Here is a 144,179-nt window from a genome sequence, read left to right on the forward strand (position 1 = left end):
GGGCTGTAAGAAGGAGTCCGTGTGGGAGGGAGGAAGGGAAGCGGGGAGGAGACAAGGCTGAAGAAAGGCGATGCTCAGGTCTCTGGGGCCAAGAGCGATCCCAAAGGCTCTGTCTGTCAGAGGGCCAAATGGAGAACGACGCCAGAAGACTGGACACAAATGCATCGGGTGGGGAGAATTCCCGTTAGCGACGAGACTGGTTAGAAAAACGCAGCCATTACAGCTACAGCAACAGCTACAGCTATTATTCCCAAACCCTTCTTCCTTACAAAGAAAAGGCAATCTTACGATCACACAGAGGCCACGTTCTTTTTTATTGACACAATTCATTCTCTACACACGTACAGTATTGCACAAATGACAGGTGGACCGACAAGTGTATTAACAATATGAACTCGCAAGCACCTACAGAGCCACCGCGCTAGGTTTTGGTGCATTCCGTGCCGGGTACTTCAGTAAACAGGACGGACAGAAGTGTGACAGCTACCTCATGAGAACCGGCTTTCAAAAAAAGCATATGTGTTGTAGAACAGTATGTCAAACCCAGGAAAATCACTAAATGACAAAAGGAACACTGTCAAAGAAAAGGTGGTAGTGACAATGTTAGGTTAAGAATTTCACTGAACTTGAGATTCAGAAAACGTACACGTACTGGGAATTTGAAGAAAAGACTCTCATGTTCGGCCCTCATGAAGACCCTCAACATTCGAGAAGGATATTTCTGGGGCACTACAGTGTCCTCTCTACTGTAGAAAACATGTCTCATAGTTCTAAAGAAACAAGACGGTAATTCACATGAGTGGGTTTTAAAATAAGATTCTTCTCACTCAAAATAAAATAAACTAAATAACGATCTTTGTCAAATTACCAGAAAATCTTATCAGAATGCCAACCAGATAGAGAAGCCAGTCCACACGCTGACCGTTGCTGCCTGCCTCAGACTGTGGAGCCGGCGTGTCCCCTACACAGAAGGGGACACGAGAGTGGTCCCAGCTCCGCTGCTACAGAGCCTACGGTGTGAGGGTGGGCAGAAGTCCTTCAGCTTCCCCGGGGGTTGCACCCCAGGTACAGAATTGAGGGGTGGACTGGATGGCTTTTTAGGCACCTTTCAACCAAAAGGATCTATGCCAGCTGGAGACTCCACCGTGGAGGGGACACTGAGGGTGGCAAAAGAAATGGATTAAAAATGGTGGGTTAAGTAATTCTTACCTTTAGATGACACTGCTCGGAACCTTTCTGCACTGCAGTTCAAGGAAACCTTTGCTCGATACTTTCGTCTGCCAGCTGCTGCTAAGGGGTAAAGCAAGTGAGGCATCTGACAATGAAATTTGGGACAAAAATGTAGAAACGCTGTACCAAGTTTGGGTAGAAAAAACAGTGCGCTCCCGCGTCCCGCCAGCAGTCAGGATCTTCCGCCTCTGAACTTTAAGAGCCATCAATCTGGTTGCTAAATGCACATTCGCACCACTCAATGGAGATCTATGCAGTGCACGTTATCAAGTACGTTTCCTGAAATCCTCCCAGGAAGGCGGCTTTCATGAAACTGGTTCTAATAAAAAGGATGAAAACATGGAAGTGCAGGATAGGATTTTTTTTCTTTATAGATCAGGAAAATGACTCAAAGAGAGTAATGGCTTCTCATTTTCTGCCCTTTAAAAATAATACAAATACCACTTCTTTAGGAATCTAATACACTGGCTTCACTTTCAAAATGCATCATTTTATTTTCCTCATAAGGCAGTCATACGTTATAACCTTTCAGCACGCGACAGTCACATCATTTCTTCAGTAAGCCCTAGGACTTCCATGAGTGTTCCCGGAGCTCACAGCCAGAGCAGTCAAATATTAAAGCTTTCTCCACAGCCACACGTTCCTTTGATGTTTGGGTTATTGAAAACAAACTCACTGGATAACTTATCTTCAACATAGTCCATTTCTGTTCCTAAAAGTGTCAGCTGTGCTTTCTTCTCGATGAACACTCTGACTCCTGGCGGGAGAAGAAAACAAGTGTCACATAAATAAAACCTGCAGAGTAAACACTCACAAAAGTCAAACAGGAAGCTTCTGGATCAGTCCCACTATTTCCTTTAAGGGATTTAGTGCTCAGTTTCCTGTCTGTCCCTTCTTTTCCACCCAATAACCTAAGTCAAACACAATGACACTGGCTAGACTGTTGTGTATCAGCAAATCCCATGACAATTCTATGCAAAACTAGAATTTGCTTTGCACTTCACTCCTTTTTCCAATATGCAATATGAAGGAAATGAGTATATTCTCGGTGAGACTTCTGTAAAGACAAAGTCCGGAAAATGCGCGAGAACTCTGCAACGACGTCTGTACACATGACACAGTGGCAAGCCTAGAGGCACACAAGGACTGTGATACACTGGGCTGGTTTCATAAGACCAGCCAGTGCACCGCAGCCGTTTTGTGCTGCTTAGGGGCTGGAAAACTGGTAACAACCTAACTCCCTAGTAATTACGCAGGTAGAAGTTGGTATCTTCGTAAATATAATCAGCTTAAGAAAGCTTTCCAGGGTGCCTGGGTGGCTCAGTGGTTAAGCATCCGACTTTAGTTCAGGTCATGATCTCGCAGTTCATGAAAACAAGACCGCATCAGGCTCTGTGCTGACAGCTCAGAGCCTGGGACCTGCTTTGGATTCTGTGTCTCCCTCTCTCTCTGCCCCTCCCCTGCTTGCACGCTCTAAGATAAATAAACATTCAAAAAAAATTTTTAAAAAAACCCAAAACTTAAAAAAATAATAAAATAAAAAAGAGAAAGCTTTCCTCCTTATAAGAAACTTAGTAATTACTCATATATAAACTACACATAATTATTAGAACTCCTCTTCTTAAAAATGAAAACATTTAAGATATTTAATGTATTGATCTAAAAAACAACACACTGGGGCACCTGGGTGGCTCAGTCGGTTACGTTCGACTCTTGATTTTGACTCAGGTCATGATCCCAGGGTGGTGGGATCGAGCCCTGTGTTGGGCATGAAGCCTGCTTAAGATTCTGTCTCTACCCCTCTCCCCCACTCGCTCTTTCTCTAAAATAAAAGAAAAAATAAAAACTACCTATTAACAAAAATAGGTAGTTTTTTGTTTTCAATAGGTTTTATCAGATTCTTGGGTTGGGGCAGGAGGCAGGACATAATTAAAGCACTGACATTTTAAATAAAAATGAAAAATACAGATTCCTCAAAAGCATGAGATGACATTACTTATTTGGTACAGACGTCAAACTGCTGCTTCGCACACGATGCGTGGTTCAGTATGAAGTTTAATCATTTTAAAACCTTTCTGCACACAGTGATTATTTTTTGTAACTGAAATAAACACACGAATGATAATCCATCAGTTACTAAGAGCACAGCCTATTTAACCTCTCCATGCCTCAGTTTCTTCATCTGTAAAATGGGGCACGACATGGTACCATTCTCACTCAGCTGCTGTGTATGAATCACTTAATACACGAAAGGCCATCAAACCAGATACACTGAGCACCACATAAGCCATTCCTACTATCATCTTTACTCTTCTTGCTGTTCAAGGTTAAAGATTTGACGCCAAGTTTGCTTAAAACTCACCGTCTTGAACAACTTCTTCATCAGAATCTCCTTTTGTCTTTGTATATTCTAGAGTATAAGAAAGGCCATTACAACCCCTGGTTCGGACACCAACTTTCAGACCTACCTGAAAAAGCATTGTAAATAAAACTTAAGTTTTAAAGTAGTACATATTAAACAATTACATTCATAAAAACCCTGGCTGGTTGACCCTGTATGTTTCTTTGTAAGCTCAAAGATAAATATTAGATTTCTCGTTATAAAATGTCCCTTTAGGAAGTGGAAGGGGGAACATGCACTTAAAAAATTTAACTATTTAACAAACATCACTGCAACACTAGTGGGGATCCTAAAATAAAAAAACAATTATGTGCAAAGAAAACAGTACAGAGGGGTCAAAACTCCAAAAAGCCAGTCACTATCACTCTACAAAAGATATCTCCTATGGTTTTCTCATTTTTCTTCCAGTCCTCGTCATATATACATACACTCGAAACACAGGTTTTATTACAGCAGGAATAAAAGTCTTATTGTCTGCTTTGTTTTTGCCACGTAAGACATCATCTTTCTGTGTGATCAGCCTTCACAACTATCATTTGCATGTAATGCCTCAGTAATCCACTGTACCACAGTAAGCTGTGCCCCACCCGGGGCGTGCACTCACCACCCCGCGATCCAGAGTCACATGCTCTACTGACCGAGCCAGCCAGGTGCCTCTTAAAGAAGAGTTTTAATTCTAAACATTAAGAATTTTTTTTTTATTTTTTATTTAAAAAAAAATTTTTTTTTTTCAACGTTTATTTATTTTTTGGGGACACAGAGAGACAGAGCATGAACGGGGGAGGGGCAGAGAGAGAGAGAGACACAGAATCGGAAACAGGCTCCAGGCTCTGAGCCATCAGCCCAGAGCCTGACGCGGGGCTCGAACTCACGGACCGCGAGATCGTGACCTGGCTGAAGTCGGACGCCCAACCGACTGCGCCACCCAGGTGCCCCAAGAATTTTTTTTTTAAAGGAAAAAGAAAAGTATCTGATGGCAGAGACGGCTACCTACAAATTCTCGATTGTTTGTGCCCCACCTCACTGCAGGAGATGCTCTCAGGAAGTTTCTGTGTGGCTAGGTTCACCGAGGCTCACAGGCTGTCACCTGGCAATCACCCTGCCTCTACACGGGGCCTTAACTCTAAGGCAGACCTGTGTACACATTCTCGAGTACCAGAAATCAGAAGATTGCAGCCAACACAGACGTAAGAAGTTTAAAAGGTGACCAAACCGCACTTTTAAAATACCAACGTCTATCTTAACGTGACTGCCTAACAACACCTACCAAATGCCTACTCTTGGATCCTATCTGCTTTTTCATTGAAGTGTATGGTAAAACTATCACCATACAAAGGAGGATTTCAGCCAGTAGACCCTGATTCTCTCAAAAGCAGCGATGTGCACTTGCTTCAGGAAAACAGGGAGTAGGAAAGACGTGTGGCAAAGAGGGGGGCTTACAATGTTGGGGTGCCTGGGAGTCTGGACAGCTGAAGCATTCAGACAGCCGAGTGTGTCCTTATACCCTTACACAACACGGAGACAGAACTGTGCTCTTATTCACTTTCAGAGTGAGAGCTGACAGAACACGGGAGGGAGTGTCCCGTACTGGGCACCATCAATAAACCGTCTAGCTCAAATTCTGAGGCACGTGTCCTAAGTATGGGTTTAAGCTAGCTTTTATCTTTGTCACTAAGAGGCCTCCAGCAAGCAGGAAGTCCTACTACTAGGAACGAATACAGACGCTTACAGAATACATGAAAATACAGCTGTAGGTACCTGGAGCCTGGAAAAGGGATTGCCTGTGCCCTTAGCGACTCCAACGAAGTATGTGTTCCATCCTTTTCACGTCACTATGAACAAACATTCCTCAAATCTACACAGCTAAGTTCGTGGTCCATTTGGTCATCGATCTATCAATGGAGCTGGAATACTGATATATGTATGCAGTAATTCTTAGGAGGACCGTCCAGAACTTCATGCAATTGTAAGGTAAATTGCGCAACAGAAGCTAGAAACCACTCTGTAGTCTAATTACTCAATATTAACAGTCTAGTACTTGGATGTGATTTATGGTACTCCACAGGCAATTAACAATGCACTAAGATGAAGGTGAGGCACACACCCCCTACTGCACAATTCTGCGTCTAGGACAGGCCATGTCGGTGCACTACACCATGCTTACAGGCTTAGCCCTCTAAGCAATGGGCCTGGCACGCTACAGACATGAAATGTTTGCTGCATGATGGTTGTGGCAGCACTGGATGTAAACAACCCCGAAGACCGTTAGTATGGGCGGTTGGCTAAATAAATAAAACCTGTTCGATAAAACACACTAATAGATGCAACCATTAAAAAGAATGAGGTGGGTCTTCCTGTAATGACACAGAAAGAACCTCAAGCTATTATTATTAAGGACAAAAAGTCAAGTGTAACCACAGCATGTATGGAATGCTTTTATCTAAGTGCGAAGAGACATACACACAAACAAGCACAGGCATAGTCTAGGTCAGTAGTCCCCATCAGGGAATCATTATTGGTTGTCACAACTAAGGAGTGGGGCAGTGCCACGGGTACCTATGTGCAGAGGCCCAGGATACTACTGAACATCCTGCATTCCACCTCCAACAAAGAATTATCTGGCCCAAAACATCAACTGTGCAGAGACTGAGAAACCCTGGTGTAGACAGATTAAAAATGTACACATTGTGTTGGAAAGGACAATGGGAGGTAGCCCCTTAGAAGGATGAATGACAATCAAGAGTCTGGGGTCACAAAACGATGTCTTCTCCATTTAATACCTTGTTATAAAATAATTTTGTTTTTTTTAAAAACCTTGAGTGAACCTTTACTCTTTTTTTTCAACATACTTAATTTTATTTTTTTAAATTTACATCCAAATTAGTTAGCATATAGTACAACAAGGATTTCAGTAGATTCCTTAGTGCCCCTTACCCATTTAGCCCATCCCCCCTCCCACAACCCCTCTAGTCACCCTCTGTTTGTTCTCCATATTTATGAGTCTCTTCTGCTTTGTCCCCCTCCGTTTTTATTATTTTTGCTTCCCATATGTTCATCTATTTTGTCTCTTAAAGTCCTCATATGAGTAAAGTCATATGATATTTGTCTTTCTTTGACTAATTTCACTTAGCATAATACCCTCCAGTTCCATCCATGTAGTTGCAAATGGCAAGATTTCATTCTTTCTGATTGCCGAGTAATACTCCATTGTATATATATACCACATCTTCTAATCCATTCATCCATCGATGGACATTTGGGCTCTCTCCATACTTTGGCTACTGTTGATAGTGCTGGAGTGTAGCTTTACTCTTTAAATAAAAATCCCTAACCAATGAAAACATACTGTTTATCACAAGATAAATTCATTGTGAAAACAGGACTTCAATTTTTTTAGTAAATATTCAACTGATTGGTTTTACTTACATGTTCAGGCTTATCTTTAAGAAGCTGTTTTATCTTGTTTACTGCTGAAGGTGTCTGAAAAAAGAACAAGTTATTAAGTTTTTAGCTGCAAAACTTGCTTTTTTTAAAGCCCTATAGTTAGTTCCCTAGCTTTGAGACTATTCAAGTCTATCTTCAGCAAACTCATGTGACAAATTTATATTCCACTCTTGCCCAAGTACTTTATGGCTTTTATAAACAAACATATGAACTCTCAATACAAAGCATTTTATTTTTATTAAAAAAATTTTTTTTAATGTTTATTTTTGCCAGAGAGACAAAGCGTGAGTGGGAGGGGCAGAGAGAGAGGAAGACACAGAATCCAAAGGAGGCTCCAGGGTCTGCGCTGTCAGCACACAGCCCGATGTAGGGCTTGAACTCATGAGCTGTGAGATCATGACTTGAGCCGAAGTCAGACGCTTAACCGACTGAGCCACCCAGGAGACTCTATTTTGATTTTTAAAATATCTTCTAGCAACATCCTTTGAGTCTTGCTCCCCCCCGTCAAGGTCAGCTCCCTGTCATTAGCGCTGGTACTCTCTACTTACATCACAAATGTAATTTTTCCAAGGAGCATCTATTTTGTGCTGCTACTACATGCTCAGCACAAGTACAATTCCCAACACAGAGATCAGGTGCTCAACAGTCAATGAATGACTCAAGGAATCACTGGGGAAGCCGATCTTCAGGCGGTTTTTCTGTTGATTATTATTAACTCTATTGCCTTTTTTGCTTACCCCTAATCTATGTCAAACTCGTCAAAATGCATACAGGAAACAGTGATACCAGCATCAACCCAGGGTGTGCCTCGGTACAGTCCTGCCACATGGTCCCACAGATACTAAATGTGGCTTAAAACAACATCTCAGGATATCCGGACAAACAGAAATAAGCTGGTCAACTACAGAAGCAAGCACAGGGAGGCATTTTTCAGGAGTAATGCTGTTTAATCTAGCCCATTTGTCCTCAAGATGGATCAACATCACCAACCCCGCTTTCTCGGGAAGTGCGATTTTCCAAATTTACCAAACTGGTACTCTTGGATCCTATCTGCTTTTTCACGGTGCTGTCAAGGACAAAGTCTGTTCCAGGGCATTCCTGCTCCACTTCTTGGCTGTGTCCCAGCCTGTGACTTGGCTTAAATGGGGAGAAGAGACCCTCCTCCTCAGGATACAATAAACGAGCTCACGAAGTACACTCCGAGCAGTGCCAGGCACAAAGAGCTCAATATAAACCAGCCCTTATCACAATGAAGAGAGTATATTAGTGAAGACATCATGTCCTTCCTACTTTGTTTTATTAGCTCCTCAGCTGGCAACGCTGTGCTGGTCCTCCAGTTTTTTGTACCGGCATCTTACTGGTTTGTGAAATCCCAGGGAGTGGACATTATGACCTATGACTCAGAAGCAACTGTAGCCAAAACTCAAGCCCGTGCTGAGGGAACAGACCCAAAGGATGGCCCCAAAGCGTGCTCTTCTGGCCTGCCTGGAGGGGGCTCAGCCAGGTAAGGATGTTGAAGCAGAGTCTGGACCCAATTTAGAAAGGCCACGAAACCAATTTAGAAAATTGAGACTAGTATTTTTTAAAAACACAAACTAGGGGCGCCTGGGTGGCTCAGTTGGTTAAGCATCTGACTTTAGCTAAGGTCATGATCTCACAGCTCCTGAGTTTGAGCCTTGTGTTGAGCTCTCTGCTGTCAGGGCAGAGCCCAATTCAAAAGAAAAAAAAAAAAAAAAAAAAAAAGGTAAAAAAAAAAAAAGTCACCACCAGTCGGTGGTCTATTAAAAAGCCTTTTCCCACAATTCTACCAGAACAGGAGCCAAGCGGTGTGACAAAAGCAGACAACAGGGAACAGTACGCAGGGGGAAGAAGAAGGAAATGGAAAAGAGAATTTTGTGGTTTTTTTTCTCTTGATATTATGGCATATCAACCTCAAACAGTTACAGAAATATTTCTGAAAAGATGTTTAAAAACACTCATTTGTCCTTCTCAACAACTGCCAGTAAAAACTAGCTTCCGTAATTTTCATGGTCATACTTCCCATATTGAGTCCTGAATCTAACCTCTGTCCTTAATCTAACTACTGTCAAAGAGCAAAGGATTTCCAATAAGTGAAAAAACAAACAGACAAACAAAACCCCAGACAGGGCCATGGAAAAATATCCATTTCAAGTATAACTTGCCCTGTGATGCTGGGAAGTCAAAGATGAGGAGGGTTCACCATTCACCCCTCCATGACCAAAACAAAGCAGACAGGGTATCAACACTACTCTGTCAGCAGCCCCTTGTGGTTTTTATCTCCAAGTGATGATTAAATCACCTAACTTGGCTTTCCAAAATGATGTATTTTCTTCTTTTCTCAACTCTTAGTAGGAAAACACTTAGACACAGTAAGTAAAAACAATTCTTGGAGTGGTCTCCCTATCCCAAAGCGGCTGACTTCATGTCTTGTACTGTTAAGGGAAAAGTAACTGGTGTGCCTGGGAAACGTCATTATAGGAGCCAAACCAAGTCTTAATGTTCCTGTGTCAGAGGCCAAAACCAAACATACTCCATTGGGAGGAGTGTTATTAATGATGGAAACCCAGCTGAGTACTTATTTAAGGGAAAGATATGGATCTTACAACTTGCTGAGAAATTTGATTTTCAGAACAAGTCAGAATGACTAACAGGGAACATGTGGCACTTAAAAAAATGCTAGCTCTTAAAGGTACTTTCTGTATCTTGGGGCCAGGCAGAAGCTGAGGATCACGCTGGGTTGTCTATTTGCATACACTAGCACCTCTGCAAGAAGTAAACTCAATCTGGCAAACAGTGCTAGAACTTCGGCTAAACAAGCTCCAGGCCTGGTAGCCTTCCAATTTCCAAGCACTCCCCCCCAACAACTAAGACACCTATACTTTTCCAAGGAAAGTATAATATACCTTAATTTAGGTATAATTAAGGACTTATTCACCTGAGATTTGACCAATGAATTAAAATTTAAGATTCCATGGGGCGCCTGGGTGGCTCAGTCGGTTAAGCGGCCGACTTCGGCTCAGGTCATGATCTTGCGGTCCGTGAGTTCAAGCCCCGCGTCGGGCTCTGTGCTGACAGCTCAGAGCCTGAAGCCTGTTTCGGATTCTGTGTCTCCCTCTCTCTGACCCTCCCCCGTTCATGCTTTGTCTCTCTCTGTCTCAAAAATAAATAAAAAACGTTAAAAAACAAAAATTTAAAAAAAAATAAAACTTAAGATTCCAGGGGCGTCTGGGTGGCTCAGTCGGTTGAGCAACAGACTTCGGCTCAGGTCATGATCTCACGGTTCATGGGTTTGAGCCCCACATCAGGCTCCGTGCTTAACACTTGCTCAGAGCCTGGAGCCTGCTTCTGATTCCATGTCTCCTTCTCTCTCTGCCCCTCCTCCGCTCACGCTCTGTCTCACTCTGTCTCTCAAAAATAAATAAATGTAAAAAAAAAAAAAATTAAGATTCGTGGGATGCCTGGGTGGCTTGGTCAGTTAAGTGTCTGACTTCGGATCAGGTCATGATCTCCTGGTTGTGGTTTGTGAGTTCGAGCCCTGCATCGTCTCTGCACTGACAGTGTGGAGTCTGCCTGGGATTCTCTCTCTCTGCCCCTCTCTCCCCTCAAAATAAATAAATAAACTTAAAACAAAATTAAGATTCTTGAAACTTGATTAAATACAAAGATAGTTTTTAATCTACTCATATGTATATCACAGAACAAGACAAAAGGCCCTTAAAAAAAGATTTCAGCCTGTTTTTGTAGCAGAAACTTTTCATTCGCAACACTGTATCTCCTTAATTCCTCATGCAATTTTAGTATTTTGCTGTTCAAGAAAACAAAATTAAAACCAGAGCTAACTCCAGGATTACGTATACTAAACACGCGTCAACAACTACAACCTATTTTAATTTCATTATAAATACGGCATTTTAATGTTTAGAAGATGGTAACTAGCAGCCAATGAACAAGTCACAGTATATTTTAACTCGTTCTTTAACAGCTAGGGGTGGCATTATAGTGTTTTCCCTTTTGTCTTTTCCTATTCATCTCTGTGTATTATGTAGCCCACATTTTAAAAGTTTAACATGTCTCTCATTTAATACATGGTAATAAGCACGTTATTAATGATTTACTAAGTACGTTCCAGGTGCTTAATGGTTTACATGCATCATCTTATTCTCACAATTCTGTGATTTAGGTATTAAAGATTAAATAATTTGCACAGAGACAGTAAGTTAAAGAACGAAGAGTTATGACTCCCAAACTTAAAAAAAAAAAAAAGTATTATTTACAGTGACTACACCAACTGAATGTACTCACCAACCCCATCTACTCTAATTTAACCAATCTCTCATTGTTACACATTTAGGCTACTCCCAATGGTTTCTTGGAGAATACCCTTAAATGGCCTAAATACAGAAATCTTACTGCTTGGTCACTGTTCCAAAGGACTTCTGGTACTTGTCCTTCAATGAATTAACAGCTCCTTACTGGGACTCTAGTATCATATTGTTCCCTAGCCCTTCTCAACCAGGTGCCACCGGAAAGTTAAGTCTTAAGGCACCCACTGAACATAATGAATTAACTTCTCTGTGCTCATGAAGAATGATGCTGGCTATGTACCATTATTCTCTTACAGCTTTGCTTGAGCTTTACGCACAGCTGTAGGTACACCCCTCATCCTAAATTATGGTTACATTAATTCTGATTTGTAGAATGATGGAAATAAAAGCCTCTGCCAGCAGGGCAGTGTTAAATCTTCAAGTTCTTTTGTCATTTTTCACTCTGCCCCCTACAAACTCAATTTCAACCGTCAGTTCCTGGATATGTAGAGTAGGGACAGCATCCTCTTTGGATGTGCCTCTGAAGATGTCCAAAGGTACTCACTTTCATGTGGTGGGGTGGAGTCTTAAAACACTCAATCAAGGAACCATCTCTGGTTTGCACCAAAGTGTTTAGGACAGCCTATCACCAGATGAGGCCTTTTGTTCCAGCAACCCACCAATCCTCTCCTGGATTAACATCAGTTAATGTAGATAATTTGGAAGCATGGAACCATGTTTTCATTTCATCAATTCCTTTTCCTAACCTTTTGATGACCTCTGGTAGGCTGCACAGGTACAGCACTTTAACAAGTTTGCGCCATGTCAAATTCCTGATGTGAAGTTTATACATCTAGGTAGCGCTGATCTCTTCCTCCTCATTTTACTGAAATCTCTAGTTTCTTTTGCTTTCATCCACATTCACTCATTAGCCCTTTGATCACCTCCTTGCTTCCGCACTTGACTTAAAATATTTGCAAGGGACTTAAAATATCTGCTGGGACTTAAAATATTTTTTGCAAAAACACTAGAAAACTAACAAACAGCAATACATGCATGCCATAATGTCTGGAGACTAGGGAACATATGCTAGGATTAAAACGACTGCATCAGGTGGAAAGCAGCAAGGACCTTTGTCTTTAGCACCAGCTAAGATCACAGGGAAAGAAACTTAAAAAGTCACCCAGACAGTTAAACAGGCTAAGTTCAGACAATGGACTTTGGCAAGTTAATCAGAACACTTGATCAGATGCCAACAACAGAGCCCTGCTGAAATAAGACATGACACGGTAAGGAGCTGTTACAATTCTGTTAGCAGAATTAGCCTGGTAAGTGGTAACGGGTAATGAAGCAGGAGAAAGTAAGTGTAGACAGCTCAGGTCTGAGAATGTATACTGTCATTATTCCTAGTAATTCCTAAGGGTGGCCAAGGCCTGGCCCACAACTGTGTCCCTGGAGGGTGGGAAACTGTGTAACACATTCATTTCTTATACTGAAACAAAGGAGGTCTTAAATGTCAGCTGAATGACAAGGAGCAAAAGGGAATGACTTAGAGATTTTGAACAAGTAAGTAATGATATGCTAAATGATGGACTTCTCTTTCTGGCTCTACCATTACCAGTGGTAGAATTCTTTTCAATTCTGAGTACTATGTTTTTTGTTTTTTTAATGTTTATTTATTTTGAGAGAGAGACAGAGTGTGAGCAGGGGAGGGGCAGAGACAGAGAGAGACACAGAATCCGAAGCAGGCTCCAAGCTCTGAGCTGTCAGCACAGAGCCCAACGTGGGGCTCAAACCCACCAGCCACTGACATCATGACCTGAACTGAAGTCGGAGGCTTAACCAACGGAGCCACCCAGGTGCCCCAATTCTGAGTACTTGTGAACTGAGACTGAAAGACACAAAGTATGACTCGTGTCTTGTAGTATGACTTGTTGTGATTTCAAGACTTTGGAAAATTCTAAGCTCTGATAATGATATCTTCCAGACATGAAAACAGGCGTGTGGTACAGAAATAGTAATACAGAATAATCGGGATAACCTCTGTACAGGCTGAAAACAATGAACCATTATAAAAGTGAATTCTCCTGCCTCATCACAACTTTCTTCTGTTTTGCTACAACTAGTTTTCTGGCAACAGGCTTTCTTATAGCATTAGCTTGAATGGAATCTAGGATTCCTTTAGAGAATCTACTTTCCCACTCTCTAGGTGGTGAATGCTTGCACAAAGGCTTCTCCTTCATCTCTTGATGGGTGTGTGAGAAGTTATGCTGATCATAGGCTTTCCTATAAAATTCAACTCTTTCAAAATGGCAAACACAAGTGACTGCTTAACGGACATGGGGAGTTTTCTCGGGGTGAAATGTTTTGGAACGAGATACAGGTGATGGTTGCACAACACTTGGTACTAAATGCCACTGAATTGTACATTTTAAAGTGGTTAATGTTATGTGAGTTTTCCCTAGGCTAAAAAGAAAAACAAAAACAAAAACAACTGCACAGTGCACCAGGGATCCCGTATATGCATGGTAAGCCCTGCGGTGAGCATCTGCGGTATGGACTCTGGGGCCCTCCGAGTGTGTTTGACCTTTCACCTAGAAAACGCTCACCCAGGGTAGAGATTTTTATCCTTCTTTGTCCTTTGTGAGAGCCGACCGCGGCGGAGGCCTGCTGGAGGCACACAGGGTGTTTCAAAAAGCCTCCCCTCCCCGATCCCAGGAAGAAACCCTTTGTGCGCTGCAGCCTTGATCTCGGCGAGGGGTGGGCTTTGTTGAAGCTGCGCTCTCACGTCGCTCGCCGCGCTCGCCCGGAGGTCCCCCGGCGAGCTACCGCCCTCCCGGCGCACCTCGAGGGCAGGGGTCGCGGTTCCCTCCCCCAAACTCCCCGGAGTGCCGGGCGCCGAGCTCTGAAAGGCCCGCGACGCACGCATAGTCGCGCCCCTGGGCTCGCGGCGGGCTGCCCCGGCCGGCCGGGGACTCGCGCACACGCGGCGTCCCCCAACCTCCGCATGCGGCGGCGCGCGGCCTGCTGGGAAACGTAGTTCCGGGGGCGCCAGGCTCCCGAGGAGCAGCCCCGCCCGGGCTTGTTTATCTCTCCAGCCGGGGCGAGGCGGGCAAGGCGGCGACGCGGCGGCCGCGGAGCGCGCCCGGAGCCCTGCTGCCGTGACCTCCTCGAGAGGGCGGAGGTGAACCAATGTCACCCGCCCGACCGAGCGCCCCGGCCACTCACCAGGGTGAGGGCGGCCCGAGTGGGCTGCAGCTTCCTCTTGCTCACAGCCCGGACAGTGGCCCGGACTAACGAAGCCGACATCCTCGCCGTCCCGGCGCCCGGGTGCCTTGCGCCGGAACTCGGCCACCTCAGCCTCTCTCCATGGACACAGCGGCCGCATTGACGCCACAAGCTCCTGCGCACGGCGCCCCAGGCCCCGCCCCGCGCGAGCCCGCCCCCGCCGCCGCCATTGGGCGGGCCGTGTGAGTGACGGACAGAGGGCGGGGCGCGGAGCTCCGGCCATGGGCACGTGACTTGATAGGCGCAAAGGGCCCGGGGGCAAGGTTGTCTTTGCAAGGACGGCCTCCGCGCTACGTGGGGAGTGGGGCTGGGGCGCGCAGAACGCCTGCACTTGTGGACTCTGGAGGCGTGTCGCTCCACGACCTGCCCCTGGGAAAGATGCGGCGTCACTCCTTAAGAACGCTGAGCTACGAGCGCTGGTGCTCTCCAAAGCAGAAGGGTTCCGAGGCGCAGGTACACACGTTGGTCTTCCTTTTGGTTCAGCTAGGCAGTTCTTAAGAGCATGGACTTACCGCAGAATCGCGAAATAACCCAAATACTCACCAGGCTACCTCCTCACCGCGGGCTGTACTGCACCGGATGTTGGAAGATGGTGCTAATGCAAGTTTCGCTTTTAGGTGCTGACTTTGGAACGCCGACCAACCCGAAGATGTGATTGGACAGATCTGTCAACATTCATAGTGAGAACCATTCCGTAAGATTGAACGCCTGTTTGTCAGACCTTGTAGTGGCTGCTCAGGGCCTCCTGCCTTTTAATTCTCCAAGTACACCTATGCTTTAGGCATTATACCAGGCATGCACTCACAGGAAGCCTGGTCAATGGAGGGTCCAGGAAAGAATGAGAGATCCTGGAGAACAGAAGTGCTGCAGAGTTAGCAGTAGGGGGGAGGAGGAGAACGTAAAGGATGGGTGGCTTTTCTCGTGGAAGTGCTAGAGGTAGAGGGGAAAAGTAGTATCTGTGGAATGGTGATGGCAAGGAAAGACTCTTGCTCAGTGTTTTGATGTGAAAAGAACTAATCAGTGTGTTTTAGAGCCCAATTTATCTTTAATCCCCTAGAGCCTATAGGTTTGGATGGTTCAGAATTCCCTTAGGTAGTTCTATCTCCCTGCTACTGAAATAGAACTGCATGACAGCAAGAGAATGGTTATCTTTGCCTCTAAGCCCTCTAAGCACAAAAGAAGCAGTGAGTTTAGGCGATGGTAGTATGGTGGGTTTGTATCTTGGCTTCCTCTCCCTAGATCGGTGATTTGGGACGGCGTATTTTACTTCTTGTGCCCTTCCTCTTACTGATGCTATGAAGACTAAATGGAAAGCCCTTAGAAGATTGTATGGCACCTAAGTACTAGAAACTCAATAAAGGTTGCTAGTTATTCATGGATAAAGATGTCATATACTGTGAAACCGTGGAATCACAGCGGTGGATACACATGCCATTCCACATTTGTCTAAACCCATAGAACGTGTCACACCAAGAATGAATCCTAATGTAAACGGACTTTGGGCGATAATGTTGTGTCCACATGGGCTGTCAGTTCTAACAAATACCCGACCCTGGTGCAGGATGTGGATAGTGGAGGGTTTTGGCTTGTGTGGGGACAGGGGTATCTGGGAATTCTGTACTTTCCATTGTTTTGTTGTGAACCTAAAACTGCTCTGAAAAATAGTGTTAATAAAATGTTAAAAAAAAAAAAGCCATGTATCATTCTTAATTATTGAAATATCATTATGCAGTCATGTAGAACGTTATAGGTTTCAAAAGCACCCTCGAGGGGCGCCTGGGTGGCTCTGTCGGTTAAGCACCGACTTCGGCTCAGGTCATGATCTCACAGTTCGTGAGTTCGAGCCAGGCGTCTGGCTCTGTGCTGACAGCTGGGAGCCTGGAGCCTGCTTCGGATTCTGTGTCTCCCTCTTTCTCTGCCCCTCCCCTGCTCATGCTCTCAAAAAAATAAACAAACATTAAAAAAAATTAAAAAAAAAATTTAAAGCACCCTCGAGCACATAGTCTCATAGCAGCCTCACCGTTTTTTTTAGGCAGGTGTATTGGCATAGCTAGTTTAAAAATGATAGGGGCGCCTGGGTGGCTCAGTCGGTTAAGCGGCCGACTTCGGCTCAGGTCATGATCTCGAGGTCCGTGAGTTCGAGCCCTGCGTCGGGCTCTGTGCTGACAGCTCAGAGCCTGGAGCCTGTTTCAGATTCTGTGTCTCCCTCTCTCTGACCCTCCCCCGTTCATGCTCTGTCTCTCTCTGTCTCAAAAATAAATAAACACATTGGGGCGCCTGGGTGGCGCAGTCGGTTAAGCGTCCGACTTCAGCCAGGTCACGATCTCGCGGTCCGTGAGTTTGAGCCCCGCGTCGGGCTCTGGGCTGATGGCTCAGAGCCTGGAGCCTGTTTCCGATTCTGTGTCTCTCTCTCTCTCTGCCCCTCCCCCGTTCATGCTCTGTCTCTCTCTGTCCCAAAAATAAATAAAGGTTGGAAAAAAAAAATTAAAAAATAAATAAATAAATAAACACTAAAAAAAAAAAATTAAAAAAAATAAATAAAAAAAATAAAAATGATACATAAACTCTGGCCTTTTAGTAGGGTGTGCCAGAAAGTATTTTTAAAATCTAGTTCTAAATGTTCTGATTCAAGATCCCACGCATGCTTGATACCTTCATCTATTTAATACACACTACTCAGTTTTGTTTTAACTTGGCTGGCTGTTTTGCATGTGAGTGGTAAGTCCCATAACCTACTTGTTCGTGGGTCAGGCATACCTAATGTTATTTGAAACTGATGTAGGTGGCTGAGCTAAACTGGCGTTAGAAGAAAGCTTTCACGACTGTGTAAGAAATATGTGAGCGCCCTTATCTCAGGACAGCAGCTGCCCTGGGGAGTCAGGAGGCGGCTGTAGTTAACTGCTGAAGGAGTTGGCAAGCTGGAACCACATTTAGATTCCCACCAATAGGAAGAACTTAAAATAGGGAAATGTTTAACACTGTGCACTTTGGCCCTTAGTTTCAGGGTTCTAGACGTTAAAGTGTTTTCCTAGTAAGACCTCCCTTGAGCATCACTGCTCTGTGAAAGGGCAGATATGCTTTCCATTTTGCAGGCAAGGAAACTGAACTGCGCAGAGAGAGGCTACGGGGATTGCCACAGTCTGCTGGAAAACTGGCAGAGCCAGACCCTAATTAAGTCTAGAATTGCACCCGGTGAAATGCGCTAAATTCTTGACGGCTGCTGTGTAAACACACCTGCTTTCAAAGAAAAAAGTACTGAGCGCATCTTCACGGTTTTATCGGAGTTTTGTTGAATTCTATTTTCTTGTCAACAAATTTTTTTTTTTGCCTGTAACACTACGAACCCTTTTGACCTTCCTACCCAGGATTTTTTCCACTCAGGAACTTTTTTTTTTGAATAAAACCATTTGTGAAACACATCTGACAATGAAAAGTATACTGAAGTCATGTCAGAACATTTTAGTAACATCTCAGAAAGTGCGCACACTGTTGATATGTACGCACTGAGCAAGGGATTAAAACATGTAGACTGGGGCTGGAAGAATAGATTTCATCTTCCTGTTTGTTCCGGAGAGGCGGAGGAAAGGAGAAGTGGGCTAGTGGAGGCTTCGTGGAGCCTGCTGAGAGACAGGCCAGTTGCGCCTCAATGGTAACTGCGCCCCAGGGGCTGGCCTCAGCGTGGGGCAGATGTGGCTGTCCCCTGGCTGGGGCACTGAGAAGGGGCTGTGACCAGGCCCATGCCAAGGGAGCAAAGAACCTAGGGTCATCCATTCTCCAGGGCTGGTAAACACTGGTCGCTGTCCCGTCGATCCAGTGTGAGGGACTGAAATCTAGCACAGGAATTAGAATAAAATGTAGGAAGCTTTTTAACATTCTCAAAAGGATATAAGAAAACATGGTTTCCATAAAGAGGAAGATAATTAAAATTGAGAGGAAAGGGAAGGTGGCTGAAATAAGCTGAAGACAATTATAAATGAAATGACAAAATCCACATGAGAAACAGCAAACAGCAGAATGACACCAAAAATCCAGTCAGTCATGTGGAGATTAAATTTGAAAAGTGTTCCTAGCATGGAGGAAGAGGAATACTGAAAAAAAGACAAAAGCATTTTTGAGGAAAAAAAAAAAAATTAAGAACACACGTTCCCAAGATGGAAAAAACCCAACAACCAAAAAACCAAACTGGGCTAGAGATACATGGGATTTGCTTTGGTTTCAGACAAAAGTCACTGACACAAAACTTATAGGGATAAACAAACACTGGAGCATCCAAGCAGAAAAATAAAACCTACCAGGAAACAAAAATTAGGCCGGTCTCTGATTTCTGCTATCAGGCCAGAAGACCGCATCACTAAGCTTTCCAAAGAAAGTGTGACGAGAAGTGTGCCCGGTCAAGCTCACTTTCAAGTTGAAGGCAAGAGAAATCAGAAGAGGAGCAGCTGAGGAACGTCACGGGGAGCAGCTTCGGCCCCGGGTACATAATTCATGCTTTACTTCAGGAGTTTGGGTTCGTTAAAGCTGAGTAAGGAACGATCGCTGATCCTACCACAACTTGCCCAGATTCTGTAGTTCTTCGCGATAGGATTCTTCCTTAACTGGAATATGTCTTCCGGTAGGTGAAAAGAAGGGCTCACAGATGTCTTATTTTCCGAGCCCTCTCCTACCTGGGAACGCTTGCCCAGCAAACACCCTCTCCGTCCTTCTCTGTTTCCATCCCCCCAAGTCTGTGCCTCTCCTCTGCGCGTTCCCAGAGCTTGGCGCACAGTGGGGCCGATGACCAGCAGCTGGCATGAGCACAAGGAGGGGGGTGCCAGATGAAGAGGAGCAGTTCTGTACTGCCCTCCCTCCATCTGGTTTCCTCACGACATTAGGACTCTCGCTAGAAAGGAATGTGGATAAAATTACAGGTTGAAATTCTGATTTTATTTCAAAATGATAAATAAACCGAGGCATAGTTCTGGCCACGTACTACTTCTGGAAGGGCTTGTGGAGTTAGAGAAACAGTTCCAGGAGGGCTCCAGTCAGACCCCAAAATGACACCAACCAAACTTGTGATTGGCAGAGATGGCCCTTTCATCTTCAGGGAGTTTTAAAAGTTCTCCACCCTAATTTCGGAGTATCATAAAAAGTAAAAAGCACTTCTATATTTTGTCGTTTTTCCTTTGAAAATGTTTTTAGCAGCAAACAGGACTATTCGTTTCCCTTACTTCATTTGTAGGAGCATAGTAATTTTATGTCAACTTAAAATTAGAGAGGGGGAGAAAAACCAAAGCCCCTCAGTGGCGCTGCATACCCCGGAAGGCTCACACAAATATGTACTCGTGTTCGCGTCATCACTTCTACAAATATCAATGAAATCGGCTTGTAAATCGTAGTAAATACAGTAGTAGCGGTTCACACATATTTGATATGCTTTCACACAAGGATTCAGTAAACAACAATAAATATAATCTCCCCTCTTCAAAACAAAAAAGGGATTTATAGATGGAAAAAAAGGGGTAATTTACTAGGGGTTTATCAGCACACCAGTTTTAGTGTGCTCTGAAAGAATTAAAAACCATGAAATTGTATTCACTGAATACTGGCCCACAATTATGCTTTTTTTTTTTTTTTTAAACCTGGCTTAAAAAAAAAAAAATAAAACCTGGCTTAAATACATACGTCATGGCTTTCTCTTAAAATCCTTATATCTATGGGGATTTGTCATAGGTTAAGACTATTAATTTTTTTTCATTAACAATTTCATTAAGTTAAAAAGAAAATCTGACATTTCCCTAGAGTGTTAAGTAGAAGCCTGATCTACACTGCTGTGTCCTGTGAAATGAACCTAATTTCAAAGAGAATGGGACCGCCTGAGTGGCCATTTAGAGTGCTGCATTTTCCTTCCCTCATGATTCCTGCTGGGTCCTCTTCGCTGAGGCTTTTCCCTGAGTCATATATTTACTGGAAAGGCTACCTAGAGGGGGGGAAAAAACAAAACCCAATATAAATAAAACAAGCCTCACTTTATCACAAAAGCCATAAGATTACTTCTTATTATTCATTATTTACAGAAACTTTTCACACTGGCATTGGTCACTTGTTTTGGATTGAGTGAGTAGGGCTAGGTATAAAAAGGGCATGTATGGAACATGATCAATTAAACACACACCTAGTCAAAATTCTTTCTAAAGGCAGGCAAGTTGCTAGAGTGACATCATTCTAATACAGTGGCGTGTTCATTACGTCCGTATCGGTGCAGAAGGTCAGTGGACTTTTCAAAACCCCTGCTTTGCATAGATCAGTGTCTTCGTTTCCAACCACACAGAACAGATTGCAAAAAACTCTTTGGTTAGAAATAAATATCTTGCATCACTACTTTGTGGATATGAACCTGTGGATGGTCACATTCTAGCAATAACTTAACGGATGTAAAAAGGAAAAAAGAACATTTATTATATTTACAGGAGAAGGACAGAAATGTAGATTACTAATTAAAACCATACTACAGAACAGTTAATAAGTCTTGTTCTGGAGCATAAACAAATAGATCGATGAAACAAGAAAACTGAAAATTCTTAAGTGATTACATATAAGAAAGTAGTATATGCCAAGGGTTGCATTTTTAACCAATGAGGTAAAGTATGGATTGTTCAATAACTGGTACTGTGTCAAATAAGTATTTTGGGAGAAAGGGGGCTTAGGTATCTTTCTTACAACATATCCTTCTTCTCCACACAATTCCAAATGAGTTAAATTTGAGAATTAAATAGAAGAGAGTCAAAGTGTAAGAAGTAGTGAATATTTATATAATTTTGGGGTGGGGAAGTTTCCTAAGCTTTACCTATGAAAAAGGCTTGCTATGCTTACTACTAAAGAATTTACAAGTCAATAGGGAAAAGATGAACACCAACATACAGCTGGGAAAATGAAAAGCAATTTTGGGAAGAGGGAAAAAAAAAGCAGGAGTATATATAACAAACATTCAGTATCATTGGGTGATCAAAGAAATGCAAATTAAAATAATTTTTGATCACCAAATTGAAGGAAGATCAGAAGGACAGAGAGGTGGGTAGGAATTTTGCTAAATGAATAGTCATAGAAACCTAGTAATAACTTAAGTATGCAAATAACTTAAATGTCCAAAACTTGTGATATGGCTAATGGAATATGAGGTATGCATAGGACAATTAATAACATAAAAAGTTATAAAACCACATGAATAGTATTTTCATAAACATGAAAAATTAAAAACAAATGAAAAATCCCATCAATCATGTTTGGTGCCTCATTTTCCTTATCTGTAAAATGTGGGCCCTACACCTATCCGCATTGGGATTATTGTGAAGAGTAGATCAATTAATACAGATAAAACAACTAAACAGTACCTGGTACACAGAAAGTACTCCATAAATGTTAGCCATTATTAGTGCATTGATAGAAAAAGATGGGAAGACTTTACTTCCAAAACCTAAATAGTAGTTATGCTCTAGAATTAGGTATAAATGGCTCTTTTTTCTTTATTTTGCTTAACTATCTACATTTTCTAAGGTAAACATATTAAGTATGCAAATAGAAATTTATGCCCCACAGAAGCAAACTTTTCAAAGCATAGCATCTAGATGATCAACTCATAGTGAAAAATGAGTGCTATCAGGAAGAAGCAAAGCATTCTCCTGTGGTATTTATACCCTAGAGTATCTACAGGCAACAAATCTTTGATATTCTGAACCGCCCAAAGTATCTAGGATCGACTTTTCATTCAAGGGACAAAAAGCTTATATCACTACACCTCATACTGTACGTACAATCCAGATGGGTTAAAGATCTAAACAGAAAAAATAAAGTTTTAAAGGTATTGGAAGAAAATATAGATGGATATCTTATAAGGGAAGAATTTCTTGAAAAAAAATTTTTTTAATGTTTATTTTTGAGAGACAGAACACGAGCAGGGAAGGAAGGAGCAGAGAGAGAGGGAGACACAGAATCTGAAGCAGGCTCTAGGCGCTCGAACCCATGACCCGTGAGATCATGACCTGAGCCAAAGTTGGACGATTAACTGACTGAGCCACCCAGGTGCCCAAGGAAGAATTTCTTAAAGATGACCCTAAAATCACTGAGCCACATGACCATGAAAACTAATCATGTAAAGTCAATCATTTGATTATCTTAAAATTTAAAACTCTGGAATGGCAACAGACACAAGTAGAAAGACAAGATATACTAGAGGAAGATACATAGAATGTATGTAATAAAGGAGCAGTATTCAGAATAAATGAAGAACACTTACAAATTAATAAGGAAACAATAATGCAACAGGAAAATGGGCAAATGATAGGAACAGAGACTTCACAGAAGAACTCCAACCGGTCAGCAAACAAGTAAGATGGGCTAATGATATGAACAGGCAATTCACAGAAGAATAACTCCAACCGCTTAATAAACAAAAACATCACCACAGTCTAGAAAATATACATGAGAACACCACCAAAGTATTTTTCACCTATCAGGGTTGCTAACATATCTAAACTGAAAATGCACATATGTAATGACTCAACAGTTTGACTTCTAGGTATAAAAACTATAGAATCGCTCATATATGCTCAAGGAGACTCAGAAAAGAATGTTCACTACAGCACTGTTTATAGTAACAAAAAAACAAATGCAACCTAAATGCTCATGTGCTAGGTAATGTATAAAATATTCTGTATTCATACATGGAATACTGGAAAGAAAATAAAACTAAATGTATAAATAGCAATATATATTAATTTCAAAATTACTTCCTTAAATAGATATGAAAAAGCAGGTTGTAGAACATTCTTATTACACAGTATAATACATCATTTAAATTAAAAAAATCACCAAGGACACATTCGTTAAAGGCTACATATGCAAGTTTAGAAAAGAACTGGAAGAACATCTGAATGCATAACAGATGCCTCTGGGGTGGAGGGGACACGATGCATGGAGTGGGTATGGGATGGTAGTCAAAGGGGACTTGTGCCATCTTAATGATCTTTTGTTAAAAAAAGATTGAAAAGAAAATGTGAAAAAAATAAATTCCATTCTCTAATAGATGGCTTATATCTGTACCTTTACATTTTCTCCAAAATGTTCACAAACTGCTCTTTTCTAAGAATAGTACTAACAGTCTTATTACTACATCCCCTATATATAAAAATAAATCTCCCGGAACCTGAAGAAATTTCATATAAAAAATGTGCATGTAAAAACGTAAAACCACTAGAAATAAAACACGGATGAACTTTCATGTAATGAGGGGCAAGAACAAGAAATTTACAAAACTATAAGCATGACTTGAAAGGACCTAAAAGTTGGCTAGATGAAACTACTAAGCCAAACAAGCAAGTGACTACGTGGCAAAACGAATCATAAATGAGGCTGAAAGAATAATAAACTGGGATGGTAGCGGTGAAGGATAGAACATGTGACAAAACATGTATGGCTTTCTATGTGGAAAGAGCTAAAAAACAAAGATGAATACCCTAATTGAAAAACACAGAGACAGAAACATGAAGAAATACAAACGAAAACATGAAAAATAGGAGCCTTCAATGGAGGATACAAGCCAATTGGCAAAAGGGGCTGTTGCCATGACGTGAGGGTAGGGGAAACAGGCTGTCAGGGACTCCCTGGGATTGTCAATAATCCCGTTTTGACATTGCTGGCATCATTGTGAAAACGTGCATACTTTTTAACCTACTGCTCTTCTGACTAGGAATTTATCCTGAGGAAGTAACTAGGCAAATGTGCCTGATAGAGTTTTACATAAACAGTGGTCTTGAAACTCGGGCACGTGTATTACTGAGCCAATGGAACAGGACAAGAGGGCAGGGAGCTTGAGGGGACTTGACGGCAGTGTTCCAAGGCTCTGGGCTGGTTCTCAGGAGGCACACCTGTCTTTCATTCACAGTTCTTCTCCTACTTTAAAAAAGAGTGGCATGTCTCCTACTCATCCAAATATTAATGTGGTATGTGGATCTGGGGTGCTGAAATGCTGGTATCTGTGGTCAGTGTGAATGCTTCTAATAAAAACCCCACATTTTTAGCTTTCATAAAAATTACACTGATAGCTGTGATCATCAAAAATTACTTCCTGATGATACATTACTATGTAATTTTTGGGCATTTAGTTAAAAAGAAATGACAATAACTGAGTGGCACTGTTGTAAAACATCTTCCATTCCCTGAAAAAGTATCTGTTATTTTTAGTATCCTATCATAAAGACTACTGAGGTTTCTCGACGGTTGCCAACTATAAAAACAAAAGATTCAGGAAAAAAAAATGGTTAAGGAACATCGTTTCACTCCTGCAATAAGTAGTATTGATCCAACAATACATGAATGCATGGAGAAATCCCATCTATCTCACTGAATGGCCATCACATTTGGTATGTGAATATAAATATTTTGGGGGGCGCCTGAGTGGCTCAGTTAGTTGAGCATCCGACTCTTGATTTCAGCTCAGGTCATGATCTCACAGTCATGGGATCAAGCCCTGTGTTGGGCTCCACACAGAGCATGGAGCCTGCTTAAAATTCTCTCTCTCTGCCCCATCTCTGACTTGTGCAAAAAACAAAAAAAAAAAAACAAAAACAAAAAAAAAAGTTTTTTCACCCATAAAAAGGTCATTTTTAATGAAAATTTGTTAACATTTGATCAATTATATATTCTAATGCAAAACTCAATTTAGAAATTTTTATACTTTGACAAAGATCATAACGATCCAATGTATGTATAAGTATTTTTGTTACAGATGAGTAGGATAGGCTGATTAATAAAATGCTTGAATTTTAATCTTTTTTTCTAGGATTTTAATAAAAAAAATTTTTTATGCTTATTTATTATTTTTGAGAGAGAGTGTGGCAGAGACAAAGGGGACAGAGGATCCGAAGCAGGCTATGCGCTGACAGCAGAGAAGCACGATGTGGGTCTTGAACTCATGAACCGCAGATCATGACCTAGGCTGAGAGGTCAGAGGCTTAACTGACGGAGCCACCCAGGTGCCCCTTAAAATTTTATTTTTAAGGAATCTCTATATTCAACATGGGGCTTGAACTTATAACCCTGAGATCAAGAGTCGCATGCTCTACCGACTGAGTCACCTGGGTGCTCCTAAAATGCTTGAAATATATATGATAAAAATATACCACCTTAAGATGGAAGTAAAACAAAGGAATTCAAGGAGGAAAGTTAAATGATATAAAATTTCTGCCTGTTAAACAGCTGTAAATGAATAGTAGCTCATATGAAAAAGCATATTAATTTCATTTGAAACATTTAAGGCTAATTGAGAAGTTTTATTTTAAAATGTCAATATTTATTTTAAAAGACCCCGGGTGTTATATACTTTGTAATTCTAATGAAAAATTTAGATATCAACTTAAAAATATATGAGATGTATGGGCTTTCTCCATTTTGGGGGAAGAATATGAAAGCAAAAAAAGTCCTGGAAGACACTGACATACCAAATATTTGAAAATAGCTAGTCCATTAATAAGGAATGATTAAATAAATAATGGTATATTCACATACTGGAATATCAAAAAGGGTATCAAAAAGAATGACTGTACTCAATAATAAGGTCTCCCCATATTGTTTACAAAGGTACTTCTGTTATTTTATTTTTTAAGAGATTTTGTTTTTAAGTAATCTCTACACCCAACTTGGGACTTGAACTTACAACTCTGAGATCGAGAGTCACATGCTCTACTGACTGAGCCAGCCAGGTGGTGCCCTTATCATAAAGACCCTTTTTTTTTTTTTTTTTCAGTAGGCTTTTAAATTCTGGTCAAGGAAAAAAGTTATACTAGTATATATACATCATTATGAGGGAGAAAAGATACCACCAATCTCTTACAACATCTCCAGTTTTTAAGATTTCAAACCATGAGATTAAAATGGAATAAATGAAGAGACAGATGTAGTTTCTTTTTGTTGAAATGTAATTTTCTTTGCAAAATAGGGGAGGATTAAGGAATAGAAAAACGTTAGTTTTTTGAGATTCTCATACTGGATAAATTGTTACATGTAAACCAGAGTAATTCACTTAAGCATAAAAATCAGTTGATGGCTATGGTTCTACAACCTCCACGTACTCCTGTTTTTTTGTTAAAAACTTCCATTATACATTTGTCCTCTAAGTTAGAAGAGGTAAGTAACAGTGGGGCAGGTTTTGTTTACAACAGTAACAAGGCAGTGATAACTTGAGGGATAATATGTGCCAGATGCTGTGTGAAGGGCTTTCTGTAGATGAAATTAATCCTTACAATTGCCCTGTGAGGTGTTAGCCCCAATTTATGAATAAGGAAACTGAGGCACAGAGGTTCAGTCAGCCAGCAAATGGTTGGGCTGTACTTCAAACTCAAGTATGTCTGACCTGAAAGCTCATATTCTTGACCATTCTCCCACTTAGTTTTCCTTGTTCTTTCAAAATGTGTACACCTCTTATCAACAAGACTCACGGGACATCTAAGGCATTGTGGCAGGTGTGTGTGTGAGGCGGGGGGGAGTCACAGTGAAGAACACGGGAATTCACCAAACTGTCTATCCACCGCTCTTCCCATTTGGGAGTTAAGAATTCTATACAGCCTAGTAGAAAGGAATGGAAAGTCAGGAAAGAGAACTTGGCCGAGTGCTTATTATGGGCTGGGTGTTTGAATCTCAGGGTCTGATGGGCTAAATGGTGCCGTCAGCACTGGTAGATGAGACGTCTGGAGCCCAGAGAAGCCGGGCTCTTGCCTACGGCCAATAAGGCTAATAGGAGAGAACAGGGGCTGTCCTACCAGCAGCTCGCTGGGGGGCTACCCGTGCACCACACACTCAGCACTGTGGAAAAGAGCAGCTCTGGGGAAATTTAATACTACTTACACTCGAGACATATTTCAGACTTATAATATAGATAATTTGGGTAAATATACTGTGGGTAAATTTGACAAGTCTTAATAGCTGTCATATACTTACTTGAAGAGTTCAATTAAGATCGATTTTAACCACCCATTAATGTTTTCTTTTTTTTTTCTGGTATGAAGTAAACATATTTATTGTAATAATTTTTCTTCTGTAGCAAATGCAAGTTTTAAGTTTTACAGTTGCTCAAAATGTTTATAAATATGCAAGTCTTATGCAGAAGATAGTTACAGTAATCCTTATTGTCAACTGGTAATGCCATTTCCAGGTATATGTCCGGATGTCCAACATCTGTATTCTTCCCCCACTTACAAACAATTTATAAAATCATAATAAACTTCTACATTCAAGATGTGTAAAAACCTTTAGCAGGAGCTATGCTGACGGATGCAGTGTAGGAGCATTGATGCAATCACCATCCCTACAAACTTCTGGGCTGCTTGCTACACACAGGTGCTGTCCTAAGTGCTTTCACATGGATTTCTCAACATCCCTACAAGTCAGGGATGATTATCCCCTTATAACAGATGAGGAAACTGAGTCAAGTAGAGGCTAAGCAGGTTTTTCAAGATCACAAGCTAGAAATCACACCCTGCAATCTGCCTGCAGAGGTGATGTTCTTCAACACCCTGACCTTAGCAAAAGGAGCATCTTGATGAAGCAAGGATCGGTATTTTTCCTATGTGTAATGTTCTGGAAGTATCTGTTCAAGGCTGAACCTCGTAAAAACAACATTCTTTTGGCTTGTTTACATATGGTAACTCTGTGACCCTTAAACTCTCGCAGGATCTATGGGAAGTGATCCCACAAACGGCAGTGGGTCTGTTTCCCACATCTGGCTTTCAGAGGCTGCTTGTCACCCTCCTCCTCTGTCCTTCGTGGTTGCTCTCACTGTCCATCAAATTGGCTCACGACAGGGCCCCGTTCCCATTTCACTTCTGTTTGATTTTGGAGGTTTCCCACTAGAACTCTTCTTGTTTTTACATCCATGCATTCCACTGAGAACAATTACATCTTCCCTGGAAACAGCTGCTCCTGCGTTTTCTCATAGAGCCTCCTGAGTCCTTTACCTTTGCGCACACCATTCCCTTTTCAGGTAAGGGGAGTAATTCTCCCAAGATTTCTGCTTCTTTCTCTTTGAATCACCTGACCTCTGTACCAACCTAACGCCCATTCCTCTTATATTGTAATCGTAAAGAGATTTGAGGTCACTTCACATGTTGTCTACAATCATTACACAAAACAGACCAAAAAAAAAAAAAACCAAACCCTAAAATTCACATGGCGTAAAAAGAAATGCCTAATCCTATTATTGTATATACTTGAGATACTTCATCTCCATCCTGACAGAAATGGAAGTAGCTAAATAATTTCATTATTCCATTTATTTTTCTCTTGTTAACAACATTCCAAGTAGAGACAACCAAACACTCCTTGTCTGGAACTCTCTTTGCTTTCCCAGGGTGGGGTCACTGCGCCCCAGCTTATTTCAGGCTGGGTGGGTGAGCGCAGGGAGGCACTCTCTCTACCGCGGGGGCTCAGAAGGCTGCCCTGGAATCGGGAGCGCTATTTCTCAGTGACGGTAGAGACAGCTTGTCTCTTCACATTCTAACTAACACAGCCACTCTCCAATCTAAAAACAGTGTGCCCACATTACACATACAACATATATGGACCGAGCATAAAATATTGAGTTGCTTTACACTACATACAAAAATGTCGTTATATCAATGAAGTTTTAAAATTTCAGAAACTATATAATCAAGTTAAAAAGACTACACGTGCTCTATTTGCTTATACAATTTCCCTTCTTTAAACCTACTTTATTGAAACACACACACACACACACACACACACACACACACACACACACGGCAAAGTTACCAAGAGGGTCTTCAGGCCAGAACTCAGAATATTTGTATCAAGTTTAAAGTTTCATCCCTTCTTACTAAAAAAAGCTAAAAAAGTGTCTCAGTATATTAAAGTTACTTTGTTTTTCCTCCCACCACCCCTCAATTTCTCCCTTTCCCTTTCAGGATCAAAAGCATACTTGAACACCATAAGGGCCTTCAGATCCTCCTGATCTTGCCATCCTTTGAGCATCTGTCCACAGGCCTGGCAGGCCGGAAAGGATGCTGGGAGGTCTGGTTGCCCAGACTGGTTCCAGCGCTTCTCACCAGAAATCCCTGCAATCAGGTTTTTGTCCTCTCCACTCCAGAGGCAGGGCTCTTTTCCGACTCACTGGTGACTTCTGCACTGCCACATGCAATGCTTACTGATCAGTCTACACCGCCCCAGACTTCCCAGCAGCAGCACCCACACATGGCCAAGCCCTTCTCTGAGGCCCCTTTTCCACTGGACTCCAGGAGCCGGCTCACTTGTTCCCTCACTGACCGTCTTCTGTCAGTCTCCTTTGTTTATTTTGAGCCTCTAAATGCTTTTCTCTTTTTGTTCTGTGTTTACCTCGGAGGCGATCCCACTCCTACCCAGGCCTTCAAATACTATCTCTGCCCTGACAATACTCAAGTCTCTATCTTCAGCCTAGGCCTCTGCTCTGAACGCCCAGCTCGTACATCTCATTGGCTACCTGGCATCTCTACTCAAACACCCAGCGGCCAAATTTACATGGCTAAGGCTGGACTCTTTGTCCCCAAATCTGTTCTTCCTCTTTCTCTGCACAGGAAGTCCCACTTCTGGTCTTCTAGTTGCTCAGGCCAAAAATCGTAGTGTCATCTCGGGTGCATTCTGTCCTATGCAATCATCCAACCCAGCAACAGACCATGTTGGCACCACCTTCAGAATATCCAGAGCGTGACCAGTCCTCGAGTCCCCTGCTGCTTCCACCCGAGTGTGAGCCAGTGCCGGCTCTCCCCTAAGCTCCAGCAGGAGCCTCCTCGTGGCTCTGTTGCCACCCTCACCTCTGCCCAGCAGACTTTTACAACGGGAACCTTTGCCATCAGAATTCCCACAATACCGCCTGTGCTCCAAAGCCTCCAAAAGCTGTCCATCTCATGGAGAGAAAGAAAGCCATCCCTGCCAGTGCTCAAGGCACCTCATGATCCAGATCCATCTACCCTGACCTCGCCTACCACCCCTCCCTGCTCACGTCACTCAGTGACACGGGGGGACAATGTGGTTTTCGTTCTGTGGTAACAGTCTAACTCCAACTTCCCCTAACTTGCCCCTCTTTTTATTTCTTTGTGTAAATGTTACTTCATCAGAGACGCCACAGTCCTATCCAGCATTCCCTTCCCCTTCCCTGCTTTGTGTTTCTTAGCACCTGTTGCCATAGGGAATATTTACACCTTTCTTCTGACAAGGATGTGGAGTAAATGAGAGAAGGGGCTGGTCCATTGCTGTATTGTCAGTGTTGAGGCCCATATTCTGTGCTTAGAGGCTGGGCGGTAGGGGGGTGGTGGCTTAATCACTATTTGTTGAAGGAATGAATAAATGATGCAGCCGAGAGAAGGAGAGGGAGGGGGGCGGAGAGAGAGAGAGAGAGAGAGAGAGAGAGAGAGGAGTTCAGGCCAACAATTTCTTTCTTTCCTTACTTTTGTGTATGTAGATAGTCTCATGAGGAGAACATACTGCTGACAAGACAGTGGCAATTTCAAATCAGAAACAAAAAGCGTGGAAGAGGAACAAATAATTAAAGGCTATGGTTCTTACTTAGGGATGATATAGGAACCACCTTAGAGCACAGGCTCAAGCCTAACCTCTGAAGGGTGGGGGGAGGGCAGCTGTATTTGTAAAAGTTCCCCAAGTGATTCTGACGTCCAGTCCCTGTTAAAACCACATACTCAAAGGAAGCATCTCAAAAGGCATGTGGTAAACTATGCAATAAATAAAATAACACACATTTGTTTGTTTTTTTTTAAACCCACATACCTGACTGGGGACTCAAAAATATGGTTGTTTTTTGTTTCTTTTTGTCTTCATGTAAAAGCACTGCCTAAAAAATGAAATAGACTGGTTTACAAAATCGAAAGGAAGAGAGCATCTGAAACAGCCTTAAAACCGTAACCATATCCAGAGAGGGCTGAAATTAGGCGTGTGGAAGGCAGAACTCTGCAAGTTAATTGAAAAGCAAGACAGAGACTCAGGAGCCCTGGAAGCGCCCCTGCCATCGGCACACAGCAAGCCTCACCACACACGGCGCGGGGGTGCTGAGGGAGGAGCCAGGAGCGTTAGCCAGAAGGAAGAGGCCAGGGCCTGGGGCGCCCAGCACCTCGCCGAGGACTAGCACTCGGGAAGTGCGTGCTGACAGACAGATGAGCCAAGGGCTTCCTGCTCAGGTCTGAGCTAGGTTTACCTGAGCAAATGTGCCAGTTGGTCTCAAGGGACTAGGTGGAGAAGGGGATCCAAACACACAATCTGATTTAGACATACCTGAGGAAAAAATTAGCACTTTTTGTTCTCACTGTAAAATGAAAGCAGTAGCCCTGTTTTCAAACTTTCACAGAACATTTTTCTGTGGATGTGACAGAAGTTCCCACTGAGTATACTGTGTGGACAAAATAACGTATTTGAAGAAACGAGAGGGGGCAGCATAATTTTCGGACAGGAAGAAGCAACTGATTTACTCTGAGTTGCTGCTGGAGGAAACGCCCCGTTCTCTACTCCCACTCCCCCCTTCCTATCTACCCATCCCTGCCCCGGGATCCCCCTGGCTCTCCTTGACTTGCTGCTACTGCCCCTGCAGCCTTCCAGAAGCACCGCTCTACCTGGAGAACTTCACTAGTAGACAACGTAGAACTCGCTACCAACTGGGAGGAAGAAACCCATCAAAGCTGGGGGGATGCAGGGGCATCCCTTCACCTCTGTGTTGTACCCAAGAGGAGTATGATGATAATGTGCTTCGTGCTACTAGTAAACACACACCGCCCGTTCTTCAGAAGGGTCTACAAAAATAACTGGTTGAACTTCATTACGTCTTATCTATGCTGTTTCCAGTTTCCTCATCTGTAAACTGGGGTTATCGATACCACGTCTCATGGGGCTGGGGAGAAAATCAGAAGAGACTGCCCGCGTAAAGTACTTAAAATAGTGCCCGACTGAGTGAACGTTAGCTATGGCTATTATTTTGATTTCTCTTAATTAGATTTACTCTTATAATCATAAAAGATCTGGTCTATGTAGCACGTCAGGGCACAACGAGTTTGAATTTAAATTTGTCTGAGTTCCTTAGAAGCAGGGCAAGCTGTAACTTCCATAAGCACTGAAGTCCTATTTTAAAACCAATAATTAAATAATTTAAAAATATACTTTCCATATAAAGCTCCTTTAAAAAAAAATAAGTGCTCTAAAAATCTTGTCTTTAAAAAAAGAGACACTATATTGCTGCTATGATATAATAAAACGGAAGAGAGGTACAAGTGTTCCAGGGACAATGACTGCAGAGTACTTTAAGGGAATTGTCAGCAGTGCTGACTTTTTTCCACTGTCCATACACATATGCAATTGAGGACAAACATGAAAGGTTACTACTTTAATCTAGAAAATGACTTCCCCGGGTTTCTCTTCTATGCCAATCAGATTCCATCCACTCTCTCAGGTTTGTTTGGAGAAACAAAGTGAGGGTGTGTAAACCGCTCTGTAAATCCTAACTTTTTATACGTACACAGAAGGTACCCCCACTGCTAACAGTCTGTTAAAAAGATGCCCAGAGTGGACACTTTACCCGTTTAATAGAAAGGGTCAATGCAGATCCAACAACTCAAAGGGACAAGAAGTATGGATGATTTTCAAGTATGGACTGGTCATCTATCTTTCCTCATCGTAAGAATAACTCTGCTCGCTGCAGGAAAGTATTAAAACAGTCACATCCTCCTCTCTTCCGCAGTTAGAACCACCAGTCGCCGTGTAACAGAGTTCCTTTCAGTGCCTTTTCTAGGCATGTGCACGTACACAGGTAAAGAGAAGTACAAGTGGCTCACTATCCACAGCTTGGGGTCCTGACATGATTCTGCTGTGCCTCCCCCAAGGCCAATCAGTGCTTCCACTTCCAAAGTGCACCTACTGAGAAGTGAAGCTCAAGCGGCGGCATGTTTTCTGGTCACTCAGGCTAGGGTTTCTAGGCACTGGGGATGACTGGGTTTTCCATTCACTGATCATCTTAGAAAAGCCAACCAAATGACTTTTATAAGCCTCTAAATGAAACCGGGAATAAGTTTAAGACATCTAGAGGGTCAGGGTTAAAGGAGAGGGAGGGTTCGCTTTCTTCAAAACGAAATCTTCCTCAGTAAGTAGGTTTGTTAAAGAAATAAATATATCTAAAATAGTAAAGGACTTTAAAAGAGAGATTTCCCTTGAGATGCGAGGGCAAACATCGAGGTATGACCGGTATCCATACCTGGAGAGCCTTTAAATTGCGGGCATTCCTTTTTAATGTGCCCTTCTCTTCCACAAATAAAACAACGTTTTTCTCGTAAGTCTTTGTCATCCTGCCTCTTCCATTTTTCCACTGGTGGCCTGAGGATTTTCTCTCTGCCCAGGTCGACAGCTGTCCTCACTGGCTTGGCTTTCTGAGGCGTGCACTGCACGGGCTTCTCTTCTTTTGTCAACACGTCCCTCTCTGTGTGCTTGTTCTGAATGTCTTTGTCCTCTTTGCTCCTCTTCTCTTTGTTCTCAGGGTATCTTTGGTTCAGGGTATCTTCCTGATCACGCCGCCGCCTCACTCTAGAAGATGATATAACACCAGTAGGAAAAATCTAGACAGACACCTGACCAAATATTAAGAGCACTCCAGGTTTGGGAGATGACCAGAAACAGAAAGTGTCAGAGGGAAAAACAAGAATTTAACAAATGTAAGTCCGTCTGCTCTATCAAGAAGCAACCTCAGGGTGATGGTGTAGGTTTTCTTTTTGATTTTCACAGTTACTCTAGTGCCATAAAACCAGGGTTTGCAGTTAGTGGAACTCCCTGGTTTAGTACCCTACTGTGATACGGATGTGATGAAACTCGAATTCTCCTTGGGGTGAATTCTTGAAATTCTGCGGCCCATTCTTTACTAGGCACTAGAAATTTAAGCCATGGAAGTTCCAGTTCACAAGGAAACAAGGGTTAGGAGATTTATGTTCTTAAAACGTTAAAAACATTTCTTTCTTGTCGTATGAGTGATCAGTGACTATTATCTCAATAAAAAACCAAACTACTAAATAAGAGCCTCAAATTCTAGATGGTGCCTTATTTTAAGTAGCATATTTTTTAAATGAGTATTGTTGTCCAGCTAAGACCACACCACCCAAAACAACAGTGCGTCCCAAGCAAGCAACCCAAACCTCCCCCCTCCCCGACCCTCCTGCAAACATCACCAGAAGCATGGTGACCAAACTGAGCGGCTTTGCCACGGCAATTATTAAAGGTTAAACTGCATACAAGTGAAGGGTCCTATCTGGCAATAAACTGTAGACGAGTCTGGTACAGCTCAGTTCCTGTATACTGGAAGTGTCACTGATGTCCTGAAGGAACTCATTTCACTTTTCTCATCTCTTCTTTCACCCCTGTTGGAGAGGCCGGTGACCGAATGGCTGAATAACAACTGGGGCAGTGACCAAAATGAGGAAAGGGGACCAGGCCTGGAAGACTGTTATCTGGAAACTCGAGGGACTTCTGGCCATCCGTGCTTAAAGGCGTGTTTTAAATCACTTCATATTCATTGCAAAAAATCATTTATCTGAGAACTGCTGGATTTAACACAAGTTTATTTTCTGTTACAACAGAACCTCATTTAAAAATTGGTACAATAAGAAAGTAAAACAGAACCACCCCTTTTGAACACGGACTTACTTTCTCCTCATAGGACAATCCTTCATGAAGTGTCCAATTTTCCCACAAATTCGGCAACATCTATCATTTGGTGCCAGCTCTCCTTCAGTTAGCACTTCTGGATCAAAAAAGTATTCCTAGCGGAACATACATATAGAAAACTATGAACGATTAATGTGAGGTCAAAACACAACAACTAACCAGGTATCGATCGGAAAACTTCTTTTGAATAACGATTACTATACTGCTTAGGGATAGTTTTACCTAAATTTCATGTTGGTTTATTCCTTTTCATCCTGCGGCCCACAGTTTCACCCTAACCATAAAGGGAGCCTGTTTTTCCAGGACATTTCTACACGAGAGCATCACACATGCCTGTGAGTCAGCTTCCCCAGGACACGGGGGAAGCCGCGGCCAGCTACGAAGGCTTTGCTTTCTCATAAAATGAAAAGGCTAGAACCCAATAAATTGAGGATTATGATTTGCATTACACAGACTACATAGAGCAAAAGAAAGGAGCCATGTGTTGTTGCTTTGTTTTGTTGTGGCTTTGGAGAAACATATCAGAAGGAAGGGAAGACAATGGCTGGAGTGAAGCCTCCTTGCCACTGAAATTAAGGTGAGGACCGGAAGGGAGCACGGCCATCACCTGAGAGCCTGTAAGAAATCCAAGTCTTGGGCCCTACCCCAATCTCCTGGATTAGAATCCCAAAGGACAAAACCCCCAAGAATATCTGCTGGATCAAGTTTCAGAAGCCTTGGCGTAGAGGGCAGCCATGGCATATCTAGCCAAAACGAGACGCACAGACACGATCCAGTGCTGAGGATACCCCCATACTCTTAATACACTCATATGCTTCAGGCTTGTTTAAAAAGTCTTTATAAAGAAAATTAGTGAAGGAAAAAAAAAATTTATTTTTAACAGAAAACCCTCTAGTTTTTGCTCACTGAAGGGAATTTTTGTGCAATTTGGCTTTGTTTTTAATGAGTCTGGTCCCATAAAAATCTTGAGTATCAGGTTATAGGACACCAGCGAGCTTGCCAGCACAAGTGACACTGTCTCTCTCCTGGTCCCACTAAGAGATGCATTACTGTCAAGTAGACTGAAGGATCTAGACTTTGTATGAGCAGGTGGAGGACCCTTAGCTGTGTGTGAGCTGGGCTTGGCACAGGCTGGCACGGAGCTGAATGCTGCTGGGACAGCAGTGCCATCTATGTGCGTTACCAAGGAAAAGCAGCAGCGCCAAAAGGCCTATTTTCCCACCCAAATTCCACGTATGGCTGTTTCTCCCTGTTCTCCTGATAAATGGCCTCAGAACTGGGATGTTTAGAAAAAGGTTTTAGGGATTACTTTGTATTGCAACTGTTTATCCTGGCTAGCTCTGCCAGACTTTCAAGAGTATTTATTACTGGAGTCATGTGTACAAATTAGGTGCTTAATAAAGGCTTTTACTTTTTGTTTATTTTTCAAATAAACTTAAAAAAAGTATTTTTTAATGTTTATTCACTTCTGGGAGAGAGACAGAGCATGCGTGGGGGAGAGGCAGAGAGAGAGAGGGAGACAAAGAATCTGAAGCAGGCTCCAGGCTCTGACCTATCAGCACAGAGCCTGATGCGGGGCTTGAACTCGTGAACCATGAGATCGTGACCTGAGCTGAAGTCAGATGCTTAACCAACTGAGTCACCCAGGTGCCCTAATAAAGGCTTTTAGAATTGTTTTTTGGTATTTCCAATGGACACTTACCATTTTTGACGGGTAGTCCTTCGGAAATCCTTTGACTGGAATACCAAACACTCTTCTACCATTAATAAATGCTTTCATTATAAAATTTGTCACTGAGAAGAAAAGAGTTAAAAGTGCTCAGTTAGATGGATTAAAAGGAAAAGGGACCACATTAACATTTATAAACAAAGCAACTTACTTTTCCTCGATAATCCAGCTCCAAGATTGTGATTCAAATCAAAGGGATCTACATAAAAACAAATTAATGAGAACAAAAAAGATAATGAAATAGAAAATGCCACTATTCATACATTAACGTGTGCATAAAAGACAGAGGAAGTATTACATACTTTATCATTAATAAAAGTACAGTTGACCCTTGAACAATGTGGGGGATAGGAGCACCAACCCCCTACAAGGTCAGAATTCCACACACATATTTAGAGTCCCACAACACTTATTACTAATAGCCTACACTTGACCACAGCCTTCCCTATAACATAGTCGATTAACATATATTTTATTTATGTATTATATATTACATCCTTATAATAAAGTAAGCTAAAACAAAGAATATGTCGGGGCACTTGGGTGGCTCAGTGGGTTAAGCATCCAACTCTTGGTTTCAGCTTGGGTCATGATCTCATGGTTTGTGAGCTCGAGCCCTATGTCGGGCTCTGTGCTGACAGGTGCAGAGCCTGTTTGGGATTCTCTTTCCCTCTCTCTCCCTGCCCCTCCCCTGCTCTGTCTCAAAATAAATTAATAAATTAAAAAAAAAAGAAAACATTAAGAAAATCATAACAGAAAATATATCTACAGTACTGTATTTATTGAAAAAAACTCATTTAAGTGGACCCACGCAGTTCAAACTCATGTTGTTCAAGAGTCAACTGTGTTAAATGACTTCCTTTTTTTTTTTTTTTTTTTTTTAAATTTTTTCAACGTTTATTTATTTTTGGGACAGAGAGAGACAGAGCATGAACGGGGGAGGGGCAGAGAGAGAGGGAGACACAGAATCGGAAACAGGCTCCAGGCTCCGAGCCATCAGCCCAGAGCCCGACGCGGGGCTCGAACTCACGGGCCGCGAGATCGTGACCTGGCTGAAGTCGGACGCTTAACCGACTGCGCCACCCAGGCGCCCCTAATGACTTCCTTTTTAATGAGTTTCAAATGTGTAATACAGCTAAGTAATATATATTCCTAAATATAAGTCAAGTGTTTTCTCGAAAGTGTCCATCAGAAAAGAAGGTGTTACTTTATGTTTGATTCTCTATAGACTCCTTCCTATTATGAGGAGTTGCTTCACTTTAAACAACAAAATATTGTTTGGAGAAGACCTATTAATCGAATATTATCTAAGGGTGCTAGTTTGGGAGGCATATAGAGGTCACAAATAGACTTAAAACATTTTAGCACTGGATGTTCCTGCTAACTAACAAGCATTTTAAGGATCACATCAGTCATCCTGGAGATCATAAAACACAAGATAAATTAAGACACACACACACACACACCTGCCCTATGCTACTCAGACCTCAGTTTTTAGTAAAAGCTTCATGAAGGACTCCCATATGATCTTAAATGTGTGCATCTTAAATGCACTAGGTAGGTATATATATATGTTGGGTTCTGGAATATTATTTATTAGATGACCCAGAAAGTGGTAGGAAAGATGGGAAAAAATGGTGATGTCAAAGATTTATTCGAGATCTGAATAAATTTGTTCATGAAATAAATGGAGGTAAAGCACTATTTCTAATTTAAAATACTATTTTATGTATGATTTAAAACATACATACATAATAATTCATGCTTTGAATGTTTAATTATTTCCAATAAATGCCTAAAAATATTCAAGAAAAGCAATGGAAAAAAAAAAACCCAACCTTTTTGGGGATTATTAAGAAAATGGAGGACTGGGGCGCCTGGGTGGCGCAGTCGGTTAAGCGTCCGACTTCAGCCAGGTCATGATCTCGCGGTCCGTGAGTTCGAGCCCCGCGTCAGGCTCCGGGCTGATGGCTCGGAGCCTGGAGCCTGTTTCCGATTCTGTGTCTCCCTCTCACTCTGCCCCTCCCCCGTTCATGCTCTGTCTCTCTCTGTCCCAAAAATAAATAAACATTGAAAAAAAAAAAAAATAAAAAAAAAAAAAAAAAAGAAAATGGAGGACTGCATGCATACAATATATACAAAAAGAATAAAGATGGGGCATCTGGATGGCTCAGCTGGTTAAGTATCCAACTCTTGGATTTCAGTTCAGGTCACGATCTCAAGCTTCATGAGATGGAACCCCATGTTGAGCTCTGCATTGACAGCGTGGAGCCTGATTCTCTCTCTCTCTCTCTCTCTCTCTCTCTCTCTCTGGCCCTTCTCCATTCTTTTTCTCTCTCAAAATAAATAAATAAACATTAAAAAAAATCTTTGAAAAGGAGTAAAGAAGTAAAATGAGGCATCTTTCTGGTTGTCTGTTATGCTTTTAATGTGCAATAAGTGGGGCACACCATTCGGGATAAAGACTCAGTAGCATGTTACTGGAGTGTAGAAGCCTTCACTCAGTTTGACCCTATACTAACAACTGCTTTCAGAAGGTTACCTTCCTAGTAGGTCTGGTCACATTTTCTTCTGGTAACTTGTACATGTATTTTTGGTTGTTGCTTAATGTAGCAGAGATACTATAATATTAAGCTACTGTACAGTAAAAAACATCACTGTCACCACCACCCCTGAAATTCCTCCATTCTAGAAGAGCTGGTTAAAAGTCTTCCTTCTAAGGGTGCCTGGGTAGCTCAGTTGATTAAGCATCTGGCTCTTGATTTCAGCTCAGGTCATGATCTCATAGTTTCATGGGTCCGAGCCCCAAATCGGGCTCTGCGCTGGTGGTGCAGGGGGCCGCTTGGGATTTTCCCTTTCTTTGCCCCTCCTCCACTCACGTGTTCACATGCATACTCTTTCTCTCTCAAAATAAATAAATTTTTAAAAAAGTCTTCTTTCTAACTTAGCCTATTACTAATGGTTCATCTGAAAGGAATGTAAAAATGAGAACATAATGAGACTTCAAAAATTAAAAACAATATATGAACAATTGGAGACGGTAAGGACCCACTGTGATAATGGAAAGGTTTAAGACAAAGTTCTGTTTTTGACATACGACATCCTAAAAAGTTAAAGTCATATCTAAAGCCATAGTGATCTGAATTTAATTTTACAAATGTTCACAGTATCTTAATACTGCCAATAGGCAGAAGTAATGATGGAAACATAACCTAAAGTAACACACGTGATTTAACGAATATAAGTGTATTTCCAAAAAAATAAAAAAGATTAAAACCAATAAAATATTTTTTAAGCCATTTCTCAGTTCAGTTTTAAACATTTAAACTCCCTTTTGACCCTAAAATTAAAATCCCACAAACTTGAGGGGTGCCTGGGTGGCTCAGTCAGTTAAGCGTCCAACTCTTGGTTTTGGCCTTAGGTCATGATCCTGCAGTTGTGGGATCGAGTCCCATGTTGGGCTCCGTGCTGAATGTGGATGCTGCCTGGGATTCTCTTTCTTTCCCTCTGCCCCTCTCCCCCACTCATTCTCACTCACTCTCTCTCTCAAATTAAACAAACAAACAAAAAATATATAGTAAACAATTGACTACAAACATACATGGCCCACGGATCCTTGCATTCAATGGAAGAAAAGGCTTCAGCATGGGCAAAAGAAATGCCAAAGTTTACATGTAATTACTTGTAGGTAAACCCCTTCATCAATAAATAGCAAATAAGGATCTTGAAAATTCAATTAGTGCCCACTTTTCAAACCCTCAATTCAGAAGGTGTTAAAAGTCCCACTCTCGGGGCGCCTGGGTGGCGCAGTCGGTTAAACGTCCGACTTCAGCCACGTCACAATCTCGCGGTCCGTGAGTTCGAGCCCCGCGTCAGGCTCTGGGCTGATGGCTCGGAGCCTGGAGCCTGCTTCCGATTCTGTGTCTCCCTCTCTCTCTGCCCCTCCCCCGTTCATGCTCTTTCTCTGTCCCAAAAATAAATAAACGTTGAAAAAAAAAAAAAAAAAAAGTCCCACTCTCTCTCTTTATTTTTTTTTTTAAGTTTATTATTTATTTTGAGAGAGAGAAAAAGAGAGAGAGAGCGAGAGAGCGTGTGAATGCACAGCGGGGTAGGAACAGAGAGAGGGAGAGAGAGAGAATCCCAAGCAGGCTCTGAGCTGTCAGCGCAGAACCTGATGCAGGGCTCAAACTCACGAACCGTGAGATCATGACCCGAGCTGACATCAGGAGTCAGATACTTAATCAACTGAGCTACCCAGGTGCCCCAAAAGTCCCACTCTTTTAAAGCTGCCTTATCTCTATTGCAAACTTATTCTCCAGTAAGTGTTCAACAAAAGTCAAAGATGTGTCATGGTCGAAAGAGTTCTGAAGTGGGGAGAAGCCCCACAGGAGGACACCAGTCATTTAAAAATGTCTTTTTTTTTTTTTAATTTTTTTCCTAGTGCTTATTTATTCTGGGGTGGGGGACAGGGAAGGAGGGAGGGAGGGAGGGAGGGAGGGAGGGAGGGAGGGAGAGAGAGAGAGAGAGAGAGAGAGAGAGAGAGAGAGAACACTCAGGGGAGGGGCACAGTGAGAGAGGGACACAGAATCCGAAGCAGGCTCCAGGCTCTGAGCTGTCAGCACAGAGCCCAATGAGGGGCTCGAACTCACAAGCTGTGAGATCATGACCTGAGCTGAAGTTGGATGCCTAAGTGACTGAGCCACCAGGCACCCTTAAAAATAACTCTTCATCCTGGAAACAGACAAGTGTGCTGATGTGGACAGTAACAGAATGGCAGTGCTGCACATCCCAGCTGGTGGCTCCCTGCCGTTCTCTGCAGGGATGGAGAACGATGCCCTCCTAGTTCAAACTCTATATTCTATTCGATTTTAAGCTTCATTTTATTTGTACCTTCAATTACAATGTATTTTGAGGTCCACTGTTTCTTAAAAGTTGTAAGCAGACTTTTTCTCCTGATGCTAATAACATGTTCTTTAAAATCAAATTCTTCTGTGTAGAATCGAAGAAGTCCCAACCATAGCTGCCCAACAGATTCTGTATTTTTCCCATATTCTGGCCAATAGGTGGGCTAGAAATAGAAGGGAACAGAGATATTATGCTCTATAGTAAAGTGTTAATATCTATCTTCATTTGTATCTTAGGGAGTAAGTTTGGACTTATTAACTGGAATTTAAATACATAAAAAATATAATTCTGTAACTTTTCTCTCACATTTTAAAATACCATTTTCATGACTTTATTAATCTCTACCGTGTGACCTGGAGATAGGGAAAGCTCAGGGTTTTAAATGTCAAACCCCAGAGGCATGTTTGTGGAAGAATATGGAAATAGATTTTAAGAGCCTTGATGATGCCTGGGTTATTAGATCTTTGAACTCAAAGAAAGTCTTTCCAAACTGTTTGCAGAAAACCACTTAGCAAATATTTGTTCATTTGGAATAAAGCTACATAGCCATTTGGAATTAACAGGCATTAAAGAAATCCTACATATAGTCCCTGGAAACTCACCTGACTTAATTAAAATGTTTTCATTTTTATTAAAATGAAAATGTTTTCAACTTCAAAGGAAACATCTATATATGCTAGTTTTTTTACTATCATAATATAAATAAATATAACAAGTGAAAACATAGTTGTTGACCATTACAGCACAGCATAGTACAGCTAACTTTTAGTCAAGGATGTAAAAAAATCTTTACTCTTAAAATACGTACCAGTTCATCTATTTGATCAAAAAAATAAATATTCCAGCCATCAACAAATATTTCAGGTTTCTTTTCACCTTTGTATATCTGAAATTAATTTTTAAACTATTAGTATGGATTACAAATTTAATGCATTGATACAAAAACTTGTAGGAAAATAGTTAAAAATTTAACTACAGAATCACAGAATATTAGAGAAGGAAGAGGGCTCAAAGATCACCCAGTTTTACAGATGAGAAACACAATTTCTTTTACTAATACCTCTTGAAGGACAGGAATGACTGGTGGATTCCTCTGCTGGAGAAAATATAGCACCATAAGCGTGTATGCGTATGACGATAAGCTGCCTCTAGAAGCATCACCAATATCACACATCTAGAGGGAAGGAAAATGAGGAACAGATCACCAATGTTTCCTGCTAAATTTGCAGCTATTCTACTGTCACTAAAAGGAAAATGCTTCTATTGGGCATTAACAAAAAAGTTACATGTTCAAATGCCAAAGACCAACCAAAAGGACATCAAAAACAAAAACCCCCAACCATCAGCCACTAGCAAGATTAGATTATCGTATGTAAAACTTAAGACAACAAAATTTTAGCTTGCCACAGCAGGGTTCCCAAACTAGTTAAAAGAAGCATTTAACATGGCTATCATTCTTTAAAAAATATAGACATGTTTTCAACTACGTTTGAAGATGCAACGAAATTTCTAATGAATCACAACAGGAAGCATACGCACCTTTGTAAACACTTTCATGGTATAGCATAAATATTTCACTCTGGGATCAATGGCTGAATAAGCAGATAAGAGCCTCGTGTTATGAAGGGCCTGTTAAAAGGAAAATTGTAAGTTACCAAATAGAAGAAAAAAATTTAAACTGGAATATTCTGAAAAGGTTTACAGTGTAATTCACTTTAGATTGAAGACATTTAGACTGACACGAGTATTTTCCCCCAAAGATGAGCTTCATTAACTTACTAAATAATAAGAATTATACATGACATCTGAGCTCATGACTTCCATGTTAATATGTCCTTAGTCTGAACATTTCTAGAAATAAGGGCTATTAAAATAATTCCATCTATGTAGACGTAAGGATCCCCCACTTCACCCTGGCATTATTTAAACTGAATGCCCGTAGCATCCAGAGAAGGTCCAGAAAGCCCTGCAGGAAACAGTGTGAGACAAAAGACACACACACAGTCCAAAATTAAAACAAAATTCAAGCCAAACAAAAAGCACCTGCCGCTCGGACCTCATAATAAATAAATACTATCTTAACTCTTTGTTAAGAGAGTCTGCCAGGCAAAAGGCAAACACTCCTAATGAAAACAACGAATAAGATCAAAGGAATGGCTTAATTTTACTTGCTATTTTGTAAATTAAGAGCCATTCGTTCCCTTTCATCTCCCTAAAGAAAAGTCCTGGGGAAAATCTTACCAGTGTGTTATACAAGCTGATGTCCACCTCCAGACCACTTCTCAAATGGAAGAACTTTACAATTGGCACCTTTGCTGTTGTAATAGGCAAGATGTTTCTAAGACCTAGGTTAGGAATAAGAGAGTACTGTTAAATACAGCAGCTGGGGCCATAAGCGGTTCTTATGTTAATATCCCAAAATAAGACGATGTAAACCGAACTCTGGCTAGTTTTCACTGCAGTCACTAGGACTACTTTTCACTGCAGTCACCAGGACTACTCGATTCCGTTATTAAACATCTGGGAAGACTCTTCTGGCAAAGTTTGTATTTGTTAAACACATCGATATCTGAAGTACAAGGATGAATGAGGTAGCCACTGTCCTCCAGGAATTCACTGGATCATGTGCATGTGTATAGGGCTGTCAGTCTGATAAACACCAGAACAGAAGAAACTACTACAGAGTCTAGACTACTCGGGCCCTATCTATTCTCTCCACGTGACTATATCTAATACAGAGAAAAGCCTACAGGGTGATCATCTGAATCCTCAAAACAAAAGTTATGCATCATGGAGCTAGAAGACAGTGAAAGAACAGAATCAAGTTCAATAGGAGAGGAGTGAATTGCCTGAACCAGGCTTTGAAAAAGGAGAGCAACAGGTTAAAAACAGAGGCGGCTGAGGGGATTTAGGAGGCAAGGGAAAAAAAAGCACATAAGGACAGGGCAAATGCCTAAAGCAGAAAGGATGTTCGAGAACTTCCATGGGATTGTGAAGGCTATTGAGTCGACTTGACGGAAAGGAATGAGTGATAGGAGATGGGGTAGAAACCAGGAAGCGCCCAAATAGAGAACATATATATCCTGCTAAGAATTATCCTTAGAGGCAAATAGATACCAATGAACTGTATAAGTTGGGAAGAATCACTGGCCATATCTATTCGGACAATGCCCCTGGCTATGGACAGACTGGAGGCACCCGGAATGGAGGCAGAGTGACCATTATAAAAAATGATCTGGACCTGAACTACCATGATGGCACAGAGATGCAGAGAAGCAGCAAGACAGGCTTGAGAGCAGGTGTACCTGGATGGGCTGGGGAAGTGGAGGCGGTGGGGGGTGGGGATAAGCGAGAAGGAATCGCTGGTAAGAGTAAGAGCTACTGGTTCCTGAGCTCCTAGGATCCTTCACAAACATTACCTCCTAAGAGTAATCACCTTCACCCAACAGATTGAAAGACAGAGCCCCAGAGAAAGTAACTTGCTTAGGAATATGCAGCTAGTGGGGCACCTGGGTGGCTCAGTGGGCTAGGCATCCGACTCTTGATTTCAGCTCAGGTCACGATCTCAGGGTTCATGAGATCGAGTCTGGAGTCAGGCTGATGGCATACAGCCTGCTTCGGATTCTCGCTCTCCCTTGCTCTCTGCCCCTCCCCTACTCGCCACTCTCTCTCTCCCTCTCTCAAAATAAATAAATAAACATTAAATTAAAAAAAAAAAAAAGGAATATGCAGCTAGAATATGAGCTGCGGAGCCGAGATTCATGTGTGGGTGTGACCAACTCTAAATTTCTACTGAACCTATTCTAGGACGAATGAATGATCACTTGACCCATTTTGGTGGGTCCAAGGATGTCAATGTCAATGACCAAGAAAGTGGATTCAGAAGGAAGAGCGGGTTGCAGCAGAAGGAAGGCAGTAAAGAGGAGCTCATTCTGAGATGGAGTTTGAGGTTTTTCTCAAAAAGGTAAATGGCAATATCTAGAGGGCAGATGCACAGTGATCCAGAGCTCAGGGAAAAAGTATGTATATGACAGAAGAAATTACAGAAAAATACATCTGTGTGGGAGACAGAGGAGGTCTAACTTACACTGACGCATTGACGTTCGAATCTGCTGAACACTTGGCGCATGCTAGATGCCGTACTTAAATGTACGACACCTTTCTTAACCTTAAATCCCATTATTGCTGATCTACTTTTGAAGATGAGGAACGGAGCACTTACAATGAGGCTGAGTGTCTTTCCAGGCACACACAGCCAACAAGTGGGGAGCCAAGGTTTAAAAGCAGAGAATCTGATTCCAGAACCCCCACCAACTACTCTGTTACCCTGCCTCTAAATTAGATAGCCTTTTACTCCATTTCCTTCCCATTCTAGAATTTGACACTAGCCTGTCCCATTACCAGCCTGTCCTCTAGGATTTATCCACAGCACATCATCCTGGTTCTTGTCAGTCCAAGGGCTCCTTTTTCAGTGTCCTTACTTAATTTCTACCCACAGAAATTAAGGCCTAGTCCTTAACTTCTCTCAAATGATCCCTTAGAATTGTCTTATTCTTCGTCTTTCTTTCTTCAAGGATTTCAATACAAAACGGTTTTCTTTTGTTCTTCAGTCCTGACAACTCTGTATTTCCAATTGCTTGCTGGACTCTTAGAAATTAAACCTTTATGGCAAACTAAACACCTCCACATGGTGTTCTCTGCCAACGTCCCCATTTCCCAAGTATCCAGACATTAGCCTGAACTCTTAGTTCTTACTTGTAGGTACCAAATCTAGGAAACTTCCCCTCGGGAATCTCTCCTATCCTTTTCGTTTTAGTTACGGTCCTTCTAACCTGAATTCACTTAGATTATACCTGCCCTGGGAGACTCCACCAGTTGCCTAAAAAGCTTAGTTTTTATTGGGTTGCTCTTCTCTTGGAGAAACTTCACTGGTTTCCAAATATCTGTGGGCTTTCCTTTATATAGTAATAGTAACCACTTGAAACTCCTCTCTAAATGTATTGATCTTCCCACTGTCGACACTCCAAAATATACTACAGCAACGGCTCACATTCAGGTGCACGTCCCGTTAGGAATGACTTCTCTTTTATCCTTTTTGAATCATACTCATCATCCCCTGAGATCAGAATAAACCCATCTCTTACATGAATCTCCCCTATGCAACTCTTGCCCAGAACTTCTCTCCCCTTAGAACTTACCAAACACTTACTGCAGCTTGACTCATTCTGAAAAATGAATACTACCTTACAATGTTACATGGTCTGTGAGATTACCTTCCTGTTTTTAAGATCTGAAAGCTGTCCAAGGAAAAGACTTCTGTAGACTTATTTTTATCGCTCCACCATCCCTAAGTGCCCAATACAGTGCTGAGCACATAGTAGGCACCCAATAAGATAGTTTGGGAGACTTAGATTTCAGGGCACCTGGGTGGCTCAGTCAGTTTAGTATCTGACTCTTAATTTCAGCTCAGGTCATGATCTCATGGTTTGTGAGTTCGAGCCTCGCACTGGGCTCTGCGCTGACAGTGCAGAGTCTGCATGGGATTCTCTGTCTCCTTCTTTCCCTGTCCCTCTCCAGCTCACGCTCTCTTTCAAAATAAAATAAATAAACATTAAAAAAAAAATCTTTACATTTAAAAAGAAAAAAGATTTTATTTTTAAGTAATCTCTACAACCAAACGTGAAGCTCAAACTTACAATCCTGAGATCAAGAGTTGCGTGCTCTACCTCCTGAGCCAGCCGAGTGCCCCTAAAAATGACCTGTTTTTAACAATGGCTCATTCTTAGGAAATATAAACTGCCATATTTAGGTGAAAGGAACGTGGTATCTGCAGTTTAATCTCAAATGGTACAGAAAAAAATTGTGAGCAAGAAAGAGACAGAATGAGTATCGAATGTGGTAAAATGTTAACAACTGGTGGATCCGAATGAAGTACATGCAGCGTTCTTTATACAATTTTTACTGCTTTAATTTTCAAATTATTTCAAAATAAAAAGTCAAAATCTAGCTCAGTACAAATAATTAATAATTGTGGCAACTTAGCAATTTAGTTTCTTTGCACACTCTTCAAAAAAATTTAAAAAGCTCATGATCTTTAGAGGTAAAATTCCTAAGTGAGGGGAACACTTATTTTCGATGACAAAAACAATTACATCAATGCATGTTATTAAAAAAAAATACTGATGCTCCAGGTTACCTTTCAGAAGAAATAAACCAAAATTAAGATTATCTTGTTATGGAAGTAACATGGTACCCTTTTTATTTAAACTCCTGGAAATAAAAAATATAAAACAAAAAGGGGAGATAGCACTCACGGTGTATGTTTGTGTGTCTATGTGTGTGCTGCCCGTGATGTTAACTTAAGTCTACTCTTGACTGAGATAAAAGAAAGCTTTTGATGGACACATCATGGATTTTAAGTGTTGTGAGGGTATGGACCATATCTTGTTCACCTTCATTCCCAGCTCCCAGCTCCCAGCACAGAAATTTGCTGCATCACATTTTAAAAGAAGATTCTCACTGTTAACAGCATCCACAGCTGTCCCTGACAGCAAAAGAACATGTCAATGGCATGTCAGCACCGTGCACTATTCATAGCATCTACACATTTTATAGCTTTCTCAATTTATCGATGGCAAGGGATCAAGTAAAGTTAGATGACTTGTTCAGGGTTGCATACAGTTGTCCAGCAATACAGCTACAAATACAATCCATAAGCCCCCAGTGCTTTCCATGTACTTCATGCTGCTGTCAGCAACCCCTACACTTTGGGTAATACAAGGTCAATAAAGCAAAAAGATTTCCAAAATTTCTTGCCTGTATGGTATATGCTTGTTTTGAAATAAAACTGAGCCAGGCAACGATATGCACACCAATGACCACTGATTCCCTCAGTCTTTCATACTGAATGACAAAATTTTTTAAAGACACCAATACCGCACACGTGCTACCGATGAGCCACTCTATGGTTTCACTGGCATTGATGAATTCTAAGGATGCAAAACACTAATTAAAAAGACAAGACTATTTTTGGAAAAAGTTTGTAGAGGTACCTGAATGTTTTTTGAGGACTCTTGCCAATTCTTCAATAGTTCTTACACAGTCCAACCCCTGCAACAAAAATTGCACATACTGAATCGAAAATGGAAGACAGGTTCCTAACCTGGTAACAAATAGTTTCCATTACCTTTAGAAATAATAAGTTCAACCCATCTATATAGATTTTTTTCTCGTTTAGGCAAGCCTTGGTCAGTATTCATAGGAAATATCCTGAGGATACAAAAGGTCCCCGCAGCCCTCACTTACTAATTGTACAACAAAGGCTGAAATCAGAGCACCTGGAAAAGTCTGAACCATGAGGACCTCCATTTCCCCTTCTCTGTAACCATGTTACTCAGAAGTACCCTCTGTGCCAGAATAAGTAAGAGGGAGCTTCTGTGGCCCCTCTTATTCATTCTGGATGGACTTTCATTATCTTTCAATTACAAGAACTGCTGTGGAAAGTAATGAAGCTTAGATGCTCTCTCTCCACAGGACGAGGCGAATCAAGGTCATGTAGCAAATACCAATGTTTCAAATAAATCATACTTAAAAACAGCGGGCCGACATTTTACAACATAAGCCCTTTTGATGGTTATACACATCGCAGAACATATTTGGAATTTTACTTCAGAAATGCCCGGGGCGCCTGGGTGGCGCAGTCGGTTAAGCGTCCGACTTCAGCCAGGTCACGATCTCGCGGTCCGTGAGTTCGAGCCCCGCGTCGGGCTCTGGGCTGACGGCTCAGAGCCTGGAGCCTGTTTCCGATTCTGTGTCTCCCTCTCTCTCTGCCCCTCCCCCGTTCATGCTCTGTCTCTCTCTGTCCCCAAAATAAATAAACGTTGAAAAAAAAAAATTTAAAAAAAAAGAAATGCCCGCAAAGCTAGTTTTATAAGCCATGTAAAAATTCATTATTGATGATGTGCAATAAGGTAATTCCACATATTGGACCCAACCTTGTTTATCCTCTTTACTCACCAAACTCAGGGTAGGTAACTTTTGGCTATTTTCCCCAAATCAGATACATCCTCAAAAGACAAAGACTTGAAAATAAGGAAAGACATAAAAAAGACCTTGAGTGACAGCAGCATCACTCATTTGGATACACAGCATTTGGACTGTTGTTAAAAATTAAAAAAGAAAGGGACTTAGCACTTCTTAGACTTTATGCCTTTATGCAGTATTTCATATCTGTCAGGGGCCAGCAAACCTTTTCTGCTTTGCAAATCATACTACTCTGTTACAAGTACTCGACTCGGTAGTTATCAAGTAAAAGCAGAAGCTGCAACCGCGTCACAAGTGAAGGGGTGTGACTGTGTTCTAATGAACCTGTACTGACAAAATATGCCTGTGGCTGGGTTTAGCCCGTGGGCCCTAGTCTGCGGACTCCTGACAGGCGTGATCCAAGCTGATGTGCACAACAATCTCTGGGGGCAAGAGGAACAGAAATGATCCTTTTCATTTTATGGGTTTATCAACCAAAGACCACATGTTTAGGAACTCATGAAACCAAGTCTGTCTTGAATCTGGGTCTCTGAACTGTAAGTTTAGCACTCTTATCATCAAATCCCATTTGACTGCCTGCTAAAAACCATCTCAGAAAACCACACTGCCTGCCTCCTCAAAACTTTTCAAGAAGTCTTATACGGGGTGTGTGTGGCAAAGTCAGCCTCCGGGCTATGCCAGGGGGACCCTGCGGGGGCTGGTTTGGCTTTGTCACGTTCCCACGGGTCACTTCCAAAGGCACTTTGTACCGTGGGTGGAAAAGACAAGCTTCGGGGCTCCTCAGGTTTACCTCTAAGCTTCTTAAGTATCTGACCAGAGAGACTGTGCCACATGGCATGCTCCGTATGGTATGCTCTGGTAGATGTGGAAAATACCAAGATGTCCTGTCAGTCAAGATGGTCAAATCACACTGCCGCAGCAGATTTGAGTTTTACGTGGTCACCGTACCTCCGCGGTTTCCAGCCCGTTAATTGTCATGCAGACGTCAAGGTCACTCTGTTTGAACCCAAATCCATTTTTGGAGGAGCCAAACAAGCTCAATTTAGTTCCTGTTGGGGATAGACGAAAAGTGATAACTAATTACCTGAGTACATTTAATGTTCTGATCAAAACGGCCCTCACATGGATCAAAAATACCCATCTGTTAACTATCCTCATTCTATTGTCGTATTTATGACAAACTACTTTCTCTCAAAATTTACTTTAAACAAATACAATGTGTATATGGTGTGAAAGACCACCAAGTGCCACTTTTTTCTTAAATTGCAAGGACATTTCAAAGAAAATGTGGATCACACCAGTATATTTAGTAATGTAAGCTTACTGCTCTCTAAATATTCACTTTGTGGAATATTTTCCAAAGTCTGGAGGTGCAAACTTTGACTTCAAACATAACACGAAATGAAATTTCACTTGTGGTGTCTGCTAACAGAAATCCCACACTGCTGCTGTCCTGTATGTCGGTAAAGCAGCAGAGCAAAGAGCATCCAAAGTACATCACAAAGTAACCACAGCCCTGTCCCCACCGTCCCCGCAAAACTTTCTCGTTCTCAAAGTTAATGTGCTTGTAACACATGTGCTCGTTCTGAAGGAAGGTCACGCTACCTTTCTTTTCTTTAAAAATTTTTCTTAACGTTTATTCATTTTTGAGAGTGAGAGAGACAGAGCGTGAGTGGGGGAGGGGCAGAGAGAGAGAGGGAGACACGGAATCCGAAGCAGGCTCCAGGCTCCAAGCTGTCAGCACAGGGCCCGACGCGGGGCTTGAACTCACAGACTGCGAGATCATGACCTGAGCGGAAGTCGGACGCTTAACTGACTGAGCCACCCAGGCGTCCCATTTTTTTTTTTTTTTTAACACTTATTCATTTTTGAGAGACCTTTCTTTTCTTAAAGGTTAAAAAGTTATTTACCTGGAAACTCCTGTCTTATGAAACTTTCTAGGTTTTGCCGAATATGTTCACGAGCCTGATCTTCCAAAATAGTTGGAGAAAAATCCTCTGTTTAAAATAGAAAACATTCAGAAACAAAGATTGTTCACGTTCTTTGCGGGGGGGGGGGGAGGGGGGGGGAAGATCACACTTTTTATAAAACAAAATCTAGCAAGTTTAAAAGAAAGCCCTAAATTTCGAGCATCTTCTTGGTAGACAGCATTAGTAATATACAATAGAGTCTGTCTTTCTTTGAAAAACTTCTGCCCCCAGGAACTGCTCCTGAAATAGAAACAAATCTGAGTAGCGGTTCTGCTACTAGATTCCAGAGACCCCAGGGGTCTATAAAGGTGGTCTTCAGGCAACTCTCCCAAGGTGTGAACGCAAACCTTTATGAGCAGGTGCCTATGTTTCTGAGGGGAACCTAGTTTTCCTTTCATAGCTTATCACCTCCAAAAAGGTTTGCAGAAGACTAAGTCACCAGCTAAGAACAAGTGTCTTCTGGCAGGGACACCTCAGGACGGAGAGCGGAGCGCTGTGAGGCGTCAGGCTCATCTCGAGTCGCCTGCCTCTCCTTTAAATGCTTTTCCTTTGTGGAACCTTAACCCTCTGTATACCAATGCTTCCCCACACTGGTGTTCCTCAAAGGGCTGTTAGGGAGCTATTAATTAGTGTTAATTAAAAAGTATATTATGCCCACATTTTGGGAATATTTCAATAAAGAGTTAAACAGGTTTTTTACTAGAACATTTCTCAGAAGCCAATATGATGCTAACATGCCCTGTAAATCTCTTGCCCCAACCCCAACACCCCCAGCCTCCGCTGAGGGTAGACGCATTCCCTCCTTGATCTGTGGAACTATTTTATTTTAAGTGCGGGGCTTGAACTCACGACCCTGAGATCATGACATGAGCTCAGATCAAGAGTCTGATGCTTAACCTACTGAACCACCCAGGCACCAACTGTCACGAAACACTAATAACTGCTTAGAAAAACAGTCCAAGGAACACCAGTTGGGAATGCCAGTACTCCAATAGCAAGGCTTAAAAGGTCCTCCCTGTCCCCGTTTTTCCTGCAACAATTATTTACTATGCATCTCAGCCAGAATAGGCATTACACACAGAGCTCCATGGACACGGGGGAAAATGGGACAGACTTGGTCCCAGTGATGGAGCTAACAGGTTAGTGAGTCAGAGGACTCTTGGGGCAAATGCCAATGCGACATTCTGACAAATGAAAAGAAGTGTTAGTAACTTACTGTAACACTGGATGCAAACTTGATCTAAGATATTTGAAAATTTGGGTGTCAGTGGCGGCAGAGGTTCCAGCTGAATTCTTTTGAAGTCTTCGGGACAGTCCTTCTTGAGATGGCCTTCTCGTTTGCATAAACTGCACACGACTGTAGGAGACTATGGGAAGGTGGCAAAGCAAACCAAGACTTCGTTTACAACTCTATTTGCCAACTAAAGGGGTCCTGAATCATTTTCTCAAAAGCCCCACAGCCTACTCTGACTTCCCAAAGGAACAAAAATAACGTGCAACCGCTGCAAACTACTTGAGATGGGGACATCTTCTGGGATACTCAGGAGTAAAAGGGAGTTATTTCCACTCCCGACATCATTCCCAACGGCCTATGCAAATTCCCAGGGGTCTAAGGAGGGCAGGACATGGAGCGGTTGTACCAGAGTGGAAGACGAACTCCTGACTACCACCCGGACAGGGCACAGCTCTGTTCCAGTCCACAAAATTTAAAATTACATGCACTAAAAAACCACTTAACGTCTCTTAGTTCGAGGAGTGGCACGGATTACCTTGCCTTTGGTGAAGATGAGTTTACTAAATTCATAGAAGAAATCAGACTGATCTGCAGTGCAACTTTCCTCACATGCATTTTCTTCTTTAAGACTGATTTTATTCAATTCCATTAGTAGAGCCCCGTCCACATGTTTTCCATCTTCTTTCAGGTCTTTATACTTAGCAGATCCGCCTAATTCATCGTCCTCCTCAGACAGGGCGTCCTCGTCCCCTGATCCTGTGTACGGATTTTCTAACTCATCTTCATTTGCCAAGTCGTCCTCATCTTCCCTCCGGGGAATGGACAGCCTGGGTTCTTCATCGTCCTCCTCTTCCTCTTCCTCCTCCTCCTCCTCCTCCTCGGAATGAATGATTCTTGACACGTGACCCTGTCTTGAAGGGGCAAAGTGGCCTAGAGCATCTTCCAGCTCATCAGGACCTTCTACGCCTTCTTCATCAACATCAGCCTTGTCCTCCGAGGTGACGAATCCATCACACTCGTCGGCCGTAGGACTGTGGAAGTCTTCCACATCCAAAGTGTTATGTGTCTCCTTATTTTGTGTGCCGCCACGGAGGACAAGCTCTCCACATCTGCTACTGCTTGGCCCTTGATCACCGGCAGGCAAAGGATGCTTGCCCTCGCTCCCAGCTTTACTTCCCGCTGCTCGACGGTGTGCTTTAACATCCTCACAACCATCACAACCGGCCCCTGTCCTGATACGGCTGGAGTTTTCCAGGTGGATGCTGACATGCGCGTGCCCCATTTCCTCTGTTGGGGGGCCTCCAAAGCTTTCAGCAGTCTCTGTAAGTGGCCGTACCTGGCAGGTGTTCGCACCTGAACTGGCAGCACCTGGCTCTTGAGCCAAAGCTGAGCTTTTGAGTTCATCACCTTTTGCTCGTGCCCCCACGCTTGCTACTTCTTTAGGGTGTTCGGAAATACGTGTGACAGTATTCAGAGGCTTTGGAAGGCTGGATTTTGTAATTTTGTGTGGAAGAGCAAAATACTTATATGTTGTCCTTAAACAATGAAGTATATATTCAAACACGGGCTGATTATTTAGAGTCCTTGCCACATTTCTTTTAACAGAGTAGGGATCTGTAACGAGAAGAAAAAAAAAACAAAAACCCACCACTTCATACGTTTCCATTTCACATTTTAAAAATTAGCCTGCTGTAGACAAGACAACAAACACACACTACTAGAATTTAGCGTGAATCTTGTATGCGTTTTACCAAACTGGGGGTGGGATGTGGTTTCAGAACAAAAAGAAATGTTTTCTTAAACATCTGCTCTATGAAGAGAACCCATTCTGCTGAGAACCAGTACCCCTTCCCTAGTCTGTTCTGTGACTGTGGAGGTAAAAAAGGTGTCATCAGTGTGGCTCTCGCGCCCTGGGGAAGGGAGGTCTTCCCGCCAGGCTCTGCTGAGTGCTCTGCCTCCCCACTCAGCCAGGCCCTGTGGTGTGTAGAGCTTACCTCCACTCTTCTGCCCTGGGAAGCCCCATCACTGAACTGGCTGGACTGAATTCAGGGGCGAGAGGGAGGCACCAGGAGGAGACACCACTTCTCTCAATCTTTTCTCCTCCCCTAGAACTCCAGCAGGTTAGGCAATTGGCCAGAAGAGCTGAGCCAGAGAAACTGCAGGGGAGGGTTTAAAAATGTGAGATCCCCATGACTGCACACAGAATTTATGCAAAAAAAATTAATGCAAAAAAACAAAAAACAAAAAACAAAAACCCTCTTATGCAATATAAAAGCTTGAAAAAAATCAAGCAAAAATACGAGAATTCCATTTAGGAGGTTCTTTAAATTATCTGAAGGAGGAGAACTAAGATTTCTAGAGGGTTTTCAACCTCCTGATTTTGCAAAGCTGAGAAGAGCTCGTCCATTTAATGTAGTCTACAGGGCACATCAGCGACTCTTTCATACAATGGTTTTAGTTAAATGAGCCTTCACTAGAAAAAGTGTTTTCAGGAATAAGTTCCAAATGCTATTGTAGATATTCCAAAAATAACTAGCCTCTCGCTATGAAGAGGAATCCAACCAAGAATTATTTTTCATGAGGAAAAGTATTTTCTCATCTTAAACATCTAAACAACATCAACAACCCATGAAAGGGCTGAATCTAAAAATCCAGCAATGAGAACAGCAGAGAGGAAAGGAGGATTCACACATCACCAGGGGAAAAAACTTTTTTTTGCGTTTAGGTTGGTAAGCAATTTACAAAGAAAGCGAGGACTCGCCCAGCCACTGTTTAGCTATTTTTTAACTAAGACATTTTATTGCAGTGCATAAAAAACCCAGAAAGAACAGTCTGGTCCCTTGGAATGACCACGGTAACACATGCCAGAGTCTAACTGTTTATTTCGCTGTTGGGGTCAGGCCTATGTTACACGTGGGAGCTGAAAGGAGAATGAAATACAAAGCATGCGGTTAGACTGGTACCTTAAAAGGAAAGGAAATTTAAGAGAAACATTCTGAGATACCTTCAATGGCAATGCGCTTTTTGGGCCAATCCTTGGATTCACGAGACACTGATTCTTTGACACGGATACTTATCACTAAATCAGCCAAATTAAATTCTAATGCATAGAATCGAAGCATTTCCACCCAGAGCTGCCCAACTGGTACTGACGGCTGGTGCTTGAAATCAAATATTAATGATACCTAGAACAGTAAAGAGAAAACACACAGGTAGTTCCGAGGTCAGCACAATCTGAGAAACTCGAGATCATTCAAGCAAATTACAAAAACTCTGAAAAACCATAGCAAACATAGGAATGTGACAATCCATCTGGGTAAATTGCATCTAGGTTCTATTTTGTTTGTGGCAAATACTGCACTCCTGGGATGAGAGCAGGTTAAAATCTAACCATCATCACAGGGGCGGGCGGGCACTTATAGGTAGCCAGGTGGCTGGCACTCCTAATTTTGAAGCCTTAGGTTTGCGGGTCTCAGCACAGAGCTCTCCCGGGTGCTGCCGCTGAAGGGCACCTTTACACTCACGCACACTAAAATGGGCGGCAGGTTAAGGGTGTAGAGCAAAAGGCAAAACACTCCCTTCCTTTGCTCTGAGAAGCTATACCAGGGGCAACTGATCTTCAAGTTAAAAAACTTGTCTTTTTCAAAGTTTATTTAAGTAATCTCTACGCCCACCTTGGGGCTCGAACTCATGACCCTGAGACCAAGAGTCGCATACTCTTACGAATGAGCCAGCCAGGGGCACCAGAGTCAAAGAACTCTTGGTTTCAGAAATTGACGTCAGTTTTACATTGACAGGCTCTCGACAAATTGGAACATACTGTGATGGGATGTACTGGAAGGTGCACAGGACCTAGAATAGGGGGGAAAAAAAGAGTCCAAATATTGACTCTGCCACTTCTCTTTTAACTGCTCCCTGACTTAGCGTCTTCACTCTCAGCTGGCACGACAGCACAGTGGCTAAAACTGCCTTTGCCACGGGACTTTTAAGTTTGAAATCCAACTCTGCCATATACTGGCTGTGTAGGATCCTGGCCAAGCTATAGGCAGTCTAAGCCTCAGTTTCCTCATCTGAACAATCGGGATTACAGTACCCACCTCAGAGGGTTGTTGGGAGGACTGAGTGAGAGAATGTCTGTAAAGTGCTTAGCACAGTGCCTGGCACACATGTTCAAAAAATGGTCGCTATCATTATCTGCAGAGTAGGGACGGTACCACCTATAACACAGGACAGTTATGAGGATTAAATGAGAGACAAGGGAAAGCATCTGGCACATTCGGTTGCTCTCTGTATTTTTTCACTTAGGTATATAGGCTTTTAAGTACAAGGAATCCACTTATCACTGAAACATGATGTCACAACCATAAGGTGCTCTTGAGAGGTAATCTAGTTCAGTCCCCGGATGTTAGGAGAGAAAATGGAAGCCCAGAGTTGACGTGACTTGTCAAAGGTCCCGCTGCTTGTCAGTGGCAGCACGAGCAGTGTCTCAATCCCAGGACAGGGCTCTTTCATCACACCATACAATCAATCTCGACCCTATCTAGGTCTCCATTTCTGAAGTGGCAGCAGGATTAATCTCTCCACACGACACAAAGATGTAAAGATCAAGTATTTACTTCCGCTCACAGCAACAGCTTTTCCTTCTGAGGTATACAAATTTGTCTCCCATCCCACTTTATTATACTGAGGATCAAAACAAGTGGTATGGTATTTTATTAGCCACTAAATCCTGACCACAAACATTCTGTCAAATAAGATCAGGTCATCGGGTAGATGTACAAAGCAGAAGTGACTGAAAATGGAAGTTGTCCATGTCCAAACACTGTGGTTGAGGACACGAAGAAAACCCCTAGAAATTGAAAGCCTCATGAAATTTCACCGCTTTATCCAAAAGCCTTATTCAGCATCACTAAGGGCTTTTAAGCCTCTCACCAAAATGACTTGAGGATACCACACGGAACTTAAGAGACCTTTGATAGGTCTACATTAGTGGTACTTAAGCTGTTTTTCGTTATTGTTTTTATTCTTTTAAAGTAGGGAACACTTTCTTCCCCCCCCCCCCCCCAAAAAAAAAAGGAAAGAGAAAAGAATGGCAGCTAACATTTACTGTGTGCTTACCACATGCTTGGCACTGAGTTAAGCATTCCATGAGTCAGTGACCCTCTGAGAGGGTACCAATATCATTTCCAGTTTTAGGTGAGGAAACTGGGGCACAGGAAGATTAAGTCACTTGCCCAAGGACACACAGCTAGGAAGTGCGAGAGCTGGGATACGGATTCACATATTCTGGCTCCACGGCCTCTACTCTTATCCACTCCGGGAACCCCAAACAGGACACAGAAAAAAAGTGGGGGTGTTCTGGTGGTGGCAGAGGTTGAGTGGCACAGCCTCCCTTCTCTCTCCAATGCTCAAGGATTCTAGAAAACACAACGGGAGAATCTACCACTCACCACTATCTCCTCATTTTAGGCACAGGCCAGAGGAGTGACCTGACTTGTTTGTGTGTAGCTAGGGTTCGAATCCTGGTCTCAGAAGTATTTTGTGGGTATTGCTGCCATTTCATCCCATAAGGTTATGGAGAAAGGCATGAGGTCAGGGACTGTCCACCAATTTGGGGCAGATTCCTATCATTTCTAAAATAATTACAATGCTCAGATTTTTGTTTGAAATTAAAATTTTTTTTTCAACATTTATTCATTATTGAGAGGTAAAGGCTGAGCATGAGCAGGGGAGGGGCAGAGAGAGGAGGAGACACAGAATCCGAAGCAGGCTCCAGGCTCTGAGCTGTCAGCACAGAACCCGATGAGGGGCTTGAACCCGAAAACCGTGAGATCATGACCCGAGCCGAAGTCGGACGTCGAACCGACTGAGCCACCCAGGCACCCCTGAAATGTAAATGGCAATTCCTTCCCTGTGCATATATTTCCTTGCCAACCTCTAATGGTATGGATGAGGACGTGAAAACACATCATACCAAATACTTACTCGCTGTGATTTTAGTACCTTTGAGGTCAACGAACTTTTCATATATTTAAAACTCCTAATACCATCTAAGACATAAGCTCTTTGAGGATAGACAGGGATTGATCTCTGAATTCTCAGTAACCCTCACAGGACCTGGCACACAGAAGAAACTACAGAAATAACTGTATCTGATGATCTGCATTTTACCTTTTGTCTTTATTTGTCTAGTTGAAGGACCGGACAGACTAGAAAATGAAACATCCACGGAAGAGTTAAGATAGGTAAAGACAGAAAGGAGGCCTGATTCAGTCACAGAGTCCACAATGAACAATGAAATCAAATAGAAATTGTACAATTAAAACTGAGAAAGAGAACAGACCTGTCCCCTCTTCACAGGCACTTCTCTTGGTGCCTCGTGTTCTGCTGTTTCCGCATCTCCGGCAGCATTGTCAGCATACTCCCAAACCACGGTGTCTTCCTGAACATCTTTAAGGTTGAAATTTCCTAGTTTGTTCAACGAGAACCCTTCAATCTAGGAAAAATTAGACACACGCTATTATTATAAGGTAGAAAGGATTCGATATCGACCAGAGCATTATTAATCCTGGAAGAAATGGAAACACACTTCTAGCTCACTGAAAATAGAAAAGCGGGGCAGGGGGAGGGGGCGGGCACCTGGTTGGCTCAGTCGGTTGAGCGTCTGACTTTGGCTCAGGTCACGATCTCACGGTTCGTGAGTTCAAGCCCCGAGTCAGGCTGTGTGCTGACAGCTCAGAGCCTGGAGCCTGCATTTTGTGTCTCCCTCGCCCTCTGCCCCTCCCCCGCTCACGCTCTGTGCCTCTCTCTCAAAAGTAAACATTAAAAAAATTTTTTAAATTAAAAAAAAAAGAAAAAGGTATCGTTTCTGGGATACCTCCAAGACATCTGTTAATTTGAAAATACTTTTTAAACTAAAAACCAAGGTTTTAATTGGCAGAAGAAATGGTGACTTTGTGAAATAATTTTTTAGTGAAGAGTCTGGGAGAAGGTAACATGGCTTAGGCCTAGAGCCATGGGTTCTGGAGTAAAACTGCCCAGGCCCTGACCTCAGCTCCCTCCTGGAACTGTGAGACTTCCAGTCAGTGCTTGCTTTCTTCCCGTCGCAGGTTTTTGTAAAAACGGGTCGCAGTAGAACTTTCTTTATGGGATAGTTGTGATGTGAAATAATGGACATAAATCACTGACACAGGCCACAGAACGCAGTGAATACTCAATCTAAGAAACTGTTTCTATCGATGTTGTTGAGATGCAAATGGCTAAAGAAAACAGTTTGGGCTTAAAAGTTCCAAGAGATTTGGAACAAAGTTGAACAGCTTTCTTTATTGTAAAATGGGACTGATCATAGCCTTTGAACAGGTGCGTGTAGGGGGCACCTAGGTGGTTAAGTGACCGACTCTTGATTTCGGCTCAGGTCATTATCTCGCAGCTTGTGGGTTCGAGCCCCGCATCAGGCTCTGTGCTGACAGATCAGAGTCCGGAGCCTGCTTCTGATTCTGTGTCTCCCTTTCTCTCTGCCTCTCTCCACTCTCCCTCTCTCTCAAGAATAAATATTAAAAACATTTTTTTTAAAGTGCCATTAATTTTGGAAAATTTCAGTCATCATTATCCCCAATTATTTCTTCTGTTCCTTTCTCTTCTCCTTCTGATACTCTCGTAATATATATATATATATATATATATATATATATATATATATATATATCACAACTCCTGGTAATTGTCCTGCAGTTCTTTGATAGTCTGCTCTGGTTTTGTTTTTTGATCTTTGCTTTTCAGTTTGGGAAGCTTCTACTGAATGAAGTACACTGATTCTTTGCCCATCTGTGTCCAAGCTACTGATGAACCCACTGAAGGCATTCTTTATTTCTGTTACATATTTTATTTGTAGCACTTCCTTTTGATTCTTAGGGCTCCCATCTATCTCTCCACTTCTATTACCCACCTGTTCTTGCACGTCACCCATTTTTTCTGTCCGATCCCTTAGCATTTTAATCTTAGTTATTTTAATTTACCAGTTGGATAATTCCAATGCTTGCTCTGCCTCTTTAAACTATGGTGGTTTTTTTTTTTTTTTGTTTTTTTTTTTGCCTTTTTAATACGACTTGTAATTTTCTGGTGGAAAGCTGGATAGGTGTACTGGGTAAAAGGGACAGAGACAGGCCTTTAGTGTGAAGGTTTTTTTTTTTTTTAGTTATTTTTTTTGTGTGTGTGGAATGTTTATTCATTTATTTTGAGAGGGAGAGAATCCCAGATGGGCTCCATGCTCTCAGCACAGAGCCCAGCTTGGGGCTCAATCCCATAACCTAAGCCCAAATCAAGAGTCAGTTGGCTTAACCAACTGAGCCACCTAGGCACCCCAAGTGTGAGGTTTTATTTTGCTAGGAGTTAGGCTATGTGTTTGTTGTAGCTGTAGATGTCAAGAGGCTAAAACTTCATCTGGTGTCCTTGTTTTTGTCTCCCCTGTTGTCTTTGGGTTTCCTAACAGATTTCTTCTGAAATGAGGTGTTTCTGTTATAATCCCATTTTATGGGAGCTCTAATGATGTGGTGGTAAGGTCTGGGGGGAGGGGAAGCATTCTATATAGTCCTATGATCAGGTCTCAGTCTTTTAGTGACTGAGACCCTCCCCCTGCCTTCCCCCAGGTAAGAAGACAGGAAAGGTCAGGAAAGGGGCTGGAGTTAGGTACTCTCCTTTCCTCCAGGTCAGTTAAGCCCTGGTTAAAAGTTTCCCTTGAAGGCAAGCTTGTTTAGAAGAACAGAATGCTCTGGGCATACTTTAAAATTGCGACTTTTTCTCTCACTCGGCCAAAGCACGAGGGGATTTTTCTTGGATCTTCACCCTGAGAAGCTGGTGGGGGTTCCTGGAAGTAAAACCTGTGAAATTGTTGGGGGTCCCCTAAGACTGGGGCTCCCTGTTATTTTTCACGCTCAAGCTTGTCCACACTGAGCCTCCAGAGCCATAGTCTAAGCCTTCCTACCCTGGTATAGGCTCCGTTCCTGGCCTCCTGCTCTGATAAGTTATAATTTGCTCTATTTGCCTGTCTCTCCAATTTTTGGGGCAATGGTTTTCCCTGTGACCTCAATTCTCTGATGGATCTAAGAAGAGCTGTTGATTTTCACTTTGTTTAGGTTTTTTTTTGTTTTTTTTCCCCCTTTTTTCTGGGTATAGAGTGATGACATCCAAGCTCATTAATCCAACAGACTGGACCGGTTCAGAAGTTAGAGACGAGTTGATTTTATACACAGAGTTAAGGGTTCCACTTCTAATATCTTTCCCTTCTGGGTTCTTCCCCTTTATCTGGTAGCCCTAATTCCTCTTGCCAGAAAGGGGACTGGTTTTTCTCGCAGAGCTGCCTTTAGGGGTAAAGCCACAGAAAAAACGGACACTCGCTCTGTGTTGGCCACCTGCTCCAAGGTCTGACTTCTCTCCAAAGTCGGCTTGCACTTGTCTCCAGAGCGTTCGCGTTGTTGCTTTTTTTTTTTTTTTTTTTTTGGCATTTTGTTGAGAATTTATAGCTGTTACTTATACACGGATCACTTGCTTAGGAGTTCATGCCTCCGTTTCATAAGTAGAACCTGACTTTCCATTGAGGGAGAAAAGGACTACATTTGTTCTCCTACTTTGTTTTAGGAGCTTTACATTCATGGTCTCATTTCAGAATTTTTCAGATAAGGACTCCGAGGCTCAGAGAAAATAAATTGCTGGAGGTCACAGGGATATGTATAAATAACAAGAGCTGGAGGAATTGTAGTGCTATCAAACTTTAAACTACTCTTCTTTCCATTACATTCGTTACCTGGCATCCTTCATGTGTAAAGGACTGTTTGCTAAAGGCTAAGCCTATATAACCCAAAACAAGACAGATCCCAAACAATATTTACTAGGAGACTAATAAGATATTATTGTAGTGGACAAAAGATGATGAGCAGACAAAGTTAAACCTATTCATCAGTCATTATTCACTATGATTTCAACTTTTAGTCAAATCAAGGTCTACTAACAATACATGGAAGTTAAGAGGTCAGCGAGGACAGCCCCCAACATGGAAGAGGTCTGCATAGGTTGGGAGAGAATGGCTGAAGAATTTCTGAGGAGACAGATTAGGGCACAGAGGTAGGATATTCTAAACTTCTTCATGGAGAATTTTGTCTTATTCATCTGTGTATTCCCTTCAGGGCCAAATACAATGACAAACCTACACAGTGTTTTAAAGACTGTGAAGGAATGAACAGTTTAGATACTTTCATCCACATAATTTAGAAATCTTCAATGGATTTTCTACAAAAATAATGATGTAAAATTTCTGGCACCAATAAGGGACTGAAATTAACTTCTTTACCTTCACTTGCTTTATATTTCTGTGACTCTAGCAGAAGCTTCTAGCATTGGTAAGACTCTGGTACTGGCAATTGACTAGCTTAAAACATTGAAAACTGCAGATCATTTTGGTTCAAGCAGTAGAGTGTGCCTTATTTGATCCATAGAATTCAATCCATGTTTGACCACCACATACCTGTTTCTCTCATTAAATCTTAAATGAACAAATGGTATAATCACAATCAAATTCAGTGTCACCATAGAGAATTTCCAGTATCACTGCCTAGGATGTAATATACTGGCCACAGAAAAGGGTATCTTGATACTACTGTAGTCTTAAGTAAATCCTGAGGAGAACCCCCTTACCAGAATAGAAACATCCTTTTTCCTGCATCCTCACAGCAGTGACAAAGGACTACTCAGAGGTGACCAGGACCCAAGGAAAGGCATATCTCACCAAGACAATAGTGAGTATGGGAACCCATACAATGTGCTCTCAAGAGTCTAACTGGTTTGGTTCCATCCTAACGTCCTGTCTCTATTGGACTAACATGAGAGGAAAACTTCAGAGACAGACTCCCCTCTGGGTATGATGGAAAAGGTTCTTTATCGGATAAGGGTTGACTGTTCTCTCTTCGCTCCACCAGGAGAGCAGTCTAGCAGACACCCGCTGGGACCGTGCATCCTTTCAGTTCAGTACAAGCACAAAGAGAGGGCCCTTTAGGCCACTGGGACACAGAGCCGACTGCGATCCCTCTGCCGGGACCATTTACAAGGGGCTCATTCTGCTTTAGTCTTTGTTCCTAGGACCCAGCAGGTCCTTGCTTAATTCTCAATCTGTTAAGTACAAAGAAAAAACTTTTCCCTATAATCATACAATTTTGCTATGTACCCATAGGTAAGAGCTACTGCCGTAGAACATACTCTCCTTAAATGATGAGAATCCTGGGTACAGTAGGAAGAAAAGTGGTTAAAATACCAAATGTGCCCAAATAAGCTTTTCACCAAGGGAGACTTTTTATACAGTAAGTGTACATATAAGATGTTCTCAAGATAAACACTTAGGGTTTAAAAGTGAGGTTTCCAAGAGGATGAGAAGGGTATCTTGACTTTGAGATGGTTTCTCCTTAAATCCTATTTGAATAAACCAATTCAACCTTAATCTATGCAGGAAAGAGCGGCCACATCACTGAATTCTGAATCATCCTAAACACGAAAATATTATTCAAGCGGTGACAACGCTCTGCATCTTGCAGTACAGCCAGCAATCTCAACTCTTTCCTTTTGTTTCACAGGGAATGGGGAACGCAGAGGGCTGAGAGACTAGAAACAGAAAGTTACAGCAACCAAATGCTTCATGCAGTCTGTCTGGAGGTGATTTGTAAATTCAAGTATCTAGTCATACTCAGAGGAAGTATGTACCAAAGGATAAATTTAATTCAGGTTCACATTCTCTTGTTTAAAACCCTTAGGCTCATGTGTGTTTCACAAATTAAGAGGGTTCTCAGTTTAGAGAACTACTGCTACCCCTAGCACAGTATAGGCCAGCATCTTGTAGTCAAATACATTAATATTTCAGCAGTGAGAGGCATGAATGTTCAGACTAGGAGGAAAAATAAATTCATGTCAGTTCTAGTTAGGTTTTTAGGTTTTGAAATTATGCGTAAGCAACTGTGGCCCTGTAATAAAATCACTATCAGATACATAAGCAAAAAAATGTTATACCCATGATCCTAGATAAACAGGCAGAAGGGGTTCTTTCCTCTGTTGCAGAAAGAAAATGGCCATCAGGGCGAACACGTATGGTGGCAAACCTCCTTCTTCAGGGTGATCTATGCTGCAAAGCTACAAATGAGAGAAAAAAGAGTAAACGTTCTTTTCTATCAACGTATCATTTACACAATTTTTTCTAACACCTCTAACTTCGGGACACGTGGGTGGCTCAGTCGCTTGAGTGTCTGACTTTGGCTCAGGTTCTGATCCTGTGGTTCGTGAGTTCGAGCCCCACACTGGACTCGCTGCTGTCGGCACAGGGCCTGCCTCAGATCCTGCCCCCTTCTCTCTGCCCCTCTTCCACTTGCACTGTCTCTCAAAAATAAATAAACATTAAAAAACCCCAACCAAACAAACGTGTAACTTCATTCCTGTGTGTTAGATGGTTTACTTCTCAGAATAGAACACCACAATGACAAAAAATAAAACTTCCTCATACTTTTGAAGCAACCACTTACTGTGGTTGAGTGGCAACTTCAATTTCAAATTTTAATCTCATTAATTAAACTAATATTTGTTATTTCATTTTTTTAAAAACTGTAATTTATTTATTTTGAGAGAAAGAGCATGTGCACATGTGTGCACAAGTTGGGGAGCGGCAAAGAGAGAAAATCCCAAGCAGGCTCCACACTGTCAGCGCAGAGCCAGATGTGGGGCTTGAACTCACCAACCAACCCTGAGATCATGACTTGAACCAAGATCAACAGTCAGACACTCAACCGACTGAAACACCCAGGTGCCTGTGTTATTTCATTTTTTGACACCCACGGCAAATCCACTCACTTGGTGAAAACACTTATTTATGAAATCATGGGGTTCCTGGTTGGCTCAGTCAGTTAAGCAGCCAACTCTTGACTTCAGCTCAGGGTCATGATCTCACAGCTGGTGAGTTTGAGCCCCAGGCTCTGTGCTGGCAGAGTGGAGTCTGCTTGGGATTCTCTCTCTGCCCCTCCCCCACTCATGCACACGCTCGCTCTCTCTCTCTCTCTCTCTCTCTCTCAAAATAAATAAATATTTTTTAAAAAACCCACTTATTAATGTAATCAAAATGACAGTTCAATCCCAAGTACAAGCCAACTGGCTCTGCTCAGTTTAGTGGTCCCCTCATCTGAAGCTACTGCCTTGAAAATTCACGCATTGGTCAAAAAGATGATTGGGGAGAGAATGTAGGCAAATTCATTAGCACTAACAGGAAAAACAATTTAAGAGCATAGCCTACTTAGGGATGAAGCAGGAAGCAGCTTTCAAAGGATGGCATATTGTAATTATCAACTCACCCGGCTAAGGGTAAAGCAGTCCCCTGTTTATCCCGGACTGGGGCAACAGGGACTACCTACTGTTACTGTCATATCTTAATTAGTAAAGCTTTGGCTTTTCTCTACAAAGCACCTACCCAGAATCTCAATTTTATAATCATGATGGGACCTTATGTTTTAAGGAAATACTAAATGCTTAATAAATATTGAGATGTCATATTTAAAACATTATAGAAATGTAAGCACGACGAGAGAGTGGCTTCCATTTTTGGAGTCTCTGGGTACATTATTGGAAATGGTATGAGAAGGTTTACCTCAAACTTTCCTGTGCCTAACAATCACCTTGGGAAACTAGTTAGAATGTAAATTCTTGGACCATATCCTCTGGGATTTGACCTATAAATCTGATTTTTAATAAGCACTATAAATCATTTTGATCTTTTGAGCAATACTGTTATAGTGAAATAGAAATACTAAATTTTCCTTTCCGTAGACATTAAAATTTCTGTTCCAATACTCAGATGCCTATTCCCTTCATGTCTATAAATATGCATCCAAACATTTAAGATTAAATTAACCAAGCAAAAATCAAAGCATACTGTTTATGCATACATAGTATGTATTTGTGCATTTAAAGAACTCAAACCTACCTTTGCCCAGTACCTAAACGCAATCACCAAAGGAACCAGCTTTGATTCAAGTTTTCCAAGGGCAGTTAAATGGTTTGTTGTCAGACAAGCATTTTCATTTCCTGCGCTCACTTTACAAAGAAGACCACTGGTGGGGTAAAGGGTGGGGATGGGAGAGGAAAAGAGAAGGATAAAAAGTGTTATGCAGGTATCAGGTATCTTTTAAACGCTGACAACTAATTAACACTGATAATAAAGATCTTCAAAATGAAAATTAAAAACTTACTAAATCTTTATGGGTTATTTAGGCCATTGCATTAAGAAAAAGATAGGGCCTGAGCGAATTTTATTTTTCAGAACTAGAACTATGTATTTTCATATACTAAAACTATTTCTGAGGGGAAATGAAAATAAGGAAAATACTGTAAGATGTTTCAAATGAGAGTATGGATTCATCTTTGTAAGAATAAAAGAGTGTTTTCCCAAGAGTTGGAGGAATCTGCCTAATGAAGACTCATTACAGCCTACAAACCATCCATTTAACGTGGTGATGATGCTTCCAGATGGAGGAAGAGACACACGGGGGAAGTCACACTAATTGTTATTCAGCGCTGCTAAAAATGCTGCTGAAAAGGATGGCAATGTAAGGTGGCTCGATCAAGTAATGATTTGATAAAGTTGTTTTATACTGAAACCAAATGGGTCAAGATGCTTCCTCCCTATACTTCCTTTCAAATAATTATATTCTTCTTAAAATAAAACACCTTTTCCTCCTGCATCAAATGCCAAAAGTATAGAGAGAATGCTAATAGTGAGCCTGTGAAATTAACGACATAAGAAGCCTGTTATTCTAGAAACTGGACATGAAGATAATAAAGTACATGTGCTTCTGGCAAGTTTCTATTTAATATATAAACAGCTTAAAGAAACGGAGACCTTTGCTTTTCTCTGCACACCACCACTGGTACCCTAGCATGGAAGTCTGCGTCAACATCAACAAAAGACTCTGAGGAAAGAAGAAAAAAATATTAAGTAGGTTAATTAAATTTTGTTTAAAAGCAGAACTAGATAAAGTACAAGTTGTGACTTAATCTGTTCAGCCTTTTGAAAGATGATTGTGAAATAAAGCTGAGATGACTTGAAAAGGAGAGCAGTATTATGTACAATAATCAAGTAATCACATTAACTTAAAACCTTCATTTCGCAAAATTCACGTTTGATTAGAAACGACTACGTTACTGGATCAGGACAGGTAAGTGTTATGTGGATCAGGTAATTCGAAATGTGGACAGGACACTGGAAAACAAAATTGCTGCAAAAACTACTAAAATATCTGGGCTCAAAATACATCTTGACTGAAGTAAGAAGAAATGTTTAAATGTTTCAGTCAACCAAAACAAGAAGGATGGGAAAGACTAATTGAGATGAGACAGTTTAATGAGGCCTACGGAGAGCATTAAAAACTCAAAGTCCTAAGCTGGACATTACTCCGGATGACTAGTAACCCTAACCGGGAACAAGTGTTTGCTGAGTTATTAATCAGAGTTGGGTCGCATCTGTTTATCATCTATAAAGTATTAAGTTAAAGAATAAAGCAGATCACACTTTAGTTTTGCCCTCAAGAGTAAATTTTACGTATTTTGCATCTTTTTAGTCTGGGTTTAGGACTCAATCTTTACAAATTGTGACATTATCAGCAAGCTAAAAACTTTACTTAGAAAACAGTTATTTTGCATTGTAGAACAATTAGCAGGACTCCCAACTAGCTAATAATTCATGGGCATTTGCTTTGGTTTTCTGTTTGGATATTACCCAGAGAAATAATTAAAAGACACATGACTTCCTATTTTCAACATCTGACAAATAAGATATATCTAAATTACAGAGAAAATAAAACAATTAAGAGCAAAATATGGGAAGAGTTTGGCCTTACCACTGTTCTTTAAACATTCTTGAACAAGTAAGAGAACATCTGGCTGAGACATCTAGGAAACAAATCAATGAATACATCACGAATCCATATATACTTCTATTTCACTGAGATAATACAGTCATCTGAAGTTATCCAAAGACCTTTCCAAATTAGAAAGCACACTGCTACCCAAGTAAAGAAATTAATCATGCTATGTGCACACAACAGATGCATGAGAGATGAGCACCAGATGAGGGCAAGAGACCAGTTACACAGTTAACTCCTGATTAACTCATTCCTGAGGTAATTGGCCTCACAGCAAATCTCAAAGACATGAAACTGTTAATATCACCTCTCCTCTAGAAGACTACTTCAGCCCTGCCTCTCTCCAATCCTTGCTCCGCATAGGAACCAAAACCACTTAACGTCATAAATCAGACCTAGTCATGCCTCTCCTTAAAACTCTCAATGGCTTCTTATTGCCCTTAGGTCACAGTGCAACTTTCCCACGGCCCACAGATCCAGCATGTTGGGCTCTAGTCTATCCTACCTTAATGCTGCTTCTTTCTCTTGGTCCCTCCACCTTGGCTATACAATCATCCCTTCAGCAACTTGAATAGGTCACACTCAGACTGATTTAGGGTGTTTGCAAACGCTGCTTCCTCTGCCCCAAACACTTACCCTTTCACTTCTCCACTCTTATTCATCATTTAGAGCCTAGCTTAAATGTTATCACTTCCAAGGGGACCTTCATGACTACTGGATCTACACATCCCTTGTTCTTTTCTGTCACAGAACCTTGTTCCCCTGCATAGCTCTCATTACAATCAATTGTATAGATGTAATTACTTATCTCCTCCACCAGCTATGAGTTCCATGAGGGAGAAATCCTACCTGTTTTGTCCTCTGGAATCTAGTATAGTTCCTGGCATACAACATGGACTCAGTGAATATTTGCTAAATGAATGATGAGACTAAAATAACCACTATACTGGTAAATTACTCATCAGAATTTAAGGTTAAAGGAAGAGTAGAATCTATTGGCCAGTTGACTATGTAGCTATAGCAGTTAGGGATGGCAAGAAAGGAGTGGTTGTAAAATAGACATACAGGGTGTTTCCCTTTATTTTTATTTATTTTTTTAATTAAATATAATTTATTGTCAAATTGGTTTCCATACAACACTCAGTGCTCATCCCAACAGGTGCCCTCCTCAATGCCCATTACCCACTTTCCCCTCTCCCCAATCCCCCATCAAACCCTCAGTTTGTTCTCAGTATTTCAGAGTCTCTTATGGTTTGCCTCCCTCCCTCTCTGTATCTTTTTTTTCCTCCTTCCCCTCCCCCCTGGGGAGGGGATCCACATATGAGTGAAAACATATGGTATCTGTCTTTCTCTGCCTGACTTATTTCACTTAGCTTAATACCCTCTAGTTCCATCTACATTGCTACAAATGGCCAGATTTCACTCTTTCTCATTACCAAGTAGTATTCCATTGTATATATAAACCACATCTTTATCCATTTGTCAGTTTATGGACATTTAGGCTCTTTCCATAATTTGGCTGTTGTTGAAAATGCAGCTATAAACATTGGGGTACAAGTGCCCCTATGCATCAGCACTCCTGTATCTCTTGGGTAAATTCTTAGCAGTGCCATTGCCAGGTCATAGGGTAGATCTATTTTTAATTTTTTGAGGAACCTCCACAGGAACCTTCTTTATTAACTAGCAACCCAGGCAAATGGGCATAAGCCATCTGCAACCTGGCCTGGGGAACCACCAACAGATAAATAGATAATCTATGAAAGTGCCTTCCAGGTTCAAAATTCTGAATCATCAACATCTTTTTAAATTACATTAAACCAGAAATCCAGGCTAGGTGTGGTTCTTTAAAAGCACAATTCTTTAACAAAGTAGATGTATAGAAGAGGAAACTCAGGAGCGAATTGAGCTTTTGGGTCAAAAATGTTTACATATACACACGATTTAAAATCTGAAATTCTCTGATGTTAGAAAAGTTGACTTTACCAAGATAATTTAACCTTAAGATAACAGAATCTAAAAAGCCCCATTAAGGTAGGCAGAAGAGCATAAAACTTGAAATTTTAGGGAAAAAAAGCTGCCACCAATACATTTACACTATCTTCAAATATCTAAAATATATCAATACATAGCTCATATTTGAAAAAAAGAATTTCCATACCACTCTGTGAAAATTCCAACATTTCATTTTGTACTTACAATGGCTGGAAATTGAATGTCGATGTTTACATCTGAATTTCTGAAACCCAATCTGCTACAGGATGACCCATATAATCTCAGAGAACAATCTGAAAAAAAAATTAAGTAAGTCATAAATAAAGTGAAATTTCTCAAAAGTCATAACAAAACACTGCTATTTCAGGAATGGAATCACCAATTAAAACTACACATGAAAGAAAGACAGTATTCAAGTCTGGCATAAACAAACTAAAAGGAATCGTTGACTCTCTGCTGTTGTCTTCATTTTTATTTTATGTAACAGGGAAGGCTATACTGTCTGTGGTTTAGCTTAACAGCCACGCTTTTCATGTCAAGTGTAAAACATGTCTAAAAAATTTCTAAATTATTACTTTTCATTTTGTGCAGAAAATACTATTTGCAATGATTTTTACAATGTGAAAGTCAAAAAGGGCTGCCTAACTTTGTCTCAGATCCATAAACTTGATAGTATATTAAAGAGTTAACGGAAACATTTTACCTTTTAGAAAACATGCATAGGTGTAATTTACTATAAAGATCATGTTCAGTAAAATAACCATAAAAATGACCTTCAACATAAGGTTACTTTTCAGTAGGAATACTCATTATGAACAAAAAAGCCCTTAACATAATATACTCTATTTCAGAAAACTTTTGAAAATAATTATATCACTGATATTAACTTAAAATGCTAGGCAATAAGCAATTCACTCTTCAGACGAAGGGGTGTGTGTGTGTGTGTGTGTGTGTGTGTGTGTGTCCTGCCTATATTTACATACAGCATTTTCCCTGCTAAGTTTTACTGTTTACTACCATTGTGCCAAAAAATTATTCCTTCTCATCAAGGGATTTTTTTTTTGTGGCATTTTTAAGGTTTGTTAAATCAAGTGATTTGAGTTTTAACAGTCTTCCGTGACAAAGTACATTCAGTTTTACAATGGAAATCTATGGCAAAAATTATTGAAATTACATATGCCTTTTCAGGAACTTGTCTACAATGTAAAGGATGAGACACAGAAATGATGAAATGAACAGATATCTGCCCTTTATTTTTATGAAAGTATACAGAAGCATGAATGATGTACTATATGAATGATTTTTCACTAGAACAAATAGTTCTATGGGTGATATGGTGATAAATTCTGAATAGTGATTCCAACTCTCACTGTGGGTCAGAATCACTTGTGGAGCTTTCTACAAAATAGTTTTCTCTGGCTCCACGGGCAAAACTTGGAAAATTAACCAACAGCACACAAGATCTATTACAAAATAGTTTTCAGAGCTCATTATAGATGTTGCAATTCTTTTGAAAAGTGGTTAAACAGAACTTTTCTGGTACATCTAACCTGGAAATTACTCAAATGTACTTCTTAACTCAAAATACTATGTCAATTTAAAGAGACAGGAAAGTAAACAAATATATGCACAAGGGATTCACAGTGCCCCAATAATATGGGGCATTTAAAGTACCTGTGTAAAATGAAATTCATAGTGAAAACAGGTTTAAAAACAATGCACGTAAATGTCTTTGTTACCTTAGGGAAAAGCCAGGAGAAACAAAAACACACAAAAAACTAAGAGCTTCAGGACACGGCAAATCAAGTTCTGTTAGATGAAAATCGCTACTCGTAGGAAAAATGAATGAGGTACTTTTAGGTAGCTAAATAGAAAAACAAATCTAGAAAATACCTGGTAACTTGTGTTGGAACACATTTTCCATGATACGTTTAATTTCTAGTCTCTGTTCCAAGTTCTCATTGTGTAAGCCAAACTCCTGTACCACTTTGTCAATGGCAATACCAATTGCATTTATCTGGGAGGGTGTAGGCGGGGGTAACGTAGTGAGCAACTCTTCCTCCTGCTTCTCCTTTTAAGATCAATATTGAGATTAAAAATGACTCACACAGTTTTTACCTTCTACCATTCACTGAGACAACACCCTGTAGAATACTCTGGAATTATTTTTCTTAGCTCTCCCTCTCACCTTAGCTGTGTTAGTCTTCATCTCATCAAACATATATACTTCTTTATGCATATAAAGTGATAACAGAAGACAGGAATTAGGAAAAAATGCAGGGAAAGAACATTAAAAGCAGCAATGACAAATTATTTGCTTTATTATGACTGGCATAAGGGCATATACCTATGTCCTATTAATGACTTCATTCATCCTGATACTGTTCTTAAAGAAATTCACAAGACTGTCCCGCAAAACATACCTGACCAATGTAAAGTATTTTGGCTAAAATAAATTCAATAATATAGTCATGTTATTAATATCACAGTCTTAAAGAGAGGAAAGTCAAAAGATGACAAGTAAAAACAACTGAAAAGTAAAACATATTTGTTTGGGTTACATTAAAGTTACCTTAATGTTTTTCTTGTGCCTCTTCTCTTTGATATGCTTATGGGCAAATGCAATGGATTCAATTAAAACATCACAAAGTTTGCAGGTGTACTTAGCTGTAGGGTAGTTTCTTGGTCGCTGTAATTCGAAGAGATTTATAGAGACATATATATGTATCTTCCAAAATACAGGCAAACAAAAATTAGCCAGAAATGATTTCCCTATCACTTTCAAAGCTGTTAATATATAATTGTCACTCTTTACTATCTTAATAGTCATTTTTTTTGAAGTAACTCTATTAAATCAAACTATCACTTTTATTTTTTAACCTGTAGTCCTTAAATACTAATAACTACAGTAGGATACCTGACTCCTCAAAGCACATATTCCCAATTACTAACACAGTTTAAACCAAGACAACGATTTTAAGTAACAAATAAAAGACATTACCCTTTTAAGCCTGTCAATGAAGTCTCTCTTTAATCGCTCCTCTGCCTGCTGTAAGCCCAGGAGCTCTTTCATTGAAAGCACAGACTCATCAATCACCGGGCCTTCCAAGTCTCCGTCCTGCTCATTTTCCTCATTTCTAGACCTCCGTGGCTTCCGAGGTCTGGATCTCTGCTTCTTGTTTTCTTAAGTTAGGGGGAAAATATTATTGGCAATATTGAATAATACTGCTCTGATGAAAAAGCAGACCGTACATATTTATGACGTAAATCATGTGATTATCAGAATGACATCTGAACACAGCAAAAGGAAAGCTCTTCCATGGATAAAATGCGTGAATATTCATTAACCACCTCATCTGGACACATCAGTCCTCAGAAATCCTCTTTTTGGAACACTGAAAAAGAATCCATTTCAACCAATGTGATTTTCTCATTTCTTCCTGGTGTGCTCCCATACTCAAGCAATAGTAAAAATTATCCTCTGAAGGCAAGCATACTTGGAATTCTAATATACCTAGTATGTCATAATTACAATGTTAATGTATCATATTCTAGTGTGCCTGTAAGTATACTTGCCATTCCAATGAAAACTATCCAATGCTAATGTATCATATTCTAGTGTGCCTATAAGTATACTTGCCATTCCAATGAAAACTATCCATATGTGCTTTCATTTTTTGTAAGTGAACAAGCTCAACAGAGCAAAGGACAACAGGGTATCTCCAAAGAAGTCAGAAATCAACTACATTCTTATCTGGAGTGAAAATCCATCATCTACTTGTAAATTTACCTTTCATGTGATTGGGCCCTCCTCCCATATTCATACAAGAAGTCCAGGCCAAAATTTTATTTACTGAGGACTAGTTCCCATCTTATCTTTACTTTCATTTTAGCTTCTTTAAACAGCCTGCACACTAAGCACATTTCAAAGAAAAACGAACAGTAGTTGGAAAAAAAGTTTTCTGTATGTACAGACTAATTCATTTAAACTCTGCTGTTCTACAAGCTTTGTAACTAATAAAACTTTTTTCTTTTAAACTTACAACTTTTCTATCTGGGAAACTGAAGATGACTGTGGGATTGATCTATAAACAATGGTTTTCAAGAGCTTTGATAACTTCTATCAAGCTCTGAAAATGAAGCTACCAATAATACATATGATCAAAATAAAACTCATTTCCCCAATTAAAATGGTGACAAATGGTTTGAATAATGTTTAAGTGGCTTATCAAAAATTAGTCTTTCAAAATAGAAATGTACTGAAAAGCCCTGCATGAACCAATTCCTAGGTCAAGTTTACAGTGGAACTCATTTCTTCTATGGCACTTACAATGAACCAGTTGACTGAAAAAAATTCTGAGTCAGAAAAGGGAGGTACAGGATCTCTAATTTGAAAAAAAGCTACTGTGAACAGCTCTAAAGAAAAAGTAGCAAGCATTGTGCTTAAAGTACCAGAAGGTGAATATATAGTGAAATTCTGTGAATAGCTTCTATAGTATAAGTGGCAATTAAAAGAAATTGAAGTATTAGGACAAATAGTTTCTTTAAAAAGGCAATCAAAATGGACCAAATAAAATACTAAAAGGTAGGTATCATTTGCAGACAAAAATCAGTCTACTTTAATACTTACCACTCCTCTACTCCCAATTAATTTATCATAATCTTTTAAGGACAGTGCTCTTGGTCTGCATGAACTTTTTTTTTTTTTTTTAAAGTTTTATTTTTGAGAAAGAGAGAGCAGGGGAGGGGCAGAGAGAGAGGGAGATGGAGAATCCCAAACAGGCTCCACACCATCAGTGCAGAGCCTGAGGCAGGGCTCAAACCCACGAACTGTGAGATCATGACCTGAGCCAAAACCAGGAGTTGGACACTTAGGACGCTTAACTGACTGAGCTACCCAGGTGCCCCGGTCTGCATAAACTTCTGAGACAAGAAATTCTTTTAACTTAGCTGTGTGTCTATTCACATGTAATTTGCCTATCATTACAAGGTCTACACTAAATAATTACATCTGTGATTTCAGTGTTCATAATAAGTTTCTTACTTTGACGCTCATTAGAGATTTACACTAATATGTGCAATACCCATTAGAAAAGTCCACATTAGCTTACAAAACTGTAATTGCTATGGAACCCAATTTCTTTAACTCCTCCCTTCTTGATCACAAAGGCTTCTCACCTATTTGCTGTCATTTTCCAGAGTGACTTCGATTTCCCTCCAAAGAGTACAATTAATTCCTTATTGCTTTTTTAAACATTTTATTTTCAAGGAATGTCTACACCCAACGTGAGACTCGAACTCACAACCCTGAGACCAAGAGTCCCACGCTCCACAGACTGAGCCAGCCAGGCACCCCATTCCTTGTTTTTATACAGAGAAGTGGATGGCTGCAGAAATTCAGATGATGATGACAGCAGCTGTCATTGCTGAGTATTTTTTTATGCGACAGATGCAATGCAAGCACTTTATGTGCACTGCCTCGTTTAATCCCTACAGTGATCCTGTCATAGATGCTAATGTTATCCCCATTGTACAGATGGGGAAAATGCTGGCCCAAGAAAATAACTTGGTTCAGGGACACATGACTAAATCAAAGTTAACAGGATTTGAAGTAAAGATTGAAGCATGGATGGAATTCTGAAATCCAGCCTTTTATCTAACAATGTAAGAACTGGAAAGAACTTACTAAAATCCATATCCATTCACATTTAGAACAGACCGTAACTGACAAGACAGTATCACCTTCTGAACTGAGTTTCACAGGACTACATGGTAAAAATAGCAAGTAAAATCTCATTGACAGGAATCTTGGAAGGATAAAGCTGGGTACTGCTAAAGAGTTCCCATAATTCGAGGAAGGCAACCTAGCTCATCTCATGTGTCTTGTAACATGAATTCTCTATATACACTATTCCAAGTCTCCCACATTTTATTTGCATATGGCCCATTATTCCATTCACAAAGGACATGTGTATTTGAGTGGATATTTTCCAGCTAAGATCACTAATGGCATTGTCCCAAATACATTACATTGGCAATCTAGGATATGTGAGGGATGAAGTACAGGGCGGTAACGTAGAACTGAAAGATAGAAAATAAGTATTAAAAAACAAAGCAACTCTAAGATAATTTTCATTATATCTTCTCACATCATTTAATGAGACCCTTGCTTATTAAGACATAATTCTGATTCAAGAAAATTTCAGTCCCTTTAACGAGATCCTTTTTAGGATCCTGAGTGCAGTGCAAAGTTTATACTTCAAATTGAATTTCTCTCTACAGTAAGCAATTTTATACCACAGCTTAAAATTATTTCCTTTCTGAAGATTTTCAAGGGCTAGAAGCTGAGCAGTCCTTCATTTAGCAAATGTGAAAGAACATACCTCTTTTTCATATGGAGAGAATATGGGGGTTTGGGGATTGCCTTCAATTAAAAGGATAGTAAAAGTATGTACTTCCTGTTCAAAACCACTTAAAAGCAACTTTTTTGGTTGCTTTTCAGACTAAACAAGAATACATATATAAGGCTTTCAGTCTGTTAACAGTCCCTATTAGTATTTGTCTGGTTGCAAACTTTCGTTCTATAAATCTTCTGTTTCTATAATGCTACTCAAGATCAACTTTTTTTTTTTTTTTTTTAAACTATTGGTAACTAAGTTAGAATGTCCATGTCCTACCTGGACACAGTAATACAAAAATACTTAAATGTACACAGACTTTTAAAAAGAAAAACACAAATCAAAAGTCAAGAAATTATCAATACATGTTCCGTTTCCCTCTGTCAAATTCAAGGTCCAGTGAGGCCGTTAATGGCCAGAGCAGCACAGTACTCAATTTCAGGTTCACTTCCTCATCTACCACCCAGCATAATCAGTCTGGATAAATTTAACCTTGCCAAGCCACAGCTGCCTGCTTTGCAAAATTGTGATTCTACCTTGATATATCACAACAGAGCACTGCATCAGACACTTCCTTCAAGTTCTTTCTAGCATCCTTTCTAGCTTCAACATTTATGAGGCCAAGATTTTCTCTCCTGACTGATTCCTTTGTAACACCTCATTCTGTTTGTACTCTTTGATACAAGGAATTTTCTCTTGCTTTTCCTACCTTAAGAAATATAAAACAGCACCTTTTCTCTCATTTAATACTATCAAAAGACCCTCTAAAAATAAGTGACATTTTCTCTGTTAAGTATTCTACATGTCCAGGTCACAAAATCAAACTCCTTACCAGTAAAATACAGAAATGTAAGCTGGCCACTGTGAGATAACATGAAAGAAAAAGGCCTCTGGACACCTAGGAGAGTGCCAATATTGCCTAGATGCATTTAAATTTAAAACAAACAAACAAACAAACAAACAACTTTAAAGTGCTGGCCAGTTTGCCACCCATTCTATATGGTCACTAAAAAAAGGCTACCAGCCAATAAATTTAAAAGCCCATTTTTCCAAGCATAATTTGCATTTTCAGACTAAATACTGTTTTACTTTTTCCTTCATATTTATGAGTTTATTTCATTTCAGTAATTATTGTCCATTAGATAATTTTCTTGTTTATAGAAATTATGGCTACATGGACAAAATCTACTATCCACCTTTGAGAAAAATGTATAAATAATCACTTTGGGGCAATTATTATCAAGCACACCTGGCCCTTAGAAATGGGTTTTGGTTCTACGGAAACTAAAAGGCAAAACTTATCTGTATTTCTGACTTTCGAAACTTAAAGTGTCCCAGTCTGTTTGCCGTGCAGCTCACTGTTGAGCAAAGAAAAAAAAAAATCCTGGACTATCCTCCTCTGGAGATCGATGCTCCCTCCAAAAGTCATATAATCCTCTGAGACAGGAAATCTATGTGGTCTATATTGTGTATTTACATCGAGTAAGATTTTTTTTTTTAGCTTTATATTCTGTCATTTATATTATGGACACATTCACTATTCAAATACAAAATTACAATACATAATTTAGAAAATACATATACACCACTCAGAAAATATGAAACAGTCCCCAGGGGGATATCATCACCCTCTTCTGTAGAAAGTACCAATGGGAAATATGTTTACCGAAGGAAAATGAGCCTCACGGCACAGTAAACTTTTAAAGAGACCAATACATGCAACGTGTTGAAGCTGCCCAAATGCCACGATTACAGTTCTTAAGAGTATTCGCATTAAATAAGCAGAGACTATGAAAAATTGGAACTGCATTGCTGAAAATAATAAACCTCATTTGGATGACAAAGAAAAGATACTGCGACTTTGGGCTTGTCACTTGACAAGTTGGAACACATTACCAGGGCTTCCTGCTTCCATTTCTGACATGGTTTCTAGGCTTGTCAAGTCTTTATGAAACAGTCGTCTTACAGTTCTGCAGCCTCGTCCATCCTGCCACCTATATCCATCTTCGCTTTCTTGAAAGGAGTCTTTTCTTGGTCGGTTTAGAACAGGAATTCTAGGTCCCGGTTTGAATTCCCTCCAGCTGTCTGAATTACCAGCAAGTTCATCAGAGAGCCATCTCTTACTCTGATCTTTGTGGTTGTCTTTCATCCAAGTGGGCTGACTGTAAATTGGGTTTTTAAATGCATAGGGATGCTGGAAACAGCATATGGTCCTTTTCTGGGGGTATTCCCATAGTTCCCTGGTGTTAATTTTTTTTTTGGAAGGCCTTTTTCCATTTTACTGCTATGGCCTTTAACACAGTCATCCATTATTAAATAATCTTGCTGGGGGTGAGCCCTTCTGAAATCCTCATCATCTATAGTTCCTCGGTCTTTAGCGCGTTTCACAAAATAAGGTTTTGCGGCATCTCCCATGGTCTTTGACTTCAGTTTTCTTACTCTGCACCTGGAAGAAGGCATTTTGGGAAATTATCAAACCATAACAAGATATCATACCAAGCATGTGAAATACCACACGTTTATTGCACAGGTGCTCAAAAGTCTGTAAGAAACTCTTCCTTTCCTAATTTCCATCACATCCTAATAATCAGCACATTACACCAAAAGTTGGGAGGCTTGCTTGAGTCCTATAATAGTCTCCATGAAAATTAGTACTTACTATTTAACGTGACGATTACATCTGTGACTAAGGGAAGCTCCCTACAGTCTTGAGAACTGCAGTATAAAAAAAAATGTTACTCACACCAAGTTGGTTGGCTTTACCTATAAAACAAAAGCGCTCCTCCACAAAACAAAACCAAACCCTCATCCCAAGCCTACGCTGTTAGAAAGCTCCGGAAACAGTCTTAAAAAAAAAAGTTGGCAATTACTTTTAAGTGTTATACAAAGTAACCAAAACTTTGTGTGAACGTAGCTCATCTCCTCTCAGCTTCACTTTTCTGTCCCTTCTCCGACCTCCAGGGAAGGGCTTCGGCTCCGCCTCACTACCACTATTCAGAACCACAGGCTTCGGTCGCCTGGGCTAAAGAGGGGCTCGCTCCCCACCAAGAGTCCCCTCTAGCGAAAGGGACTGGGTTTCCCACCAAGAGACAAGTCCAGCTCACCTCCCCAGTCCTCATTCTCTAACCCCAAACAAGTTTGGTTTTGTCAAGAACAGCATTTCTCCCTCTTCAACCCCCCCGTCTGATCGCCCCACCCCCGATCTGCCTCAGTTTCCACCCTTCGAGGCCGGAGGCAGAGAAAGAGGAGGCGTCCCCGCACTCCTGGCCACGAAGCCACCTCGGGGACCAGGAAGCAGGAAGTGACCTGCCTCCTCGATGGGGTTCCGGGGTCCCCCCGGCCGGCCAGGGGGCCGGGGTCGAGTGCCTCCACCCAAGTCCCTTCTTCTCCGGCGCCGGCAGGGTCTGACACAAAGTGAAGATGCGGACTCGAACCCGGGAGCTCAGTCCCCGCCGGCCTGGGGGCTCCCCGGTCCTCGCAACTGGGGCGAGGAGGCCGGCGGGGGAAGGAGCCAACGTTTCTCCCGGGCCGGGCCCGCCCTCTACTCCGGAGACGAGGGAACCCACCGGAGACCCACCCCGGAGGCGAGTCTGGGAGGGACGCGGGGAGAAGGCGCCCCGGAGCACTCACCACCTCCGCCGCGGTCCCCCGCCTCTTCCTGTCCCGGCCGGGCTCCCTCTCCGTGTTTTCCCTCGGCCCCACTTCCGGCGCTCAGCGCTGTCTCATTGTGCGCGATTCGAAGCCGGCGGTGCCCCCGCCCGAGCGCTCCGCCGCGCACGCCGGAAACGCGCGCTGCGCCCGCAGGGCCGCCCGCCGCCCCGCCCCCGCCTCCGCCCCGCCCCCGGCCCGCCCCGCCCGCTTCCGCCGCCGCCGCGGTCGCGCGCCCCCTCCGGGGCTCCGGCGTCGAGTCTGGCCGGGGTGCCCCGCTCCGCCCCTCCTCTCCTCTCCCGGGGCCGGCTTCCTAGGCCTCGCTAGCACCCGGGAGGCGCGGGCGAGCGAGTCTCTTGTGCTCCGCGGGAGGCGCGGAGCCCGGACGGCTCGTGCGCCGGCGGCTCGGCTTTGCCCCTGGATGCTCTTGGTTGCGGGCGAGTGCAGGGCAAGTGCAGCCTGAATGTGAGGCCTTGTAGCGCTCTTGCTGTTTTTTCTGACGATTACGATTTAGCGAGGTCTTAGAAATGCCCGCATCTAAGCCGTTCACCCAGATCTCAGTGTGGTCAAGGGAAATGCTTCGCTTTTTTCTTAGACTGGCTACGGATTTGTTTTACTGAACAACACAAAACCGTGTTTTCGAGAGTCTGTGTAATCGCAAAGGACGATCCGGGAGAACCATGCTCGAAATTTTGAAAGAAGAATGCACACCTGGCATTAGCAAACAACTCGGGGTTCCTTTTCTTTTCTTCTTTTGACCGTGTTACCTTCCTTGCTGTCTTGTTCTAAACGCTTTGAAAGCCTCGAACAGCTAATAAAATCAGGGAGTGTTGAGAAAAGTTGACAGTTTCGGTCTCTCTGCTTTTTAGGAGCATTTAAATTTAAATCCATGAGATGCTGCGGAGCAAAGGTCTTAGAATAATAATGGACACATAAGCCCTGGGTATTGTCAGGCACTGTTCTGAGGGCTTTACAAATATTAACTCTAATCTTCACAACAAGTCCTCCAGGAAAATACCATTATGCCCGTTCTAAAGATGGGGAAATAGTATTTATGGTAAAGTAAAGGGCGCTGCTGGAAACCACTTAATGAGGCAGAGTCCTTATTACTACTGTCTATGCTAAAGGTGATTTAAAACGTGTTGGTGCTACTTTTGTATAATGCCTTATCTAGATGCTTTGGGGTCTGAACAGACGTGAGAATCTAGCCAATAATCTGTCCGACAGGCAGACAATGGCTTTTAATAGGGTCTAAAGGGAGTGTAGTGATACATGAATACATTTATTATGGGACAGTAGCGTCACCACACCCAGTTGAGTAATTTTTATACAAAAGACCTGGTTGAGGAAAATTCGGCCTCAAGTGTCTCGAGTTCTACAGAATCACTGGAGGATACATCCTTTAAGAATTTAAAATATTTTTTATTTGCATTCTCTTCGATGTGTTCCCCAATGCCTAGCATCCATTCTGAATGTGCTTTTGAGATTTGTCTTGAGGGTAAACGAGGCTCTCTCAATGAGATGCAATACTAATAAAAAGATAATGGCAACATAGCTCTTTTTGTCCATATTATACTGCAATGGGGATTTAAATTAATCATGGGGATCCTTAAAATCCAGTTGTAAAGTTTGGTTTGATTCTTCTTTGGTTGTCACTGTAGGGAATGCTGAGTTTCTCAGAATCTTTGTGAGGATTGTTTCTTGATCTAGACATATCTGTAGCAACTTGAAGCAGAAATTTTGGGGGCGGTCTGGTTCAGGGGATATTAACACTGCTCTGCATGTTACCATGTATCTTCTGTCTTCAACCACATGCCTGACATTGTGATACATCTTGACAAGTCAACCTTTAACACACCCAGGGCTGGTGTTCTTTTTCTTTGTAGCCGGGGAGTCAGAAGTTCAGCGGTTGTGTTCATAGCTTTGTAGGCCAATTTTTTTCCTAGTGTGTTTTATCTACTTTGTTCAGGGAACTGTTGGCCCCTTCAAATACGTCTGAAATCCAGTGTTGTCTTGCCATCTCCACTACTTCCAACCTGTTACTTACTACCATGATTCACGGCATTGCTGCAATCATCAGCTTTTATTTTTGCCATCCTTAATCTCTACACGACAGCCAGAAAACTGATATTTAAAATCTAAGCCAGACTATGGTTTCCCCCTCAAGACCCCTCAGTGGTTCCCCATTTCTGTGGAAGTAAAAGCCACAGTTCATAGAATGGCTACAAAGCCCCTCCCTTTACTTCTGATCTCACCCCTAATGCCTCTTACCCCTTCATTCACTCCACCCTAGCCACACTACCTTCTTGTGATTCCTTCATCACACCAGGAGAGTTCTTGCCTCAGGACTTTGCACTGGCTGTTCCCTTAACCTGGAATGCTTTCCTTTCTTTGGTGTCTGTTGTGTTCACACTCTCATCTCCTTAGTATCTTCTCTCAAGATACTTCTTTTTACTTTTTAAAATTTTTTATTTATTGATTTTTTATTTATTTATTTTGAGAGAGGGAGAGAGAGCGCGCACGCATGAGTAGGGGAGGGGCAGAAAGAGAGGGAAAGAGAATCCCAAGCAGGCTCTACACTATCAGTGCAGAGCCTGACACAGGTCTTGAAACCGAAAACCAAGATCGTGACCTGAGTCAAAACCAAGAGTTGGACGCTTAAACCGACTGAGCCACCCAGGTACCCCTCTCAAAGGTCATTTCTCAGGCACTGGGTGGCTCAGTCAGTTAAGCACAGAGCCCAATACGGGGCTTGAATTCACGGACTGCAAGATCATGACCTGAGCCGAAGTCGGATGCTTAACCTACTGAGCCACTCAGGCACCCCTGTAAAAACCCAATTTAAATTGTAACGAGGGCGCAGGGCTGCAAGAGCACCTGGCTGCAGGGGTCCCAAGCAGGCCAGCCACTCACTCTTGACAAAATTCGAAGGCCGAGAGACAGTGGTGGTGAAACGGGAAAGGAATTTATTTCAGTGAGGCCAACACCAGGAAGACCAAGACTAGAGTCTCATAGACTGTCTCCAAAGTGCTGAAAATACTTCTAGGTTTCTTAAGGAGAATGTGGGACAAAGGTGGGGCGGGTACGTGCCGGTAGGCAGTGAAGTTCAGGTAGATCATTGTCTTGGAGTCAATCACGTGGGGTCTTGCTGGCTCGGGGCAGTGGTTATTGCTTGAGGGAGTAATTTCGGGTTCCCATCACAGGATGCTTTGCCCTGCAGAGTTTTTTGTGTGAGTTAAGAGATAAGCTGAAGGAACTTAATTAGGAAGTACAGACTGAAGTCAAAATAGAGATAGTTGAAGTCCTCTGTCAAAACTGGCTTATACAATGAGGATTATTTATTGGCTCACAAAACTGGAAGTTCAGAGTGGTGGTATAAGCTTCAATGTCAGCTTTGTCCAGTGGTTACACCCTCCTGTGTATATGGACCTTGTCTTCACATACACAGGAGGGCATAACCCAGGGGGGGCACGATGACAGTGTTAGTTCCGGATGTCACATCAGTCCACCGCCATACCCAGCAGAAAGGAAGGTGGCCTCTGGAAGCCAGGAACAACTTTCCAAGAAACTCTTGCAAACTTAAATCAATCTTTGGGAAGGGGGATGCCATTACCCTTAGACCAGTGTTTCTCTACTATTGGACTACAGGCATTTTTGGGTTGGATAGTATTTGTTGGGGGGGGGGGGGGGCTGTCCAGTGCATGGCAACATGTTTAGCAGTGTCCTTGGCCTCTACCCAGTGGACGTCCCCCTAGTTGTGACAATCCAAAATATCTCCAGGCAGTGCCAAACATCCCTGGGGAGCAATATCACCTCCAGTTGAGAACCACATCTTAGACCTTCAGGCTCACCCTTGGAGTGAGGGGGTAGGGTCGGTTGACTTTGGGGCACTTGCATTGTTTGAGAGAGGATGAGATAATGGATGAAATCTAGGTCCTATGAGGAATAAGAAAGGTGAGAATGCCAGCCAACAGTGTTCATTTCACCTATCTTAAACAAATTCACCTCCAGACTTTGCAGCAAACTTTGGCTTTCCCGTAAATCAGGGTATACATGGGAAAATTGAAAAATGTGTTTAGAATTTTGCTGTTTGATCAGGGAAGACCTTCCAGTCTGATATCCACCTTCTTAGAATATCAGAAGAGACAGATGCTCCTTCCTCTGCTCCATGGAAGTCAGAGGACAGGAGATAATTAGTGTTGTATTGGAGGGAGACAACATTCAGGGGGGCCTTTGAGGGCTCTCATTGTACAGTCTTTTCAAAGACCTTCCTCCAAGTCAGGTTTAGGCTGGACTTTTAAAAAACATTTTTTTTTAATGTTTATTTTTGAGAGAAGAGGCAGAGCGCGAGCGGGAGAGGGACAGAGAGAGAGAGAGAGACACAGAATCCAAAGCAGGCTCCAGGCTCTGAGCTGTCAACACAGAGCCTGACGCGGGGCTCAAACCCACAAACTGTGAGATCATGACCTGAGTGGAAGTCGGATGCCCAACTGACTGAGTCACCCAGGTGCCCCAAGTCTGGACTTTTCTAATTTCTGTGGCTTGAGGAATTGCCAAGAGCTAACAGACTCTCCAGCTCCTGCCTGCCGAAGAGTCTTAGCTTACATTATTCCAGGACCTTCTGTTTACAACCTGGAACATAGGTTGCATAAGTAAAAGAAGTTAATTTCCAGTGCACGTTGTCAAATCCCAGGAAAATCAGGAAGCTAGTGAAAACAAATAACTCAAACCTAGATTTTTGTTTTTCCTGAATTAGTCATATACTTATGGTCATTCATTTATTTCATTTTTTTCGAGAAATGTCGAATGCCTGATAAGGACCCTTATGAATGAGGGAAAACAGACACAGTTCCAGATCTTGAAGGGTTGAAAAATACGGTAATGGTGGCAGATGTCCTGAATTTGAAAATTTAAGACTTGGCTTTGAGTCTCCTCCCCCACATGATCTAGTCTTACTCTGGGGCCCTACTCTTTTCTGGGAACTGTGGAGAGAAATTTTAACTTGCCAATTAACATACCTCAGTCTTCTGATTTAAATCAGACCTTTGATGGTTTGTGTGAGCGATAAGCCCACCGACCCATCAGAGGAGGGATGAAGAGACTCGGAGCACAGTGAAGCAACATCCTTGCAAGAGCAGGTGTCTGATGGACAGGCACACCTGGGGCAGTTACAGCAGACAATTTATCTCCTAGCATTCAAGTCCCTCCCCTGGTTCCTCATTGGCTGAGTACTACAAATGTTATAGCCTTACCCGGAAGTCTCCTATGCCCATGTAAGGTAAAAAGTAGCCTGACTTGGGGGGTGGGAGGTGTGCCTGGGTGGCTCAGTCAGTTAAGCATCTGATTTCAGCTCAGGTCATGATCTCCTGGTTTGTGAGTTCGCATCCCACATCAGGCTCTGTGCTGACAGCTCAGAGCCTGGAGCCTGCTTCAGATTCTGTGTCTCCCTCTCTCTCTGCCCTTTCCCACTCCACTCATGCTCTGTTTCTCTCTGTCTCTCTCGAAAAGAAATAAACATAAAAACAAAAATAAGAAAAAAAATAGTCAGATTGGAACAAATGTACCTTCCCTGAGGTGATGCAGAGACTGTCAGTCCCTCCTCCCTTTGTTCTTTGGCTCATGCTCATTGCAAAGCCCTTGAAAATAAGCATGCAAAATGGAGAGGGGAATAAGAACCAGGAAGTGAAGTATCTTAAGGTTTGGAATGCGATTGTTGGGGTGGTGAGAGGTTCATACATCTTTCCAATAGTCTGTAAACCTACTGTTAACTAGACAGCACAGCTTTTATTTGGTATTTCTGAAAATGAATCATCTCCTTCACTCCTCACAGTTTGGTCTCTTGAATATGTGTCCCATTGTTCAGATTTCCTTCTCCACTTTCCTAGGATGCTACCTGGGGATGTGATGCTCTGGAATCGTAGGACCAGAAAGACGTGTCCCTGGGTACACATCCACAGGCTCTGTGAGTGGACCTGTTTCTTTTCTGGTGTCTTCCCATTGCTCTTCTTTGCCTTGTTGCTAAATATCTATCTAAGGCTGAGTCTGAGGTTTGGGGACTTGTGGTTGGTTCTGTCAGCCCAGTCCACCCCCAGTGGTTCGATGTTGTCAACTCGGACCTGCCCTATACTTGATGACATTGTGCATCCCTCTTGAGGTCTAGCTGCAACTCCTAGGTGATTTTTCAGCATGGGTGCTCTACAACCCACCCCCCAACCCCCGTCCCCCTCCAGGTCTGGCAATTTCCAGGTTACTTTGCCATCTGTCTTTCTTGGCACTGAGAAGAATCCAGAAATACCTGGATTCTTTTCAAGGACATGTAGAATCTCAAGTATGCCTGAAGTGCCAATTTCAGCCCTCCTCTGTGTGACTTGTGTCCTGCTGTTACTTTTACACTCCCCAGATCACCCTATTTATCTCTTGGGTCATCTACTTCCCCCTGGTTCTGAGCTGGGGAGGTTCATGTGCTCCAAACTTTCCCCTCAACTAATCTCACCCTCTGAAGGATGGGAGGTTCTGCTTCCTCTTCCTGTTGCCATGGATATGAGCAGCCCTGTCTTTCCATCCTCCCCGCCTCCCTTCAAGTCACAAGCCATCTCTTTTCCCATGGAAACCCAATACCCAACTCCAGCTGTTTCTTAGATTCCACTGCATGTCTCTCAAATGTCATGGTGGAGAAAGAGCCTCTCATCTCCATACTCATCAAATGCCTCACTCTAGACTTCTCTAGGTTCCCTGTGGGTCTTCCACCCCCAGGGCTTCCTAAGGCTGAACCTCCCAAGAGGCCTCTGAGTGATGAAGGCGCATAAGGCAAGCTGAGGGCAAAGTACAAGCTGACAACCCCTGTCCCCTCCCCCAGGGTGGAATATGTGTGGTATACCTCAGGCACTCCTGGCTGCCCAAGCACAAAGGAAAGGACAGAAAAAAAATGGTTAAACTGATAGAGTCTCCATCAGTTTACAAATATCTTATCAATAGCCTAATCTCCAGAAGTGCCTACTGTCTTAATGATAATGCTTTGCTAGAGGGAAAAACAACCTTAGCTTGACAATAGCTAGGCCTCTAGTAATCTGTGAGTCTTTTTTAGCATATGGAGGTCCCTTTAAGAACTTCTTCTTGACTTTACCTCCCTCAACTCCACAGTGTATAACCAGTCACTCTTCACCACCCCAGTGCAGCTCTTCCTGGCCACGGGTCCCATTCCCGTGCTATAATGAAATCACCTCGTTTTGCACCAAAGACATCATCAAGAATTCTTTCTTTGCTGTCAGCTTCGGACTCCCACCACCACTCCAAAACCCCATCATGAGCGTTCACTGGATCTGGAACCTATGCCCCAGGGCCTGCAGCCCTCCCTTGGCTACCTAAAGCTGAGGCTATCTGAGGCCGTCAGAACTCATCACTAGGCTGTCTTCGGCTTTCAAGATCCAACCCTCAAAGATGCCAGGAAGCCACTGCCTCTCTCCTTGCCAATGGGGCCCTGCACAGATGGAGAGCTGGATACTGGACCAGGGGCAGTGAGGAAGAGAAATCAGGCAGAGGTTATTCAGAAAAAACAAGCCAAAACAAAACCGTATTCTTTCAAAAGGAGACATAGCTGGTGGTGGGTGGGTCTGTGGCAGAAGGATGGAAACTTCAATGATTGAATAAGCACTGGGTTGAGCACTTGGTACATGGATCCAATAGTCCTCTTGTACTTCTGTGGTTTGTGTTATGTTATAAAACAGAGGCTCAAAGAGTGAACTCATGGGCTATGGCAACACGGCTTTAGTTCAGACCTGACCAGAGTCTTTCTGAGTCCAGACTTTTATGGTCTTTTAACCTACCATGCACCAAGCTCCTGTCCTCTGATCAAGCCCTCCTACCCCAGAAGAACCACTGTTCCTTTGAATGCTCCCATTCTGAGATCACACTCTGAAACTGGGACTACTGGTCTCCAGCTATAGATCCTGTTCTATGTCTACTTTGCTTTAATTTTGGGCAACTTATCTTCCTTCCTGGGCCTCAGTTTCTCTAACTGTAAGCAAGAGATAAGGAACATTAAGCCAGACATCACTATTCCTGACTGATCACAAGAAGTTCAGTTCTCAGTAACTTATTTTGGGGTGTGTATTTTTATAAGTATATATATATATATATAGATATATATATATATATAATTTTTAATGTTTATTTATTTTTGAAGGAGAGAGGCAGACAGAGTATGAGCAGGGGAGGGGCAGAGAGACAGGGAGACACAGAATCTGAAGCAGGTTCCAGGCTCTGAGCTTCAGCACAGAGCCCGATGTGGGGCTCGAACTCACAAGCTGTGAGATCATGACCCGAGCCAAAGTCGGAGGCTGAACCGACTGAGCCATTCAGGCACCCCTCTATGTTTATATATTTATAATGATTTACTTCTACTGATATTTTAACTTAGAGTGAGAAATTAATTATATATATTGTTTTGTTTTTTTTAATTTCTAGATTTATCTTCTATTTGAGATACTAATTTCCATTTAAAGTTTTGAAGTAAAATTTGCTAAAAAAAAGTATTAAAAAGGTCAACTCCATTTGATGAAAATTATTATTTTTTTTTTAATTTTTTTTTTCAACATTTATTTATTTTTGGGACAGAGAGAGACAGAGCATGAACGGGGGAGGGCAGAGAGAGAGGGAGACACAGAATCGGAAACAGGCTCCAGGCTCTGAGCCATCAGCCCAGAGCCCGACGCGGGGCTCGAACTCCCGGACCGCGAGATCGTGACCTGGCTGAAGTCGGACGCTTAACCGACTGCGCCACCCAGGCGCCCCCATTTGATGAAAATTATTAATAATTATCCAGAGATGTCAAAAATCATAAAGATGGTATACCCATGATTGAACTTTGCTAAGCACTGGACCTAAGGAAGAGAAAGAAAATACCCATAAGGCTGACTAACATTTACAGTAAGAACAGTAAGAGAAGCGGATAAGGAAGACCAAAAAAGGAGGGGCTTCTATGATAAGGAATTTGAGAGAGGGTAATATGCAAGTCTTTCCTGAGCCGCTCTGGCCTCATGGATGCCAAACGTACCAAAAATGCAAGACAAGACATCCAGGTGTTCTTGGGAGGGGAGGGTCCCTAAGCAGGTCACAGCATCTTACTAACAGCATGGGTGACTCAAATTCCCAGAAGCAATCCCTGCTAACTATATCTGTTGCTTTGGAACTATTCTCGCCCAAGCCACAGAGATGGAAGTTGAGAAGGGAAAAAAGGTAGTGTAAAGGATGAGAAAAGCGAGGTATTCAGAAGTCAAAGCTGGGGAGAGCAGAGCAGGGGGAGAGGGGAACTTTGAAATGCAGTGACAGAAAACCCTAAATTAGGGTTGTACCGACAATACGTAAGGAGAAAATAGACTTGAGGAGCAGTCTTCATTAAAGAAGATTGAGGGGCACCTGGTGGTTTGATTGGTTAAGCCTCCGACTTGTGGTTTCGGGCTCAGGGCATGATCTCACGGTTCGTGAGTTCTAGACCCAAAGCAGGTTTGTGTCCCGGTGCAGAGCCTACATGGGATACTCTCTCTTTCGTCCTCTCTGTCTCTCCCCCGCTCACGCACACATACTGTCTCTCAAAATAAGTAAATAAACTGTTAAAGAAGGGTTGAGTTTGATTAAAATAAGAAGAGTAAGTAAAGAAACATAATATGGTCCTGACCTTGAGCTGTCCTGGGGTTCCTGACCTGGCCTGCTTTATCCCCCGGCATGGAGCAGGTCAAAGTGCCTCTTAGAGCCGGGCTTGTCAGGTAAAATACAGTGTGATCAGGGCAATGTTTGGGGCATATTATCCTAAAAAATTGTTCATTGTTTATCTGTAATTCAAATTTAACCCGGTGTCCGGTATTGAGTTAATTGATTAAGTATTGTTGCTAAATTCAACTACCTCCAAATGTCTCTGGGGTTTTCTGCCGGAGCTTGCATTCTTGGTAAGGATTCACCAACTGATGAATGTTTACTGGTTCCCAGATTGTCTAAGTATTCTGTCTTCTGACAGTGACCGTATAAAAAGCTCCCCAGCCATGTTGCATTTTGCAAAACGTCAAACCAACAGAAAACTTGCAAGAAATGTACAATGAACATCTATTTACTATCTCCATAGCTCACTGATCTTAACATTTTGTTGCATTTTTTCTTCTTTCTTTCTTTCTTTCTTTCTTTCTTTCTTTCTTTCTTTCTTTCTTTTTCTTTCTTTCCTTTCTTCCTTTCTCTGCCTCCCTCTTTTCCTCCCTTTGTGCACGTGTGTGTGTGTTTAGCTGAACCATTTGAGAGTTACAGACATCCAGACACCTAAGCTCCCAACCCCTCAGCATGTAGCTTTTAAAACAAGGATATTTTCCTGTGTAACCACAATGCAATTCTCACATTCGGGACATTAATATTGACACAATACTATTTTCTAACATAAAGTTCATATTTTAATTGGCACACTTTGCCATTTAACACTGTTTTACTTTTGGGGTGGCTGGGTGGCTCAGTGGGTTAAGCATCTGACTCTTGATTTGGGCTCAGGTCATGATCTCACAGTTGTGAGATCGAGCTCTGTATTGGGCTCTGAGCTGAGCACGGAGCCTGCTTGGGATTCTCTCTCCTTGTCTCCCTTTCCCTTCCCTGCTTACATGCGCACTCTCTCTCAAAAATAAACATTTAAACAGAAACAAAAACAAAGAAAACACTTTTTTAAATTTTTTCTTCCATACTTGAGCAAGAATCATATACTATATTTATTTTCATGTCTCTGTAGTGTTCTTTTTTTTTTTTAAGTTCATTTATTTATTTTTGAGAGAAAGAGATAGAGAGAGCAACTGGGGGAGGGGCAGAGAGAGGGAGAGAGAGAATCCCAAGCAGACTCCACACTGTCAGCACAGAGCCCGATGTAAGGCTCAAACTCAGAAACCATGAGATCATGACCTGAGCCAAAACCAAGAGTCCAACGCTCAAGCGACTGAGCCACCCAGGTACCCCTCTAGTCTTCTTTAATGTAGCTCGGCTTGCCAATGTTTTATTATTGTTTGGTTATTCATGACATTAGCATTTTCCAAGAGTCCAGGCCTATTCTATTTCAGATGTCTGCTTGTTTCCTAGTGGTTAGACTTAAGTTAAACACATTTTGCAGGAATAATACCAGGTAATGTTGTATCACACATCATAGTGTATCAAAACAGAGGACCCATGAGGTGAATAGATTCGTAACAATGATGTTACGTTTGATCATCTGGCTACGGTGTTTTCTACCATACTTCCCCATTGCAAAGATCTCCTTTCTCCCTTCGTTAATAATAAGTAACTTGGGATGTGACACTTTGGGCTGTGTGAGTAAGTATCCTTCTTCCCCCTCTTTCCCCTATGGTTTTAGTGTCCACAGATGATTCTCTCTTGAAACCAATATTACTATGGTAGTTTGAAATAGTGACTTTCCATTTCTGTCATCTCTTCTGTGTTTATTAGTTGGCATTCTTCTATAAAGAAGGGTTTTCCTTTCTCTCTCCCTTAATCCCTTAAAAATTTAAAAACATACATCATGACGGACTCATGGATTCTACTTTATTCAGTGTGTTGTAATCGATTCCTGTCATTATCCATTTTAATGCTCAGATTGTCCCAAATCTGGCAGGTGACAGCCCCTTAAACTGGTTCTTGTATCTCTTTGGCATATCTTCCTCAGTTTTGAGCACTGCCTTGATTTCTGGCACAACAAGATATTCTGGGTTCACCTTGAAATTAAGCATTTTCTCAAAGGGTTTGGGGAATGGTGTTCAGGAAGCAAGACCTTGTTCCCTGTATGCTTATCGCTCTGGGGAGAAATCGCTTTTAGGTCTTCTCAGATGGACAGAACTAGGAAATGCTTTCCAAAATCATGGGTTCATAATCATACCTCTAATTGATGCCCAATCCAAATAGGATTCTTCCTCTCCCCCTCCATCCCACAGTTGCATTTTTGTTCTCCCACAGTGAACTCCCTGCTTTCTCAAAACATCAATATATTTACTCATTTGCTCAATCCTGCAATATACATAAAGCAGTTTCAGAATTGCCTCACCCACATCACTATGCAAACAAGCCTACCAAGTAAAGTTCAAGGTTTCTTTTGTCCTTAGAATCCCACTGAAAGCATACAGTCAGAATACGTTGTTATTAGTTCAAAAGCTTTTGGGATTCATTGTTTTTCTTTGTAATTTGTGTTATCAACTTGGTTATAATCAAGTACATTCCTTTCTTTCACTTTCAGGTTCTCCTACCGTCCCCCACCCCTGCCATTCTTGTTGATTTAGCTTTATTTTTTGAATATGTAAAATGTCTATGTGCTTCAAATCCAAAACTGTATAAAAAGTTATATTCAGACACACCTGTCTCTTTCCATCTCTTCCATCCCATTCCCTCAAATCCCATAGGTGATCGAATTCATTCATTTCTTGTTTATCTTTTCTGGGTTTTTTTGTAAAAAAAAAATGAATAAATATTTCACCTTTATCATACCAAATGTAGCATACTACATATATATCTTTAGCACCTTGTTTTTTTTCCCACTCAATATATTCTGGAAATTAGTTTATGCCAGGGCATTGAAATCTTTTTTGTTTTTTAATTTTCTAGCTATATGGTACTCCACTGAGTAAGTGCACCATAGTTTATTCAAACTTCTATATGGGCCTTTAGGGTGTTTCCAATATTTTGTAATTACAAATAAGGTTGTGGGGCGCCTGGGTGGCTCAGTCTGTTGAGCTCCTGATTCTTGGTTTTGGCTCGGGTCATGATCTTGCAGTTAGCGAGTTCAAGCCCGCATCATGCTCTACACTAACAGTGCAGAACCTCCTTGGGATTCTCTCTCTCTCTCTCTCTCTCTCTCTCTCTCTCTCCCTCTCCTGGTGATGTTCTCTCTCTCCCTCGCTCTCTCTCTCCTCCTCTCTCTGGTGATGTTCTCTCTCTCTCCCTCTCAAATATAATAATAAGCTTTAAAAATAAAAAAAGTAAACAATGATATTGTAAGGAATAATAACCTTGTGCATTTATTCTTGTATAGTTGGAGGTATTTTTTAGAAGAAATTCCTAGATCTGCCAAAGAGTAAATACTATGTAGTTTGCTACATATTATCCAATTCCCTTCATGGGAATTGTACCATTTTGTACCCCAGCCACAAATGAGAGTGTTTATTTTCCCCACATGTGTCCAACGGACTGTTTTGTTAAGAGTTTACATTTTTTGTGAGTGTGATGGGTGAGATCATCTCATATGGTTTTAATCTCCACACTTTTTTTTATGAGTTGAGCATCTTTTTATATGTCTTTTCTCTTTTCAAGTAGGTATAACATTTTGAATACTTACCTTGAATCTTGCATCTGTGTTGCAATAAAGTGAAACAAATGTTTTCTCTCAAAGAATCTCGCTTTTGGGGTTTATATGCACGTGAGAGTAGTTTTATAATGACCTTCAAGAGTAAAGCATTATTTTGTAACAAAATTGCAAAACAGTTTGATATGTTAAGTTAAAAAATATTATCTGAGTGGAGTAAGTTGTGTGTTTTTCTGTGCAATTTGGAGAACGTTGATAATAATATCTTTATTTTAGTATATAGCTCGTTCCAAAGATTTTCACTTTGATCCTGTGAGATATTGGGCAATGGTAACTACCCCCTTTTTACAGATGAGAAACTGAGATGGAGAGAAGTCTGGGGACTTACCCAAAGCCATGTGACTAATAAGTGGCCAAGTCAGAATTAGAATCAGGCTGTTTGACTTCTAATTCAGTGTTCTTTAGGTAACTAAATGCCGAACTATGAATTTATGTATTGGGCATTTGTGTTTTGATGATGGTTCAGAAACGGTTTTATTGTACATTAATGGAAAATACATTTAAAATATTATTTAAGTGAAATTACTAAGTTAACAATGCTACACGTTTTCTCTCTTCTGATTTTGGGCAATCTCAGTTTCTCAGGCTAAGCCAGATTCATAGTCAATGGGATAAAAGAGAGTGGGGATAAAGTTAAGCCGGGGTCTCTTTGCCATGTTCAGATTTTCTTGGGATTTCTGTCAATTTCCTTTCAATGACTTCCACTCCTCTTGAGATAAAGACTACTCCATCACATTGTCCTCAGTCCCCAAAGAGTCTGGTCCTTTCCTGCCTTTCAATGTCACCCTGCCCATTCTTCTTCTTCCTGGGCTCTTTCCCCTACTTCCCACTCTTTGCCCTTTCTCAGTCCTCAAACCTGCCTCCCCAGGGCTTTGCACACATTCTTCTTCACTTTTCTGTCTTTCTTTCCTTTCTTCTTCTCTCATCCTCAGTGCTCAGGTCAGGCGATGCTTATTCAGGAAGCATCTCAGGTCTCCCTGACTGGGCTAATCTCTGTTACATTCAATAGTTTCATGTAGCTCTTCTTCATAACACCCATCACAGTTGCAATTTTGCAAATGTTGTGCAATGACTTGGTCAATGTCTGTCTCACCCTAGTGTGCAAACCAGAGCAAGAATTCTGGCTTTGTTCGCAGCCCAGCACAGCGCCTGGCACATGGGCAGATTTCCACCACCAACTGATGGAAGAGTGATGGTGTGCATGGTTGCACACAAGCATGAGCCCAAGCAGCTCCCTTGGCTGGGAAGATTCACTGACTTTTTCTTCTCTCTTTCTAACAACTTTCTATATCCTCCTGACTCTTTTTTCTCTTCCACTTCTGGAGTGTCACAGGCACCTCACCCTGTGCAGGGTGATTTTGCAGAAGTCATGATGCTAGTCAACATCCATGACCCTTACCGGTATTTCTCTTCCCCAAATGGACTGACCTGGGCTTTTCCCCAACAAACATGGATCCCATGCAAGATGGGTACCAACTGGTGAAAGTAAGTAATAATAAAATAATGCCAGTTTATTGTGTTACAGTACAGTGATATCAGTTCTGGTCAAGTTTGAAGGATGTCCAGGGCCCTAGCCTATGCCATCCGGAGACAGATTGGTGGAGGGGAAGTCGAGAGGAAGTGAGAACAATGAGTAACTCCTTCTCACTTCCTGAGACACATCCTGTCGGCCACACTCCTGTCATAGACCCTCCCTATTACTTTCCAGCTACTTCCTCTCTTCCTGTTTCTACCCTCCGACAGAATAGTAGAAAAGATGACATTCTAGGTTCCTCTGAAGCCTTGGGCAAAATCAGATTCAGGACAGGTCATTTTAGTTTCTGGAGTCACTAGTTAGGACCTGCAGCCATTCAAGGAGCCCTGATTGTGATGCAAACACTTGCATGCATCTGAGTTTTCAAAGCGGGTACTTCTGCGACCCTGGGTTCCTCTTTCAGATTTCATTGTACTCCTTTACCCCATGCTATCTTGTGCAAGCTTTTCATGTGTTGCTGTCACTTTCTGAGGCTGAGGTTTTGGTATCTATCCTGGAGGGTTTTATTCTGGTCTAGGTATTTGTAAGTGTGAGCCTTGATTTAGATAAATCTACAATAAATGGCCTCCCCTGCTGTCATAGAGCGCTTGTGTGTCAGAAGCTGTAGTATGGCAGTAACTGGCATTATCTCATTGTATCCTTACAGCTGTCCTTTGAGACAGATGGGTGAACTATTATCCCCCATCGTATAGGTGTGGAAACCGGGACTGGGGGGAAAAGAGGAAGCTTGTCCTAAGACACACAGGTAGGCAGAGTAGAACCAAGTTTTAAACTTCTGACTCAGACCAAAGCCAGTGAGTGTCAATATGTCAGGCTATTTACCATGGCTGGCAGGAAGTGAGGGTAAGGAATGAAAATCAGCGTTAAGTCAACAGATGTTTACATGTCTCTAAACAGTGCAATTTCCCCATAGGAGTCACCCATGAAGAGGCAGTAACCCCTGAAAACACATTGGTGAACTTGGCTCTGCCTGAACTGCTGTTAGGTCTTGTTTTCTCTCATCCATGTCTTACTCTTTTTTTTTTTTTTTTTTTTTGCTGGCATCTTTTTGTTATTCATTAACCAAAAAGCCTCAATTAACTCTCTTTTGGAATAACAGGTTTTATAGTTTTCTTGAAAAAAAAAGCCACTTCTCTCTTTGCTTTTCCCTGGGACTTCTTCCCACAAAAGGCAACATCCCTAAATTTGTATCATATTCTAGGCATTAGAGATCCAGTGTCAAACCTTTATGGGACTTTAAGGTTATTTAATTCTTGCTGCACACACACACACACACACACTGATTTTGTCATTTATTTAAAATATAGATTTAATATAATAAATATATATATATATACACACACACACACACACTGATTTTGTATAGTCATTATTTAAAATATAGATTTAATATATATAATATATATACACACACACACACACACACACACTGATTTTGTATAGTCATTATTTAAAATATAGATTTAATATATATAAATATATATATATATATATACACACACACACACACACACACACACACACACCCCTCCTGGGCTGCTGGAAGTCAATAATTAATTAAGGTGACTTAAGAACATGTTGAGTTCATGACAGTAGGGAGAGAGCCAGTTACAGTGTAAAGATCCAGTTCACCATGAACCAGTTCTGGAAACTGCTTACAGACCACAAGGGTTTATACGGCAAGAGGGCTGGTGACATTATCCCTTCTAGAAAAATGGAGTGACTCAGAATACAGATGTTCCGCCTACCTACCCCTGCATTTATAATTGTAAGCTGGCTGTGGCAGTTCACAGGGACTTTTTGCATCATCTTTTCTTATATTTTCTGATGCTGCTGCTCTTTTTAGAACAATCTAGGACATGTCAGCTGCAAAGTGCACCAGTTGCTTGCAAAGAGAGAGAGCTGCTTTTTATGTAGGGGTGGGGACACAGTTCTTCTTCTCCTCTCTGCTTGGTAACATGGTTGGAGAATGAGCTAATAATCCTCAAGGGAGTATATGAATTCTAATGAACTCAGATACTTGGAGAACACATGAAGGAAGGCAGTTTAATGCAACTTCTTTTTTTAAGTTTATTTATTTATTGTGTATGGTGTGTGTGTGTGTGTGTGTGTGAGAGAGAGAGAGGAGAGGGAGAGGGAGAAAGAATGAGCAGGGGAGGGGCAGAGAGAGAGAGAGAATCCCAAGTAGGCTCCACACTGTCAGTGCAGAGCCTGATGGGGGGCTTGGACTCAAAAACCATGAAATCATGAACTTAGCCAAAATCAAGAGTCAAACGCTTAACTAACTGAGCCATCCAGTTGCCCTTAATGCAACTCCTAACTTTAGTCCTGGTATGTATAAATGAGGAAAAATGATCATTTCACTAAAAATTTTTTTCTTAGAGTTTATTTATTTTGAGAGAAAGAGAGAATGAGAGAGCCGGGGAGGGGCAGAGAGACAGGGAGAGAGAATCCCAAGCAGGCCCTGTGCTGACAGCATTGACAGCTGGGAGTCCCAAGCCCATGAACTGTGAGATCATGACCTGAGCCAAAACCAAGAGTCGCATGCTTAACCAACTGAGCCACCCAGGTGCCCTGATTTCATTTTAATAAATAAATATCAACACAAAGATAAACCAGAGAAACCTGAATTTGGATATAGCTTCATGAAGTAGAAATAAACTGGGTCCCTACTGCAAAATCATTTTTTGGTGCAGTGTGCCTTAGGACTGTGTCCCTCCTGGTATTTTTTCCTGTCTGCAATGGGTGTCCCAGTCCAGGTAGACCCTGGATTCAGATAAGCAAGTGGAACTTCAGGTCAGACAAGTTCATGGGTTTCCCTGGCACAGGAGAAAATAATAATAATAATAATAATAATAATAGTTGTTGTTGTTATAATTATTATTTTATTTGTCAAGTATTTTATCTGTATAAAGCATTCTACAAGGCACTAAATTCTGGTTTCCACTTCAGCCTTATTATCCCTTCAGTGCCTGAGATGTGGGGAGGGATGGTGGAAACAGAAGCAACAGTACCTTTTTTGTTTTTTTTTTTATTTTTAAGGTTTATTTTTTGTGTGTGTGTGTGAGAGAGAGAGACAGTGAGCAGGGAAGGGAAAGACAGAGAGGGAGACACAGAATCTGAAGCAGGCCCCAGGCTCTGAGCTGTCAGCACAGAGCCCAACCCGGGGCTCAAACTCACAAGCCGTGAGAGCATGACTTGAGTGGAAGTTGGATGCTTAACTGACTGAGTCACCCAGGTTCCCCAGAAGCAATAGTATTAATATCACAGAATTTCAGAGCAAAAAAGCACTTCAGAGGAATACTCCTCAAGTGTTCCTTAAATAGAGATTTATAGATTGGTGACAATTAACAAAAAATCTTCATCAGTTTGGACAAAATGAAAAAGAAACAAGAAAGTGAGTTTGTGTAAAGTTAAATGTATTTAACTTGAAAGGGAACTTTAAAAAAGAATGCTTGTCCTAAAAAGCCATTTTATGGTGATTTGGGGGGAATGAAATCTTTTACCTTCTACCATTTCTTTGCTGCCCCCTTTTCTAGGAATGAAACCAGATGTCACTACAAAATATGCCTCTTTGATAGAAAAATGATTTTGAACTGAAAGCAATAAAGACATAATGAACACAGGAAAAGCTCTCCCTTTTTTTCTGTCTAGAAGCAGAGTATGAGTCTCCTTCTACTGAAGATAGAGTCTCATCAGCCCAATGACATCAGAGGAATCTGCAAACAAATCTTACTTCATTAGTTTCCTCCCATGTATTTACCTTCCCACAGGTTGCCGTCCTTGGGAGTCTGAAACTGCTTTCCTTTGTCCTGTCGTTCTCTAGAAATTTATTGTTCTAGGTTGAAGATGCTGCATAAGCTGGAGTTCTAAGCTACTGCTTTGAGTTGCTCTTCATTTCAGTTTTTCCCACGTGATGTGTGCCGCATGCTTTGTTTTTCTCTTGTTAATCTTTTCTTTCTTTTTGTTTTATTCTTTCTTCTTTTTCGTTAAGGGATCCCAGGTAAAAACCTAAGATGGGTAGAGGTACAGTTTTGCTTTCCTTGCACCTATCAAAAGAGAAGAGCTGGAGAAACAGGTGGAGAACAAAGTGTCACTTTTGTCCCAAGCCAGGCAAAGGGACAGTGACACTCTAAGTCTAATCCAGAGGGCAGCCTCCTCCTCTCTCCCCCACAACTTAATTCACCAGGCCTATTCCACGAGGCTAATTGCCTCATAGCTGGTCACAGGCAGAGGAAGTAGAGCAGAGAGATTGTGGATTGCTTAGGATTGCTAGATGGGTTTAGTTGGCTTAACCACACGGAGAGGAGGAGAGGTACAGTGAACTCTTACCCAGGACCTTGCCTACCAATGGGCCATGCTCATGAATGTCAGCTCTCACCAGTCAGGTTAGGTGCATCTCTTTTTTTTGGATGACAAGAACATGGAGTGGAAGCTCTCTTCCCAGATTGGCCTAGAGATGGAAATGTTGGAGGAAAAGCCTTCTTTCTGAACCAAAGTGGGGAGTAAAGGAAGACTAGGCAGGCTATGGAAATTACTAAATGAACCTCAAGATATGATGGTTTCATTGCATCTGCCATCACCAAATAGCTAAGTGTTAGAGAGAATCATAGAAAGCTGTTCTTAGTTCTACAATCAGGCTAAGGGAGACTTTTTTTTTTTTAAATAAAAAAAAACGTAAAAATTGTGGTAAAATACACATAACACAATATTGACAATCTTAACCATTAAAATTTTTTTTAATGTTTTTTTATTTTATTATTTTTTTTGAGAGAGAGACAGAATCTGAATCAGGCTCCAGGCTCTGAAATAGAAGTACAGAGCTCAATGCATGGCTCAAACCCACAAACTGCGAGATCATGACCTGAGCTGAAGTCGGATCCTCAACCGACTGAGCTGCCCAGGCGTCCCTGGGATAAATTCTTTACCTCATCTGAGAAACCTCTTCTGCTATAACTCATCTGAGAGTTACAACAATCAAGATCCAGATGCAGGAGTGCCCCTCATCACTCACTAGAACCATCTCAATCGCTCCTTTCTCAGGATCCATCCCATTGGAAGCTGCATGTGGATGGTTAGATGTACTTCTGGTTTGCTCCTGAAAGGACCTTTTGTGCCACTGAGATCCAAGAACTTCTGTCTATAATACTTATGAAGGACACAGTTTTGATCTCAGGATCATGTACCTGGGAAGAAAATTCTTACTTTCCAGTAAATCTGAGAGACAGAAATATTGAAACGTAATGTCTTCAGACTTCAATTGACCAAAGTTAAAGGATTTCATCTTTGGAATTCAGCCTCTCTCTGGAATTGTAATCATGGATGGGCTTTTTAAAAAGCTGAAAATTTGGGCTTTTAAAAAAGTTTATTTATTTATTTTGAGAGAGAGAGAGAAGAGAGAGAGAGGGAGGGAGAGAAAATGAGCTGGGGAGGGGCAGAGAGAGAAAGAGAGAGAGAGGGAATCCCAAGCAGGCTTCTCACTGTCAGTGCAAGCCTGACATGGGGCTTGAACTCACGAACTGTGAGATCATGACCTGAGCTGAAATCAAGAGTCAGATGCCCAACAAACTGGCTTTGTTATCATTTGGAGTTTTTAGACTTTTGACTGGTATTCGTTGTAAGATCTCCAAGAGTGATATTGATCATTGAGTGGAACGTCATTTGAGATGGAAAACAGAAAAAGGCATTGAATTTTGGTTTATGGTGCATATGGCCTTGAAGGTATCTCAATATTCTGTTTTGACCTGTTTCAGAGCCTTCTGGGGTACTAGCTCAGCTGCCCATCTCACAGCCTCCAGAAGCAACCACCAGGGGCAGGGGCAGGGAACAGAAGCCCAGACTAATCTAGGTAGAAGAAGCACTCACTCATGATAGGCGCTCTGCATGTGACTGTCATCAGGCGTGGTTGTTAAATCCAACTCATCGAGAGAGGCCAGCAGGTGTTCCCTTATTCAGCTTTATGAGTTTCCCTATTACTCTGTGGGACTTTGGCACTTGACCAACCCCCTAATAAAGTTGTTTTTTCGGGTCCTCATGTGAATCTCTGTGTCAATTCTCCTCTGGTTGAGCCAGGGTGAGAGGAGGGATGAGTAGATGGTTGCAGTGTCGATATCTTGAATTTATTTCAAAAACAAAGAGTTAATCCTTAATCCTTGTTAATCTTGAAAATTAACCCCCATGTTAATCCTTAAAATTAAAAAGGTTTGTTTTTTTTTCAAACTGACCCATGGACTCATCGTCTAGAATCTACTACCTTAAAGACCACACAGATCTGCATGATCACTTTACAAATGAGGAATCTAAAGCCCAGAGAGTTTAGTGAATTTACCCATGGTCACACAGATGATGACCAAGCTGTCCTCGTTGTCACAAGCTGTTTTCAGCAAACCATTCAGAAGTCCCCAGTTGACATCTAAGGTTTCTGCTGCATTCGCCCACTATAACTCACAGAGTAATGAAATTTACTCCAGGACTCAGAATGATCTGGTGGAAGGTGGGAGAGCCCCCTGGTCCTGTGCTGGCATGACAGTCATGTCCATGACGTTGGGAGGCTGCGAAGGAGACAGGAAAATACGATGAGTTCAGCTTCCCTACTTAAAAGCCACAAAACAAGTGCAGTCAAAGATAACACCTGGTCCCATCGACACCACTGACATAACAGGAGGACAAATTCGATAGCGAAGGTGTGAACACTTGGAAAATTAGGATGTGTGATCTGAAAGCAAAACCAGCGGCCAAGACAGATTTGCGTGAGCACATGGAAAACCAGCTACATTTTACAAGCATGTCTAAGGACCCGATTTCCAAATCAGCCTTTGTATCTCCATCCGGTGCAAATTGACCCATTCATGAGATACTTGAAAAAATTCTTTCTTGGTGATTTTTGAATAGTGAATTGAGCTTTCTCTAATGCTTCCAATTAGCGCAACAAAGTGCCAGAATCACAGACATTTTCCAAATTTCAGACGGAAAACCACCTTCCTTAAGCATTTCCTTTCTGCATTCCTTTCTTAAAGACTTCGATATCTTTTCATGCCATCTTCTAACTCCCAAATAAGTTTTAAAACAAGCTCTTTAGAGTTCTGATGGTCAAGGTTCAGAAATTCAGGTATCACAAGGGGCACCTGGGTGGCTCAGTCAGTTGGGTGTCTGACTTCAGCTCAGGTCATGATCTCATGGCTCATGGGTTCGAGCCCTGTGTCGGGCTCTGTGCTGACAGCTCGGAGCCTGGAGCCTGCTTCGGATTCTGTGTCTCCTCCTCTCTCTGCCCCTCCCCCACTCACGCTGTCTCAAAAATGAACATTAACAAAAAAAATTTTTTTTAATTCAAAAAAGAAATTCAGTTATTGCTTTAGCTGAGCTAGGGATTGGAAAGATATGAAGACATACAGTATAACTTACAAGGATGAAAACATCAGGAAAGGAGAGATTTTAAATGGAGATTATTAAATAGAAAGAAAGCGAGACAACCTTATATAACTTGCTTCACTTCCTCCAGAACATTCTTTCTAAGATTCAGCCTGATATGAGAATCTCTATCTTCTCTAGTTTGCTTTGTGGTTTTTCCCCCCTTTCTTTTCTTTTTAAATTATCTATCTATCATCTATTGTAAGCAATAAGTAGATTTCTTTTTTTTTTAATGTTTATTTTTGAGAGAGAGAGAGCAAGCGAGTGAGCACAAGTGGGGGAGGGGCAGAGAGAAGGGAGACAGAGAATCCAAAGTAGGCTCCTCACTGTCAGCGCAAAACCCGAGGCAGGGCTCAAACCCATGAGCCATGAGATCACGACCTGAGATGATATCAGTTGGACACTCAACCCACTGAGCTACCCAGGCACCCCGTTCTTTTTTTTTTTTTTTTTTAAGTAAGCTTAACAGGGGCGCCTGGGTGACTCAGTCGGTTAAGCGTCCAACTTCAGCTCAGGTGGTGATCTCATGGTCAGTGAGTTCGAGCCCCACATCAGGCTGTGTGCTGACAGCTCAGAGCCTGGAACCTGCTTCAGATTCTGTGTCTCTGTCTCTCTCTGCACCTCCCTGCTTGCGCTCTCTCTCTCTCTCTCTCAAAAATAAACTTTAAAAAATTAAAAAAATAAAGTTAGCTTTATGCCTAATGTGGGGCTCAAACTCAAGACCCTGAGATCAAGAGTCCCATGCTCTACCAACGGAGCCAGCCAGGTGCCCTGATAACTGTTTTTGATGTCAGAATATACCTCTCAGAGGAATGTTGACGTGAGTGGAAATATAGTCAGTGACTTCTAAGAAGGGCTTGTCTCCTCAGAAGGGTAGTGTTTAGGTCTATTTGGGCCACTGTAACAGCATATCACAGACTGGGTGGTTTCAAACAACAGAAATTTATTTCCCATGGTCCTTAAGGTGAAAGCCTGAGATCAGGGAGCCAGCATGGTTGGGTGAGGGCCCTGTTCCAGGTCACAGACTTCTAACTGTGTCCTCACATGGAGGAAGGGGCGAGGCAGTTCTGTCAGGCCTCTCTTCTGAGGACACCAATCCCTTTTCGAGAGGGCTCCACTCATGACCAGAGCACCTCCCCAAGGCCCCACCTTCCAAATACCGTGCATCAGATTGGGCATTAGGTTTCAATCTATGAATTTTGTGGGGACATGAACACTTGGCCTAGAGCAAGAAGGGTGTGTGAAAAACCAGGCGGTGGCCTGCAAATGAGAATGTGGTCCTGCCAGGAGAGAAGGTGTCACAGTCACCAAGCAAAGCCAACGTTGCAAATACATCTTCACGTTCATGTCTAGAGCGGCCCCACATTCCTTCATTTGTTCGATGAACATTTATCGCACGTGTGTCATGTGTGTGCCAGGTGTTGTTCCAGACACTGGGGATACATCAATGAACAAAAAGGGGCTGGGGGGGGCAGTAAAAACCTCTGCTCTATGGAAGCTTCCATCCCAGTGGGGTGGACACCAACGGTCCTGTATGGAAGGAGGCGGCGAGTCTGAGGAAAGAGTGGGGAGCGAGTGTGTGTCCTCCTGTGGTCCCTTGTGGGGCAAAGCAGGGCCAACCAACTGTGGGCACAACCCTTCGCCTTTTCCATCTCTTTCTTTGCCTCTTTTTACCTTGGCTCCTCGACATTTTCGCTCGTATTTCTGCCTTTCTCGGCTCCTGGGTGTCTCGTTTTAACGTTGCATGCTTTTCCTTCTGCACTTTCTTGTATTTGTGTCCCACTCCTTGGTCTCTTTTAGTGTCTTTATTATTATTTTTCCCATCATTCCCTTCCTTTTGCCTTTGACTTTCTTCTTGGTTTCCCTCTTTTCTCTTCCCTCTTTCTAGCCTGTCCCACTGGAAAGAAGGAAAATGCCCCGCTGAAGACCTGAGTATGCCCTTGGAGTGAGAAGGGATGATGTAGGAATCATTTGTGAGGCCAAATGGGCCAGAGGGTTTCATGGGGAAAAGCAAGCCATGGGGTGCCTGGGTGGCTCAGTCAGTAGACCATGTGACTTTGGATCTCAGTGTTGTGAGTTTGAGCGCGCCCCACCCCCAGCATGTTGCATGTAGAGATTACTCAGAATAAAATTACTGAAAAATAAAATCTTTAAAAAAAAATTAGAAAAGCAAGCCTTCGTCTAGCCTGTTTTCAAAATAGTGTGAAATACAGTCTAATTTTTAAAGTATATATTTTTTTCTTAGAAACTTTCCTTCATCCAAATCCAAGGAAAAAGGCCATGGTAGTTTATTCAGCAGTCGGACAGGCTTTGAATCCAGATACGGAAACAAAGAGTACACATTCACCTTCTCTTTTTCGCAGAGCCCCAAGTTCTGTTCTCTCCACACTAGATGGCAGTAGAGTTAAAGAAGACACAGTCCAAAGCCGCTTTGGTTGAATTTCCCCACTAAGCTGGGATGAGACTAGAGCCACAGCCCCAGCTGCCTAAAGAGAAAGTTAAATTACAACCCAGGTGCGATGCGACACTCGGGTGTGTCACATGCCCCTTTTGGTAAAATGGATTTGGGGCAGAACCTCTCTTTCTCTCTCCATGCTGTGTCTTCACAGGGTAAGTAAAGCGTTAGAGATCTATTAAATCTAGCTCCCAAAACACGATATAACTTTTGGATGGCAAGGGGAAGCTTTTGATTTGAACTTGTCTTTAAAAATAGCTCCTGGGTTTGTAAATATGTACTTCTTTCATCTTTTCCTGCCACCCAAGATCAGTTAGGTCTCAGAGGACGTTTAAAGTGAAAATTAGAAACCCTCAGGAAGTCAGCTCTGTTGTGGTTCTCAGATGGTTTCCTAAGAAATTTAAGAGTCATGTGGTCAAGAGTCTCAACATAACAATAAAAATAATAAATATGGGGGGCGATAAAGAAAATGTGTTAAACTGTTGGCAAGTGGTGAAGCTCGGTGGAAGGAATATAGTGGTCATTATACTACTCTTGTAATTGTCCACAGCTTTACGATTTTTCAAAATAAAAAACAGAAAGAAACAACATCTATTAACTCACACACATAATAGATGGGCAAGAGGAATTACAGTGTGGCGTAATCAAAACTATAGCATATACCAAATATGAGAACCTGAGAAGCCTGAGAGAAGATCTATATCTTAATGGCAAATGAAGACCAAGTCTCAAGTATTCATTCATGGGCCCCAGACTGGTATTCACTCATCCCGTTATTCAACACATATTTATTGAATAGCTACTAAGTGTATAACACAGGGGTAAGAGCAGTGACCATTGCCAGGCAAATCCCCTGCCCTCCTGAAATTTACATCCAACTGGAGGCACCAACAAAGGCAAATAAACACACTCAAGGCTGAGTGATGATGAGCAGTAGGAAGTTAGGGTAGAGAGTGACAGGGCATGGTTACTTTGTTTTTTCATGTTTATTTATTTACTTTGAGAGACAGAGAGGGTTGTGTGGGATCCAACCCCTCATCGGGCTCCATACTGGGTGTGGAGCCTGCTTGAGATTCTCTCTCTCTCTTCCTCTGCCCCTCTCCCCCATTTGCTCTCTCTCTCTCAAATAAAAATCACATTAAGAAATTCTTACGTGAGTGGAGAATAGAAAATGAATTAAATGTTCAATAATTGAGAAATAATTAAGACGCTTAAAAAACTTTTTCAGTAGGATATTATGAGTCCATTAATATAATTACCACATGTGAAAATGCTTATGAAAAACTGCGAAATGAAAAAAAAAAGGAAAAATTGTGAAACGAAATGGCAAGCTGTAAAACTTTATATGAGGTAGGATCTCATTATCATTGGAAAAAATACAGACTCTGCACACTCCAGGAATTAAAAATAAAAGCAACTTGGGGCACCTGGATGGCTCAGTCGGTTAAGTGTCGGGCTCCTGATCTCAGCTCAGGTCGTGATCTTGAGGTTCGTGGGTTCAAACCCTGCATTGGGTTCTGTGCTGACAGCACGGAGCCTGCTTGGGATTCTGTCTTTCCTTCTCTCTGCCCCTCCCCTCCAGTGCTCTTTCCCTCTCTTGAATAAATAAACCAAAAAAAAAAAAAAAAAAAAAAGAAAAGAGAAGAAAAGCAACTTGACCAAGATGTTGATGGTGTCAATAATCTTGAGGTGCTTGTATTATGGGTGATATTTATTTTCATTGTATTTTTGTGTATTTGCTTTTCCCCCAACTTTTTATTATGAAAATCTTCAAACCAAAAGAACATTTTAAAAACTAGTACAACAAACATCCATATTCTCTCTACTAAGATTCAATAACTGTTAATCTTTCCCTATATTTGCCTATCTATCTATTATCTATCTATCTACCAACATACCTACCCACTATCTTCTATCATCGATGTATCTATCTGTTACATCAAAAGTTCCCAAAATATGGTCATCTGACTCAAACTATGGTCACCAAATTTGACTCATCACCTGTTTTTGTACAGCCCTGAGTTAAGGGTTTTTATGCTTTCAGGTTTAGCTGGTTATATTGTTATCTATAAAATATCCTTGATTTAGTATCTTGGTCTGCAAAGCCTAAAACATTTACTATCTCTATCTGGCTCTTTACAGAAAAAGTTGGTCAACTCTGGATCTACACACACACACACACACACACACACACACACAGATACCATTGCTGAACCAAGTTACGGACATAACATTTCTCCCTCGAATGCTTTATTATAAGTCTCCTAAAAATAACTATTCCTACTTAACTGTAATACTATTATCACACCAAAGAAAATGAACATTTATTTCATTATACCATAAAATGCCCATCCACCTGCTAATTTATGTGATTGCATTTGCCAATTTTACAAAATGAAAATGCATAACTTTATAACAATAAAAAATGTTTGAAATCAGATTTTCATAGTCATCAATTTTTATTATGCAAGGGACTTAGGAAAACTACTCTATGCAGCCACCCCGCTGGGCATTTCAGGTTGAAATTCAAAGTGTTTACAAGTCCAACAGCTCATATTCTGCAAAGCATTCAGTGTTGTTGGTGCTGTTATTGTTTGCTCTAGGTGTAGATGGGACAAGGTAGGAAGCTCTAGGATCTTTTCCTTGTATTTGAAAATATAGTTGTGTGGTTGGTAAATGGGAGTTTGTTGTATTCTTTCTCCTACCATTTTTGAGTGTGGTTGAAGATTTTCATAATAAAAGATATATGTGTGTATCGATCACTATACCAATAGACTTGATTCCTGACCTACATGCACTAAAGGCAAAGTTGCATTTAAACTGTGTCAGACCCCTGTGTGTGTATGAACCTCGTATTTTAGCATAGGAAATATGGTAGTTATGTCAAACAAAACATAGGAAGATTGGCTTAAAAATTTGAATGGATTTGAGAAAAGGCTACTTTGTCCTTTGGGAGACTTATTTTTGTAAACATTTCATTTTTTGTGGGATGTGAATCATGTGTTGGAATCACCTGATTTAGCTGTGGTATAACTAAGTCTGGAGGGCTTAGAGAAGACTCTGTTTTTAAAATTCCCCACCACCAATCATGATTATGGTTACATGAGATTCGTGTCTTGAAAAAAAGAGATCTGTGTCCCAAAGCTCTGGAATTATTTATACCATGTACTTTGTAAGCTCATCTTTGTTCTGTTTGAGCCATAATGTTATGTCTGCTTTTACCACAATCATATGGATAAGGAACTGGCAGGTCAGGCCCTTTCCCATCATGCCACAGTGTAGAATCTGCTCTATAAAGTCAGTAGAAAGAGCAAACAAATTCCTCTTCCTTGCTTTACGAAGAGCTCAGAGATATTCCAGTGTATTTTTCTCTAAAAATGGATCGAATCATTCTGTCAGTCAGTAAAAAAACATTTAATAATAAAAAATTTGGAAGAGTTATACAGTGAGTTCTTGAAAACTTTTGTGGTTAAAAAATGTGGTACCGGGGCGCCTGGGTGGCTAAGTCCGTTGAACATCCAACTCTTGATTTCAGCTCAGGTCGTGATCTTAGGGTCATGAAATCTAGCCCCATGCGGGCTCCACACCCAGCTTAAGAGTCTCTCTTTATCCCTCTTCCTCTGCTCCTCCCTTGCTCGTTCTCTTCACCCCCTCAAAAAAAAGTTGTACTATTATATTTTTCCGGACATAAAATATATAGCTTTTTTAATGTGCTCAGTGAGATGCAAAGGAAAAATGCTAAAAACTATGGAGTGTTAAATTCAGGGCAGCCGGAAATGCTTGAATTTGTATAATAAATATTCATTCTTTTGGAAACAAATTGTCACAGAACATTTTCTTCCCATTGAGAAATGTACATTTATTATCCCTTCCTTCTGTGTGTTATTATTATATAATAATTGATTTTCTGCCTATACTACATAATCTGACACTTCTTTACTATATCTATATAAATTTTCTCGATCATTTTGGTTTTTCACGTGGGTTCCTAGAGAAGCTTTTCATCAGTTAATGTCATTTCTCCAACAGATGTCTTCTTTCCTTCATTTCCCCCCATGCATTTATTTACCACCCACTATAGTCAATTCTTACTAGTCACAGTAATTATGTTCTACAAAGTCCCCACAAACACTGAATTAGCAGTAACAAACCATTGCTCCTAGGGGAAAATACAGGGTTAGGTTCCTACCAGCCTCTGGCCACAATGTTTTTGTAAACCAATCAATACGTAACCTGTTTATATATGCTTTTATTTAAGGACACCTTATTTAATATATATTGTTGACTTATTAACATTGAAATCACAGCCAACAGCACTAATAACTCAAGCCTGAAGGAAGCGTATCTAACACACGTATTTTCTCTGGAAGGCACATCCCAGCCTTCTTGTGCCTAGAATACTGGTCAGCACCTCAGCACAATGCTTGTGGGCCATTTTGAACAGTGAAAACACCAGCAAAAAGTACAAAATTATAAAAGAAAAAAAGTGGCAAAAAGGTGGCTACGAGGACACGTGTTTGCAGTCTGAGAGCTGAAACAGGAAGACAGAGAAATACCTCATTGGCTGTCGACTTGGAGTGTATGAGTGGGGCCGTTCCAAGTTTTCATCCTGTGACCACGGGCATGTTCACAAAAGTGCCCCTGATGTTGATTGTTGGATGACAAATAAACTTTAACAAATTCTCAGATATGGAATCCATGAATAATGAAGATTGACTGTCCTTTGTAGTTACTCTGCCAAATTCTGGGGACTCAAAATTGAGCATGGACTTTATTCTTATGCTGAAGTAACTCAAAATCCAACACATGGGAGGGATGTGAAGAGAACTGTGATATGGAGTAATAACCATGGTATTTGAACTATAAGCAAGATGTTACCAGTTTTAAGGACAAAGCACTGACTCTGTTAGGACTCACTGTGGAATAGTGAGAAGATATGGATCAACCCTGAAGTCAGGCTTGAGCACCAGTTCTGCCTGGTCCGGAAACAAGCTGTGTGACTGCTTATAAGGCCTTGAAAACTTTGAGTCTCAGTCTACTCATTGGACAAATAAAAATTGTAGCACCTACCTTCCATAACTACTATGAGGAAAGTATATAACACTGTACTTGAAAAAAGTAGTAGGTACTCAATTAAGGTACTTAAGGTAGGTGCCAGAAGTGTTAGCTTAGGAGGGGTGAATTTGAGCTGTGCCTTGAAGCACGAGAGAGGGGTCGACAGGTGCACTGCTGAGAGAGGGGAGTGTCGGGCTTCTAAGCCCTTGGCGGTTTTGCACTTTATGTGTCCCCATCTAGTCAAGTATGGTACTGGGACATAACAATCACTCAGTTAATAAATTCAGGTTGGTTCTTTGGTTTGAGTGAGTGAAAGGCGAGGCATTCGTTTTTGATCTCTTTGATGTCTGCTTCTTTGCTAAGCCATCTGTTTTCATCACAAACCATAATTTTGGCAACTTTATGCCAATCTCTGGAGGTTAGTCTACAGTAACTGAAGAAAAGAAGGTACGTCCTTCAGCTGGGAGTTGAATACTTCCAAATTGATTGAGTAAGAATGCGTCCGGAAAATGAGAGACAGGAAGGAAAAAAGAAGGAAAACGCATGCGTGGTGCGCTGTGAGTGTAGGTGGGTGTGTATGTGTCTGTGGGTGGGTGTGGGAAAAAGAGAGAGAAGAGCGTGACACAAAACGATATGGATATGTCTTAACAATGTAACGTTAGGTGAAATAATAATTCTCCCAAAACATATGTAAACATACAGTCTGGAGACACCAGGCAGCAATATAACCGAAGGATCAAAGCAAATATCGCCGACAAGGGGCCTCTGGCTGAGGTTCATGGAGAAAGGGCACGAAACACAGCATCGCTTCTGTGGTGTCACTGGCAGAAATGAATAACCTGAATGCAATCGGAAAAGAAACATTAGGAAAACCCAAACTGAAGGATCTTAATAAAACCCCAGATGGAACGGTAATGTCATGAAGAGCAAAGAAAAGCAGAAGAAAATTTCAGGACTCAAGAGGACGGAAGAGACACCAATAACGAGCACACGATGCAATTCTGGACCAGATTCCGTACTTGGAAAAATTGCTGTCAGTGCTATTATTGGGGCAATGGACAAACTTCAAAATGGACTCGTTCATTCAAAAAATGGACTATGGATAAGACGTAAGTGTATAAGTATGATATTAATGTTTACTTTCCTTCGTTTGTGGTTATATGAGAGAATTTCCTTGTTCTTAGGAAATACACACTGATGTATTAATGGTATAAAGAGGCAAGACATATGAAACCGCCTTTCAAAAGATTTTCTTTATATATATATATATATATATATATTAATATATATATATATTTTTTTTTTGAGAGAGAGAGAGAAGGCACACAAGAGCAAGGGCAGAGAGATGAGAGAGAAGGAGAGAGAGGGAGAGAGAAAGAGAGAAGTAGGGCTCACTGAATGGGTGCTCATGTTTTACTCAAAGTGGGTCGTGTTCACCCAAAGTGGGGCACAAGCTCACCTGATGTGGAGCTCAAACTCACAAACTGGGAGATCATGATCTGAGCCAAAGTCTGATGCTTAAGGACTGAGCCACCCAGGAAGTCCAACTCTCTGTCTCTGTCTGTGTGTGTGTGGTGGTGTGTGGTGTGTATGTGTGTGTATATATAACTATATGAAAGTTCTGTGTACTATCCTTGACATTTCTGTAAGTTTGAACTTATTTCAAGATTACAACGTTTATAAAATAAAGCTAAAACAAAGAAAAGCATGAATCTTTCATAAAGCAAAAAAACTAGAATAATAAAAAAATTTTGTTTTATTTGAGAGAGAGTGAGCACATGTGAGAGAGAGGGACAGAGGCACCAAGAGAGAATCTTAGCAGGCTCCATGCTAAGCATGGAGCCAGACTCGGGGCTTGATCCTATGACCCTAGGATCGTGACCTGAGGCCAAATTAAGAGTTTGGACACTCAACCGACTGAGCCACCCAGGCTCCTCTAGAGTAAAAAGAATTGACACCTACACATTGATACAATTATCAGTATTAAAAGAAAAGGAGGGATGATGCCCAAGATTCGGCATGGTAGGCTACCTGGTGAGGGGCCGGGGGATGGGGGTAGTGGGCTACAAAAATGGTTTGCCTGTAGGATTATTGTTGTGACCCTTTTTTTTTTGTTTCAAGATTAGTAGATTCATTGGTGCTTATGACATAAAAACAAGTAATTAGAAAAAACATGAACCAAACACAAGAACCTGCTGAGCGTGTCATGAAACAGTGATTTTTTTTGCTTTCATTTGAGGCCAATTAAAAAGTAAAAGAAAGACAGGAAGTGGGAGAAGAGGGAGGAGGGCACAGGGGAAGAGAGAGAAATTGAAAAATCAAGAGCAGGGAAAGAAACAGACGTCAGGTCTTTTGAAGGAAAAGAAAAAAAACAAAACTCAAGGGAAAATAATCTGAAGAAATGAGTGCGGAAAGACCGAGCATATGCCCAAGAGAAGAGAAGAATGGATTGGAAGAAGCTGAAAGAATGAGAAATGGGAATGCTGAGGCAGAAGAAAAGCCTAAATGGTATTTCTGAGCCACAAGAGGGACACTGTGTCTCCACAGAAGAGTGTCAGCCAAAGGGCTGGATTCCAGGAAAGGGTGATGTGGTTAAACAACACACCAAGGTTTGGTCTAACGGAAGACTGACACTCAGCCAGCTGGGCTTTTCCAAAAACTCAGAGTGTTGTGGTCACTTCTGGCTTCTTCAATACTCCAGGCTATTAATTTGGAGGAACCACTAGATTAACCCGTGGCCATAATCACCTATGATGAGAACTTATGCCCAGATGCTTGTGGGTAATTGAGGGCACTCCTCTGGGAGCTGCCATCTTGTTTTAGCCCTTCTGGTGCCCAGTGCAGGAATAGTGCATGCTGGGAGCATGCCAGGGAAACTGGGCTCATGCAAAGTGCAATTGCATTTATTAAGGACACTGGTCACTCCTAATAGCTGTCCTGAAGCCTCTGGGTGTTCGATGATGGCTGATCAATAAATGATTGGCCTTGTCAGCATTAAAATTACTAGAATACTTTGGAAATATTCAAGCAGTCTCAAAGTTTCAGTCCTTCCTCTATTTTGCTCTATGGCCTTTCGAAGCAAAACCACCCAAAGAAAATGCCTTTTCTGGAGTGGGGAGGAGGATTCCCAGGTGCCAGGTGATTCAGTCTGCCCTGATGAAGGAGGAAAAACAAGGCTTTCTGTGATCTGGCTCCTGCTTCTCTGGACTTTTCTGTACCTCCCCTTGGGTCCCATTGTGCTGAGCTCATCACAGCTCCCTGAACAAATAATGCTTTCCCCTTATCATTCTCTCCTTAGAATGTCCTATTTCCCTATTTCCCTCAATCCAGGGAATGACTCTTAAAAAAAAAAAAAAAGTTAAATAAACACTCTATTCTGGTGGTACTTCTCCCATAAAACTTTTCCTGATATCCTGTACTCCTGCCCCCTCACATATACATGGTGTCCCTTGGGATTCCCTCTTGTGCCTTTCAGAGCCCCAGAGCACTTTATGGTATTGATTTGTTTACACAGTTTTCTTCTACTTCTATCCTTGGTGGGCAGAGAATTAAAACCAGTGTTCGATGAATGCTGAGCAGCTCAATGAATGAATGATAAGCGCTTTTTACAGGTCACGTAGGTGCTCTACACGTTTTACGTCATCTAAGCCTCACGCAGCCCTCAAAGGTGGTTACTATTATCAATCCTGTCCTAATAGAGGAGGAAACCAAGGCTCACAGAGGTTAAGTCGTTCACTCAAGATCATATTAAGTCATAGAAGTTGGATTTAAAACAATTTTTTTTAATGTTCATTCATTTTTTTTTTTTTTTGAGAGAGAGAGAGAGAGAGAGAGCATGAGCGGGGGAGGGGCAGAGAGAGAGGAAGACACAGAATCCGAAGCAGGCTCCAGGCTCTGAGCTGTCAGCACAGAGCCTGACACGGGGCTCCAACTCAGGAACCATAAGTTCATGACCTGGCCGAAGTCGGACACCTAACCAACTGAGCCACCCAGGCGCCCCACAGAGGTTGGATTTAAACCTAGCTAGTCTGATTCCAGAGTCCACTGCACAGCGCTGCCTCCTGAATAATCAGGAGTCGTAGGTCATACAAGGTACTAAGCATTACTACCCACCGTGGATGTGATTATCTCCAGGCTCGATGAAATCACAATGCAACGTCTAACCGTAATGAGTATTCACGATGTGTAAGGCATGGGCTATGCCTCAAGGAGTTTGACCCATTTGAAAAGCTTCAACTAATATTTGGAGCAATTTGTGAACAGGCAGTGTCATGTGCACTCATCTACATACATATTTTTGGCGCCTCTATGTACAAGGCATATAGATCGTGTGGGAATACAACTATATCATCCTCATTTCCCAGGATGGGATGTTAAAAATGACAACTTTATTGAAATGTAGTTCATATACTATAAAATTCACCCTTTTAAAGTCTACAATTTAGTGGTTTTTAAGCACATTCATGGAGTTGTGCACCATTACCATTATATAATTTTAGAACATTTTCATTATCCCAACAGGAAACCCTGTACCCATTAGCAGCCATTTGCTATTCCACTCTGAGAAGTCTCTGAGCCCCTGATAACGACTAATCTACTTTCTGGCTCTATAGATTTACCTGTTAGCAAAATTGATTTTATTTATTTATTTTTAAAGTTTTTATTTATGTATTTATTTTGAGAGAGAGACAGAGAGTGAGCATTAGCAGAAGAGGGGCTGAGAAGGAGAACCCCAAGCAGGCTCCGCTGTCAGCACAGAGCCCGAAGTGGGGCTTGAACTCATGAATTGCAAGATCATGACCTGAGCTGAAGTCAAGAATCAGAAGTTTAACTGGCTGAACCACCCAGGCAACCTATTGATTTCATTTCTGTGCAATCTTATTCCATTTGCAGAATGGACAAGCTGATGATCCTAAAACTCAGATGGAAATGCAAAGGACTCCAAACAGCCAAAATAATGTTGAAAAAGGACAAAGTTGGAACTTTGTCAGTTCCTGCAAATAGAAAAGATTTCATGGAAATGTCATCATACAATATGTGACCTATCATGTCTGGCTTCTTTCACTTAGCATGGTGTTTTCAGGGTTCATCCATGTTGTAGCATATAGCATTATTTCGTTCCTTTTTATGGCCCCAAACATTCCATTGTATTGGTATACCAACCACATGTTGTTGATCCGTTTGTCTGTTGATGGACTTTTGTATTGTTTCTATTCTTTGGCTATTATAAATAATGCTGCCATAAAACATTCATGTACAAGTTTTTGTGCAGACAATTGTTTTGATTTCCCTTAAGTACATCCCTACGAGTAGAATTGCCAGGTCACATGGCAACACCATGTTTAACTTTTTAAAGAACTGCTTTGGCAAACTAATCACACCATGTTACTTACTCACCAACAATGCATGAATGTCCCAATTTCTCCACATCCTTGCCAACACTTGTTATCTATCTTTCTGATGATAGCCATCCTAGTGGGGGTGAAGTGGTATCTCTTTGTGGTTTCAATTTGTATTTCCCCATTGCCTAATGATATCGACATCTTTTCGGGTGCTTGTTGGCCATTCATGTGTCTCCTTGGGGCAATGTCTGTTCAAGTCTTTTGCCCATTTTTAACTTGGGTTGTCTTTTTATTGTTGATTTGTAAGAGTTCGTTTATTCCACATTCTAGACTTTTATATGATATACGATTTGCACATATTTTATCCTATTTTATCCCATTATGTACGTTGTCTTTTCACTTTCTTGACAATATCCTTCATGCACAAAGATTTTAATTTTGATGAAGTCCAATTTATACATTTTTTCTTTTGTTACTCATGTTTTTGGTGTCATCTCCAGGAATCTGTTGTTAAATCTGAGGTCATAAAGATTACCCTTAGGTTTTCTTCTAGAGTTTTATGGTTTTAGCTCTTTAGGTAATTGATGCATTTTTAGTTGATTTTTGTATATTGTGTGGTAGGGGGTCCAACTTTATTCTTTTGCACCTGGATATCCGGGTGTCCAGGATGCTGAAGAGTCTATTCTTTCCCCAATGGATGGTCTTGACACTCTTGTCAAAAATCAATTGACCATAGAGATATAGGTTTATTTCTTTAAAAAAAATGTTTATTGGGGCACCTGGATGGCTCAGTCGGTTAAGAGTCTGACTTTGGCTCAGACCATGATCTCATAGCTTGTGGGTTCAAACCCCATGTCAGGCTCTGCGCTGACAGCTCAGAGTCTGGAGCTGCTTCGGATTCTGTGTCACCCCCTCTCTCTGCCTCTCCCTTGCTCACTCTCTCTCTCTCTCTCTCAAAAATTAAATGTGAAAAAAATGTAAAAATATGTTTATTTATTTTTGAACAAAAAGAAGAGAGGTAGGGGAGGGGCAGAGAGAGAACAGGACAGAGAATCTGAAGTGGGCTTTGTGCTGATAGCAGAGAGCCTGATATGGGGCTTGAGCTCATGAGCCGTGAGATCATGACCAAACTCATGAGCAGTGAGATCATGACCTGAGCTGAAGTGGGACGCTTAACTGACTAAGCCACCCAGCTACCCCTCATTTAAAAAAAAAAATATTATATGATCTAAAGCACTACAAGTGGAAGCATAACTTAACATAACTTTAAGATCCCTCTCTAAGTTTTTTAAATGATGCCTTGTAGTTTTCATTGTATAATCCTTATACTTCTTTTATTAAATTAATTCCTAAGTATTTTATTCTTTTTGATGCTATTATAAATGGAATTTTTTAAATTTCATTTTTGTATTGTTCATAGTGTATAGAGATACATTTAATTTTTTCATATTGATCTTCTATTCTGCAAACTTGCTGACTCATTTATTATTTCAATATATTTTTAAAGGATTATTTGGGAATTTCTACATTCAAGATGATGCCACCTGTGAATAGAGACAGTTTCACTTCTTTCCAATCTGGATGCCTTTATTTCTTTTTCTTGACTAATCTCTCTGGCTGGAACCTCCCGTATAATGACTAGATGTGATTAGAACAGACATTCTTGTCTTGTTCTTGATCATAGGGGAAAATATTTAGTCTTTCTTCATTAAGTATGATGTTAGCTGTGGGATTTTAGAAGATAGCCTTCATCAGGTTGATGCGGACGTTCCCTTTTATTCCTAGTTTTTTGTGCTGTTGTTGGATGGAGTGTTCTGTCAATGTTTGTTAGGTGCAGTTGGTTTATGTTGTTTTTCAAGTCTTTTATTTCTTTTTTGATCTTCTGCTTAATTGTTCTATCCATTATTGAAAATGGGTTATTGAAATTATTGATGCTGAATTATGTATTTCCTCAATTCTGTAAATTTTTCTGCATGTATTACGGGACTCTCTTATTTGATACATATATGTTTGTAATTGTTATGTCTTTCTGACGGATTGACCCTTTTATCATCATAAAATCCTTGTCTTGAAGTCAATTTATCTGATATTAATATAGGACTCCAACTCTTTTGGTTACTGTCTGCATGGTATATTATTTTACATCTTTTTAACTTTTACCCTAGTCATGTTTCTGAAGTTAAAGTATATGTCACATAGACATATGCCAGAGTCCGGCTCCAACAGGTCCAGGGGTTCCCGAAGGATGAACGGCGTCAGCGACAAGGTGAAAATAAAACAAAACTAAAATAAAAACAAAAAAAACATGGACACAGACAACAGCAGTGTGTTGAACTGGCCGATTTGTTGTAGTGAACGTGGCATGATATATGCTAGTGATTTCCTTGTAACATACGCCATCTGTGTTTTTCTAACATTACCTAATTTTGAAAATGTTCCTATGTGTAAACAACCTTTAAGAAATAACCTGGTGATTTTCCCCCTAAGTTTCCCGCATACCCTTTGATTATTGATTAATTTCTTACATTATTCCATTATGCATCTGCGTTTATCTATAATCCACAAAGCATTTGCTTTGCTGTTCTCGTGAAAGGCCCTCCGTTTCTCAACACCTCAAGTGGAACAGTTACAGGGACATGACCTCCTAACCACATGAGGCCAGAAGAACAATGTGTTTGCCTTGGTCCGGGTGCCAGAAAGGGGCTGAAAAAGACTTTAGAAATCCACGCCTCATACATTCTCAGAGAGACAATTCACCTAGGAACCAAGGAACCATTCTGTACCTTAACCGACTAGCTTCAGTCATCATCTGGAATGCCTCCGGGGGCCCGGGTGGGCCTAGGGGTTGAAGTCACCTGTGCTCAGAGATACACTCCTTAGTTGCCAGAGTGGGGCTTTCAAATCCATATGTCTCTCCTTAGTTGGCTGCCTTTGCTGGCAAATGTATGGGGCTATCCTTCCTGCAAGTAGAGGAGTCTCCACAGGGGATGGCAAGGGCTAAACGTAAGGCTGCACAATTTCTTGCGACACCTTATTTTCTTTCCTAACGGTTCCTCTTTTTTTTTTTTTTTAATTTTTTTTTTCAACTTTTTTTTATTTATTTTTTTTGGGACAGAGAGAAACAGAGCATGAACGGGGGAGGGGCAGAGAGAGAGGGAGACACAGCATCGGAAACAGGCTCCAGGCTCCGAGCCATCAGCCCAGAGCCTGACGCGGGGCTCGAACTCACAGACCGCAAGATCGTGACCTGGCTGAAGTCGGACGCTTAACCGACTGCGCCACCCAGGCGCCCCTCCTAACAGTTCCTCTTTAATAGAGGGCCTGTCGAGAGCAGTTCCCCAACAGACAAAACCCCAGGTAGTTTTAAGGCCAAATTACCTAAAAGCAGGAGGACAAGAAGCTTCACTGTCTGTGGGCCGCCCTGCAGTCACCAATCCGTCCACGGCCCGGGCCCTGCCACTCAGGCTGGGATAGCTCGGCTTCCAGCAGACATAGAATTGGATGACTTAAAAAACTTATTCTGCCTGGGGTGCCTGGGTGGCTTAATTGGTTAAGCATCTGACTTTGGCTCAGATTATGATCTCAGGGTTCGTGAGTTCAAGCCCTGCATCGGGCTCTCTACTATCAGTGTAGAGCCCCCTTAGGATCCTCTGCCTCCCTCTCTTTCTGCCCCTCCCCACTCTCTCTCTCTCTCTCTCTAAAAAATAAACGTTAAAAAAAATCTATTCTTCCCAATATCTGTCTTTTGATTGGGAATATTTAATCCATTTACATTTAATACAATTACTGGTATGGTAGGATTTATGCCTATCATTTTAGTATTTGTTTCCTATATGTCTTATGTTCTTTTTGTTCTTCTATTTCTCCCTTACTGCCTTCTTTTGTTAGATACCATTTAAATTCTCTTAATCTTGTTTTTTTTTTACTATATTTTTTGTTACTTTCTTAGAAGTTGCCCTGGGGATTACAATTAACATCTTAATATAAAACAATCTAGTTACTGTTTGTAACCAATTCAGTTTCTATAGTACATAAAACTTTGCTGACAGACTGTATTTAGTAATTTCTTTTCAAGAAAGGTGAGTTGTTAAATATGATTTACTTTTATACCTTTTCAGGACTTCTTACATAATTTATATCAGGTAATGTGTTTCTTGCAGTTGAGGAGAAAATGCAGACATATGTGAACAGTCAGATGGCAGTGAAGTATTTAAATACTAATTCAGGGGGAACCTGGGTGGCTCAGTCGGTTAGGTGTCCAACTTCAGCTCAGGTCATGATCTCATAGTCCATGGGTTTGAGTGCTGCATCAGGCTCTGTGCTGACAGCTCGGAGCCTGGAGCCTGCTTCTGATTCTGTGTCTCCCTCTCTCTCTGCCCCTCCCCTGCTCACACTCTATATCTCTCTGTCTCTCAAAAATAAATAAATGTAAAAAAATTTTTTTAAATACTAATTCAAAGCAATAGCAGACATAAGAAACACATGTATAGAGGGGCGCCTAGGTGGCTCAGTCAGTTAAGCGTCCAGCTTCAGCTCAGGTCATGATCTCACAGCTCGTGAGTTCGAGCCCCGCGTTGGGCTCTGCGCTGACAGCTCAGAACCTGGAACCTGCTTTGGATTCTGTGTCTCCCTCTCTCTCTGCCCCTCCCCCACTCACACTCTATCGCTCTCTCCTCAAAATAAATAAACATTAGAAAATTAAAAAAAAGAAAATACGTGTATAGATAGGAAACATGTAGTGGCTTAATGACAGAATGTTTCAGAAATCAGAGTTGGTGTGAGAACCATGGCCCAAACTGGTCAGAGAAGATTTCATGGAGTTGGAGTTTGACCTAGTATATGTGGGACACATATAAACTCATTGAGATGCAGGACAATGAATGGGAGCTCACTAAACTGCCTTGTCTTTTCAGTGAAATGGGTGAAATTGTCTGTTCACTACTATACCCATGGCCCCTAGGACATTGCCTGACCGATTGTAGGTGCTCAGTAAATATTTATCAGATGGACCCTAATGAGCGACTTTGGTTGACTAGACAGGTTAAGGGTAAAATTGGGACCTTGGAAGAGAGAGGATACATTGTGGTATGTCAACTTCAGACTATATGCGTGATAATCAGTGAGGAGGAAATGGCCCCATGAAGCCACCTGACTAACAAACAATTGGCTGGTGTAAGGGGTGTGTCCAGTTGTTCCCATTATTCCTACTAGTTTTCAGGAAAGAAAAATACCCCGGGTTTCACCTACACTTACCTGTATACAGCTATCCTCTTTTCTGGAAGTTCAGAGGAAAACAGATATAAGGCCACCAAGTGTGTTTGCACATTTCGGTGATGGAAGAACGGGGGTGACAAAGGCTCTGCCTGTCGTGAGGGGAGAGAGAATAGGAAATGCTTGGAAACATTGCTTCGACACGTCTGAAATAGCTTCATTATTATTTTCCTTTCTTAAATTCCCTCTCTAGTCTTTAAGAACTCTCCAGGGCAGAGTCAAGACAATCATCAGAAAATTTCAACAGTTTTCAGCCACTATCCGCAAAATAAATGAGTAGAATTTATTTTTAAGGGTTTCAACGTGTTTATGTTAACTCTTTAATGGGACGTTTGGGAAGGGCTCTGTAAATCTTTGATTAAGGTTTAAGAAACTTGCACTGTCCATTTCTCGGTCTTTGGAGAGAGGAATCCAGCTAAAAGGCTGAGTTGTGAAGTTCACCTCATCTTTAACTGCAGAGGCATAGCCAGTAGAGGGAGCAGCATACCTACCTTTCCATGTCTGGGCTGGAAAGTAAGTGCATAGACAGGATACTGTTTAAATAGTCCAGATACCAAGACTCATTTCATCTAGAGCAAAAGGAGTCAAGGACTATAATTTTGGTTCTTGGCAATCATAACTTTATGTTAAGGAATTAGAGTTATAGAATTGCTTTATTACCATTGGCAACGTTGATGAGGGTGCTGCATGAAGACTGATCTTCTGTTTTGTTTCCCAGGCCAAAAAGTCATTTGAGATTTTTTCTGGTACCGACTCCACAAAAAATGGCTGAATAAACTCATCAACTGGATTAGATTCTGGGTATCCAGGATGGTTTGCGCAATGGGTCGGGCAATTTTTCTAATCCTTGGAACCTTTGATGCGGCTGCAGATGGGGGAGCTGGGATGCATTCTTCCTCCCTGGACTCATCAGGTCGCGTTCCAGGAGTCTCCAGTGTCTGTCCCTCAGTATCTCCACAGCTGACTTAGCAGAGATAGGACCCCTCCTGTTCTCTCTTACCTTACCAGACTCACTCCTACAGTGTGATTCTTTCCTTAGCAATGGGGCAGTGGGCAGCACCCCTCCTGCCCCCCCCCCATGCTCTTCTGCTGCTGTCGGTTTTGTGCAACATTTTGCTCATCCTTTCTTCATTGGGTTTTCCTGTGTTTGCAGTTAACCGTTCAAATATGCTTAAGTGGGGGTGGGTTTCTTTGCCTTCGCTTATTTTTTGGCATTGAAGTGAATGCTTCAGCAATATTATCAGCCCATTTTGTTTAGCATTTCTTTTGGATACAATTCTTTTGACAACCACTTTCGGTCTAGTGATACCTCTTGAATTTCTTGAGCAGGTGTTTAAATCTCTCCTTTTCTTTTAGACTTTTTCTTGTTTATGCCTTCTCTTCCCATCTAGAATGCGAATTAACATCCATGGGTGAAAGAAGCTCTTTTGACCTAGGATCATGCTCTTCTATGTAAGAGTTAAGGACTTTTTGTTTGGCTAAAGTGTTGTAGAGGAAAAAAATTATAGAAATTCAGTATAAATCAGTAATTCTGCCCTCCACCTTTTAAAACAAACAGAAAGAGCTTTGTGTTATTTGGGATTCAATTTATTTCCCCCTTTCCTCTGACAGGTTTGGTCAATGTCCAATTCCAATATGTTAACAGTTTCAGGGTCAATCTGGCTTAAAAAGTAAGTAAGTTATGTTTTGTTCTTGTTCTCTTTGACTCTTTCTTACTGTCTCTTTTAGGCTGCTGCTGCTGCTTCTTTTTTTTCTAATAGGTCAGAATCTGCCCTATGTTTGTTACAGGTTAGAATGCTCGGAGGGAGAATTCTGGTCCAGTGCTCAGGTAATCACTAATCACTGACCTCCTTTGTGAGATAGACAAACTGTTGGCCATTCTTCAAAAAAAAATTGTTTTTTAATGTTTATTTATTTTGAGAGAGACAGAGACAGAGTGTGAGCAGGGCAGGGCCAGAGAGAAAGGGAGACAGAATCCAGAGCAGGCTCCAGGCTCTGAGCAAGCTGTCAGCACAGAGACCTGAAGCGGGGCTCAAACTCACAAACCATGAGATCACAACGTGAGCCCAAGTCAGGAGTCAGCCGCTTAACCAACTGAGCCACCCAGGCGCCCCATCTGTGGGCTATTCTTAAAGAGAGTTACATTTCAAATGTCTTTGACCACTGTATTCAGAAAAGATCTTAAATATACGAATTTGGACAAAGGCAGCTTATCTTTAAAAAGGACAAAGCAGGGTGCCTGGGTGGCTTCAGTCGGTCAAGCGGCTGACTCTTGATTTTGCTCAAGTCATGATCTCTGGGTTCAAGATCACGCCTTGCCTCGGGCTCTGCACTGACAGTGCAGAGCCTGCTTGGGATGCTCTCTCTCTCCCACGCTCTCTTCCCCTCCCCCATTCATGCTTTCTCTCTCTCAAAATAAACTTCAAAAAATAAATTAAAAAGGTGAAGCACTTCCAATCTGCTTTACCTCTTGTTTGGCAACTGGTTCAGAGGTCAAGAAGGGAGCCGGTGTCTCTGAAATCCCTGATGCCACGACTGAGATGAGAAAGGTTGAGTTTTGAGGGTTTGGAGCAATAGACTAGGTTTGGTGTTTGGTGTTTTTGGAGAAAGGAGGAACCCAGAGGGTAAGGACTATTGTGGTTAGGGATGGAAAAACTGAGAGAACTCAGAATGCACGACGGAGTCGGTGAGGATTCCAGGTATGGCTTATGTCAACTGGAAATGGACACAAAGATCGAAGGGGTTATGGACGGTGAGGCTCAAAAGCACGGTTACCATGTAACAGTTGTTACTGTTGACCTGGGAATTTCAGTCAAATAAGTGCAACCATAACTTATTCTCAGCAAGAGAAATCTTACGCTTTAGTGACCATTTTGTCTGATGCTTCTATAGCTACTTTAGCTTTTGTTTTGTTGTATATACTTAGTATATATTTTCCCATCTTTTGTCATTTAAAAAATTTAAGTGTATCTATTGATTTTGAGAGAGAGGGAGAGAAAGAGAGAGTGAGCGAGCGCACACACGGGTGGGGGGCAGGCACAGAGGGAGAGGGAGAGAGAATCCCAAGTAGGCTCTGTGATATCAGCATGGAGTGGAACGTGGGGCCCTATCTCAGGAACGGTGAGATCATGACCTGAGCAGAAATCAAGAGGTGGACAGTTAACCAGCTGAGCCACCCAGGCGCCCCTATAGTTTTTTGTTTTGGTTTTGGGTTCCTCACCTACAAACCGCATATCTTGGCTTCTGCCTTTTTTTTTTTTTTTTAATTGAGTTTTCCTTGTAAAAAAATTCTTCTTTCTTGACATCCTTTGGATTTAGTTTTGGTTTGCTTGTCTTTAAAATTTTTGCTAATTCTATTTTTGTTTGGAGGTGGTGTTCCATCTTTAAGGTCACTTGCTGAAGCTAATTTAACATATTTGCCAATCAAAGTTTAAGTCAATTGACATCTGTATTCTCTCATAAAATAGAAGGAACTTGGGAAACTAAATTCTATTCCCTTTTTCCCCTGGTATACTACAGCAGTTGTATTTTATCTTTAGAATGTTCTTGCCACAAATTAGGTTACTGTTGTTTTACACAGTGAATTTGTATAGATTTACTTACCTATTTACCACTCCAGGATCTTTGCTCACCATTTCAACTCAGATCAAATCCTTTCCATCTTAGATGATCCTCTTGCCTGAAGTACGACCCTTGTAATATTTTAGTTAATCTAAAAATCTCACCGCCCTTCTTTCTTGAAAATGGCCTTCCAATATTTTATTATGAAGATTTGCAAATGTATTGCAAAGTCGAAAGAATTTTTTTTTCAAGTGACGCTTCATATTGAAATAAGACACTTATTAAATATTATTATTTTATTTCAAGTCTAATTTTGGTTCCAGAGGAAGGCAGTGTTGTCTTAAAGGCTTGGATAAGGTTTTCTTTTTCTCTTATTCCAGGAAGATCACTTAACAATAAATACTTGAGGTTTCTTAAGCGATGTAAAGCAATGATGCCTTTGCCTGTGATATTCCCACATGAAATTGTTTCCATTTCCAACATGCTTTTTTTTTGTAAATTTTCAAGTTTACTAAGTCTCTCCAAGAAGTTGGCCTTCACATAATGATGCTCACATAGTCTCATTTTTTCCAACATGCTGTAAGCCCTCATGTGATCAAATCCCATGCTTGTGATACAAGAGCTGGTTGTGTCAATGCCTGAATCTTATGGACAAATGTCCAGTTCTAGACAAATGCCTGTATTTGTCCAGAGGGCCTGGAGGAATGGGAGGTTGTTTATTTATTTAGAACACCAGTGGAGGAAGGGCGGGGGGGGGGGGCGGAGAGAGAGAGAGAGAGAGAGAGAGAGAGAGAGAGAGAGAGAATCTTAAGCAGGCTCCTCCTCAGAGCTAAGCTGGAGGCAGGGCTCCATCCCATCATGGGCGAGAGGGTGACCTGAGCCTAAATCAAGACTTGGAGGCTCAACCGACTGAGCACCCAGGCGCCCTCACCATCCACTTTATTATTATTATTTTTTAAAATTTCTTTTAACATTTATTCATTTTTTGGAGAGACAAACAGAGTGTGAGCCGAGAAGGGGCAGAGAGAGAGAGGGAGACGCAGAATCCGAAGCAGGCTCCACGCTCTGAGCTGTCAGCACAGAGCCCGACGCAGGGCTCGAACCCATGAACTGTGCGATCACGACCTGAGCTTAACCCACCCCGCCACCCATGGGCCCCAACCACTTTATTAAACACTGCATTCACCCAGCCCCAGGAACATCTGCAGTCACATGACCGTGGGGAGTTTCTCTAAACCACACAATTGCAGGAAATTTTTCCAAACAACCTGATCTGATCTGGGCAGTGCCTGCTGGGGGTCTGGTTGGGGTGGGGGGGAGGGTTTCCCTGGGGGCTTCCCGGTGGCAACCGGCTGGCCCCGGGAGGCCCTAGCCGCTCTGCCAAGGTGGCCGCAGAGTCAGCACCTGCCCCCTTCACTACTGCTTCTCTTGGTGGTGCCTCTTGCTGGACAGATGTCCCTGCTCTACTTGCTGTCCCCAGGCGGGAGAGAAGGTCGGGGTCCTGTGCAGCCCAGCTCCGACCTCGGGTCCCAGGAGTGCCTTCAGTATTCATCCTTGGGTTTGTATGCCAGAGGAAAAGAATAAGGAAGGTGGCGTTGAGTAGAGTCAAGCACACTTCTCCCAAAGCTGAAAGAATTTTCTGGTCAACACCCATATGCTCACCACCTGCATTCTACCATTGCTTGAAAATAATTCCAGGTTGCTGGTTACTTTCTGTCTCTCAGTACTACTGACGACTACTCTAAACTAACTTCTCCACTGTTATGAGCCTTTGGACTATAAGCACTAGGAATGGTCCCGCAAACCCTGGAGAGGGGCCACTGAGTGGGTAGGAACCCTCAGGGGAGATTTCTTCTCTCTCTTCTCCCGAGCATGGAGGACGGGGCGGGGTAGGCAGGTTTATCTGAGGTCCTCGAACTATGTAGAATCTGGTTCTCTTACACTCTCTCGGGGCTGTCCTGTGGGGCCTAAGCATTACGCAGGGATCTTCTGGCACATTCTCCCCACTGGCGGGCCCTGGGCTCTCCTGCCTGTCTCTCCCACAAGACACTGGCAGCTCAACTCTAGGAATGCACAGCAAACACAGGTAATGTCAGGTTTGGCCGTTCCCCGCCGCCCCCCCCCCCCCCCCCCCCCCGAGTGGTTGGCAAGTTAAGTAACACACGCATGGAGATTCTGGGTGAATTTGGCTGGATAAAATGAGCAAAACAACGGGAACCATTTCAAGGCCATGATCATCAGAAAATTAAACCCCAGGACAGCCTTTTCCAATCAAATGCCGAACTTTCTGGGGACATAGGATTCGTGGGTATACCTCATAGTTACTTGACTCTCTCCAATGATGAGAAAGCCATAAACTTTTAGAAATGACCATGAGTTCAGCTCTCCTAGTCCGGACATGACGTATCGTCATCCATACCCCAAAATGGTGCTCCAAAATATCAGGTTAATTTGAAACTTTAATTTCTGTGAGAAATTAACAGTAAGCTGTTTAAACATATGGAAACCTTTTTGTATCACGTTGACTTTTTTGGAGGGACCAGATGCATTCTCAGGACCTCTTTCATTCTAATTGTTAGAATTGTGTTTATATTGGCTTAACCCGTGCATGGAATTTCTAGCAGAAATTGATATCAAAAATTGTAAGTGCGGTCTTATCATCATCGATCCTTAATGGTTTATGTAAATATGTCAGGATGCGAATTAAATATCACTTGCCACTTGACTACATTTCTTGGCTAGCTGGTTCCAACTATGTTTTGACTATATCTAAAAAGTTTTGTCATAATTTGTTCTTCTGGAATACTGTGTGTATACTTTGGCAGTTAATGAAAGAGAGATGCTTCATGAAGATTGAAGCATTTGTACCCTTATGTCATTTTAATATATGACTCAATGGAGATGCTGAGAACTGTCAGTGAATCTATGCTGTTACATTCGAAGAATAAAGCAAATGATGAAAAAAGTGAGTAAATTTCTGGGCTGCTATTTATACTTCCTAAATCATGGAACTGTGCTGAATTTTCAGTTGCATTTTTCATGGAACCAGCCAATAATTATGAAATCATTATTTTCATAACCATTATTAATTGGCCACATGTGCACTTTGGCAGTAACATCTCACTAAGACTTCGTACATTTAAAATGAAATAATCCTTACTGTCATTTGTTATTTCATCCCGTGGAGCATCAGCTCGATAATTATGTTCAATAAAAATGAGAAACAAACATGTGAAAAAAAAATGCATGGAGCCCACTGAACAAAGGGGAGCAACATGAGCAAGTCTCTTAACCATCTAATTTATTATCAGAGAACCATTTAGGGCATTGGCAATATGACTGAATACGTAATTCGAATCCTGAATGTTATTTTGGATTTTAGTGTAATTTCTTACATACAAGCCATGTGCTTTCAAGATTTATTTTGAAATCGATGTATTCTACCCACAGGAGTATAATTTAAGCTCCAAGGAGATAGAGACTTTTTTCCTCCAACAATAATTTCTAGTCTGGGACACAATAGTTACCAAAATTTTTTTTCGATGATCAAGTTAATAGAAACTAACTAATGGTGGAAAATATTCTAGTAAACACCAAAGAAATCAAATGTGGTCTGTATTTCAGTTAACATGTCCTCAAAACTATTTATTTAATGTACTTTGTGGCTCCAGGCTTAAGTGCATACAGATTTAAAGCAAGTATACTTTCCTGGGTGTATTGTTCCTTTTATCAGTAATTAATGACCGTCTTAAACTGTTAACAATGATTTAAAAAATTGTTTTGGTCTTTAAGTCTCTTTGTCTGATATTGCATACTGGCTTCTCCTGGGCTTCCCTAACCCTCATCTTTCCCTTTCATCTTCTTCCTCTTTCCTGCTCTCGTCCCCCCCCCCTTCTCCTCTTTCCCCTTCCTTCCCCTCCAATTCTCCCCGTCCATCTCTTTTTCCCCCCTCCCTTCCCCTCCTTTCTTAGTATTTGGCCTGGTACATACTCTTTCATTCTTGTCATTAGTTTACTTTTGACCGGTTTGAACCACTATAGATTCATTTTATAGAAAACAGCAGATAGTTGGATTTTTTTGTATCTGTCCTTTGAAATTCTGAGAATCTGCCCTCTTAAACAGGCACATTTGTTGCCTTTTTTAGCCACTTTGATGATCAGTTTGTTGTTGTTGTTGTTTTTTTAACATTTATTTATTTTTGAGAGACAGAGCATGAGTAGGGGAGGGGCAGAGAGAGAGAGGGAGAGACAGCATCTCAAGCAGGCTCTGGGCTCCGAGCTGTCAGCACAGAGCCCGACGCGGGGCTCGAACTCACAGACCGTGAGATCACGACCTGAGCCCGCAGTCGGACGCTCTAACGGACTGAGCCACCCAGGCGCCCCTGTTGTTGTTTTTTAATGTTTATTATTTTGTGTGTGGGAAAGAGAATGCGGGTTGGGGGGAGAACACACAGAGAGAGAGAGAGAATCCTAAGCAGTCTCCACGCTCAGTGTGGAGGGAGCCTGACTCAGTCATGGGACTCATGCCCCACGACAGTGAGATCATCACGTGAGCAAAAATTAAAAAGTCTGATGCTTAACTGGCTAAGCCACCCAGATGCTCCATCACTGGGCTACTTTATCATCTTACCGCACGTTTCTATTGATCATGCCTTTTGCTTTCTTCTTTCCTAACTTCTCTTGGAAAGACTGAGTTTTCTTTATTCCCACCCCCCAGTCCAACCACCGATTTGGAAGTTTTGTATTTTATTTCTGGTCTTTTAGTTGTCAACCTTAAAATTTTAACATTGACTCATGACTTACTGTGATTCATATTAATTAATATGCCTATCCTCATACCCCCAGATATATATTAGCTCTTTCCTCCTATTCAAAAATCCACTGGTTATTTTATTGTTATTAAAATAGTATTCTTGGGCACCTGGGTGGCTCAGTCAGTTAAGCATCCGACTTCGGCTCAGGTCATGATCTCTCGGTTTGTGAGTTCGAGCCCCTCGACGGGCTCTGTGCTGACAGCTCAGAGCCTGGAGCCTGGTTCGGATTCCGTGTCTCCGTCTCTTTCTGCCCCTCCCCCACTTGTGCTCTGTCTCTCTCTATCAAAAATAAATAAAATGTAAAAAGAAATTAAATAAATAATAAAATAGTATTCTTATTACTAGTCAAGGTTTATTGAGATTTATAAGTAATTGCTTATCATTGCTCCTTACATCTTATATCTTATATCGCTTTTCTTCTTCCCTGAAGCACATATATCTTTTAGTTTTACTTTGAATCATACTAATTTTTTTTTTTTTGTGGGTCAAAAATGGCCAGATAGGAAATAGTTCACATGGTTCACCCTAAGAGTCATTTCAGGGAGGGATTGTGGGTAGTAAATGTTTTCAATCAGTTTATCTAAAATGTTTTCATTTTGCCATCACTGCTGTATATTTAGCTGTATATACACTCTACACCAATGGGTATTTCCCCCTGTGCTTAAAGATATTTCACTGCCTTCTGGAATCATTTGATGGGATGATGAGAAGTCAGCTGTCAGTCTAACTGCCATTTATTTATGGATAATTTGCCCTTTAGTTTCTCATTCCTTTGTCATTGAAGTTTTCAAGTGTTTTCTATAACACGTTCTGAATGAGGGTATTTTCATTTGCTTTTAACTTCCATGACTTTATCCTTTTCTAGGAGTTCTCACTGGCTTCTTTCCAAATGGCTTGTTCTTTTTCATGATCTCTTGTCTTACCTTATGGTTTTTGTTCCTTAGTTATCTCTTTATGAATTTTAAATAAACTTGTTTGTGGTCTCTTTCACACTGTATCTATTCCCTATTTTGGGGGTGCTAATTTTCCTGTTGATTGCATTTTCTGAATCTCCCTCATGCTGTCTTGATTTCTCATTGCATTGAAATGATTTTCAGGGGGATCTGGGTGGCTCAGTCAGTTGAGCATCGGACTCCTGACTGTAGCTCAGGTTATGATCCCAGGGTTGTGGGATTGAACCCCGAGAAGGGCTCACACTGAGTGTGGAGTCTGCTTAAGATTCTCTCTCCCTCTGCCGCTCTCCCCTGCTTGTTCACGGTCTCTCTCTCCATAATAAGAATAAAAATCAATTAAAAAGGAGGGAATTAAAACAAATGATTGTCAGCTCTGGTGACTCTTCTCCCTTGAGAGTTTCTTTTCTTTTTCTTCTTTTTTTAATGTTTATTATTTATTTATTATTTTGAGAGAGAGAGAGAGGGAGAGAGCATGCACTTGCATGTGAGTTGGGGAAAGAGGCAGAGACAGAGAGAGAGAATCCTATAGCAGGCCCCATGCTCTTTGCAGAGCAGTGTGGCTCCATCCCACTATTGTGACATCACATCTACGACATTGCAACCTGGGATATCAAGACCTGAGCGGATATCAAGAGTCTGATGCTTAACCAACTGAACCACCCAGGCCCTCCTCTTCCACCATGAGAACTTCTTAAGCACCTGTTTTTAAAGTAACCCCAGGGAGTGGATTCACATTTTCTAGGATGCTAAGAGTCTTTTAGAACCATTTTGATATCAACTTCAGGGTTTGTGGTGCCTTAATGGTGTGGGTGTTACACATTTAAACCCTACCCTTATGTATAACGGATACCTGGCATTGTGATTTCTCATAGGTGATTTATTATTTATTTTTTTATTTTTTTTATTTTTTTAAATTATTTTTTTTTTCCCAACGTTTTATTTCTTTTTGGGACAGAGAGAGACAGAGCATGAACGGGGGAGGGGCAGAGAGCGAGAGGGAGACACAGAATCGGAAACAGGCTCCAGGCTCCGAGCAATCAGCCCAGAGCCTGACGCGGGGCTCGAACTCACGGACCGCGAGGATCGTGACCTGGCTGAAGTCGGACGCTAACCGACTGCGCCACCCAGGCGCCCCTAGGTGATTTATTTTTAACCCATGGCCCTGGAGAGGTCAATCGTCCTTCCGAGGAGTTATTTCAGTGTTTTCATGGGGGGAAGTAATACTTCAACGCTCCGTGATTCACAGGGCGGTATCCAACCACATCTCTCCCCCCAGCCCACTCCCACCCTGAAAATATTCTCTCTCCTGTCCTTAAAGAGCATTAGATGGGACACCTGGCTGGCTCAGTCAGTGGAGTGTGCGACTCTTGATCTCAGGGTTGTAAGTTCAGGCCCTATGTTGGGTGTAGAGGTTACTTAAAATTAAAAGATCTTAAAACAAAACAAAACTAAAAGAGTCATTTGAACTTAGCTCTGAATCTCTAGGTTCTGTGATTGAGCTCGGAACTGCTGTTGGGTCACCTCTCTGCTCTGGCTTTGATTTCCCTGTTTACCTTGCATATAGGGTCTTTTATTTTTTTTCTAGCATGGTTATGTGTTAATTTTATTGTTGTTTTTGCCACATTTCTCATAATTCTAAATGTTTATAATGAGCAGGTAATTCTCCAGGACAACGTAGAAATTCATGTTCTTGAAAGTCCTATTTGCCTTGGAGATTTTTCTGGGCACTCATTTGGTTCTGGCCCATTTCTTGGGTTGTCTTTGTATTTCTTTGCTGTCCTTAAGTCTTTGGCCTTTTTTGTTGCTTTCACTTGAAGCTCTGACATTCTGAGTATATGTTTCTAAATAAGCTGTATTATCTTAAAAATTTAATATGATGTTAATATAATTCATTTACATATATACATACATATACATATACATATACATATACATGTGTATATGTATGTAACAACTTCTCTTTATCCAGATGCCTTTTTGCCTGGTATTTCCGTTAAACGTATGTATTCTTACAGTTATGAAAATTCAGTTTGTTAAAAATTAGCCTTCTCAAGTTGGAGGACATTCCCTAGGAAAACAGGCACAAACTTTGAAATAATACTTTCTTCCCTCATCCTTACTAGGAATGCTGAAATGAAGGGTTTTTTTTTTTTTTGAGTTTATTTATTTATTTAGAAAGAGAGAGAGAGAGACAGGGAGAGTGCACAAGTAGGGGAGGGGCAGAGAGAGAGAGGGAGAGAGAGAATCTGCACTGTCAACGCAGAGCCCAATATGGGGCTCAGACTCACAAACTGTGGGATCATGACCTGAGCCTAAATCAAGTATTGGATGCTTAACCGACTGAGCCACCCCGGGTGTCTCTGAAATTAAGGTTTTTGAGACTATCAGTGTCCAAAGGCTAATGTAGGATTTTAAGCAAGCATTCTAGAATGATCAACCATTTTTTAAATTCCTTTTTTCCTTTTTATTCTTTTCTTCCATACATATATCAAACCATAAGTAACTGAACACTCACCTTGCAGGATCATTAGGTCTTAAAGATGTTATGTTCTTGGATAAATACTTGATATCTATTTGTATAATGTTTTTCAATGGATGGAGATTTCTAATTTTTCAAAGAAATGATAGACCGTGATCAGTGAATCCTACTGTTTGTACTAAGGATATTTATTTATTGAGTCATTTGAAAATTGACAATCTGTTTCTATTTTTTATAGCTTCTTTTTATTAATTAAAAAAAAACAGGTAGTGTATAATCATAGCAGAGTGGGGTACTGTATACACACACACACACACACACACACACACACAGGGCTGTGCCATACCATCAACGTCATTTTCATTTACTTTTTGTTTTTTCTGGCAATAGTGGGACATGCCCTGACAGTCTACCTTCCATTACAACTATTTTTTAAAACGAGGCAGGAGAGAGCCATCCCTTAGCCGCAGCCACATAATGTAATTGAAGGATACACACAGCTGCAGGAACGCCGTGTAATTACTTAATTTGTTTTGACAGCTCCCATTGGCAGACGAAAGTATGAGCCACACGTGGGCAAGGATTTTATCTATGCACGGATTTGTTCGTCAGTGGTGAATAATCACCCATTTCTTGGGGAAGGGCACAAAGTATGGGGCAGGCAACCAAAGCCAACATTACACCCTTCCTAGTGTAGAAACAGCTCAACCCGTTTGCTGTCCGTGGAAAGTTGAAGCAAACATCCAAGTCAGTGTCTTCCTTACTAGATGAGCAACCACTTTCCAGCTTGTGGTGCTAGGGGTGGTAAAGTAAGTTAAGAATGCAAGCTTTAAAGACAACAACAACAAAAATGTAGGACTTGCTTATCTGATGGAAGAGCTCATTTCAATGAACCAATGGAGCCTAAGACAGGCCACTGTGTTTATCCCAAGCCACCTTTTCTAACGTTTATGCGTTGGGTGATGTGTTAGCTCTTCCTCTGGTTTCTAGAACCAGCTCTGGGGGCTCAGGGTGCTCCTCAGCATGCATATTTTAGGGAACTAATGTCAGTCTACACAGAACAGAGGTTGACAGGGCTGTGGGATGTTCCCTGGGTCCCCTGAGGCAGGCCCTGAGTTGTTAGGGATTGGATGCTTTACGGGGCCTGGTCTTGAGTAGAATTAGGGCAAGATGAACCCAATGATTGGGGATGTCTGATTGATTTGAGCTCTTTTAGGGGGTATGAGCAGTTGCCTTACTGCGACTGGGTGTTGACGTGTGGTGCTCCCGAATGACAAATCCAGGCAATTCTGTGAGGGGGTGATGGAAGCATCACAAATGTAGGGGGGCCTTGGACCAGCGGGACAATTTGGGCTGGCCCAACATGCTGTTGGGACTATGCTTGAACCTGGAACCTGCCTAAATGCGAAGGGGGTGTATAAACTGTAGGGTGCTGAAAGTTGTGAGAGTCTTATTCGCTCTTGTTCTTCTGTTATCTTATTCCAGTTTTCAAGTTCAGTCTTCCAAAGAGCATTTTGAGCTAGAGTACTTAAGGTAGTAGTCACCTTACTCTACAGTCCTATCAAAATGTTGATGCCTTCATTAGTGGGCACATTGATATATCTTCATACATATTTACCTGAACTTTGGGGAGTGATTTTACTTGATGAATCTCACCAGCTTAGTACCTGGCCATAAGGATTTGTCTAAAGGCATTGGCAAGTTGTGGATGGGCTTACTAAAGTCAAAGTCCTATGGTCCTGTATTGATTTTTCAAGTCCTCTATTTCACACTAGAAATATGTAAACTCTGATTGCATACTATTTAGATCTCCTGTTTTACATAGCGTTGTTTAATGCTAGCTTATTCCTGAATACATATAGATCCTTTTTATAAAACTGGAGCTGCTAGTTACATTAGGTTAATTTAACTTATCAAAAATATTCCTGGAAGAAAAGTTCAAGGTAGAAAGAATTAACCATAGGTGTTTATTGCAGCTTTATTTACAATAGCCAACACATGGAAACAACAGATGTTGTGTCCATTGACAGATGACTGGGTAAGGAAGATGGGATACGTATAATGGAATATTATTTAGCCTTAAAAAGAAAAAAAATTCTGTGCAACAAAGCAGAAGGACCCTGAGGAAATTATGAAGCGAAATAAATGAGATAAGTCAGACAGAGAAAGACAAATATAATATGATCTTACTTACACATGGAATCTTGGGGGGAAAAAACAAACCCAAATCAAACTTACGGAAAAAGGGGTGCCTGGGTGGCGCAGTCGGTTAAGCGTCCGACTTCAGCCAGGTCACGATCTCGCGGTCCGTGAGTTCGAGCCCCGCGTCAGGCTCTGGGCTGATGGCTCAGAGCCTGGATCCTGTTTCCGATTCTGTGTCTCCCTCTCTCTCTGCTCCTCCCCCGTTCATGCTCTGTCTCTGTCCCAAAAAAATAAACGTTGAAAAAAAAATTAAAAAAAAAACCAACTTACGGAAAAAGACATCAATTGTTGTTACCAGAGGTTGGGGGTTGGGAGTGGGGAATTGGACAAAGGTGATCAAAAGGTACACACTTCCAGGTGTAAGATAAATAAATACTTGGGATGTAATGTGCAGCATGATATCTACAGTTAATGTTGCCAAATGGTGTATTTGAAAATTGCTAACAGAGTGAATGCAATTTCTTTTTCACTTTATACAATGTATGTGTCCCTCAGGGATGCTAGATGTAGATCCAAATTTATTTCAGAAAATAAAGCTGTGTAATATTTTATATTATTTAGATATCAAACTTTTTCCAACCAATTGGTAAGCATCATATAAGAAATGCATACTTGCTTTTTGTCTGAAGGCAAAAATGAGATCAGAAATATGGATTTGCCTTTAAGATTGAAAGTTGACCACTCAATAGCAAAGTTCTTGCCAACTGGATTTCCAAGGCTGAGGAGAATCTGAAAAACAGGTACATTTCAGCTTTGTCCCCATGCTCATGACACATAAGAGGGAAAAGGCAAAAAGTTTTCTAGTGTGCTAAACCTTACTTTCCTACACACATATAGACTATGGGACTTAGTTATTTCAAATGTGTTAGGAACACTGGATAATTACATAAGTCACAAAACAGTTGTTGCTGTGAAATTGATAATGATTTAAAAATGTAATAGCTGATGTAAGTGACTCATCAGGAAGCTTATTAAACCTTTCACAAAGGTCCATTGTACCAAAAAAAATCTACTGATGCTCATTTTGCCTTGAGGATGTTAGCTGAAGAATGAATTTAGGTATTTACTTATTGTAGTAGTTTAAAAAGAAAAAGCAATTTATGTCTATAGACGCAAACACAATGCGTCCTGTCTTTGCTTAGCTTTTCCTTCCCGAGTACTTGAACTACTCCAGATAACCTGTGGTCAAAATGCCACATATCTCTTCATGGACAACCACTTATTCCGTGTAGGGGTGCGAGTTAGAGGGTAGAGCGCGTTTCGCTTTTCAAGAAAGAGCGGCAGGTCATTTTTCTTATAAGTTATGGCAATTCAGAGAGCTCGAGGTGTTATACTGCTGCTCTAGAAAGGGAGATTAGGGGGCGTGCTAGCTTCAAACTGGCATCTTACAGCTGCCTTCAAGTTGTTCCCGCCTGGTCTAAATTTGCTCTCTCTCTCTCTCTTTTTGAATCTTTATTTATTTTGAGAGCGTGAGAGAGAGCGAGAGTGCATGAGCTGGGGGCAGAGAGAGACAGGAGAGTGAGAATCCCCAGTGGGCTCTGTGCTCAGCACAAAGCCTGACGTGGGCCTCAATCCCATGACCCTGAGATCATGACCCGAGCTAAAGTCAAGAGTCGGATGCTTAACCTACTGAGCCACCCAGGCGGCCCTTAATTTGCTCTTGAAATGGGAATTTGGAAGTGATATTTGGAAGTGGTCCAATCAGAAGTCCCCCTCTACCTACCTCCTGCTCAGGTTTCTGCTCATTTTCTCGACCTCCCTGAGGAAGATGGATGGAACCTGAGGGTCCAGAAGACAATCAGATGAACACGGTTGCAAGAGTGGATGTTTCGGTCTTTGGAGCACAAGGAAGAAATCATCATGGCCCTTGATTATGTTGTTTCGGCGATTAGGTTTTCTATCTCTTGCAATTACCCATGGATGCAGGATAAGGAGAACCTAGTGGTGGGGCTAGGAAGAAAAAAAGTGAAAAACCATCAATGTAAAGAAGTTTAGTTTGTATTCTGAGTTTGAGTCCTTCTCTTGGACATCAGCCTAGAGTTCCAGAAGCTCTGCTTTCAGAGTCCTCCCTTATTCTGGCCAGTGTCCACACAGAGACCGTAAACGGCCCATAACCCCCCGGTCTGAATCAAGGAACACTTGTGCGGAATTCCAGGGGTCAATTCTTCATGGGTTCTTTTTTCCCGGTGTCCACTCACCTGCTCAAATACGCTTTGTCTGCATGGCAGTCTGCGTTCCACCTCGGTCACCAGCAGCTGGGGGATGACCTATGCTTCCTCCACCCCCTGCTCGTCCCATGTTAGTTTATGTTCACTCCCAGCCCAGCCCCGCCACATCCACGTGGTGTTTATGGTTTAGGCGGCATATTTTAATTTTTATATGTTCTTTAATAGGTATTACAATATGACTAGCATATCACATGCATGCTTTAAAATAGTGAGAGTAAGTTTCTTTTTTTTTAATGTTTATTTATTTTTAAGAGAGAGATAGAGTGCATGGGAGCGGGGTAGGGACAGAGAGAGGGGGACAGAGGATCTGAAGCAAGCTCTGTGCTGTCAGCATGGAGCCCGATGTGGGGCTCGAACTCAGGAAGTGTGAGATCATGACCTGAGCTGAGGCTGGATGCCTAGCCCACTGAGCCACCCAGGCCCCCTTAAGGTTTCTTTTTATTTTATTAAAAAAATTTTTTAAAAAAATATTATTGATAGAGAGACAGAGACAGAACGCAAGTAGGGGAGGGGCAGAGAGAAAGGGAGGCACAGAATTCAGAGCAGGCTTTAGGCTCCGAGCTGTCTGCGTAGAGCCCCTCGTGGGGCTCAAACTCATGCACTGTGAGATCATGACCTGAGCCATTGGACACTTGACCAACTGAGCCACCCAGGCGCCCCAAGGTTCCTTTTTAAAAAAACAAAGTAAAGAGATCACATACTATATGATTTTTGTTGTTGTTTTTTAAAGACAGTCTGGAAGAGGCAGATTTATAGGGCTGGAAATCACATCTATGACTGCTGGGGCGGGGGTTGGGGGGGCGGAGGACACAGACTACAAAGGGGCACGAGGAAAAATTTTTTGGATGATAGAAATGTTTATCTTGATTGTGGTGGCGTTTACACAAGTCTGTTTATCAAAACTTTTCTGAATCGCACACCTTAGAAGAGTGAATTTTGCTATATGTAGATTATACCTTAATCTGCCAAAAATTTAAATAAAGAGAAGGAGTTAATTTAAAGCAATTATCACATAATTATGGAGGTGGTATGTAGCTATGATAAAAGACGGCCGGCAAACGGTCAGAAGTGGGACAGCTCAAAACTGGACTGTTACTTAGTAGTGCATTAGAACGTTACTTAGAATATTTTTGCCTCCCTTTGGTTTTACAGTTTATTTGTGTATCAGACACCCTTTCAGGTTCCCAAGGCCTCCTCTGTCTCTTACTCAAGCCACCATTGTAATTGATTCTGCAGGGCTCTGAACACTTACACGCATGTGCCTCACGTCTGGCAATGAAACCTCTGGGCTCCCCTGGTGCAGACCCCAGACGTGCTGGACAGATACCCGTGCGGGCAAACCTGTGTCTAATGCAGGGTGGAGCCTGGAGAGAATTGCCTTTCCCTTTCTCCCTAATGGACGGTCTGGAGTCGCATTCCATAAAATTCACAGGACAATCCTGCAGGATCCAGCAGCCAGTCCCCTGCAATCGGTGGCCAGCTCCTCAAGGCCTCTTTGTTCTGGCTCTCTCTCCCCTCTGACTTTGCTCCCCCCTTTCCCTCACTCCTGTTCCCTAGGATTGCGCTCCCTAATAAGGTGTTTTTTTTTTTAATTGTGGCAAAATACATGTAACATAAAATTTACCATCCTGACCATTTTTTAATTGAGATGTAATGGACATATAACAGTCTATCAGTTTCAGGTGTACTACCTAAAGTTTAACATTTGTGGATATTGTGAAATGATCACCACAGTGAGTCTAGTCAATATCCATCACCACACATGGTTACAATTTTTTGTGTGTGATGAGAACTCTTAAGATTCCTTTTCTTAGCAACTCTCAAATATGTAATACAGTATTATTAACTGTAGGCATCATGCTATACATTATATCTCCAGGACTTACTTGTTTTATAACTGGAAGTTTGTGTCTTTTCTCTGTGTCTCTGAGTTTTTTTTTTTTTTTTTAGATTCCACATATAGGTGAGATCATATGGAATTTGTTTTTTTTTCCTCCTTTTTTTTTTAAGAGAGAGAGAGAGAAAAAAAAAAAAGCGGGGGAGAGGGGCAGAGGGAGAGAGAGAGAATCTCAAGGCAGCTTCACACTGAGTGTGGAGCCTGATGTCGGGCTTGATCCCATAACCATGAGATCATGACCTGAGTTGGAATCAAGAGTTGGACGCTAACTGATTGAACCACCCAGTTGCCCCTTGTCTTTTTCTGTCTGACTTATTTCACTTAGCATATGCCTTCAATATCCATCCATATTGTCACAAATGGCAGGATATCCTTTTCTAGGGCTAAATAATATTCCATTGTGTGCATGTATCTATCACATTTTAAAACACTTATTTTTGGGGCGCCTGGGTGGCGCAGTCGGTTAAGCGTCCGACTTCAGCCAGGTCACGATCTCGCGGTCCGTGAGTTCGAGCCCCGCGTCAGGCTCTGGGCTGATGGCTCAGAGCCTGGAGCCTGTTTCCGATTCTGTGTCTCCCTCTCTCTCTGCTCCTCCCCCATTCATGCTCTGTCTCTCTCTGTCCCAAAAATAAATAAACGTTGAAAAAAAAAATTAAAAAAAAAAAAAAAAAAACCACTTATTTTTATTTTTTATTATTTATTTTTTAAATTAATTAATTTTTAAAATTTTGTTTTAATGTTTATTTACTTTTGAAGGAAAGAGAGACAGAGTGTGAGTGGGGGACGGGCAGAGACAGAGGAAGACACAGAATCCAAAGCAGGCTCCAGGCTCTGAGCTGTCAGCACAGAGCCTGACACAGGGCTTAAACTCATGAACTGCAAGATCATGACCTGAGCTGAAGTGGGACGCTTAACCGACCGAGCCACCCAGGCGCCCCTAATTTATTTATTTTTTAACTTGCATCCAAGTTAGTTAGCATATAGTGCAACAATGATTTCAGGAGTAGATTCCTTGATGCCCCTTCTCCATTTAGCCCATCCCCCCTCCCACAATCCCTTCAGCAACCCTCTGTTCTCCATATTTAAAAGTCTCTTATGTTTTGTCCCCCTCCCTGTTTTTATATTATTTTTGCTTCCCTTCCCTTATGTTCAACTGTTTTGTATCTTAAAGTCCTTATGTGAGTGAAGTTATATATTGTCTTTCTCTGACTAATTTCACTTAGCATAATACCCTCCAGTTCCATCCACGTAGTTGCAAATGGCAAGATTTCATTCTTTTTGATTGCAAAGTAATACTCCATTGTAATATATACCACATCTTCTTTATCCGTTCATCCATCGATGGACATTTGGGCTCTTTCCATACTTTGGCTATTGTTGATATTGCTGCTATAAACATGGGGGTGCATGCGTCCCTTCGAAACAGCATACCTGTATCCCTTGGATAGATACCTAGTAGTGCCATTGCTGGGTCCTAGGGTGGTATTTTTAGTTTTTTGAGGAACCTCCATACTGTTTTCCAGAGTGGCTGCACCAGTTTGCATTCCCACCAACAATGCAAAAGAGATCCTCTTTCTCCGCATCCTTGCCAACATCTTTTGTTGCCTGAGTTGTTAACGTTAGCCATTCTGACTGGTGTGAGGTGGTATATCATTGAGGTTAAAAAATTTATAAATGTATAGTCTAGTGGTATTAAGTGCATTCATATTATGCAACCATCACCATCATCTGTCTCCAGAATGCTTCATTTTGTTTAACTGAAACCCTATACCCATTGAACAATAACTCTCCATTCCCTCTCCGCACCCCCCCCACCCCAATAAAGTTTTTGTTTATTGACCTTTGTCTAGGTTACTGCCTTCTGGGTAACTCACACAAAAAGTCCATTCCACATCCAGTCTACTTTTGTCCTTTGTTGAAATGAAAAGTCTCCCAGGGTGCCTGGGTGGCTCAGTTGGTTAAGCATCCAACTTCGGTTCAGGTCATGATCTCACGGTTCACGAGTCCAAGCCCTGTGTCAGGCTCTGTGTTGGTAGGTCAGAGCCTGGAGCCTGCTTCAGATTCGGTGTCTCCCTCTCTCTCTGCCCCTCCCCGCTCATGCTCTGTCTCTTTCTCCTTCAAAAATAAATAAACATTAGAAATTTTTTTTTTAATGAAGGGTCTGAAAAACATAGTCTTGATATGCTAACATGTGAGTCATAATTTTTATTTGTTTAGTTCCTCTTTCTTGGACATGGTTTCTTTTCTTGTAAGAGATCTGCCATGCAGCTCTTAGATTCGATGTCCTTCTTCACTCAAATATTAGCTAAGGTCATATTCTGGGGCAGAGGAGTGGACCGCTAGAGGTTGGTACACTGTGGCCCTTGGGCTGCATATGGGTCCACATCTTCCTTTGTTTGACCTTTTCATTTGGCTTCCATGATGTTTTGAAAAGATTTTGTAATTGACAGACATTCTCCTTGGCCTTGAGACAAGTAGCTCAGGCAATTGCGTTTGTTACTTGACCCCCTTTGCCACTTGAGTGTGTGGTCCCTGGCTATCTTGATGGCTGTGGGGTGAAGCAGGGCTTACTCCTGAATCCTAGGGAGGGTAAGGGCCCAACATTATGTGAAAGTGCAGCCAAGGACAATGGTTGAGCCCTCTGCTTCTCAAACACAGCTTCTGTTCTCCCAGCTGCACAAGGGTGTGGTTTCTCCTGTGCTTTTGCACATGATGTGTCCTTCTGAGCAGTCTATTTTACTCCATGGTGAGCCGTTCATCTTATATCAGCTTATATTGAAAAGAATAAAGCTACTGTATGAGACAACTGCACATTTTTCATTGATTTTTAAGGTACACGATATTTACAAATGCCGTCGCCGTGCCCATCTGTTTCCAGTCATGCCTCCAGTATCTCTAAGAATATGAATTTACTCTGGCACTAGTTTCCTTGGAAGAATCTGAAAAGCCCAGTGCTAAGGCATTCCTTGGCCTCTTTGGCCTTGCCCTCCTTTAGTAAGTGAGCTTGAACTTGGCAATTTTCGGTCCCTTCCCTCTGACTCTGAGCACACCTGATATTGACTTGGTGACCTGGATCTTACCTGTTGTGTTCTTGACCTGGCTCTCTCTTTTCTGACTCTTTCTTGCCTCAGGTTTTTATCTTTAGGTTTTTAACTCTGGTTTGGCATCTGGATTCTGTTTGAAACCTCAGCCAGAGGCACCTGGGGCCCCTCCTCCTGACATTTGGGTAAAACGAAGCAAAGGCTAAAAACCATATAGGACTTTCAGCTCCTTGGACATAGATTCCACTTTCTTGCCTGTTAGGCCTTTACCTCTGTGTTTCTTTCTCTCAGTGTTTTTTACATGATCTCTACATAGCTATTTTCAATAGCTGTTTTATATGCAACCTTTCCATTCCAAGACGTTTCAAAACGTTCCTTCCTGTTTGCAAACGAGCTTTTCTTACAAGTGGGTTAGTGCCACCGTGCTGACTCTTTTTAACAATAAGATTTCTTGTTTTCCCCACATTTTTCAAAACCTGAGAATTAAATTTCCAGGAATGCCAAACCACTGCATTTCATCTTGACTAATTTGTCACACGGGCAGGCCTCCTGCTGCCAAATCAGCATGAGTTTAAGCTTTTTTTGTTGTTGTTAAAAGAAAAAGAGAGCAGTATGATTCTCTGGCAGACATTCACATTACTTTCCCAGCAATCTGATAAAATCCCATCCCTGCATTCCCCAAAAGCCAACCTTGAGCTAAACTTTCAACTTTTTTTTTTTTTTTTGAAAGGGGCTTAAATAAATGCACTCAACAATTTTGGAGAACAGATCTCTCTCTCTAGGCAAGGCAGGCTGGGCTGCATTCCTGCATTTCTCATGCTGCAGAGGGAAAAGTTCACGAATGTAAGGGAATGCTTTTCTAAAGTTATCTGCGAAGGGAAAGGAATAATTACGTCTGTGTGATTCAAACCTGGGCACCATCCAGGTTCCCCCAATTAGCTGAAAGAACAGTGCCTTCTATTGTGTCTTGGAAAATTCCAGGAAAATTTGCTTCTCTCCTCAGTGTGAATAACAGCACGGTCCAACCAGCTTCTTCTCGTTTCACAAGAGGCCCACGTGAGGACAGAGATGTTACGAGAAGAACAGTGCCAGGGGACGAAAAGGGAGCCATGATGTAACTTTTTATATTTTCCTAGGGGGAAAAAAAAATCAGAAACTTCTGCATTATGAGGGGTGATTGAGTAGAGACACTTGTTCATCCATGGGGAGATGGTGGGAGTTCTAAAATGTGTTATCTTTTCCTTCTTTCTTTGTGTAACCCTGTTTTTCAGTATAGCTTGTACTTCTGAAGTCATACTGGACTAGGGGGAAAATT

General features: G+C 41.6%; 2 protein-coding genes and 1 long non-coding RNA gene across 6 annotated transcripts; 1 reads left to right on the plus strand and 2 right to left on the minus strand.

Moving 5' to 3' along the window:
- Positions 1 to 295: 295 nt before the first annotated feature.
- ISCA1 (iron-sulfur cluster assembly 1) lies at positions 296 to 14,814 on the minus strand. Its single transcript, XM_030292972.2, has 4 exons — positions 14,629 to 14,814; positions 7,058 to 7,111; positions 3,593 to 3,698; positions 296 to 1,987 (listed from the first exon to the last, which is right to left on the minus strand). The coding sequence occupies exons 1-4, from the start codon at positions 14,707 to 14,709 to the stop codon at positions 1,839 to 1,841; spliced, it is 390 nt and encodes a 129-aa protein (XP_030148832.1). The 5' UTR covers positions 14,710 to 14,814; the 3' UTR covers positions 296 to 1,838.
- On the plus strand, positions 8,015 to 16,067 carry LOC115499216. 4 transcript variants are annotated; one of them, XR_003964081.1, is made up of 3 exons: positions 8,015 to 8,579; positions 13,866 to 15,141; positions 15,306 to 16,067. It is a non-coding gene; the product is annotated as an uncharacterized LOC115499216 (long non-coding RNA). The 4 variants fall into 4 exon arrangements; XR_003964080.1 differs by having other exon boundaries at positions 8,023 to 8,579; positions 13,838 to 16,067; XR_003964079.1 differs by having other exon boundaries at positions 8,024 to 8,579; positions 13,856 to 16,067.
- A 3,522-nt stretch (positions 16,068 to 19,589) lies between these two features.
- On the minus strand, positions 19,590 to 80,780 carry TUT7 (terminal uridylyl transferase 7). Its single transcript, XM_030292971.1, is given in 28 exon segments — positions 19,590 to 20,644; positions 33,953 to 34,278; positions 35,389 to 35,504; positions 37,112 to 37,203; positions 37,290 to 37,337; positions 42,029 to 42,206; positions 42,852 to 42,929; positions 43,104 to 43,217; positions 43,583 to 43,672; positions 44,285 to 44,388; positions 49,096 to 49,153; positions 51,035 to 51,135; positions 51,997 to 52,083; positions 53,273 to 53,423; positions 53,826 to 54,904; positions 56,295 to 56,475; positions 59,634 to 59,786; positions 65,336 to 65,455; positions 67,290 to 67,416; positions 68,205 to 68,274; positions 69,202 to 69,253; positions 71,422 to 71,510; positions 73,111 to 73,288; positions 73,790 to 73,906; positions 74,219 to 74,400; positions 79,512 to 79,808; positions 79,811 to 80,061; positions 80,275 to 80,780. Coding segments are annotated over 27 exon segments (4,476 nt in total). The 5' UTR covers positions 80,031 to 80,061; positions 80,275 to 80,780; the 3' UTR covers positions 19,590 to 20,576.
- Positions 80,781 to 144,179: the final 63,399 nt, after the last annotated feature.

Source organism: Lynx canadensis, chromosome D4, assembly GCF_007474595.2.
Source record: "Lynx canadensis isolate LIC74 chromosome D4, mLynCan4.pri.v2, whole genome shotgun sequence".
NCBI classification, from domain to species: domain Eukaryota; kingdom Metazoa; phylum Chordata; class Mammalia; order Carnivora; family Felidae; genus Lynx; species Lynx canadensis.

Bases quoted from the DNA above. Each gene is read 5' to 3' on its own strand.
- ISCA1 (XM_030292972.2), bottom strand. From the start codon at position 14,709: ATGTCGGCTTCGTTAGTCCGGGCCACTGTCCGGGCTGTGAGCAAGAGG. The intron at 3,699-7,057 runs GTAAGTAAAACC...ATGCTTTTTCAG, and splicing joins TTAAAGATAAGCCTGAACAT to GTAGGTCTGAAAGTTGGTGT. The intron at 1,988-3,592 runs GTGAGTTTTAAG...TTCTCCCGCCAG, and splicing joins TGAAGAAGTTGTTCAAGACG to GAGTCAGAGTGTTCATCGAG.